Source organism: Mobula birostris, chromosome 3 (assembly GCF_030028105.1).
Source record: "Mobula birostris isolate sMobBir1 chromosome 3, sMobBir1.hap1, whole genome shotgun sequence".
NCBI lineage: Eukaryota > Metazoa > Chordata > Chondrichthyes > Myliobatiformes > Myliobatidae > Mobula > Mobula birostris.
Genome location: NC_092372.1, coordinates 213,871,289 through 214,015,467, shown reverse-complemented (window position 1 = coordinate 214,015,467; position 144,179 = coordinate 213,871,289). Strand labels below are relative to the sequence as shown.

The following is a 144,179-nucleotide window of genomic DNA, read 5'->3' as shown; positions in this document are numbered from 1 at the left end:
AAAAGTCGATAGATTCTGGCATGGTTCCGGAAGACTGGAAGATTACAAATGTCACTCCGCTATTTAAGAAGTGGGCAAGGAAGCAAAAAGGAAATTATAAACCTGTTAGCTTGACGTCGGTGGTTGGGAAGTTGTTGGAGTCAATTGTCAAGGATGAGGTTACAGAGTACCTGGAGGCATATGACAAGATAGGCAGAACTCAGCATGGATTCCTTAAAGGAAAATCCTGCCTGACAAACCTATTACAATTTTTTGAGGAAATTACCAGTAGGCTAGACAAGGGAGATGCAGTGGATGTTGTATATTTGGATTTTCAGAAGGCCTTTGACAAGGTGCCACACATGAGGCTACTTAACAAGATAAGAGCCCATGGAATTACAGGAAAGTTACATACGTGGCTAGAGCGTTGGCTGATTGGCAGGAAACAGAGAGTGGGAATAAAGGGATCCTATTCTAGTTGGCTGCCGGTTACCAGTGGTGTTCGGCAGGGATCAGTGTTGGGGCCGCTTCTTTTTACATTGTACATTAATGATTTGGATTATGGAATAGATGGCTTTGTGGCTAAGTTTGCTGATGATACGAAGATAGGTGGAGGGGCCGGTAGTGCTGAGGAAACGGAGAGTCTGCAGAGAGACTTGGATAGATTGGAAGAATGGGCAGAGAAGTGGCAAATGAAGTACAATGTTGGAAAGTGTATGGTTATGCACTTTGGCAGAAAAAATAAACGGGCAGACTATTATTTAAATGGGGAAAGAATTCAAAGTTCTGAGATGCAACGGGACTTGGGAGTCCTCGTACAGGATTCCCTTAAAGTTAACCTCCAGGTTGAGTCAGTAGTGAAGAAGGCGAATGCAATGTTGGCATTCATTTCTAGAGGAATAGAGTATAGGAGCAGGGATGTGATGTTGAGGCTATATAAGGTGCTGGTGAGACCTCACTTGGAGTACTGTGGGCAGTTTTGGTCTCCTTATTTAAGAAAGGATGTGTTGACGTTGGAGAGGGTACAGAGAAGATTCACTAGAATGATTCCAGGAATGAGAGGGTTAACATATGAGGAACGTTTGTCCGCTCTTGGTCTGTATTCCTTAGAGTTTAGAAGAATGAGGGGAGACCTCATAGAAACATTTCGAATGTTAAAAGGCATGGACAGAGTGGATGTGGCAAAGTTGTTTCCCATGATGGGGGAGTCTAGTACGAGAGGGCATGACTTCAGGATTGAAGGGCGCCCTTTCAGAACAGAAATGCGAAGAAATTTTTTTAGTCAGAGGGTGGTGAATCTATGGAATTTGTTGCCACGGGCAGCAGTGGAGGCCAAGTCATTGTGTGTATTTAAGGCAGAGATTGATAGGTATCTGAGTAGCCAGGGCATCGAAGGTTATGGTGAGAAGGCGGGGCAGTGGGACTAAATAGGATAAAATGGATCAGCGCATGATAAAATGGCGGAGCAGACTCGATGTGCCGAATGGCCTACTTCTGCTCCTTTGTCTTATGGTCTTATGGTCTAAGTTAGGTCTTTATTCTTTGGAGCGTAGAAAGTTGAGGAGGAACCTGATAGAGGTATTTAAAATTATGAGGGGGATAGATAGAGTTGACGTGGATAGGCTTGTTCCATTGAGAGTGGGGGAGATTCAAACAAGAGGACATGAGTTGAGAGTTAAAGGGCAAAAGTTTAGGGGTAACATGAGGGGGAGCTTCTTTACTCAAGAGTGGTAGCTGTGTGGAACGAGCTTCCAGCAGAAGTGGTTGAGGCAAGTTCGATGTTGTCATTTAAAGTTGAATTGGATAGATATGTAGACAGGAAAGGAATGGAGGGTTATGGGCTGAATGCAGGTCGGTGGGACTAGGTGAGAGTAAGAGTTTGGCACGAACTAGAAGGGCCGAGATGGCCTGTTTACATGCTGTAATTGTTATATAGAAAATGGGATTAGTACAGGCAGAGCATACTCAGTGGTTGGCATGGAGATGGTGGTGTTGAAGGACTTGTTTCCATCGCTCTATGCCTCAATGACATTGCTAAGATGGAGCACAATCAAATGAATGTTGCAAATAGGTAACACTGACTTCAGTATATATCATGACTCACAAAGTACCTGCAGGCTTTGACATGGAGAACATTACTTGAAATAAGTATGTTTTTGGACACAGCATAATGCAATATCTACACAGAATCCTTTCTGTCTCATCCTTCCTACATTTATAAATGCCCTTTGTAACTTCCTGCTCCTAACAACATTAGTTACTCTGACATGCAATTTAAAATCATCAGCAAACTTGGAGATAAGCCTCCCTTTTCCTGCACCCAAGTGAATCATAAATATCATGAATATCTATGGGGGTATATAAATCCTGAGTGTACAACACTAGTCATATCCTGTCAATCGGAATTTGTGTATACTTTCTCCTCTCTCTACCCTCCAAACCCTCCATCAAAAGCAATAGGGTCCACCGATTCCACATGCCCGTGGACACTACCTCACTATTTTTGCTCACTATTTATTTTGTTTATTTTTCAAATATTTCCTAATGTTTTTTATATATCACACTGTCCTGCTGCTGCAAAACAACAAATTACATGGCGTATGACAGTGATAATAAACCTGATTCTGCTCTCTGATTTGTCAAAAATCTCATCTGCAGAGCCCTGTAGATTGATGTGGAAGTCCATTTAAACAATATCTGTGAACACTTACAGTGGCATGCAAATGTTTGGGCACCCCAGGTCAAAATTTCTGTTACTGTGGTTGGTTAAGTGAGTAGAAGATGAACTGATCTCCAAAAACCACAAAGTTAAAGATGAGACATTCTTTTCAACATTTTAAGCAAGATTAGTGTATTATTTTTGTTTTGTGCAATTTTAGAGTGAAAAAAAGGAAAGGAGCACCATGCAAAAGTTTGAGCACCCCAAGAGATTTGAACTCTCAGATAACTTTTACCAAGGGCTCAGACCTTAATTAGCTTGTTAGGGCTATGGCTTGTTCATAGTCATTGTTAGGAAAGGCCAGGCGATGCAAATTTCAAAGTTTTATAAATACCCTGACTCCTCAAACCTTGTCCCAACAATCAGCAGCCATGGGCTCCTCTATGCAGCGGCCTAGCACTCTGAAAATTAAAATAAATGATGCCCACAAAGTGGGAGAAGACTAGAAGAAGATAGCAAAGCGTTTTCAGGTAGCCGTTTCCTCAGTTTGTAATGTAATTAAGAAATGGCAGTTAACAGGAACTGTGAGAACTGCTCATAGGATTGCTAGAAAGGCAAATCAAAACCCCCGTTTGACTGCAAAAGACCTTCAGGAAGATTTAGCAGACTCTGGAGTGGTGGTGCACTGTTCTACTGTGCAGCGACACCTGCACAAATATGACCTTCATGGAAGAGTCATCAGAAGAAAACCTTTCCTGCATCCTCACCACAAAATTCAGCATTAGAAGTTTGCAAAGGAACACCTAAACAAGCCTGATGCATTTTGGAAACAAGTCCTGTGGACTGATGAAGTTAAAATAGAACATTTTGGCCGCAATGAGCAAAGGTATGTTTAGAGGAAAAAGGGTGCAGAATTTCTTGAAAAGAACACCTCTCCAACTGTTAAGCACTGGGGTGGGGGTGGATCGATCATGCTTTGGGCTTGTGTTGCAGCCAGTGGCAAGGGGAACATTTACTGGTAGAGTGAAGAATGAATTCAATTAAATACCAGCAAATTCTGGAAGCAAACATCACACCGTCTGTAAAAATCTGAAGATGAAAAGAGGATGGCTTCTACAACAGGATAATGATCCTGAACACACCTCAAAATCCACAATGGACTACCTCAAGAGGCGCAAGCTGAAGGTTTTGCCATGGCCCTCACAGTCCCCTGACCTAAATATCTTTGAAAATCTGTGGATAGACCTCAAAAGAGCAGTGCATGCAAGGTGACCCAAGAGTCTCACAGAATTAGAAGCCTTTTGCAAGGAAAAATAAGCGAAAATCCCCCAACCAAGAATTGACTCTTAGCTGGCTACAGAAAGCGCTTACAAGCTGTAATACTTGCCAAAGGGGGTGTTACTAAGTACTGACCATGCAGGGTGCCCAAACTTTTGCTTCAGGCCCTTTTTCTTTTTTGTTATTTTGAAACTGTAAAAGATGGAAATAAAAGAGTAATCTTGCTTAAAATATTAAAGAAATGTGTCATCTTTAACTTTATGCCTTTTGGAAATCAGTTCATCTTTTACTCGCTTAGCTATTCACAGTGACAGAAATTTTGACCAGGGGTGCCCAAACTTTTGCATGCCACTGTATTTATGGGAATTGTTGCCACTTCAAAGAATTTGAAATATGAAAGGAATTTAACTCTTAAAGTCGGCTCTTTGTAAGTGTCACGTGCTAGTAGGTGTAGAACGAGGAAGACGAGGTGGATTAGTTCACAGCTTGAGGTGTAGAAGGGAGGGTTTATGTTTATTGGAGTACTGAAGATTAACTTTGTGACAGGGTTACCTATTCAAAAGTAAAAGATCATACTTCAGTGGGACAGGGAGCAAGATCGTCATGGTCAGGTTACTAGTGTGGTTGTGAAGGCATAAACTCAAATATTGAACATAGAACTGTACTGCACATGGAGTCATAGATCAGTACAGCACAGAAAAAGGTCTTTCAGCCCATCTAGTCCATGCCAAACTATTAATCTGCCTTGTCCCATTGACCTGCACCTGGACCATAGCTCTCCATAACTCTCTCATCTGTGTACCTATCCAAATTTCTGATAAATGTTGAGATCAACACTGCATCTACCACTTGTGCTAAAAGCTTGTTCCACACTCTCACCACCCTCTGAGTGTAGAAACTCCTCACCATGTTCCCCTTAAACATTTCACCTTTTACTCTTAACCCATGACCTCTAGTTGTAGTCTCAGTGGGAAAAGTTTGCTTGCATTTGCCCTATCTATACCCCTCATAATTTTGTATGCTTCTATCAACTGTCCCCTCAATCTTCTACATTTCAGGGAATAAACCCTCTTCTCATTGCTACCATCAAGGAGAAGGCACACACTCAACGATTCAAGAATAGCTTCTTCCCCTCTGCCCATCAGATTTCTGAATGGACGTTGAGCCCATGAACATTATCTCACTACTTTTTTTCTCTTTTTCCACTACTTACTTGATTTAACTTTTAAAATATATATACTTTTTTTTGTAATTTACAGATTTTATTACGATGTATTACAACACCACGTAACAACAAATTTGATTAACATCCTAATCAATTCAATCTTTCCCTATTACTCAGGTCCTCAAATCCCAGCAACATATTTGCAAATTTTGTCTGCACTCTTTCAATCTATTGATGTACTTTCTGTAGGTAGGTGACCAAAACTGCACAAAATACTCCAAATTAAGCTTTACTGATCAATGTCTTATACAATTTCAATATAACGTCCAAACTTCTGTACTCAATACATTGATTTATAAAGCCCAATGAGTCAAAAGCTTTCTTTATGACCTTATCTACCTTTTAAGGAATTATGGATTTATCTTCCAAGACCCTCTGTTCTTCCACACTCCTCAGTGCCCTACTGTTCACTGCGTAAGTCCTACCCCGGTTAGTCCTCTCAATGTGCAACACCTCACACTTGTCTGCATTAAATTTCATCTGCCATTTTTCAGTCCATTTTCTAGCTGGTCCAGCTCTTGCTGCAACTTTTTTTCATTGTCCACTACAGTCTTGGTGTAATTTGTAAATTTGCTGATCCAATTTACCACATTATCATCCAAATCACTGATATAGATGCAAACAACAATGGATCCAGCACTGATCTCTATGGTACACCACTATTCACAGCCTTCCAGAGTGGCAACTGTGAGCTACCACTTTCTGTAATCTCCTGTGAAGCCAATGTCTAATCCAATATCGAATCCAACAATGTCTACCTCATCGTGAATGCCAAGTGACTGAACCTTCTTGGCTGACCTCCTATGTGGAACCTTATCATGTAGACAACATTAACTGCCTTGTCTTCATCAACTTCCTCGAAAAACTCCATAAGATTGGTTAGATACGACCTACCATGCGCAAAGCCACATTAACTATCCCTAATCAGCCCTTGTCTATCCAAATATTTATATAACTGGTCTCTTAGAATACCTTCTAATAATTTTCCCCTCTACTGATGTCAGGCTCACCAGCCTATAGTTTCCTCGCTTATTCTTAGAGTCTTTCTTAAATAACAGAACAACATTAGCTATCTGCCAACCCTCCAGCACCTCCTCCATGTCGAAGGATGATTTAAATATCCCTTCTAGGGCTCTTGCAGTTTTTGCGCTTGCCTCCCACAGGGATTGAAGGAACACCTTGTCAGGTCCTGGGAATTTATGCACCCATAATTTGCCTCAAGACAGAAAACATCTCCTCCTCTGTAATTGGTAAAGGGTCCATGACCTCACTGCCACAGACTATATGTCCATCTTCTGAGATGGAGAGATCATAAATGAATTTTTTTCCCGGATGCAAAAAATTCATTAAAGGTTTCACCAGCAACTTTGATGTGTGTTGCTTAAAGGTTTTCCCCTTCTCTTTTGGCTCTTCCAGAGGACCAGCTTTGTCCTTTGCTGCCCTTTTGCTTTTCATATTATTTGCAGAATCCCTTAGGATTCTCCTTCATCTTGTCTGCTAGAGCAACCTCATGTCTTCTTTGAGCCCTTTTTAAATGTTCTCTTGCATTTCTTATACTCCCAAAGTGCCTCATTTGTTCCTGCCTGCCTATATCTGCTATGCATCCCCTTTTTATTTACCCAGGACCTCAATCTCTCTCGAAAACCAAAGTTCCCTAAACCTGTTACCCTTACCTTTCATTCTGAAGGAACATACAGACACTATACTCTCAAAATTTCACTTTGGAAGGCTTCTCACTGACCAAGTACACGAAATAACCTGTCCCAATCCACACTTGCCAGATCCTCTCTGATACCATCAAAAATGGCCTTTCCCTAGTTGAGAAACTCAATCCGACCAGACCTATCCTTTTCCATAATTACCTTGAAACTAAAGGCATTACAATCACGAGATGCAAACTGTTCCCCTACACACACTTCTGTCAATTGCCCTGTCTCATTCCCTAATAGGAGTTCTAGTATCACACTCTCTCTAGTTGGGACTGCTATGTACTGATTAAGGAAACTTACCTAAACACATTTGACAAACCCTATCCCTTCCAGCCTTTATACAGTATGGGTTCCCAGTCGATATGTGGAAAGTTAAAATCACACATCATCAGACCCTTATTTTACTTGCAACAGTCTGCGATCCCTCTACAAATTTGCTCCTCTAAATCCTGTGGACTATTGGGTGGTGTGTAATATAATCCTATTAATGTGGTCATACCTTTCTTATTCCTCATTTCTATCCATAAAGCTTCACTAGTCTATCCTGACTGAGCACTGTCGTGACAATTTCCCTGCCTAGCAATGCCACCCCTCCTTTAACATATGTAAACCAGATCCCGGATCACTGATCTGCTAGTCCTGCAAACAAGGCTCATGAATAGCTACAATTTCATAATTGCACATGCTGACCCATGCCCTAAGCTCACCTACGTTCCTTTAACACCCCTTGCACTGAAATATATGCAGCTCAGAATATTAGTCCCACCATGAATTCTTTTGATTTCTGATTTTGTATGTTTAAAAACCAATTTCTCCACAAACCACTCCACCTTCTGTTCTGGTGCTCTGGTTCCCATCCCTCCATCCCCCTGTACCTCTAATTTATCCCCCCTCTGCCCCCGTGCAGTACTAGCAAACCTTCCCACTGGGTATTAGTCCCCCTCCAGTTCAGGTGCAAACCATCCCTTCTGTACAGTTCCCACCTTCCCTGGAAGAGAGCTCAATGATCCAAAACTCTGAAGCCCTCCATCTTGCAACATCTTCTTAGCCACGTGGTACACTGCATGATCTTTCTATTTCTGTCCTTACTGAAGGCTGATTTATACTTGTGCGTCAAATGTACGCCATAGGTACGGCATAGCAGCGTACCCTACACTGTACTCTACGCCAACCCTATGCCATAGCCTAACGCGCACCTCTCCCAAAATCTAACTATGCATCGCGGCGTCACAGACCACAACAACTGTGATTGGTCCGCTTGGTAGCATCGCATTTCCTCCTACGCTGCAATAGCTTCCCATTGGGCGACTGAAGGGCAGGGAAGGAACTCTGGCTGCGATGCTTTCCATAAAGCTTTACAGACCTCCGAAATTATGGAGGACCCTGTGCTTGAAGCCAGTTTGTAGCTAGCTGCTACAGCCTGTTGACTTCAACCTGAAGCTAAAACTCGAATGGTGATTGCCAGTCTCTGAGTATACTGTGCGTACACTGATGCGAAATAAATGGTTGGAGACGATGAACCAAATCGTCAAATCTATCTGCCGACATCCGAAAATACTTGAAATGCATTTCCTCGTCCATGTCTTTCAGTGGCCGGACAAGCACAGAAAATTCACCCTCCTTCAGCTTCAGTCGTCATTGTTTGAAGTTTGAGTTTCTTCGTGTTGAGTTTCAGCACGAAGAAACTCAACACAGTGGCATAGAAACCCCACCGCCAACTAGTGTTTTGGTGGTGAATTGCAGAGTGACGCAGACACACCAACGCACAAGTATAAATGCTCACAACGGCGTAGCCCACTTGCATAGGCTACGGCGTAAGCTAGTACGCACAAGTATAAGTCAGCCTTAACACATGTCATGGGTAGCAGTCCTGAGATCACAACCCTGGAGGCCCTGACCTTTAACTTGGCATTGCAGGAGCTTGTCACCCCTCCTACTCATGTCCTTGGTGCCAACGTGGACCATGACCTCCGGCTGCTCACCCTCTCACTTAAGAATGCTGTGGATTCGATTTGAGATGTCCCTGACCCTGGCACTCACGAGGCAACATACCATCTGGGAATCTCATTTTCGTCCACAGAATCTCTTTTCTGTTCCCCTAACCAATGAATCCCCTATCACTACAGCTCACCTCTTCTACCTCCTTACTTTCTGAGTGACAGAACCAGACTGAGTGCCAGCATCTTGGCCGCTGTGGATTTCCTCTGCTGGTTCCTCACCTCCAACGTTATCCAAAACAGGACAATGGCCACAGGAGGACTCTGAACTGGCTGGCTATCCAATATCCCCCTCCTGATGGTCACACCGTTACGTGTTTCCTGCACCTTGGTTGTAACTTCTGATGTGAATTGTTACTCCGGAAACCAATCAAAAGAAAAACACGGGAACCAGGACTGCACTTAGTTTTCTTTCAGCAAAGTGCTCACATATGAAGTCATGATAGATGCCATTCAAGTTCTCCTTACATATAACCCGTAGTGAATTGTGTAAACAAACAAAGAATGCTTAATCAAATAGTATCTTTACAATATCATTGAAATATTACCAAAATATTAAGTATACTATAAATACCTCCCTATATGTTCTATCAACCCCTCAGTCTCCAGGAAGATCCTGAGTTCATCCAGTTCCAGCTCCAATTCCTTAACGTTGAGCGTTAGAAGCTGCAGCATTTCTTGGGTGCAGAAACTGGGTGCATTTCTTGCTGCTGTAGTCATCAGGGATACTGGAAGTCTCCCTGGCTTCCCACATCCGGCAAGAGAACCTCTCCACTATCCTGGCATTCCTGCTATTATAAATGTGGAATAAGAAAGAAGGAAAGAATAAATAACAAAGAAAATCTACTTACAGCCTTTGCCTCTTCCTTGCCGGAGCCTCGACGAGCCAAAGCCTCAATTCCCCACTCCAACACTGGCCCACTCACATAATGGTCACTCTCATAATGGCTGCTCCATTACTTCCAACTTCTTTTTATTGGATCTTGCCAAGTGCCTAATTATGTGCAATCCAATGTCTCCTTTGGGAACTGTAGCCCGCAAAATGTGTTGGCTGCCTCTGCTTGCTTCTTTTAAACACCCTTTCCCTCTACTTAACTCAATGTCCCCTCAGGAACTGTCACACAAAAAAAATCTCATGAATAGGCCCTTCAGCCCATGATATTTGCACTGACCAGGATGCCAATTCAAACTGCACATCTGCCTACATATGCAATATATACCTCCATCCCTGTCTGTTTATGCGTCTGTCTAAATGACTCTTAAATGCTGCAGGAGAGGGGGTTGTATTTTTTCAGAGTTATGGGAGAAATGTTGGAAGATTGGGAAAAAGCAAATGTGACATTTTTGTTTAAGAAAGTGTATGAGAATGTTTATAAGGAGGTAGAGCTTTCGAGTCAATAATCAGGTAGAAATTAACGGGGATTTGCAAAAGACAGATTATATTTGACTGAACTATTGGATGTTTTTGATGAGAAACTGATGAGACTGTTGAAAAAAATGCTGTCTATATGGATTTTGAGAAGCTATATGTCATCGCTAAAAAGGCAAATGGCACAGTATGACTCATTCATTGTTAAAAGCATAAAATCAAATTTTGAGGCATCAGTGCAAGTCAGAGATCTGTTGCAGACACAAGAGATTGTGCAGACGCTGGAAATCCTGAGTAACACACATAAAATGCTGGAGGAACTCAGCAGCTCAGGCAGCATCTATAGAAATGAATAAACAGTTCACAATTTGAGCTGAGATCCTTCATCAGGACTGGAAAGAAAGAGGGCAGAAGCCAGAACAAGAAGGAGGGGTGGAGAGAGGAAGGAGTACAATCTGGCAAGTGACAGGTGATGGGGAAGATGTATATATGGGGGAGGAATGACAAAGAGATAAGCTGGGGGTGGGTGTGATTGGTAGAAGAGAAGAAGACAGTGGACCATGGAAGAAAGGGAAGGAGGAAGGGAACCCGAAGGAGCTGACATGCTGATGAGAAGAGAGGGAATGTGGAATGCAGAATGGAAAAAGAGAGAAGGTGGAGGGGTCAGCTATTACCGGAATGGATGTTCATGCCATCATGTTGGATGCCATCCAGGCAGAATATGAATTGAATTGAATTGAATTGACTTTATTACTTACATCCTTCATATACATGAGGAGTAAAAATCTTCACGTTACGTCTCTGTCTAAATGTGCAATGTGCAATTATAGTAATTTATAATAAATATTATGTATTATGTACAACAGAGTAGTCAATATAACATAAAAATACAGTTGTGTCAGCATGAATTAATCAGTCTGATGACCTGGTGGAAGAAGCTGTCCCGGAGCCTGTTGGCCCTGGCTTTTATGTTGCAGTACTGTTTCCCGGATGGTAGCAACTGGAACTGTTTGTGGTTGGGGTGACTCGGGTCTCCAGTGATACTTCGGGCCTTTTTTACACACCTGTCTTTGTAAATGTCCTGAATAGTGGGAAGTTCCCATCTACAGATGCGCTGGGCTGTCCACACCACTCTCTGCAGAGTCCTGCAATTGAGGGAAGTACAGTTCCCATACCAGGCAGTGATGCAGCCAGTCAGGATGCTCTCAATCGTGCCCCTATAGAAAGTTCTTAGAATTTGAGGGCCCATACCAAACTCCTTCAACCATCTGAGGTGAAAGAGGCGCTGTTGTGCCTTTTTCACTACACAGTTGGTGTGTACAGATCACGTGAGACTCTTGGTGATGCTTATGCCGAGGAACCTAAAGCTGTTCATCATCTCAACCCCAGATCCATTGATGTCTATAGGTGTTAGCCTGTCTCCATTCCTCCTGTAGTCCACAACCAGCTCCTTTGTTTTTGTGACATTGAGGGAGAGATTGTTTTCTTGACACTACAGTGTCAGGGTGATGACTTTCTCTCTGTAGGCTGCCTCATTATTATTTGAGATAAGGACAATCAATGTAGTGTCATCAGCAAGTTTAATTAGCAGATTGGAGCTGTGGGTGGCGACACAGTCATGGGTATACAGAGAGTAAAGGAGGGGGCTTAGAACACAGCCCTGAGAGGCATCTGTGTTGTGGGTCAGAGGTGAGGGAGCCCACTCTTACCACCTGCCGGCGATCTGACAGGAAATCCAGGATCCAGCTACACAAGGCCGGGTGAAGGCCAAGGTCTCTGAGCTTCTTGTTGAGCCTGGAAGGAATTATCGTGTTGAATGCTGAACTGTAGTCCAAGAACAGCATTCTCACATAAGCATCCGTCTTTTCCAGGTATGTCAGGACAGTGTGTAGAGCTGTGGCTATTGCGTTGTCTGTCAATCGGTTGCCTCAGTAGGTGAATTGTAGGGGGTCCAGTGTGGGTGGCAGCATGCTGCAGATGTAGTCCTTGACCAGCCTCTCAAAGCATTTGCTTATGATTGAGGTGAGTGTGACAGGACACCAGTCATTCAGACGTGTTACCTTGGTCTTTTTAGGTACAGGAACAATGGTGGATGTTTTGAAGCTGGAGGGCACTCTACACTGGGAGAGGGAGAGCGAGAGAGGTGTGACTCCTCCAGCTTGCCCATTGCAATGGGCTTATGTATTTTTTTTCCTTCTGCAGTATAACCTGTTGAATCTACAAAGTGTCAAATGATCATCTCTAGAGCTGCTTATTTGATAGCATTGTGGGGACTGCTTTAGGGGCTCATCAGCAATTCCTCAAGGGATACTAGGTGCTTCAGAACAAATATATGCTTGCTGATGAAAATTTTGTGCTGTATTATGTTAAAATATTGATTTCTAAATTTACTTTCTCCAAACACTTATAGATCTATAGTTCATAATGTTCTTCCACATTTTGGGGTGACCTTTCCCTTCTGGACTTTATGGTGCACACAGGAGATAAACAATACAAATCAAGGCTAAATCCTAACACTGATAACTAATACTGAAAGCCTACTCTTTCACTTCTTTCCTCAACTCTTAATGATGCCTCAAAAAAAAGGGTTACCAAGATAGTCAGAATGAATTGTCATAGAGACAACCAGGGTTTCATGTTTTCAGGTTTAATTAATGACCTTGGGAATTTGGTAGTTGTTTTGACATAGCTCGATGCTTCAAGACCATTTCTTAGGAGGGTTGAAGTGTGCAGCTTTGAAGGTGGTCTTCAAATATTGATCCAAATCCATTTTGATTGCTACACTTGACCTGCTTCTGCGCACAAAGTTCAAAATTAGAAGTAAATTCATTTTCTTGCAGGCTTACGCAGTAAATCTAAGAAACACAAATAGAATCAATGAAAAACCGCAGGAAGGACAAACAACCAATGAGCAAAGGACAACAACTGTCCAAATATGAAAGAGAAAAATAATAATAATAATAATAAATAAATAAGCAATAAATATCAGGAACATGAGATGAAGAGTCCTTGACAGTGAGTCCATAGGTTGTGGGAATAGTTCAGTGAAGTTATACCTTATGGTTCAAGAGCGTGATGGTTGAGGGGTAGTAACTGTTCCTGAATCTGGTGGTGTGAGTCCTAAGGCTCCTGTACCCTCTTCCTGATGGCAGCAGCAACAAGAGAGCATGGCCTGGGTGGTGGGGGTCCCTGATGATGGATGCTGCTTTCCTGTGACAGTGCTCTGTGTAGGTGCACCCAATGGTGGGCTCAAATTTTTGTCATCATACCTTTATTATTAGGTGGGGAGGCTAAATTATTCTTTTTGTTTAAGTTTGTTGAATGGAGTTATAGGATCATGGAGCAATATAACACAGATACGGGCTCTTCAGCCCAACCAGTCCATGCAGACCCTGCTAGTCCCAATTTCCTGCATTTGGTTCATATCCCTCTAAGCCGTACATCCTCTATGTACTTATGCACATGGTTCTTAAATGATACTATTGTACCTGCCTCAATTATTTCTCTGGCAGCTCATTCCATCTACTCACTACACTCTGCATGAAAAGTTGCTGCTCAGATCCATTTTAAATCTTTCCCCTTTCACCCTAATCAATGTCCCCTAGTTTTGGACTCCCCTGCCTTGGGGAAAAGACTATTGCCATCTTCTTTATTGTATGCCTCTCATAGTTTTAAACACTTCTGTAAGGTCACCCCTCTGAGGGCAAAAGACCGAGCCTGGCCAATCTTTCTCCAAAACTGAAGCCCTCTAGTTTTGGCAACATCCCTGTAAACCTTTGCTGCAGTTTGCCAAGTAGTGTATATCACACTCTCTTGACAAGTAGCACTAATGCATTGAGGCTGCATTGTGGGTCAGTACAGGGTTCACAGCAACACCTTGCAGAGGTGTCTTTGACATCATCATCATTATCATTATGTGCCGTGTCATCTGACGTGGGCAATCATGGTCCTTGACTGTGATTGCTCTTGGCAAGTTTCTTTGGCAGCATCTGCCAAATCCATTAGCTGGTGTATGGGAATGTCACCCTCTTCAGTTGTTCTCCAGGCTGCACATCAGCACATATTGCTGTCTCTTTATTGTTGCCAAGTCATGCTGTTCAAAAAGGCACCTTCTCAATGGCATTTAGAAATAGCTGGTATAAACCTTTCAGCTCATCAGCTGTACCCGGTGAGACCCGGCATAGACTGAGAAACCACTTTGTCGAGTACCTTTGTTCTGCTTGCAATAGGCAGGATTTCCCAGTGGCCCTCCCATTTTAATTCTACTACCCCTTCCCATTCTGACGCATTTGTCCATGGCCTCCTCTGCTTCCACGACGAGGCCACTCTCATGTTGATCAACACCTCATATTCCGTTTGGATAGCCTCCAACCTGACAGCATGAACATCGATTTCTCTAACTCCCGTTAATTTCTCACCTCTCCTCCTTCTCTCTTTCTCCATTCCCTATTTTGGCTTCATTCTCACAACTATATTTTTATTGTCATTGCTAAGGACAATCAGATTGTAGTACTCCTTTCAGTGCAAAACAGCATACTGGCAATTCAATCACTGAAAACATAACTAAATTTAAAATGTCTGAGTAATTTAGAATGACATCTTATCTTCACTTCTCTTCTTCTCATTTGCCTATCACCTCCCTCTAGTGCCCCTCCTCCTTCCCTTTCTCCCGTAGTCCACTCTCCTCTCCAATCAGATTCCTTCTTCTTCAGCCCATTACCTTTTCCACCTATCACTTCCCAGCTTCTCACTTCATCCCACCTCTACCCACCTTCCCCCTCACTTGGTCTCACCCATCACCTACCATATTGTACTCCTTCCCCTCCCCCCCCCACCTTATTCTGGCTTCTCCCCCCTTTCCTTTCCAGTCCTGATGAAGGGTCTCTCCCCAAATGTCAACTGTTTATTCCTCTCCATTGTTGCTGCTCGTCTGTTGAGTTCCTCCAGTATTTTGAGTGTGTTACTCTGATACATACTTGGCTCGTCAGTTGAACTCGTAACCTTCCATATTGGCACTGGAGCATGGCAAGTCTTTATGAGATGGCTTCAACAGATCTATTCATTGCCATCATCATCATCATCATCATTATGTGCTGTGTCATATGACATCATCATTATGTGCTGTGTCATATGACATCATCATTATGTGCTGTGTCATATGACATGGGTGATCATGGTTATTGACCATATTTCCTTTGCAAATTTTTCTACAAACGTGGTTTGCTATTGCTGCCTTTTGGGCAGTGTCTTTACAAGCCAGGTGACCCCAGCCATTGTCAATACTCTTCAGAGACTGTCTGCCTGGCGTCAATGGTCTCATAACCAGGACTTGTGATATGCACCAGCTGCTCACACAGCCATCCACCACCTGCTCCCACAGCTTCACATGATCCTGACTGGGAGGCTGAACAAGTGCTACACTTTGCCCAAGGGTGACCTGCAGGCTAGTGGAAGGAAGGAGCACCTGCACCTCCTTTGGTAGAGACATATCTCCACCCATCACCTTATTCGTTACCATATCACTTGAAGTAATTAAAAAAATAGATGCACTTATGATATCTGCGAGAGATTCGGCATCATCTAGCACCATCTCATGGTTGTACAACAACCATAAGCATCAAACATTACAAGATCAGAAAGGGATGCCAAAATGGAGGATGGCTACATGTCAGAGTTGCAGGTATATTAAAGACATCTTATGACATGACTGACAGAGTGTGACAGCAGTTACTTTATCAAAAGAAAGAATGAGAGGATGGTGTCAGTGGAACCCAAACTAGTGTCAGAACTGGTTTGAGCATTCAACATCATTTCCTTGCTTATGAGGAATGCTGGAGGACTGTTGGAGAAACTGTTTGGTAAAAATGTGGAAAATATTCATTTATTATAATGAATACTGACAGTCATGCAGTTAGAAACTACTTATGCAGATCTTGGCTTAGTGAGATTTCATGGAGTAAGCACGTGGCTGACTAACTGGAAATAGCAGACTTGTCTTTCTTACGAAAGTCATGCACCGTTGACCTACATTTTGGAGGATAGGACATCTGAAGCTGTCTCGCTCCAGATGGGTGGAAGCAAGAGGACGAACAACAGGCAATCTGCTAGTTCCACGTCGGCTCCCTTTGACACCTCCCACGTGCAGGCACTTCCCAGTCTCCAACCAGCTAACAGGATTTATCTGTTGTTCAGACTCATCACCTGCAGCCTATTTAACCCCAACCCCAGTCTTCATCCACAGTCCTTGTCACTCATCAATCCAACCAGCCTCAACCAGTTGCTTCTAGTTCTTATTCTCCCTGCCTAAAGTTTACCTTGTCGGCCGTTGTGTTTAGTTTCTGTTCTCTCTTGTTTTGGGGCCCTTCGTGGCTCTTTAGTTTGCAGTCTATTATTAAAGTTATCACTCGCTGCTGAATCATCTCTGCTGCTCTGCTTTTGGGCCAAGCCTCCCCGACATTTCCTGACAGCTGGATGAACTCAGCTGGTGAAGCAGGAGAAAGCCCTATTATTTTCAAATTAGCAATGTCTGAAAGAAAAGAGAAACCAAAAGTGAAGATACGGCTGTAAACAGTTGGTAGAGGACTGGATGATAATTGAGGTGCTGGAGAAGGTCAAAACTTCTGAGAATAAACGGAACCCTCCAGGCAATGAAATTCTGTGCCGATTGAAGGTTTTCAAGGCACACTTGTCTTGAGAGAATGATGAAAAAGAAATATGGGATTTTTGGCTTCAAAAACCAGGGCATAGAAAATAAGAGACATTGGACGCTGCAGGTGCTGGAGCAGCAAACTACTGGTGGGACTCCACAAGTTAGGCAGCATATGCGGAGAGAAACTTTTAGGATTGAGACCCTTCAACTGACTGAAAGAGTAGAGGGGAGATAGTCAGTATAAAGAGGCGAGGGGAAGGTGTGGGGCCAGACACGGCAAGCAATAGGTGGATCCAGGTGAGGAGAGGTGATTGACAGATGCCACCTGACCAGTATTTCCATAATTTCTGTGTTGAAAGCACAATTTTCTAACTCAGCGCTAACACCCTAAGGAAGAAGGTAGCACAAAAGGAATCCCTCAAATCTCACCAGTGAAAGCAGGGCAAAGTTTATAACTCAACAAAGCTGGAACATATAGAGACCTTTGGCTACAAGTTGACTGCTTCTGGCTGCAAAGCTGTATTTACCCTCAAACGGCAGTCATAGTTATGACTATATGCATTTCAGTGAATCCTGCGATGGAAGTCTTCAACTGAATAACAGCTGCCTGTAAGGTTTAAGAGCCATAAATCACAGAAACAAGCCCTTTGGCTCACCGTGTCCACATCAATCAGAATTCCTCCAGCCTTTCATGTATTAATCCAGATTTGCAGCATCTTTAGACTTCCTTTGTGTCTCCATCTATAACAATCCATTCACCACCAATCAGTACAGGTGCAAGTGGTAACACAGATACTTGCTTAAATGTCTTCCTGCAGGGGTTTCAACTCAAATTGACCATTCCTTTCCTCCCACAGGATCCAGGATCGATGGCGAATATTGAAGCCCGAAGGTCGATTGGAAGTGCAGAAGTCAGGACATGAAGACCAGAGCCTAGAGTCTGTGACTCTCTGTGAGTCCGCTGGGGAAGTCGCAGGCCCAGTGTCTGTGAGTAGGCTGGAGGCCGAAGGTGTCCTGTCCTGGGGGTTGGAGGACTGTGTATGAGTGGGAGGGAGGAAGGGAGCTTGTTTTGCTGTTGTTGCTCAGCATGTTCTGCTTTGTTGTGTTCTGTGTTGTTCTGCCGAGGATGTGTGGCAACACCTGTGGGCTGCCCCCAGCACATCCTTGGTTATGTTGGTGTTAACATAAAAGATGCATTTCAATGTATATGTGATAACCCTGAATCGCACTGATGCTGCTCAACCTGCTGAATTCCTCCAGTATATTGTTTCTGTTTAAATGCTATGAGAGTACCTACCTCCACCACCACCTTGGTTCCAGATTGCAACCTCTCTCCAGGTGGAAATAAATTCTTCCTTAAGTTTCCTCCTATCTATATCACTTATAATTTTGTATATTTCTTTAAAACTTTCTCTGCTCTGAGGAAAGCAAGGTGTGTCCATCTACTGAGGCCTCAAAGCTTTGGTGGAATTCTATAGGAATGTATCTTGATGAACACTTGAATCATTGACTCGGATTTTCAGGCTTCTAAACATGAACCCATATTGTTAGAGGCATGCTGCTGGTGTAGAGAGAAGATTGACCAGCAGAAGCCAGAGATTAGGGGCAGAGGGGACCTTTTCAAGATGGCTGCCAGTGACCAGTGGAGTCAGTGTTGGGACCACCACTTTTCATTTTATATGCTAATAATCTAGATGAAAGAACTGATCGCATTGTGGCTAAGTTTGCACATGATGGAAAGATAGATGGGGGACATGTAGTGTTCTAGAGGGATGGAATCTGCAGGTGGACTTGGGACAAAGAAATGCCATATGGAATAGAGTGTAGGGAACAGCACAGATGTACACTTTTTTTTAGGAAAAGTAAAGGTGTAGACTATTTTCTAAATGGGACAGGATTCAGAAATTGCAGATGCAACAAGACTTTGGAGTCCCAGTCCAGGATTCCCTTAAGGCTAACTTGCAGATTGAGTCTATGGTAAGGAAGGTAAAGGCACTGTTAGTATTTATTCCAATAAGACTAGAACATAAAAAAATAAGGCATTAGTCAGATCGAATTTGGAATACTTGGAGCAAATTTGGCCACATATGTAAGAGAAGATGTGCTGGCCTTGGAGAGGGTGCAGAGGCAGTTCACAAGGATGATCCTAGGAATGAAAAGGTTTAATGTCCTAATCAGATTCAGGTTTATTTATCACATATACATTGAAACATTCAGTGGAATGTGTCATCTGCATTAACAACCAGCACAAACAAGGATGAGCTGAGGACTGCCCGCAATGTCTGAGGAATGTTGATGGTGCAGAGCCAGTACTCAATAACCAGGGGAAATCTCGTTGGAACCTACTGAGCACAAAATGGCCTGGATAAAGTGGACTTGGAAAGGATGTTTCCATTAGTAGGAAAGTCTGGGATCTAAGGCTCAGGTTAAAGGGATATCCCTTTAAACTTAGATGAGGAGGAATTTCTTCAGCCAGAAGGATGTAAATCTGTGAAATTTGTTGAAGCAGAGGACTGTGGTAGACAAGTAATGTGATGTATTTAAGGCAGAAAGCCAGAGATTGATAGGTTTTTGATTGATAAAGATAGGCGAGGGAAGGGGTTAAGCATTTCAGAGAGAAGGCAGCAGAATAGTGCTGAAAAAAAAATCATAAGCCGGATGGTGAATTCTTCTCCTATATTTTATGGTCTTATAAAGAGTAATGGAAATTTGAGATCGGTTCTCTTGAAAGATTGTAGATGTTGGAGCAACTGAAATTTTCAAAGTCAAGACTAATAAATATTTGAAGAAACATAGAAAATGCAGATATTGGAAGTGTGAAATAAACCTAAAACACTCAGTAGCTCAAGCACCATTTGTGGAAATAGGAAAGTGTTAATATTGATGGACAAGCATGGATAACTGCACTCACCTCATCACCGAACTGATTTCACAACCTATAGACTAACTTTCATTGACTCTACACCTCATGTTATCAATATTATTTATTCATTTATTTACCTGTTTATAAGACCATAAGGCATAGGAGCAGAATTAAGCCATTTGGCTCATCAAGTCTGCTCTGCCATTTCATCCTGGCTGATTCATTTTTCATGCCTTGACTAATCAAGAATCTAGCAACCTCTGCCATAAATATAGACCGTAAGACAAAGGAACAGAAGTCAGCCATTCGGCCCATCGAGTCTGCTCCGCCATTTTATCATGAGCTGATCCATTCTCCCATTTAGTCCCACTCCCCCACCTTCTCACCGTAACCTTTGATGCCCTGGCTACTCAGATATCTATCAATCTCTGCCTTAAATACACCCAATGACTTGGCCTCCACTGCTGCCCATGGCAACAAATTCCATAGATTCACCACCCTCTGGCTAAAAAAATTTCTTCGCATCTCTGTTCTGAATGGGTGCCCTTCAATCCTTAAGTCATGCCCTCTCGTACTAGACTCCCACATCATGGGAAATAACTTTGCCACATCCACTCTGTCCATGCCTTTCAACATTCAAAATGTTTCTATGAGGTCTCCCCTCATTTTTCTAAACTCCAAGGAATACAGTCCAAGAGCGGACAAACGCTCCTCATATGTTAACCCTCTCATTCCCGGAATCATTCTAGTGAATCTTCTCCGTACCCTCTCCAACGTCAGCACATCCTTTCTTAAATAAGGAGCCCAAAACTGCCCAAAGTACTCCAAGTGAGGTCTTACCAATGCCTTATAGAGTCTCAACATCACATCCCTGCTCCTGTACTCTATTCCTCTAGAAATGAATATACCCAATGGCTTGGACACCACAGCCGCCTGTGGCAATTAATTCCACAGATTCACCACTCTCTGGCTGTGGAAATTCCTCCTCATCTCCGTTCTAAAAGGACGTCCCTCTATTTTGAGGTTGCATCCTCCGGTCTTCGACTTCCCCACCATAGGAAATATCCTCTCCACATCCACTCTATCAGGGCCTTTCAGTATTCGACAGGTTTCAATGAGATTCATTCTTCTGAATTCCAGTGAGTACAGCCCCAGAGCCATCAAACACTCCTCAGACGATCAACCTTTCAATCCGGGAATCATTTTGACGTGTGCTTGCACTGTTTGTCTTCTTGTACACATTGGTCACCTGCCCGTCTTTGAGTGTATTTTTACATTGATTCAATCGTATTCCTTTGACCTGCTGTGAATACCCGCAAGAGAATAAATCTCATGGTAGTATATGGTGAGATATACATAATTTGATAATTACATTTAATTTGAACTTTGAAAGAGGATTTATACTCCAGTAATTAAATAAATCTTTAATTAAATAAAACACATCAGAGATAGTGACCATGAGATTGCCACATTGTCCTAAAAATCAAACTGACACATTACTATCCTTCAGGATTGGGAATCTGCCGTCTTATACTGAACAAGACTCTATGTGACTCATGGAACAGTTCAAAGGTAGTCAGGGATGGACTATAAATGCTCATATTCAAAGTAAATTTATTATCAAAATACGTTTATATCACCATGTACTACCCGGAGATTCATTTTCTTGTGGGAAATAAAAATAAATAGAAAAGAATCAATGAAAATTGCACACAAAGAAAGATTGACAAACAACCAATGTGCAAACGAAGACAAACTGAAAATACAATAAATAAATACATGATTAATAATACTGAGAACATGGGTTGTCGAGTCCTTGATACTGAGGTTGTGCAATCAGTTCATTGCTGAGGTGAGTGAAGTTATCCACTCTGGTTCAAGAGCCTGGTGGTTGAAGAGTAATAACAATTCCTGAACCTGGTGGTATGGGGTCTAAGGCTCCTTGTAGCTCTTTCCCGATGGCAGCAGTGAGAAGACAGCATGGCCTCGATGGTGGGGGTCCTTGACGATGGATGTTGCTTTCTTACTCCTAACAATGTTCACATCCTTCGAATGAATAAAAAATCCAAATTATTATTCTAAAGGTAATCATGAATGAAGGACGATAAATTATAGTGCACTCTTCCGATGATCGCTAATGTCCTATCCTTTGTGGATTGAGCAGACTAATTGAAGAATAATTCATTTCTGTAGAACAGATGCTGGTGAAATAATGTCAGGAGGAAAGACGCTGGAATAATTAGCGTCTTCATCACTCACTCATTGTGCCAAATCACTTCTCATTGGTTCATACCAAACCAGTGCTTTATCTGTATTTGCACAGTTTGTCTTCTGGTACACATTGGTTGTTTGCCAGTCTTTGTTTTGTGTAATTTTTCATTGATTCTATTGTATTTCTTTGTTCTGCTGTGAATGCCTGCAAGAAAATGAATCTCACAGTAGTATATGGTGATATGTATATCAACCAGGATTGATCTTATAAGTTCTCCTACTTGTTTTTAAAGCTCTCGATGGTCTGGGACCAGAGTGCATCACAAAATCATTTTTGTTTTATAATCCTGCTCAAGCTCTCAGGTCTTCTTCCGTCAGACTCTTAAATTTAATCAATCTCCCTAGAAAGAAAATTGGCAAGTCTGCTTTTTTTTAAACTATGCTCCTAAACAGTGAACTCAATACCTAAAACAATAAAGGGTGCAGACTGAATTGACATTTTTAAACACCAGCTCAAAACCTATTTATTTAACCTTGCTTTTAGCTAGCATCATTTTGTCTTTTATTTTCATGTTTGCACTTTATCCCATTGTAAAGTATTTTGAATTACATCATCTGTAAGAAAAGTGCTCTATAAATAAGTTATTAATATTATTAGTAATATGTAGGTAAGGACAGTAGGCCAGACAGAGGCAGGAGGTGGATTTGGTGCCACGATGCTCAAACAATAGACAGGAAATTCTGGCAGAGCTGAATGAAAGTATTTATGTTTTCACTATTGAGCTTTGTGAAAATTAATCAATCTCCTGCGGGATTTAGAGTAACACACACAAACACAAGAGATTCTGCAGATGCTGGAAACTCAGAGTAACAAACAAAATGCTGGAGGAACTCAGCAGGTCAGGCAGTGTTATATTTTATAACTCCAATACATAAAAAAAAGGAAGTCTGTAGAGTGAGTCTAACTTTGTTCTTACTTTTAAATGAGGTGTGGTGCGCACATATGATGGCTGTGGACGCCAAGTCATTGAGTATATTTAAGGGAGCGGTTGATAGATCCTTGATTGGTCAGGGTATGAAGGGATACGGGGAGAAGGCAGGAGATTGGGGCTGAGAGGGAAATTGGATCAGCCATGATGAAACGGCAGAGCAGACTCGATGGGCCAAAGGGCCTAATTCTGCTCATATATCTTATGGTATGCAATTCACGTACTATTACATATAACCAGTAATGAATTATTTAAGCAAAGAACGTTCAAACAATATATTTACAATATTATTAAAATATTACTGTAATATTAAATACACAACAGGCAGCATCTATGGAGAGGATAAATAGTCAAAATTTTAGGATCTATCGCTTTACCTTACCTTAGTTTAGGTTTAGTTAGTAAATCAGTTTATTATTATCACGTGTACAGAGGTACGGTGAAAATCTTTTGGCATGCCAGTCATACAGTTCATTTCATTGTATCATTACGTTGAAGTCGTACAATGGAAAAGCAATAAGAGAATGCAGAATATTGTGTTAGGTAACAGAGGAAGTGCAGTGCAGGCAGACTATAAGGTAGCAGGTCATAACAAGGTAGATTGTGATGAAAGAAGAAAGATTATCCTTATTTGTTACATGTCCATCGAAACATTGAAATGGACAGTGAAGTGTGTCAACAACAGGAATTCTGCAGATGCTGGAAATTCAAGCCACACACATCAAAGTTGCTGGTGAACGCAGCAGGCCAGGCAGCATCTCTAGGAAGAGGTACAGTTGACGTTTCAGGCCGAGACCCTGCGTCAGGACTAACTGAAGGAAGAGTGAGTAAGGGATTTGAAAGTGGGAGGGGGAGGGGGAGATCCAAAATGATAGGAGAAGACAGGAGGGGGAGGGATAGAGCCAAGAGCTGGACAGGTGATAGGCAAAAGGGGATACGAGAGGATCATGGGACAGGAGGTCCGGGAAGAAAGACAGGGGGGGGGGACCCAGAGGATGGGCAAGGGGTATATTCAGAGGGACAGAGGGAGAAAAAGGAGAGTGAGAGAAAGAATGTGTGCATAAAAATAAGTAACAGATGGGGTACAAGGGGGAGGTGGGGCATTAGCGGAAGTTAGAGAAGTCGATGTTCATGCCATCAGGTTGGAGGCTACCCAGACGGAATATAAGGTGTTGTTCCGCCAACCTGAGTGTGGCTTCATCTTTACAGTAGAGGAGGCCGTGGATAGACATGTCAGAATGGGAATGGGATGTGGAATTAAAATGTGTGGCCACTGGGAGATCCTGCTTTCTCTGGCGGACAGAGCGTAGATGTTCAGTAAAGTGGTCTCCCAGTCTGCGTCGGGTCTCGCCAATATATAAAAGGCCACATCGGGAGCACCAGACGCAGTATATCACCCCAGTTGACTCACAGGTGAAGTGTTGCCTCACCTGGAAGGACTGTTTGGGGCCCTGAATGGTGGTAAGGGAGGAAGTGTAAGGGCATGTGTAGCACTTGTTCCGCTTACACGGATAAGTATAAGGCCTGAATACATGCTAGGTTGGGACAGCCCACTAGTGTCGCCATGCTTCAGATGCCAACATAGCATGCCCACATACTAACTCTAACGTGTCTGACTTTGGAATATAGGGCAAAACCAGACAACCCAGAGAAGACCTACATGGTGACGGAGCGAATGTAGAAGTTCGTTACTGACGGCAGTAGGAATTGAACCCTGAACACTGGCACTGCGAACCACTGTTCTACCATGCCGTGGATTGTGAAGTCAAGAGTCTGTTTTATTGTACGAAAGGTCCATTTATTAGTCTTTAACCATGAGGATGGCAGAACAGCGGCTATAACTCATTAGAATTTGAGGAGATTTGGTATGTCACAAAGATTCCAGCAAATTTTTACAGATGTACAATGGAGAATACTTGACTTGTATGGAGTGTCCAAGGGACAGGATTGAAAGAGGCTGCTCAGGGTTGTAAACTCAGCCAGGCCCATCATGAGCACTAGCTTCCCCACTGTCAAGGACATATTCAAAAGACTGAAGATGCCAACATCCATCATGAAGGACCTTCAGCACCCAGAACATGCCCTCTTCTCATTACTACCATCAGGGAGGAGGTATAGGAGCCTGAAGTCATGTGAATGTTAACACTCATTGTTTTACGAACAGCTTCCTCCTCTGCCATCAGATTTTTGAATGGCTCATCAACCCATGTAAACTACCTCTCTATTCCTCTTTTGCACTATTTATAATTTTTTTGGTAAGTTATAGTAATTATTTTTATGATTTGCACTGTACTCCTGTCACAAGACAATACATCTTGTGACATATATCAGTGATAATAAACCCGATTCTGATTCTGCGGAGGCTCACTTCCGCATAATCAAGACAGAGAACGATAGGGTCTTGGATATTAAGGGAATTGGAAGCAGTGTATGAATGTGATGCTGAGTTATTGAGAGATACGACATGGGAATGGGCCTGTTAGCCCACTTAGTCAGTGTTGACCATGAACCAATGACCTCTGGCAGATCATCCATTCGCATTGTAAAGGTGAGAGATGATAAGTTGAATACTCCTGCTTCTATTTATGGTCTTACAGTCTATTTCTCTCTACTCAGAACTGCTGTCCATGGAGACTGAATCTGGATGTGATATCCAGTGGAATAGCCCCAGAAGTGGTGGATAAGGGGGCCTCACCATGTTTCAGCCCAGGCTTTCTACCCCCTTGTCTGCCTTGCTGATGCCATCTCTCGGTCCAGGGACAGAAACCTCCCTTCTGCATGACCCGTCAGGGTTTGCTTACCTCCTGCATGAGGAGCCCAGACACAGAGCAGTCGAAGTCATCCACTACTTCCTCAGGCAAATTGATGGAGACATAAGGGAATCTCCAGGAAACCTTGAGAGGGAATGCAATCCAGTACCTGGACATTCTCTCTTCTCCACCCCTCCCGCCCCCCCCCCCCCCAGTCAGGCAGAAGATACCAAAGTCTGAACGAGCATAGCTTATATACCTTTATCAATCAAGAACCTACTGACCTCTGCTTCAAATATACCCAGTGCCATGGCCTCCACAGCCATCTGCCGCAATGATTCTCCATCCTCTGGCTAAAGAAATTCCTCTTCGTCTCTGATATATATGTACAAGTTATGGCTCCAGATCAGAATTTCAGGACTTGACTTGGCAGGACGTACTTTCTGACTGGCCACAGAACAGTTCTCAAGTTCATTATTAATCATCTTAGCAAGTACTTAACAAGGAAAACACAGGCTTTCAGCTGTGCCAGTCTCATTGATTTTAGGTGAACAGAGTGTTAATTGATAGAAATCGCTGTGGAAACTATGTAGTGTTTCACAATCAACACTCTGTAACAACATTTTAAATGTTAACTTATTTACAAGAGGGATGGCAGTGCATTTGTTTTTTCTGGGATCAGTTCCCTTCGCATTTATTCTGATTACATCAGTATTCATAAATCTCGAACAGGGAAAGATTAAATGCTGATCTAATTGAAGTGGTTGAGACATTCAAATGATTGGTAGGGTGAGAAACTATTTCTTCTGGTGGCTGAGTCCAGAATAAAGGAACAAAGAATAATTAGAGTTGGGCCAGTCAAGGATGAAATTAGGAACAATTTCTTTGAGTGATGGATAATGGGAATTTGGAACTCTCTCTGTGAAAGGGCTGTTTATGTTGTTGTTATTTGTTTGAGGTGACACATTTTGAGAAGTCAAATTGGGGAAGACACATACAGTAAATGGTAGGACCCTAAGGAATGTTGATTAAGCAAGACTTTGGGTACCAGTTCATAATTCCCCGCGGGTGCTAACACAGAAGCTAGGTTGCCGAAGATGTTATAGGTTGAGAAAAAGAATATAAGAATTAGGGCCTTATGTCAGCCAAATATCATCAAATTCTGGAACATGTTTGAAGGGCCATATCGTCTCTTTTATTTCTTATGTTCTATTTTTATTACAAATTTCTAACCTTTGTCATAACTTCCATTTACATTACACCTTTAAACTGATGTCAAGTACCCATCTTGTAATCTGATATTACTAATACTACCCGCAGCAGCTTAGGCAGCATTTATGGAGAGGAATGAACGGCTGACGTCTTTTGGCCGAGATCCTTCGTCAGGACTATAACTTCTGTCACCAGACAGCAGGCACTTCAAGCCTCACATCAGAATCAGGTTTGTTATCACTGATATGTCACGAAATGTGTTGTTTTGTGGCACAGTGCAGTGTACAACATTACATAAAGTTGCGATAAGTTATACTAAAAATTAGTGCAGAAGAGGAATAGTGAGATGGTGTTCATGAGTTCATGGACTGTTTGGAAATTATATATATATAGGAAAATATTGGGCATGTGGCCAAGTGGTTAAGGCATTCGACTAGTGATCTGAAGGTCGTGAGTTCGAGCCCCAGCCGAGGCAACGTGTTGTGTCCTTGAGCAAGGCACTTAATCACACATTGCTCTGCGACGACACTGGTGCCAAGCTGTATGGGTCCTAATGCCCTTCCCTTGGACAACATCAGTGTCGTGGAGAGGGGAGACTTGCAGCATGGGCAACTGCTGGTCTTCCATACAACCTTGCCCAGGCCTGCGCCCTGGAGAGTGAAGACTTTCCAGGCGCAGATCCATGGTCTCACAAGACTAACGGATGCCTTTACTATTTATAAGAAAATATAAATATGGTGGGAGGGAAGAAGCTGTTCCAAAAATGTTGCGGATGTCTCTTCAGACACCTGTACTGATCGTCGTAACGAGAAGAGGGCATGTCCCAGATGATGAGGGTCCTTAATGATGAATGCCTCCCCCCACCTTTTGCAGTTGTCCTCGATGGTGGGAAGGGTTGTGCTCCTGACAGAGCTGAGTCTACAACCCTCTGCAGTCTCTTTTCATCTGATGCGTATGGGGCTTGCGGAGCAACCAGTCAGAATACCCTTCATCGAACACGTGTGGAAATTTGCAAGAGGCTTTGGTGACGTACTAAATCTCCTCAAACTCCGAATGAAGTGTGGCTGCTGCTGTGCCTTCTTCGTGATTGCATCAATATACATGCAAACGTGAGAATCAGGAAAAGGAGTTGGCTACTCATTGCCTCAAACCTGCTGCACCATTTAATAAGATCATCGTAAAGCTGATTGCTACCTTATTTCCACATCCCTGGTTACCCCTGGTGTTGTGTATTTAATATGTCAATAAAATTTAAGTAATCTTGTGTATATTTTATGCAAATTGCATACGTCATCCCAGTGCCACGTGATATCCGCGTGCCTCGCTTAAAGTAAACACTAAGTTAGACACACATTTCGGACTCCCATGTCTTCCTTTGAATTAGTTTAATGTTAAGAAGTTACGAAACCTTCCACTTACTTGTTTATCAAGAATCTATCTCTACCTTGACCCTAGATATATTCATGCACTCTGCTGCCACCACGCTTTAAAGGAAGGAAGTTCCGGAGATTCAGAACCCTCTGGCAAAAGAAACATTTGCCTCTCAGTCTTAAATAGGAAGTCACTGGTTTGAAGTAGCAACCTTAGTTTCAGATTCTTCCTCTACACATCCAAGCTGCCCTCAATCAAGCCCCTTCTCCGGTAAATATAAACCTGGCCAGTCCAACCTTTCCTCATAATCTACACATTCTAGTTCCCATGAAATTAAATTCTTCCCTAAGCGGAGGGACGGTATGGTAACTTAGTGGCTAGCGTAATGCTATTACAGTGCCAGCGACCCGGTTCAATTCTGCTGCTGTCTGTAAGGAATTTGTACATACTCCCTATGACCGTGTGGGTTTCCTCTGGGTGCTTGGTTTTCTCCCACAGTCCAAAGATGTATGGGCTAGTTGGTTAATTGGTTACATGAGTGTAATCGGCTCATTGGGCTGGAAAGGCATGTCACCATGCTGTATCTTTAATAAAATAATAAATTAATTAATATAGTGGTCTATACTCTACACAGCACTTGAGTTGCAGTCTCACCAAAACTTGACCTATAAGTGAATTATAACTTCTCTATTTTTGTATTCAATTCACCTCACAATAAATAGAAATATTCTCTTAGATTTTAAAATTATCTTCTATATCTGCATCGTAGTCTGTGCTGCCTAACTCTATGAATCTGTAACTCTATTGCAACCAACTCTCATCGGGCATTCTCTTTACAAAAGCCAGAAAGCACATACCACCAGGCTCAAGGACTGTTTCTATTTCACTCTTAAAGACTTCTAAATGGCTCTCTTCTAAGATTGGGCACCATGGAACTGTCACAGTGCGATGCTATTGCAGTTCAGAGTTCAGTCCCGGTTTCCTCTGCAGGGAGTCTCTCTATGGAAGGTGTGGGTTTTCTCTGGGTCCTCCAGTTTCCTCCTAAAGTCCAAAGACATACCAGGTAGGTTATTGGCCATTGCAAATTGTCCCGCGATTAGATTAGGGTTAGAGTTGTTGGGGTTTGCTGGGCAGTGCAGCTCGAAGAGCCGCTGTATCTCTAAATAAGATAGATTCTTGACCTCACAATCTACTTCATTATGATCTTGCACCTTATTGTTTACCTGCACTGCACTTTCACTGCAGCTGTTAAAGACTTTATTTACTTTGCTATTGTTTTATTTCGTTCTACCTCAATGCACTGTGTAATGAATTGATCTTTAGGGCTTGAAGGCACACACACATCATTTCAGGAAGAGCTTCTTCCCCTCTGCTATCAGATTTCTGAATGGCCAATCAATCCAATGAACACTACCTCACTTTTTTTTCTTTCTTCTCTTTTTACACTACTTATTTAAATTAATTTTTTTACACATATTTATTGTAATTTATAGTTTTTATTATTATGTGTTGCAATGTACTGCTGCAAAACAACAAATTTCACAAAATATGCCAATGATATGAAACCTGATTCTGGTGTTGGCCTGAAACATCGAATGTTTATTGCTCTCCATAGACATGCTGAGACATAGTATGCCTGACCTTCTGAGTTCCTCCAGCATTTTCTGTGTGTGTTGCAAGGCGGACAACACCACGTTCTGGGACAGGGAGCGGGTGGCGGAGCCCATTCTTTGACAGGTAGTGGGTAGAGGGACACATTCTTTGACAGGTAGTGGGTAACGGCAGACACATTCTTTGACAGGTAGTGGGGGGGGGGAGTCTGAAGGTGACTGGTGGTCACTGCAAAGTTCTGGGACAGGGAGTGAGTGGGAGGCAGGGGATAGGTGAACACCACTATGATCTAGGATAAGGAATGGATGGGAGGCTGAAGGGGCAGGTGGACAACACTATATTCTGAGGCAGGGAGTGGTGGGGGGACTGAAAGGGACGGGTATACACCAGCATGTTCTGGGACAGGGAGTGAGTGGGAGACTGAGGGGACAGGTGGACACCACCATATCTAGGATAAGGAATGGATGGGAGGCTGAAGGGGCAGGTGGACAACACTATATTCTGAGGCAGGGAGTGGTGGGGGGACTGAAAGGGACGGGTATACACCAGCATGTTCTGGGACAGGGAGTGAGTGGATTGGGACACCGACAGGACGGGACCACTCTGGGTCTCGCTACCCCTCAGTGCTGCAGAATCCAGGTCGACATCGCCCCCTAGCGGCAGTGACCCCGGAAGTGCTCGGCGCCTGGTTACTGCAGAGACGCGGCGGCCGGCGGCTCCATGGTCTGTCGAGGGGTTCCTCCGGCTGCTCATCTCACAGGGTAGGAGAACAGTTCCACCTGGAACCGAACGGACTGGATCGGCATGGCCGGCTATTTACCTCCGTGTGTCATCGACTGTGGAACTGGGTGAGTCGCTGATGCCGGTGTGAGCGCTCTGCACGGAGGCCCCGCCCGACCGGCTGCCGGCTGTCAATCACAGCGGCTGCCCTGGCAACGGCCGAGTCCTGTTGATCTCTGCTGGCGTGGCGGCCGCTCCCCCGTCTCGGCCCAAACGGGGAGAGTTGCAAAGTATTGATGCGAATGTGCACTCTCCGACATGGGTTAAACAGCACGTGTGCATTTGTGAGAGTTTGGTTCTTGCAGGGGAAAAAGTAGATGGAGGATGATGTAATAATGCACTAGAGATTCTGCAGATGGCTGTAAACCTCGAGCGACACACATTGGAGGAACTCAGCTGGCCGGGCGGCAGCCACGAAGGGTAATAAACAATTGACGTTTCGGCCCCAGACCCTTCATCAGGACTGTAAAGAGAAGGGGCATCTCACCTCTCAATTGCCAGCTTGTACTGCGTCCCCTCCCCCACTTTTTGCCCGCTTTCTTTCCAATCCTGATGAAGGGGCTCAGCCTAAAACGTCGACTGTTTATTTCCCACCCCAGATGCTGCCTGACCTGCTGAGTTCCTCCAGCATTTTGTGTGGAATGTAATACTGCTTTTTTAAAAAATCTTAATTCCTAGAACTGCAAGCAGTTCTAGTACAGGCAGAATCAAATTTCACACTTCATGTGAATAATCTTGCATTTGTTAGTGGTTTGATAAAGATAATTGCCTCATGTACTATCTGCATTTGTCAATTGCGGTTCAATTGTCTTGCATGCTGTGGAAAGCTTGTTTGAGCAGTATGTGGGACAAGGTTATTATTGTATCTCAGTACATGTGACAATAATAAACCAGTAACAATTCTGGCTGGCAACAGTCTTTTTGGGTTCTGGTGACTTGATCTGGAAAGCTTGCTTTATGCTCTAGTCCGACTGAGTGAGTGTAACATGGTTTTTGGAGCTACCTTTTGGTTGAAATGTTAAGCCCAGGCCCCAATGATTTCCATGGGTAAGTATATTTATCCCCAATTGGCAGTACTTAAAATATATCAGTTGTTCGTGATCACAATCTGTGTAAATTGATTCTTCAGTTTCTTGTATTAAAACTTCAGAAGTCCTTTGTTGGTTATAGAGTTTGTTGGGATGCTGGGTAACCAGAATCCAAGTTTCCGTTTTCAAATCATGTGAATAGAATTACAAAAAAAACTGGATTTCTAGCATCTGTCATATCTCATCTGTTCACTGTTTTTATGAAGGTTCTTGATTGTATTTTGAGTTACATCTTTGAGTGTCCTCACAAACATTCCCATAAGCACCAAGTATACGAATCTAAAAGTCAAGGTTAATAGATTTGAAACAGGACAATAGCTCTATTTGTCACAAATAAATTAAAATGGTTCTAGGATTGAAAGGCTTATCAATGTGAAGAGCTTTTGATGGCTCTGGGCCTGTACTCACTGGAATCCAGAAGAATGAGGGATGATCTCATTGAAACCTATTGAACGCTGAAAGGCCTTGATAGAGTGAATGTGGAGTGGATGTGGGAGAGTCTCAGACCAGAGGACACAGCTTCAGAATAGGGGGACATCCATTTAGAACAGAGATGAGGAGGAACTTCGTTAGCCAGAGAGGTGGTAAATCTGTGGAATTCATTGCCACAAGCAGCTGTGGAGGCCAAAACACTGGGTATATTTAAGGCAGAAGTTGATGGATTCTTGATTAGTTGGAGCATGAAGGGATACGAGGAGAAAGTAGGACATTGGGGTTGAGAGGGAAATGGTTCAGCCGTGGTGAAATGGTGGAGCAGACTCGATGGGCCACAGGGCCTTATTTTGCTCTTATATCTTACGTTCTTATGGTCTTAAAACATACGGTGAGGTGCGTCATTTGTGTCAAAGCAAATAAGCGAGGATTGAGCAGGGCAGCCTGCAAGTGTTGCCGTGCTTCTGGTGCCGACATAACATGCACAACTCACTAACCTTAACCATATATCTTTGGACAGTGAGAGGAAACCAGAGCACCTGGGGGGAAAACCATGAGGTCCAGGAGGGAACATACAAACTCCTCACACACAGCGGTGAGAATTGAACCTCGGATCTTCTTAGGTTTTACTGTTGTCGTGAAATCTTCAGTTGCTAGTCAGGATTCAGATTTACTTATCATGTGTATACCGAAATGTAGAGTGAAATGTATCATTTGCGTTAACAACCAACACACGCAAGGATGTGCTGGGGGCAAGTGTCACCACTCATTGTGGAATCAGAATAGCATCCCTAAATCTGATACCTCACCTCCTAGCTTTCCCCTTTAAATCTTCCATCTTTTGACAATGCTTTTGATTATCTGCTTAAGATCTTTTGTGCGGCTGGTGCAAAGTATCTTGAGACATTTTGCCAAATTAAAGTTGTATTCTGCCAGCGGAATTGGTAGATAGTGGTTCATTTTCTACATTTAAGAGAAGTTTGGACAGCTAGATGGATGGGGGGGGTACGGAGGGCTTTGGTCTGGGTGCAGGTTGATTAATAGTTTGAACAGACTAGATGGGCCAAAGGGCCTGTCTGTGCTGTAGTGTTCTATCACTCTGACTCTCTGAAGCAGGGACCCCTTGGTTAATGGCAGGGGTCCATGGCACAAAAACAGTTGGGAAGCCCTGCTGTAGAGAGAGGTAGATGCAATTACATGAAGGATCAGCTGAGCTGGCGACAGTAAAGGCTGTTGTGCTGAATATCATGGTGCAGGCATAGCTGCATCACCAGCTGGGCTACTCAAGTGTGGCGACCTTGGCGTCTTCTAAATTAAAGTGGCACATAGTCCTGTCCTCGAAAATGAGGACAGATCCAGTGCTGATTTATCAGCTGTAAGGGCTTAGAATGAACAGTTGACAGAGATGCCAACGAGTGCTTTTTCAATAATATCCTTGGGGTACAACCAACAACTAAAAACAGAAATGTCATGTTTGCCTTTACAGAGGACATAGAACATAATGCCCTTCAGCCCACAGTATTGTGCTGACCTTTTAACCTACTCTAAAATCAATTTAACTTTTCCCTCCCACATAGCCCCCCATTTTCCTGTGCCTATCTAAGAGTCCTTTAAACGTCCCTATTGTATCTCTCACCTCCCCTGGCAGTGCATTCCATGTACTTACTGCTCTCCCTCTGACATCCCCCCCTAAACTTTACACCACTCACCTTAAAAGGGTGGCTTCTGGGATTAGCTACCGCAGTCTTGGGGAAACCTCCAACATTCCCTCCAATCACCTTAAGATTAGGCCCTCTGGTATGAGCCCTTGCTACCCTGAGAAAAGGCACATGTAGTCCACTCTGTCTGTGCCTCCTATCATCTTATACACTTTTATCATGTCACCTCTCATCCTTCCTCACTCCAAAGAGAAAAGCCTTAGCTCAGTCAGCCTTTCCTCATAAGACTTGATCTCTAATTCAAGCAGCACCCATGGTAGCATAGTGGTTAGCACGGTTATTACAGATAGGGGCGGCGGAGTTCAGCAATGAACTCCCACGTCAACTGTAAGAAGCCTGTATGTCGTCCCCATGGAATGTGCAGGTTTTCTCTGGGTGTCGGATTTTCTCTCTCAGTCCAAAGACGTACTGCTTAGTAGGTTAGTTGCTCATTATTAATTGTCCCTTGATTAGCTTTGGGTTGTTGCTGAGCTCAAAGGGCTTATTCTGTACCGTATTTCAATAAATCAATCTCCTCTGCATCCTCTCTAAAGCTTCCACGTCCTTCCTGTAATGCTGTGACCAGAACTGAATATAGTATTCCTTTACTGGGAGGAGATTAATATAGAAAAGTAAGGAAGACATCAGAATTATGATGAGTTTTGTTGAGATGCTGCTGGTATTAAAGATAAAAAATGGTTAAATTTAGAAGAAAATAGCATTTATTGCATTAGGTAAATCAGTAAGGCATCCAAGTGTGAAATGTTGTCCTGATGGTGGCATATTTTTCCATGAATGGAATAGATAAGGACTGCTCAATCCTTTGATTGTGTATCCCTGTCTCGTTTGGGCATTTGGGATGCCACAGCTTAATCACATGGATGGAGAATGAATGGATGACCATCAGGAATGCAAAGAAGATAAAGAACAGAGTGCAGCAATGCCTTGAGTGTGTCATGTTACGTAGAACATAGAGCAGAACAGCACGTGTCCTCTGATATTTGCTTGTTCTTATTTAGAACAGGCCTTCTGCTGAGTGAGTTGCACCACCTGCCTATTTAACCCTAGCTGAATCACAGGACAATTTACAGTGACCAATTAACCTACTGATTGGAACGTGTTTGGACAGTGAGAGGAAACGGAAGCACCCGGAGGAAATCTACGCGGTTCATGGGGAGAACATACAAACTCCTTACAGAGGGTGCTGGAATTGAACTCCACACTCCGGAGTGCCCTGAGCTGTAATAGCATCATGTTGACTGCTACGCTACCATACTGTTGTGCTGAACTAATTAAACTTGATGCCGAATGAAACTAATCCTTTGTACGTGCCTGTTCATTCTCTGTACGTTCTTGTGCTTATCTAAGAGCTTATTAAATGCTTCAGAGAAAACAGCACATGTTTGTTAACAGCACTGATTCCTGCAAGCAGAAGAAATGCTACAACTGCCCATTCACCTCCTCTCTCACCTCCATTCAGGGCCCTAACCACTGCATCTGTGAATCTGTTGGGGTGGTCAACTGTATTCAGTGCTCCCAGTGCAGCTTTGTCTTTACTGGTGAGACCTGACGTAGACTGGAGGACCGCTTTGTTGAGCACCTTCACTCTATTCGCAAAAAGCAGGATTTCCTGGTGGCCAACCACTTTAATTAAACTTCCCATTCCCAGTCTTGCACACTCAGGTTGGAGGAGCATCACCTCATATTCCCATTTGGGTGGTCTCCAAACTGATGGCATGAACATTGATTTCTACAACTTATGATAAATCTTCCCCCTTCCCTTTCCATATTCTTCAATTCTCCACTCTGCTCCCACTCTTACCTCTTCTCCTCCTTACCGCTCCTGGTGCCTGTCCTCTTTTCCTTTCTTCCATGGTCCACTCTTTGCTATCAGAATCTTTCTTCTCCAACCCTTTATCTTTTCCACCTATCATCTCTCAGCTTCTTACTTCATCCACCCCCATCTACACCCTCTCCAAAGCCCCCACATCCTTCCTGTAGTGGTGTAATCAGAATGGAATGCAAGACCTCATCTGCTCCTTAACTAGAGTTTTATAGAGCTGCCACAGAACTTCCTGAGTCGAAGTCAGTGCCTCAGCTAATAGAAGCAAGCATGCCATTTGCCTATTTTTCCAACCTTTTCAAGATCCCTCAACATCAACACTGTAAAGGAATTGCCATTAAAAGCATACTTACCATTACATTTGATTTCCTAAAGCCTTACATTTGGCTGGATTAAACTGTCTGCCATTCCTCGACCCTTAGCTGCAACAGGTCTGCGCTCAGTGGCCACTTTGTAAGGTACCTCTTTTACCTCATAAAGTGGCCACAGAGTGTATGCTTGTGATCTTTTGCTGCTTGCTGTAGCCCACCTACTTCAATGTTCAATGTGTTGTACGTTCAGAGGTGTTCTTCTGCACACCACTGCTGTAAAGTGTGGTTACTTGACTTTCTGTCAGCTTGAACCAGTCTGGCCATTCTCCTCTGATCTCTCTCATTAATTGCTGCCTACTGGATGTTTTTTTTTGTTTTTTGCACCATTTCTCTGTAAACTCTAGAGATTGCTGTGTGTGTGAAAATCCAGAAGATCAGCAGTTTCTGAACTACTCAAACCACCCTGTCTGGCACCAACAATCATTCCATGGTCAGAGTGACTTTGATCACATTTCTTCCTCTTTCTGATGTTTGGTCTGCATGCGTTTATGCATTGAGTTGCTGCCACATGATTGGCTGATTAGATATTTGCATTAATAAGCAGCTGTACAGGTGTACCTAATAAAGTGGCCACGGAGTGTATATCACAAATAGCAGAGCTCCCAGTGCAAATCCCTGTGAAACACAGGGATTTCCAGCCAGAATAAGCCCTGTTGTCCACTGTCTTCTCTGTCAGACTATGAACACTACCTCACTTCTACTCGCTTTTTGTACTTACTATTTATTTTTATATTTTGTATTGTACGTTATGGCTATATAAGACCTTGGTCAGACCCCACTTGGAGTACTGTGTTTAGTTCTGGTCACCTCACTACACGAAGGATGTGGATACTGTAGGGAGGGTGCAGAGGAGATTTACAAGGCCTGGATTGGAGGGCGTACCTTATGAGAATAGGTTGAGTGAACTTGGCCTTTTGTCCTTGAAGCAATGGAGAATGAGAGGGGACACGATAGAGGTGTATGAGATAATGAGAGGCATTGATCGTGTGGATAGCCAGAGACTTTTTCCCAGGGCTGAAATGGCTAACACGAGGGAGCACAGTTTTAAGGTGCTTAGAAGTAGGTACAGAGGGGCTGTCAGGGATAAGTTTTTCACACAGAGAGTGGTGGGTGTGTGGAATGCACTACCAGCAACAGTGGTGGAAGTGGATACAATAGGGTCTTTAACAGACTCTAGATGGGTACACAGAGCTTAGAAAAATAGAGGGATCTGCGGTAGGGTAATTCTAGGCAGTTTCTAGAGTTGGCTACATGGTTGACACAACATTGTGGGCTGAAGGGCCTGTAATGTGCTGTAGATTTCTATGTTCTATGTATTTTTTAGTAATTTTTAATGTATTGTACTGTACTGCAGCCACAAAACAACAAATTTCACAACATATGTCAGTGATAATAAACCTTGTTTTGATCTTGAGTCTGATTCTATAGGTGAGCCAATTCTGAATCCGAACTGCCAAGATCCCATGGACCTTAAGCTTCTGGATGAGTAGTGGTTCAGCTGGAGTCAAGCCTGTGGTAACTACATGACATTGGAATAGAAAGGACATGGAGAGCTCTGGTACGAGTGGATAGAGTATTTAAGAGGTAGATGTAGATGAATGGCTGGCTCATGAGAAAGGTTTTAAATTTCTGTCACAATGGGAACAATTCTAAGACAGGGCAAAACCTATATAAACTGGATAAGTGAGATCTCAGGAGGACCAGGGAACATACCCTTGCAGGGAGGATTGCTGGTGTTGCTGGGTGGGTTTGGGAAATTACCAGTAGATTCTATAGGGAGAATGGCAAATATGGATGCAAACAGTAATGATTTAACCAATGAGTCTGGAAGTCAGGGAAGAATGCAAATATCAGAAATCTGGAGAGAAAGGGAAAAATGGGATTAAAATATGTAAAAGTGGATAAATCCACAACACAAGAGACTCTGTGGATGCTGGAAGTTGAGAGCAACTCACACAAAATGCCAGAGGAACTCCGCAGGTCAGCAGCATCTCTAGAAATGAATGAACTGTTGATACTTTGAGCTGAGATCTTTCATTAGGACTGGAAAGGAAGGGTGAAGATGTTAGAATAAAAAGGTGGAGGGAGATGAAGGAGGACAAGCTGGAAGGTGATGGCGATAAATCCCCAAACCTGAATTAATTGCAGTTTGGACTTTTAAAATGGAAGGAAAATGAGGAACTAACATAGAGTCTATGATTTTCCGGTTCCCTTTTGGTTGAGCTGTGGCCTCTGAGATTGCAGTTTGAGATATTGCTTAAAAATAGATGGTTACCCATCTAAGACAGAGGTGATGTGCATATTTTTTTCTCGTGAGGTTTTGGATTCTCTTTCTCAAGGAACGGAGGAAGCAGTGTTTTAGCACATTTTTAAAGCAGAATTAGATAGATTCTTGATAAGGGGATGGATGTTTACCAGGGCACGATTGTAGAGTTGAGGCTACAATTGGATATTCTGTGATCTTATTGATTGTCACAGTAGGCTTGAGAGGCCAAGAGTCCCACTTCTGTTCCTAATTTGTATGTTTGTATGGAAGATGAGTAATATGGTACCGATACTTTTTCATTAAAAAAAAGGTCTCAATCTAGTAATTATGGAGCAGTCATCCAGCATATGTAGTATATAAGTTATTGGAAAAATTCTTGGTGGGCAAAAAAAGTAATCAACGTTTGGGAAAGGGCAGGTTAATCAAGGTAATTAAGCTTGGATTTACTAAAGTAAATTGTGTATGATTTTCGTTTCATGCAGTAACAAATGTATGCAGTTACAGAAGTTAACAAATACAGGTAATGAATTTCATGTAGTCTATCTGGATTTTAGAAAAGTGACTAAGTCCACATGGCAAATTGATGAGGAAATAAAGTCCTGATGAAGGGTCTCGGCCCAAAACGTTACTGTTTATTCCCCTCTATAGATGCTGCCCGACTTGCCAACATCCTCCAGCATTTTATGCTTGTTCTTCAAGATTTCCAGCATCTGCAAAATTTCTTGTGTTTATGATCAGGGAAAAAAAAACCCATAGGATCCAAGCCAAATTGGATTAGAAGTTTTCTTACTGGGAGAAAGGTTATGGTAGTAATTAAGAAGAGTTTTAGTGAGGACAATGTGTAGTTAGGATTTACAACATGGTTCCTTACTTTTTGGGATTCATGTTAATAAAGACCATAAGATACCAAGTCAAGTCAAGTTTATTGTCATTTAACTACACACACACGTATATATAGTATATAAGCTCATAAGACATAAGAGCAGAATTAGGCTATTAAGCCCATCGAGTCTGCTCTGCTATTTCATCATGGCTGATCCCAGATCGCACTCAACCCCATACACCTGCCTGCTTGCCATAACCTTTGATGCCCTGACTGATCAGGAAACGATCAACTTCCGCCTTAATTATACCCACGGACTTGGCCTCCTCCACAGCCTGTGGCAGAGCATTCCACAGTATCACTGTTCTCTGGCTAAAAAAATTCCTCCTTACCTCAGTTCTAAAAGGTCGCCCCTCAATTTTAAGGCTGTGCCCACACCATAGAAAACATCCTCTCCACATCCACCCTGTCTAGTCCTTTCAACATTCGGTAGGTTTCAATGAGATCCCCTGGCATTCTTCTAAATTCCAGTGAGTACAGGCCCAAAGCTGCCAAACGCTCCTCATATGCTAACCCTTTCATTCCCTAGCTCATCCTTGATAGAAATGAGACAACGTTTCTCCGAACCTGGGTGTGAAGCATGGTAAGCAGCAGAATTAGGCCATCTGGCCCCTTGGTGTACTCTGGCTTTTCATCGTGGCCGATCCATGAACTGTATGTTGAAACTCAACTGGATGAACTCATTTGGTGGCCACTTTATTAGGTACAAGAGTGGAATCCAGTGGAGGAACTCAGCAGGCCAGGCAGCATCTATGGAAAAGAATATAGTTGATGTTCCTCCAGCATTTTGTGTGCCTTGCTTGGAATTGCAGATTTTCTCTTGCTTTCCACTGAAGTTGGGTTGGACTAGAACTAGAAGTGATGAGTGAAATGTGAAAGCTGAAATGTTTAAGGGGAACATGACGTGGAACTTCTTCACTCAGAGGGTGGTCAGAGTATCAGCGGAAGTGGTGGGTATGGGGTCGATTTCAGTGTTTAAGAGAAATTTGGATTGTACGTGGATGGGAGGGTGTGGACAGTGAGATTATCTATCCACTCTGGCATTCAATTGTAATACCATAGGCAAATCCACCATCTTCAACATCTCAGGTCTCACCATTGACCAGAAACTCAACTGTACAAGTCACTTACAGTACTGTGCAAAAGACTGAGCCACATATATATAACTAGGGTGCCTAAGACTTTTGCACAATACTGTATTTGTCAGGGTGGCATGGGTGTAGATACACCTAGCTCTGAGACACCAGACAGCGTAATTTGATACCAAACAATTGGTTTACTTTACGTTATTGATCATTACCAAATATCTCTCTGGTGCTTCCTGCTCCCTCCCCTCTCCCTTCCCCTTTTCCCAACCATGATTCCCCTCTCCCTGCCCCCTTCCATCTCTCAGTCCACAATGGAGACCCATATCACAATCAGGTTTATCATCACAAACTTATTTCATGATTTCTTTTTGTGGTAACGGTACAGTGCAATACATAAATTTACTACAGTACTGTGCAAAAGTCTTAGGCACCCTAGCTGTACTGTAAATCTAGAGCTAAAAGAGCAGGTGAAAGGTAAGATGTTCTGTGACAAGAGACTTTTTTTCCTGACAGCATATGGTCCTCTCACCATTTACAAGGCGCAATCAGGAGCGACAGGGGATAATCTCCAGTTGCCTGGATGAGTACATCTCAACTCAAACTCATCCAGGGCAAAGCTGTTGCCTGATTGGCAATCCATCCACTGCTATAAATGTATATTTCCCACCACTACCAGCAGTGTTTACAAAATGCACTGATGTTACTCAAATGGGTTGCTGTGACAGTTCCTTTAAAACCCAAGTCCTGTATCACAAAAAAGGATTATGTAGGCATTAAGCAGATGTGAAAATCACCACTTGCCATCTGCCCTTCCAGTTGCACATCACCCTGATTGGGGAATATATAGTTGAGTTTAAGACCTGGAGCTCCCTGTCAACTTCGTTGTTAGGTCGCATCTGGAACTTCCAGTTGGTGGATGATTTCCCTCTACGCCGCTCTGTCCTGACATCCCTAGTCTTGTCCAGCTTGGTCCAATCCTTGATGTAATCCAGCCACGTTGTTCTTTGCCTTCCTCTTCCTTTCTTTCCCTCCATCTTTCCATATAGCAAGTCTGACAAGATGTTACCTCTTTGCATAACGTGTCCACAATAAGCAACTTTTAACTTCATAATCTTCTCCAGCAGTATCTGTGGTCTATCAACTTCAGACAAAACCCTCTCATTTGAAACTTTCTCTACCCGGCTGATCTTCAACATTCGTCGTTAGCACCACATTTCAAAAGCATTAACTCGTTTCATGTCATCCTTCTTCAGGGTCCATGTTTCTGATCCATACCTCAGTACTGGCCATACGTAACACCCGAAGAAGCGGATTCTACTTTGGATGTCTACCTTTCGATTGCATAGTAGATCTTTTAGCTTCATGAACTGGATCTTAGCCATACCTATTCTCCTTCTCATCTCAACTCACATCTCCCATCATCTGTCAGACAACTGCCAAGATATTGAAATTTTCGCACCTGTTCAATGTCTCGTCCATTCACTTGTAACGATACATCATGAATGAGTCATTAGTGTTTGTTTTGCTTACCACCATTGATTTTGTTTTCTTAGGGTTGATTTTTAGTCCGTAGTCAAGGCTTTTCTCATTCACTTTATTCAGCATAATTTGCAGTTTGCTTTCGCTGTCAGCTAACAACGCGGTGTCGTCCGCATACCTGATGTTATCCACCTTCCGGCCTCCGATTGGAATACCTGTCTCCTGATGGTCGCATTCCCGAAAAATCCATTCTCCGTAGAGGTTGAACAGCGAGAACTATCAAAGGCACTGTAACCATTAACGAAAGAGTGATGATGATTAAAATCTCGGCTAAACCATTTGAGATTAACATCATATAGGTCTATGTGCCAACCACGGACTATGATGATGACGAAGTCGATACGGTCCACAGAGAAGTTGAAAAACTAATGAAAAAGACTAAAAACAACGAAGTAATTGTGATTCTTGGTGATTTTAATGCCAAAGCTGGCAGCGCGAGGGAAGTTTTGACTGTAGGATCCTTCGGGCTTGGGAAGAAGGCAAAGGCAAACCACTGCTGTAACTTGCCAAGTACATGATTTCCCAATATGTTAGTCTTAATAAAGGATCAAAAGAAAGACGTTAACGGAGCCATGAATAACAGTAGTGGACTCGTGTCCGGCAACGGTAGGAATGAGACCACCAGGGTCGTCATCAAGCGAAAACCTCATGTCAGGATAGCTACGTGGAATATTAGGTCTCTTCTTATATTCTTAAACTATAAAATGTGGTTATGGAAATGTGAAGACAAGATAAACATACTCGGACTATGTGAAGTGAGATGGACAGAAGGGGGGTGGCTCAAAAGGGATGATGGATACCAACTGATCTATTCAGGAGGAAGTGAACGTAAGCAGAGTTGGAATCTTGGTAGACAACGGAACAGCGAGAACTATCAAAGGCAGTGTATCCCTGTCAACTACTATGTGGAAATACCTTCGTCAGAAGAACATCGGTTGCTCAAATTCTCTTCCTCATGGTCAATCAGGGGTGGGAAATAATTTTGGCCTCGTCAGTGATCCCTTATCCAAAAATTGGGCAAATCAAAAATGAACTTTAAAGTTAGTTAAGTGTGACATTGTTGCAATTAATATAATTTTTTTCTTGCCTCATATGAAATGAATAATAATAATAGATTCTTCAATCACTGAATAATTTAATACTCTGATTTTTTTGAAACTATGTATTGGTGTAATTATGATTTTAATAATGATTTATTTGAAAATCAAATTAGTTATGACCCTTCAGGGTCAGTGCAGTAATAATTAGCGGTGATAAAATTACATTGATGCAGATTGAATAAGATTTTGAATAATGAGAAGCGAAATCCACTGTGTTAGATTAAAATAATTTTGATCCCAAATTTGAATCATTAGAATTTTGTGAGAGCTATTTAATGCAGTCGTCCTTTTGCCCTTTCCCTGTTGTAATTCCATAATCATGTGAGGTTTTCATTAGGTATTAGTTACCGCATGCACGTTGTCCACATTACCGTGTCTATTCCTGGTGATTTAACCTTTTAACCTTACTGTTCTAATTTTGCTTCTTTTGCTTATCTAGCTTTACCTTAAATGCACCCTTGATATTAAATGCACAGCAGGTTCTACTTGTGGGGTAATATGCTTTTACCTCAAGTTAGTTCTAAATCATAAATTCTTTTGTATTCCTGACCTTGCAAGTAGAAACTTCTCTATGTTCAACGTTGATTCGCTGGATTATTTTGAAATGATATCTTAGATTATTTTGCAGCAGAGTGAAAGATTAAAGGAATGAGGTGGTGATTATAGGTACATTTTTACTACTGTCATCAACTTCCCATGCAAAAGCCCTGCATCGTAACTGCACACAATTACATGCTTCATTCAAAAACATGAGGAAGTCTGCAGATGCTGGAAATCCAAAGCAACACATACAAAATGCGGGAGGAACTCACAGGTCAGACAACATCTATGGAAATGAATAAACAGTCGATGTTTTGGGCCGAGACCCTTCTTCAGGACTGGAAAGGAAGGGGGAAGTTGCCAGAATTAAAAGGTGGGGGGGGGGGAAACGAGGGGAAGATGGATAGCTAGGAGGTGATAGGTGAAGCCTGGTGGGTAGGAAATATAAAGAGCTGGAGTGGAAGGTATCTGATAGGAGAGGAGAGTGGACCATAGGATAAAAGGGAAGGAAGTGGGGCATCAGGAGGAGGTGATAGAGAAGTGAGAAGAGGTAAGAGGCCAGAGTGGGGAATAGAAGAAGAGGGGAGAAGAGAGTTTTTTTTTACCAGAAGGACAATGGATATTCATGCTATGAGGTTGGAGGCAACCCAGATGAAATATAAGGTGTTGCTCCTCCATCCTGAGGGTGGCCTCATCTTGGCACAAGAGGAGGCCATGGACTATTTCTGTAGATGCTACCTAACCTGCTGAGTTCCTTGAGCACTTTGTGTGTGTTGCTTCATTCAAATACCTCTCCTGTGTTATAACGAAGGATTTATATTTATATAGAATATAAACACAAAGGAGTAATGCTGTGGTTTTATAAGGCATTAGTCAGACCACACATGGCAGGAATGTGGGTGGTTCTGGGCTTCTTATCTAAGAAAGGAACTCTGCCATAGATGGTTCCAAGCCTGGATGTGAAAGGAGGAGGTTTGGGCTTGGGGCTAGCCACCCCATCCCACAAAAACCCAGAGCTACAGAAACACCAACAGAAGCACAAAGATATCATCTGTTGTAATGTGAACATTATTAAAAGTAAGTTAATACTAAATTAGTATAATAGGGGGGGGAATGGAGGGTTATGGGCTGAGTGCAGGTCGGTGGGACTAGGATAGGGTAAGAGTTCGGCACGGACTAGGGCAGAGATGGCAGAGATACACACACACACACACACACACACACACACACATTGGTTTTGCCGTTCTGGATAAAGTCGTTCTTTTGGGCATGAAATTATCAAGGGGTCCTTTCCAAAGTAGAAGTTACCACACCATCCCTGGGAGAGGAAGGATCTTGCAAGATGGGCTATACCTGGCGACTGCTTCAAAGACTGTCCCAGGACAGGGGACTCGAGTGAGCTGCTGTCAGTGGCCTATGCCCCAGTAGGAGTGATGGCCTTAAGAGGAAGAAGAATCAAAGAAGGGATGTGCTGGCATTGGAGAGGATCCAGCGGAGGTTCATGACAATAATCCTGGGAGTGGCAGGGTTAACGTATGAGGCGTGTTTGATGGCTTTGGGGCTTTACTCACTGGAATTTAGAAGAATGAGGGGGAGAATCCCATTCAATATTGAAAGGCCTAGTTAGAGTGGACGTGGAGAGGATGCTTGAGCAGCACATGCAAAATGCTGGAGGAACTCAGCAGGCCAGGCAGCATCCACGGAAAAAGATACAGTCAGTGTTTCAGGCCGAAACCCTTTGTCGACTGTACTTTCTGTACTTTTTTCCATAGCTGCTGCCTGGCCTGCTGAATTCCTCACGCATTTTGTGTGTGTTGCTTGGATTTCCAGCATCTGCAGATTTTCTCTTGTTTGTGGAGAGGATGTTTCTTATTTTGGGAGTCTAGGACAAGAGGGACAGCTTCAAAGCTGCTTCTATTGGCACATGTTTTTCATGGAAAACACAGTAAAAATAGACGTTCCCTCCTTACTAATCTGGTTATATGAAAGATAAAGTCTAAGTCTATGTTTCTTTTTCTTTCTCTCTTTCTGCCTCCCTGCGCTTTTCCTCAGCTATACAAAGCTTGGCTATGCAGGTAACACAGAGCCACAGTTCATCATTCCTTCATGTAAGTACTACAAAAGACTTTTAAACAAATATTTTCAGAGCTCTTTCACAGTTTTATTCTAATTATGCCCCCTAGAATAATTTTAGTCTAATGACATAATGTTTTCTTTTAATGTAGAGGATAAATACAAACTAAATCTTTTCATTTGTATCTGCTCCACTGTATAAGACTATTAAATAGTTCCTTAGATTGTGAGGTCAACAATAAATTGGACTCTTGACTCACAATCAACCTTGTTGTGATCTTGCACCTTATTGTTTACCTGCACTGCACTTACTCTGTAGCCGTTATACTTTATTCTGCATTCTGTTATTGTTTTACCTTGTTCTCCCTTAATACTGTGTAATGATCTGCTTGTGTGAATAGTATTTAAAGTTCAAAGTAAATTTATTATCAAGGTTTATATATGTCACCATATATAACCCTGTAATTCATTTTTGCGGGCATACGCAGTAAACTCAAGTAGCACAATAGAATCAATGAAAGACTGCACCCAACAGTTACGGACAATAACCAATGTGCAGAGGTCAACAAATTGTGCAAATATGAAAAAAAATAAATACATAAATAAGCAATAAATATCAAGAACATGAGAAGAAGGGTCCTTGAAAGTGAGTCCATAGGTTACGGGAACAGTTCAGTGATGGGACATATGAAACTGTGTGAAGTTATCCCCTCCGGTTCAAGGACTTCATGGCTGAGGGGTAATAATTGTTCTTGAACCTGGTGGTGTAAGTCCTGAGGCTCCTGTACTTGATGACCACAGCGAGAGAGAGCATGGCCTGGGTGGTGCAGGGTCCATGATGATGGATGCTGCTTTCCTGTGACATTGCTCCATGTAGATGTGCCCATTGGTGGGGAGGGCTTTACCAAGATGGACTGGGCAATATCCACTACTTTTTGTAAGATTTTATATTCAAAGGCATCCATACTAGACTATTATACAACCAGTCAATAAACACTTCACACATCTATAGAAGATTGTCAAAGTTTAGATGTCATGTCAAATCTTTGCAAACTTCTACGCTGTGCTCTTTTTGTAATTGTACTTATGTGGAGGACCCAAGACAGATCCTCTGAAATGAGTATTACAAGGTAAATGTTTCACTGTATCTCACTACGTGAAGATAATAAACAAATTCCAATATGTACACAAGATACATTAAAAAACGTGTTTTGGATGACACCCATACAGATCATTTCATTACAACAGTGCATCAAAGTAGTACCAGGGGAAGGTAATAACAATGCAGAGTAGAGTGTTACATTTACAGAGAAAGTGCAGTGCAGGGAGATAGTAAGGTGCAAGGTCATGTTTTAATTGACTTGAATTATGAATTGAAATAATAAACATAAGTTTATTAGAAAATGGTGTGTGATAGGGAAATTTCATGGCGATTTTCGTGATCAGTAGCCCAAAATTTATAAGATACACCTAAAGGTATTGAGGAAGCAAAATCTTTGTTGTCCAGTGTTATGCTGGCTGCTTTACTGAGGCAGTGAGAAGTAATAGACAGAATCCATGGAGGGGCGGCTGGTTTCTGTGATGTGCTGTGCTGTGCTGTGCTGTATCTACATCTGGGTGGGTGGTTTCTTTGATTTTTCTGGCTGCTTTACTGAGGCAGTGAGAAGTTAGAAGATTTAGCATACCATTCAAAATCTGTTCGCTCTGAAGATACTTACTTAGCAAAGTTTCTGATGTTGGTCTTATTTTCAATGTCTTCCTCCATACTTAATGTAGTTTAGGTCACTGCTGCTTCCCTCCATGCTCTACTCCACACTCCACTATAATATATAACCATCTCATCTTCTCTATGGACAATGGAATTTGACTTCTCTTTCATCCTTTCTCCACCCTACCTAGAGGTTTCTTTTAGTGGAATGGGATATCTTCTCTGATGCTATTCAACTATTAAAAGCTAGGAAAGATGCAACATTTGGTTGTTACTAACACCCTAAAATAACCATAAAAATTGTCGATACAATAGGATCTTTTAAGATCCTCTTAGATAGGTACATGGGGCTTAGAAAAATGGGGAGCTATGTGCTAGGGAAATTCTAGGCAGCTTCTAGAGTAGGTTACATGGTCGGCAGAACATTGTGGGCCAAAGGGTCTGTAATGTACTGTAGATTTCTATGTTCTATGTTCTAAAAATACTTCATGGTGTACAGCAAATTAGTGATTTATTAATAATTTAAATTATATAGCTTCAGAAGAACCATAATCAGGATTTTAATTGTTTGCCAGAAGTTTTCTTTCTTTGTGAGGTTCTTATTTTATTTTATACAGTCTTACTGTGAACCTGATGTTAAATTAATGTCATCTGTATCTCAACTTTAAAGACCATGTCTGGACCCTTTCAGGAAACCACTCTTTATCAAATGATAAAACCTTTACATACCATAATAAGAGTTTTTGCTCTCTTACGATAAACAAAATAGTTCAAATCTGATTTCCAAGATCATGGTGTCAGTTACTTTGCAGAAACAGTATTTTTCCATATAACAATATGACAATCATAGCACGGAAACAGGCCACCTCGGCCCTTCTAGTCCATGCCGAACGCTTACTCTCACCTAGTCACACCGACCTGCACTCAGCCCATAACCCTCCATTCCTTTCCTGTTCATATAGCTATCCAATTTTACTTTAAATGACAACATTGAACCTGCCTCAACCACTACTGCTGGAAGCTCGTTCCACACAGCTACCACTCCCTGAGTAAAGAAGTACCCCCTCATGTTACCCCTAAACTTTTGCCCCCAACTCTCAACTCATGTCCTCTTGTTTGAATCTTCCCCACTCTCAATGGAAAAAGCCTTTCTACATCAACTCTATCTATCCCCCTCATAATTTTAAATACCTCTATCAAGTCCCCCCTCAACCTTCTTGTTCAACCTTTCTCTGTAACTTAGGTGCTGAAACCCAGGTAACATTCTAGTAAATATTCTCTGTACTCTCTCTATTTTGTTGACATCTTTCCTATAATTCGGTGACCAGAACTGTACACAATACTCCAAATTTGGCCTTACCAATGCCTTGTACAATTTTAACATTACATCCCAACTCCTATACTCAATGCTCTGAATTATAAAGGCCAGCATACCAAAAGCTTTCTTCACCACCCTATCCACATGAGATTCCACCTTCAGGGAACTATGCACCATTATTCCTAGATCCCTCTGTTCTACTGCATTCTTCAATGCCCTACCATTTACCATGTATGTCCTATTTTGATTAGTCCTACCAAAATGTAGCACCTTACTTACTCAGCATTACTCAGCATCACCTTACTCAGCATTAAACTCCATCTGCCATCTTTCAGCCCACTCTTCTAACTGGCCTAAATCTCTCTGCAAGCTTTGAAAACCTACTTCATTATCTACAACGCCACCTATCGTAATATCATCTGCATACTTTCTAATCCAATTTACCACCCCATCATCCAGATCATTAATGTGTATGACAAACAACATTGGACCTAGTACAGATCCCTGAGGCACACTACTAGTCACCAGCCTCCAATCTGACAAACAGTTATCCACCACTACTCTCTGGCGTCTCCCATCCAGCCACTGCTGAATCTATTTTACTATTTCAATATTAATACCTAACGATTGAACCTTCCTAACTAAGATTCCATGTGGAACCTTGTCAAAGGGCTTAATTAGGAAAGGGAAAAAAGATTATGAGAGAAAGCTTGCAGGGAACATAAAAACTGACTGTAAAAGCTTTTATAGATATGTGAAAAGAAAAAGATTGGTTAAGACAAATGTAGGTCCCTTACAATCAGAAACAGGTGAACTGATCATGGGGAACAAGGACACAGCAGACCAATTGAATAACTATTTTGGTTCCGTCTTCACTAAGGAGGATGTAAATAATCTTCCGGAAATAGTAGGGGACCAGGGGTCTAGTGAGATGGAGGAACTGAGGGAAATACATGATAATAGGGAAGTGATGTTAGGTAAATTGAAGGGATTAAAGACAGATAAATCCCCAGGGCCAGATGGTCTGCATCCCAGAGTGCTTAAGGAGGTAGCCCAAGAAATAGTGGATGCATTAGTGATAATTTTTCAAAACTCTTTAGATTCTGGATTAGTTCCTGAGGATTGGAGGGTGGCTAATGTAACCCCACTTTTTAAAAAAGGAGGGAGAGAGAGAAACCGGTGAATTATAGACTGGTAAGCCTGACATCGGTGGTGGGGAAAATGCTAGAGTCAGTTATCAAAGATGTGATAACAGCACATTTGGAAAGCGGTGAAATCATCGGACAAAGTCACATGGATTTGTGAAAGGAAAATCATGTCTGACGAATCTTGTAGAATTTTTTGAGGAAGTAACTAGTAGAGTGGATAGGGGAGAATCAGTGGATGTGGTATATTTGGATTTTCGAAAGGCTTTTGACAAGGTCCCACACAGGAGATTAGTGTGCAAACTTAAAGCACATGGTATTGGGGGTATGGTATTGAAGTGGATAGAGAATTGGTTGGCAGACAGGAAGCAAAGAGTGGGAATAAACGGGAGCTTTTCAGAATGGCAGGCGGTGACTAGTGGGGTACTGCAAGGTTCAGTGCTGGGACCCCAGTTGTTTACAATATATATTAATGACTTAGACGAGGGAATTAAATGCAGCATCTCTAAGTTTGTGGATGACACGAAGCTGGGCGGCAGTGTTAGCTGTGAGGAGGATGCTAAGAGGGTGCAGGGTGACTTGGATAGGTTAGGTGAGTGGGCAAATTCATGGCAGATGCAATTTAATGTGGATAAATGTGAGGTTATCCACTTTGGTGGCAAGAACAGGAAAACAGTTTATTATCCGAATGGTGGCTGATTAGGAAAAGGGGAAGTGCAACGAGACCTGGGTGTCATTGTACACCAGTCATTGAAAGTGGACATGCAGGTACAGCAGGCGGTGAAAAAGGCGAATAGTATGCTGGCATTCATAGCAAGAGGATTCAAGTACAGGAGCAGGGAGGTACTACTGCAGTTGTACAAGGCCTTGGTGAGACCGCACCTGGAGTATTGTGTGCAGTTTTGGTCCCCTAATCTGAGGAAAGACATTCTTGCCATAGAGGGAGTACAAAGAAGGTTCACCAGATTGATTCCTGGGATGGCAGGACTTTCATATGATGAAAGACTGGATGAACTAGGCTCATACTTGTTGGAATTTAGAAGATTGAGGGGAGATCTTATTGAAATGTATAAAATCCTAACGGGATTGGGCAGGCTAGATGCAGGAAGATTGTTCCTGATGTTGGGGAAGTCCAGAACGAGGGGTCACAGTTTGAGGATAAAGGGGAAGCCTTTTAGGACCGAGATTAGGAAAAACTTCTTTACACAGAGAGTGGTGAATCTGTGGAATTCTCTGCCACAGGAAACAGTTGAGGCCAATTCATTGGCTATATTTAAGAGGGAGTTAGATATGGCCCTTGTGGCTAAAGGGATCAGGGGGTATGGAGAGAAGGCAGGTACAGGGTTCTGAGTTGGATGATCAGCCATGATCATACTGAATGGCGGTGCAGGTTTGAAGGGCCAAATGGCCTACTCCTGCACCTATTTTCTATTTTTCTATGTTCCTAAAAGCCTTACTGAAGTCCATATAGACAACATCCACCGCATTACCCTTGTCAACTTTCCTTGTAACCTCTTCAAAAATTTCAATAAGATTTGTCAGACATGACCTTCCATGCACAAATCCATGTTGACTGTTCCTAATCAGACCCTGTCTATCCAGATAATTATATATATCATGTCTAAGAATACTTGCCATCAACTTACTCAACACTAACGTTAAACTCCCAGGCCGATAATTGCTAGGTTTACTCTTGGAACCCTTTTAAAACAATGGAACAACATGAACAATACGCCAATCCTCCAGCACCATCCTGGTTTCTAATGACACTTGAAATATTTATGTCAGAGCCCCTGCTATTTCCACACTAACTTCCCTCAAGGTCCTAGGGAATATCCTGTCAGGACCCGGGGACTTATCCACTTTTATATTCCTTAAAAGTGCCAGTACTTCCTCTTCTTTAATCGTCATAGTTTCCATAACTTACCTATCTGTTTCTCTTACCTTACACAATTCAATATCCTTCTCCTTAGTGAATACCAAAGAAAAGAAATTGTTCAAAATCTCCCCCATCTCTTTTGGTTCCACACATAGCTGTCCACTCAGATTCTCTAAGGGACCAATTTTATCCCTCACTATCCTTTTGTTATTAATATAACTGTAGAAACCCTTTGGATTTATTTTTACCTTACTTGCCAAAGCGACCTCGTATCTTCTTCGCTTTGCTGAACATCTACGCTCCGTCCGCCAGAGAAAGCAGGATCTCCCAGTGGCCACACATTTTAATTCCACATCCCATTCCCATTCTGACATGTCTATCCACGGCCTCCTCTACTGTAAAGATGAAGCCACACTCAGGTTGGAGGAACAACACCTTATATTCCGTCTGGGTAGCCTCCAACCTGATGGCATGAACATCGACTTCTCTAACTTCCGCTAATGCCCCACCTCCCCCTCGTACCCCATCTGTTACTTATTTTTATGCACACATTCTTTCTCTCACTCTCCTTTTTCTCCCTCTGTCCCTCTGAATATACCCCTTGCCCATCCTCTGGGTTCCCCCCCCCCGGTCTTTCTTCCCGGACCTCCTGTCCCATGATCCTCTCGTATCCCTTTTGCCAATCACCTGTCCAGCTCTTGGCTCCATCCCTCCCCCTCCTGTCTTCTCCTATCATTTTGGATCTCCCCCTCCCCCTCCAACTTTCAAATCCCTTACTCACTCTTCCTTCAGTTAGTCCTGTCGAAGGGTCTCGGCCTGAAACGTCGACTGCACCTCTTCCTAGAGATGTTGCCTGTCCTGCTGCGTTCACCAGCAACTTTGATGTGTGTGGCTTGAATTTCCAGCATCTGCAGAATTCCTGTTGTTTTCGTATCTTCTTTTAGCTTTTCTAATTTCTTTCTTAAGATTCTTTTTACATTCTTTATATTCCTCGAGCACGTCATTTACTCCATGCTGCCTATATTTATTGTAGATATCTCTCTTTTTCCGAAACAAGTTTCCAATATCCCTTGAAAACCATGGCTCTCTCAAACTTTTAACTTTTCCTTTCAACCTAACAGGAACATAAAGATTCTGTACCCTCAAAATTTCACCTTTAAATGACCTCCATTTCTCTATTACATCCTTCCCATAAAACAAATTGTCCCAATCCACTCCTTCTAAATCCTTTCGCATCTCCTCAAAGTTAGCCTTTCTCCAATCAAAAATCTCAACCCTGGGTCCAGACCTATTCTTCATAATTATATTGAAACTAATGGCATTGTGATCACTGGACCTGAGGTGCTCCCCAACACATACCTCCGTCACCTGACCTATCTCATTCCCTAACAGGAGATCCAACACTGCCCCTTCCCTAGTTTGTACCTCTATGTATTGCTGCAAAAAACTACCTTGCACACACTTTACAAACTCTAAACCATCCAGCCCTTTTACAGTATGGGCTTCCCAGTCTATGTGTGGAAAATTAAAATCTCCCACAATCACAACCTTGTGCTTACTACAAATATCTGCTATCTCCTTACAAATTTGCTCCTCCACTTCTCGCTCCCCATTAGGTGGTCTATAATACACCCCTATAAGTGTTACTACACCTTTCCCATTCCTCAATTCCGCCCAAATAGCCTCCCTAGACTAGCCCTCTAATCTATCCTGCCAGAGCACCGCTGTAATATTTTCTCTGACAAGCAATGCAACACCTCCCCGTCTTGTCCCTCTGATTCTATCACACCTGAAGCAACGAAATCCAGGAATACTTAGTTGCCAATCACACCCCTCCTGCAACCATGTTTCACTAATAGCCAGCACATCATACTTCCAGGTATCAATTCATGCTCTAAGCTCATCCACCTTATAATGCTCCCAGCATTAAAATACATGCATTTAAGAATTTTTCCACCTCTCACTCTCTGTTTATCACTAACGGTGCAAACAACTTTATTTTCTTTTTCTTCCTTCTCCCCTACATCTGTTCCTACATTCTGGTTCCCCTCCCCCCCGAATCTAGTTTAAATCCACTGGAGCCTCTCTAGCAAACCTACCTGCAAAGATATTGTCCCCCTCCAGTTCAAATGTAAACCGTCCCGCCGGAACAGGTCCAGTCTTCCCTGGAAAACTGCCCAATTATCTATAAATCTGATTTTCAGCAGCTGTTTGGCACAGTGTGTGGCTTCAGTACCTGAAGTCAAGTGCATAAATTCTGTCAGAGAGTTTGGAACATCTGCTGTTAGTATGCACAGTGTTCCTGTAGACAGGGAAAATACATACAATGTCTCAGTACAGTGGGTTGGAAAAGACTACTTGATGGCTGCAACAGCAGTGAAGAGGAATAATTTTGGATAAAGATGAAAGGGTGTAAGATGATAAACAAAATTTGTGACCTAATGGAACCTTTTTAGCTTTTAATAACAGATAATTTGGAAGTTGCCTACTAGAAAGCAAATGTGGCAACTACAGTAACACACCTTTAGTAGAGTTCACTGCACTCTTCTCATCCAGTATAGGGAAGGTGAGGGGGAAAAGTTCCAGGGTCAGGGAACTGTTCAGAACAAGAATAGCTGAGGACATTTCAAATATACATAGTTTAGTGCTGAGTTTTTAGAAAGCTGGAATTTGTATTTGTTTATTATGGTCATATGTACCATGATATGGATTTCAGCAAAGTATATGGATTTCAGCAAGGCATTTGATAAGGTACCCCTTGCAAGGCTTATTGAGAAAATAAGGAGGCATGGGATTCAAGGGGACATTGCTTTGTGGATCCAGAACTGGCTTGCCCACAGAAGGCAAAGAGTGGTTGCAGACGGGTCATATTCTGCATGGAGGTCGGTCACCAGTGGTGTGCCTCAGGGATCTGTTCTGGGACCTTTACTCTTCATGATTTTTATAAATGACCTGGATGAGGAAGTGGAAGGATGGGTTAGTATGTTTGCTGATGACAAGGTTGGAGGTGTTGTGGATAGTGTGGAGGGCTGTCAGAGGTTACAGCGGGATAGGATGCAAAACTGGGCTGAGAAGTGGCAGATGGAGTTCGACCCAGATAAGTGTGAAGTGGTTCATTTTGGTAGGTCAAATATGATGGCAGAATATAGTATTAATGATAAGACTCTTGGCAGTGTGGAGGATCAGAGGGATCTTGGGGTCCGAGTCCATAGGACACTCAAAGCAGCTGCGCAGGTTGACTGTGGTTAAGAAGGCATACAGTGTATTGGCTTTCATCAATTGTGGAATTGAATTTAGGAGCCAAGAGGTAATGTTGCAGCTATATAGGACCCTGGTCAGACCCCACTTGGAGAACTGTGCTCAGTTCTGGTCGCCTCACTACAGGAAAGATGTGGAAACCATAGAAAGGGTGCAGAGGATATTTACAAGGATGTTGCCTGGATTGGGGAGGCACTGAGGAGTGCAGTAGAACAGAGGGATCTGGGAATACAGATACAAAATTCCCTGAAAGTGTCGTCACAGGTAGATAGGGTCGTAAAGAGAGCTTTTGGTACATTGGCCTTTATTAATCAAAGTATTGAGTATAAGAGCTGGAATGTTATGATGAGGTTGTATAAGGCATTGGTGAGGCCGAATAACGAGTATTGTGTTCAGTTTTGGTCACCAAATTACAGGAAGGATATTAATAAGGTTGAAAGAGTGCAGAGAAGGTTTACAAGGATGTTGCCGGGACTTGAGAAACTCAGTTACAGAGAAAGGTTGAATAGGTTAGGACTTTATTCCCTGGAGCGTAGAAGAATGAGGGGAGATTTGATAGAGGTACATAAAATTATGATGGGTATAGATAGAGTGAATACAAGCAGGCTTTTTCCACTGAGGCAAGGGGAGAAAAAAACCAGAGGACATGGGTTAAGGGTGAGGGGGGAAAAGTTTAAAGGGAACATTGGCGGGGCTTCTTCACACAGAGAGTGGTGGGAGTATAGATTTAGCTGCCAGATGAGATGGTAAATGTGGGTTCTTTTTTAACATTTAAGAATAAATTGGACATACACATGGATGGGAGGTGTATGGAGGGATATAGCCTGTGTGCAGGTCAGTGGGACTAGGCAGAAAATGGTTTGGCACAGCCAAGAAAGGCCAAAAGGCCTGTTTCTGTGCTGTAGTTTTTCTATGGTTTCTATATTTTGTCTTCAGATTTGACCTACCACTTCACACTTTTCTGGATTGAAATCCGTTTGCCACTTGTCAGCCCAGATCTGCATCCTATCGATGTTCCTCTGTAACCTCTGACAAACCTCCAGACTATCCACAACGTCCCAACTTTTGTGTCATCAGCAAACTTACTAACCCACCGTTCTATTTAATAAGGGAAGCTTATCAAATGCCTTACTAACATCTATACATACTACATCCACTGCTCTACTTACATCAATATGTTTTGTTACCTCCTCAAATAATTCAATTAGGCTCATAAGGCATGACCTGCCCTTGACAAAACCATGCAAACTATCCCCAATCAGATTATGTCTCTCCAAATGCTCATAAATCCTGCCTCTCAGGATATTTTGAAGCTATCTAATCATCCAAATATGGGTGAATGCAGATGAATTATAGTCCTGGACTCTCAGCTCTTATTTTACCATCTACTGAACAATCATGGCCTGTTTCTTGGAAAATATTTTAGAACCAGAATCAGGTTTTGGCCCGAAACGTCAACTGTTTATTTCCTTTCAAAGATGCTGCCTGTCTTGCTAAGTTCTTCCACTGTTTTATGTGTTGCTTCATAGTTCCAGCATCCACAGCCTCTTGTTCTTGTTTCACGAAGTTCACTGTTTTGTGGCAACAGTACAGTGCAAGATATTAAAAAATGACTAAACATTACAAAGATAGACAGTGTAAAAGACGAAGAGCGAGGTAGTGTTGAACAGTTCATAGACAGTTCATCAAGGTGTTGGGCCCAGGATATATCCTCTGAGATGCTGATGCCCAAGAACTTGAAGCTGCTGTCAGTTTCCACCACCGGCCCCTTGATGAGGGCTGCAGAGTGTGTTCCTGACTTCACCTTGCTGAGGCTACAATCAAATTTGTTTGCTGACAGTGAGTGTGACGCTGTTGCAACACCACTCATATAGCCGATTGTTCTCACTCTTGTCACCATCTAAAATCTCCAACACTGTGTCATCGACGAATTTATGGATGGCATTTGAGCTGTACCTAGCCACACAGTCATGAGTGTAGAGAGCGTAGAGCAGTGAGCTGAGCACACATTCTTGAGGTGCTGCTGAGTTGATTGTCAATGTGATCCACACTGACTTTGATATCTCTATAAGGAAGTTGATGATCTAGATTCAAACAGGGTTACAGAGTCCCAGGTTTTGAAGCTTGTTGAATAGGACTGAGGCGATGACAGTTGTGAACTCTGAGCTGTAATCACTAAACAGCAGCCTGACATAAGTTTTGCTGTTGTCTTGGTGCTCCACAGCCAAGTGGAGAGGCAATGAGATTGGGTCATCTGCAGAGCTGTTGTGGCAGTAGGCAAATTACAGCAGGTCCAAAATCTTGCTCAGGCAGGAGTTAATTCTAGCCCATGACCAGATTCTTAAAGCACTTCGTCACAGTAGATGTGAGTGCTACTGGGTGATAGTTGTCCATTTCATTTAACACCTCTGTGATTTCAAAACACATCTCAATCCTTGTCGAACCTATCGAGTTTATTGCCTTCAAGTTTGATTTTTCACCTCCAGTTCTCTGTTTTGTTGTTTTATTTAATTTAGAGATACAGTGCAGAATAGGCTCTTCCAGTCCTTTGAGCTGCATTGCCCAGCAATGCAAATCTGATTTAACCCTAATCTAATCACAGGACAACTTATAACAACCAATTAACCGACTGGATACGTCTCTAGAGTGTGGGAGGAAGTCGGAGGACCCGGAGAAAACCCAGGCATTCCTTGGGGAGGGGTCTCCTTACAGAGTATGCAAGGATTGAACTCTGATGTCCAATGCCCTGCGGAGTATTATCATTGCACAAACGCTGTGCTACTATGGCGCCCATGTGGCAATTTTATTGCAGCTGGCTACCTTCTTGATCATAAAAAACCTGTAGGTGCTGGAGATATGTCAGCCTGTGGCCTTCTCTATGGCCATGATGAAGCCACTCTCAGGTTGGAGGAGCAACGCCTCATATTCTGTCTGGGTAGCCTCTGACCTGATGGCATGAACAATGATTTCTCTAACATCCGATTATTTCTTCCCTCTCTCCCTTCTCTCTTTTTCCATTCCCCATTTTGGCTCACCTCTTACCCTTTATCTTCTCCTTACCACCTCCCTCTGGTTCCTCTCCTCCTTCCCTTTCTCCCATGGTCCACTCTCTTCTCCAATCAGATTCCTTTTTCTTCAGTCCTTTTCCTTTCCTGCCTATTACCTCACAGCTTCTTACTTCATCCACCCTCCCTCACCTACTTAGCTCCACCTATCACATTCTAGCTTGTACTCTTCCACCCCCCACCTTTTAAAGGCCCAAATATCTTGACCTCCCTCTATGAATCTCTTTGCAGTCCTCTCTTTCTGTACCCTCTTTTAAGATGCATCTTTCAAAATCTTTTTCTCTTGAGCAAGCTTATCATCATTTCCCCTGAAGTCTCTGCTTGGCACAGTGTCAAATGTTGTCTAAAACTTGTGAAGTGGTTTGAGAGATCTTAGCTGATTTAAAACTATTTTTTTTATATATATCCCTGCCATTGCTTTCAGTTGATAAACAGCTCGGTACACCATCAATAGATTTGTCTGGATCACATTAAACATCTTGTGGTTACGCTGGTCAAGTTCATCAAGAAATGATGTATGTTAAATTAAGAACCAGCTTCTCTGAACAAATGATCTTTGTGTACTGCCTTCTCCACCTTCTCCACTTTTGTCTTGATCAATGCATGTGTGGAACTAATGGTTTCATTTGTCACGAATGTCATGGCTATTTATATTCTTCACATTGGACAAACTTCCCATAATACTCTCTGCTGATCTGGAGCTGACACTGGATATTTCTTTAACTTTTCTAGCTTCTGGCCCTGCTATCTCTTTAACACATTATTAGTCTTTTGAACCTATTCCGGCTGAATAGTTGACTAACCAGTTTCCCTTAACATAGAATGTAGAACATTACAACACAGTCCAGACTCTTCAGCCCATGATGTTATACTGTCCTTCAAGCCTACCCTAAAATCAATCTTATCTTTCCCTCCTACATTGCCCACCATTTTTTTTTATCATTCATATGCCTATCTAAGAGTTTCTTCAATACCCTTAATGTATTTGCCTCTACCATCACCCCTGGCAGGGAATTCCATGCACCTACCACCCTCTGTTTTTAAAAAAAGCCTCTGAAATGACATGTGACATTAATAAACCAATAAACTGTAATCTGTGGAAGTCTTAGCCTCAGGCAGCCGTGGAGACCAAGTCTTTATATGTATTTAAGGCAGAAGTTGATGGATTCTTGATTGCTCAGGGCATGAAGGGATAGGGGAGAAGGCAGGAGATTGGAGCTGAGAGGAAAAATGGATCACCAGACTTCGATGGGCCAAATGACCTAACACTGATCCTATATCTTATGGTCTTCTAAACATCACAAAGTCCATTGCAACCAGTGAGGAGATTAGCTGTGACATCCTGAGTCCCCAGTCCTTGCCAAAAAGAAGCTCCCCATCTCCAACCTCTATTTTCTATTCAAAATCCTGGAACTTTGCAGCCTGCCATATCCATGGAGGTATGTGCACAAAAATCTTTGAGGGTGGTAGGATAAATTGAGAAGGCTGTTGATTACTAAAAAGCACAAGGTCCGAATATCTAAGAAAGGATGCTGGCATTGGACAGGGTCCAGAGGAGGTTCATGAGAATGATCCAGGTAATTAAGGAGTTAACATATGAGGGGAATTAGTTGGCTCTGGGCCTGTACTCATTGGAGTTAAGAAGAATGAGGGGGTAATCTCAGTGACACTTATTGAATATTGAAAGGCCTGAATAGAGTGGATGTTGAGAGGGTGTTTCCAATAGTGGGATAGTGTCATAGTGTCAGAATAGCGGACGACCTCTTAGAACAGAGATGAGGAGGAATTTCTTTGGCCAGAGGGTAGTGAATCTGTGGAATTCATTGTCACAGACTGCTGGTGAGGCCAAGCCTTTGGATATGTTTTAAGTGGAGATTGAGAGGTTCTTGATTAGTAGTGGTGTCAAAGGTTAAGGTGAGAAGGCAGGAAAATGGTGTTAAGAGGGAAAATAAATCAGCCATAATCAACTTGCAGAGGAGACTCGATGGTCCAAATCGCCTAATTCTGCTCCTATGTAGTATGGTCTCGGCATCATGGTTTTATATGGATGTGAAGAGTACAAAAACAAGAAAGTTATGCTGAATCTTTATAATGCATGGACGAGACTCCAACTAATATCTTCAGTTCAGGTCTCCACACTATCAAGCTGTTGTCAGGGCTTTCAAAAAGCTGCAGACATGTGCTGTACTGATAGTAGAGGTGTTTACGAAAAGCTGCAGACATGTGCTGTACTAGAGGTGGAAGTTCCAAGCTGACCTTGGAAAATTTTTGATGAAGGTATTTGATGTCAGCGTTAATTTTGACAGAGCAATATTGAGAAGCCATCCATGGTGATCCAGACTGGTTGCAACTCTGCCTGATATGGAAACACCAATGCCCAAGACTGGAAAAGCCTACAAAAAAATGGTGGATGCAGCCAGTCCATATCAGGAAAAGTCCTCCACACCACCGAGCACAACTACAAGAAGCACTGCCACAAGAAAGCAGCATTCATCCTCAAGGACCCCCCAACAGCCAGGCCACGCTCTCTTCTCAGTGCAGCCATTGGGAAGGAGGTATAGGAGCCTCCAGTCCCATGCTACCAGATTCAGGAACAGTTATTACCCTTCAACCATCAGGCCCCTGAATCAGTGTGGATAACGTCACTTACCTAAAATAAACACTGAACTGACTCCACAACCTATGGACTCGCTTTCAAGGACTCTACAACTCAGGTTTTCAGTATTATTTATTTATTAAAACCAGTTGCTTTGGGCAGATGGGGTATGTCAGCCATGGCTGGCAGCTCAGCTAGGAGAAGGAAAATTTGGGTCTCAAACCTCCACTGCCTGCTTATGGGGAAGGCTTTGGGAGTAAATCCTGAGGGAAAATTCCAAAGCTAGAGTCCCTAAGGCAGTCCTAAGTTGAATTCAATGCTGACTAGCAACTCCTGTGACACTGCTGCATGCTGCATGGGAGACAGCTTGCTCTTCATATCGTACTGCCCTGGCTTGCGTATCACATAGACAACTAGGACACAACATCCATGGTCTTTTTTACATTGGTTGTTCATCACTCTTTGTGTGTAGTTTTTCATTGATTTGATTGTTTTTTATGTTCTACTGTGAATGTCTGCAAGAAAATTATTCTCGGGTTAATATCTGGTAACGTATATGAACTTTGATAATAAATTAACTTTGAACTTTGACAGAAAGGTTGGGTAACCGGAAGGTACAGTTAAGATTAGAAGCGCCTTAAGGTTTTTCTTTTCACACAGCAAGCAGTTATGATCTTGGATGCTCTCCCTCAAGGGATACTGGAAGTGAATTCAATATTATCAAAGAGAATTTGGAGGGTGTGGGGACAGGGTCAGAGTTTGAGGCAAATTGCATAGTTTCAATCACAATGGGGCAAATCAGAATTAGGTTTATTATCTGTGATACATGTGGTATGAAATTTGTTGTTTTGCAATAGCAGTACAGTGCATTACATTAAAAAATACTGTAAGTTACGATAAGCTTTTCCCGATCTTGTATACCAGACGGTTAGAATTCTCTCCATGGTACATCTGTAGAAAATTGCAAGTGTATTACCAGATCTCCTCAAGCTCCTAATGAATGATGGCTGCTGACATGCTTTCTTCATAATGGCGTCAAATGTTGGGGCCAGGATAAACCGTCAGAGATGTTGACACCCAGGAACTTGTGGCACCTCACCCTCTCCACTGCTGACCCCTCACTGAGGACTAGTGTGTGTTCCTTGACTTCCCCTTCCTGAAGTCCACAATCAATTCCTTAGTCATTTAGCTGCTGATATCATGCAATGATTTTGCTTTGGTAGTGTTTTCTTAAGTTTATGTGAGTTTAGTTACAACTTAAAATCATTATATCAAGAATTTTCATTTATCTCGAAATCTTTGAAGTACTTGGTTGCCAAAGTTCACTTTAGCACAAGACGGCTAATTTTGACCTAGGGTATATTGTTACAGATCAAGTCCAGTTATGCAGCTTTTAACACGCCCAGCTCCTTTTAGTGAAAACATTTCCTTCAATAGATTTTCACTTTATTCAGCTGGACTGAACAAACATGATAACATGTTATAGTTGGCTTCTAGCACTTGGGTACATCAGTTGCCATAGTTACCTTGAACTGTCAGATTTTTAAGAGGCTGTCAAATTGCAATAACAGTGATGCATTAACACTGTTTAAGTGGATGTAATTGATTGGATGCAGGTTCGTATTGACCTCCTGAATATTGTATCTCACCAGGTATAGCTATCAAAGAGTCAGCCAAAGTAGGCGACCATGCACAGCGCCGATTAGTGCGGGGAGTGGATGACCTAGACTTTTATATAGGAGATGAAGCTGTAGACAAACCTACATATGCCACCAAGGTAATTAAAACATTCTGTTTTCCTTGCTGTCATTACATTGCAGGAGACAAATTAAAACTACTGCATTTTTAAAAAGTTGTAAGCCAACATGTTCTACAAATCACAGTGACAGAAAATCCTTTGTGGACAAATTTTCTTTCATTTCATGTGTCATTATTGTAATCCATCGGGGCTAGGCCATAAAACCATAAGGCACTGGAGTAGAATTAAGCCATTCAGCTTCACCATTCCATCATGGCTTTTATTTCTTAGAGATACACCACAAAACAAGTCTCTTCCGGCCCAACAAGCCCACGCTGCCCAACTACACATAGTGATCAGTTAATCTACTAACCTGTATGTCTTTACAATGTGGGAAGAACCCGAAGCACCCAGAGGAAACTCACACGGTCACAGGGAAAATGTGCAAATTTCTTACAGACAGCTGTGAAATTGAACCCGGGCTGCTGGTACTGTAATAGCATTAAGCTAATGCTATATTAAAAAAATGTGAGGGAAACTTGACAAATAGTGGTCTGCTTTCTTTCAAATGGAAAAGAAAGAGGTTACCTATGACCCTATCACTTTGTATCCCAATGCAGGTAACAAGAACACATTTTGGAGTGTATTAGTACTGTTGCCATATGAACAATATAATTGAGGGAGGAAGGTTACAAACAATTCCTAAAACAGGAATTTTAGTGCAAATGCTCTAATTGAACAAAAGTTCACTTCTGCCTCAGCATGTACTTCTCTTCAATAGATTCAGCCCAAGGAACTCTTAATGTTTTCCCTTTGCCGCTTGTGCTAGGTAACCATAATGCTGGAGACTAGGGTGACAGAGAGCAAGTATGAAAAATCTGCACAGGCTTTCAGGATGGATTATGACTAGCCCATTGTCCAAATTTGCCACCCACAGTGGCTACCTGCTCAAGAAACAGAGGGGTGGCTGAGTTGACCTTGGAACCCGAGAGATATCCAACAAACTAGAGTACACTAACAAAAACTGGGCCACAGCTCGTGTATTCTGAGTGTCTGCCGCCGGAAAGCCCTACTGACCTTTTGCCTCCTCATCATTGCTTATATTGTTTATAAACTGTTTATAAATGCTTCTCTGATCAGAACATTTAAATTTTTTTTAAATAGACCTTGCAATTAAAACAAATTTATTAATAAATTCAGTTCAATTAAAATGTTATATATTTTGCTAAATGTTTTAATTAAATAGAAATACTTGAAATTACATTTTTGCTCATGGTCAGGAGTCCCATTCAAATAAATGGATTACTTCGCTAATGCTAGCCAACCTAGCAACCTAGCTGAGGGGGTTGGATGCAGTGTTCATGTTCCTCTGTAGGATTCTACAGAATGGTTGGATAAAGGCATGTATAATCTGGCCAAATAAAATTCTAACGATGTAGATGGTTACAATAATTTCAACTGATGTATGGAGCAGGTCATTTGAACCACTAGGGAAAGCTTCTGAAGAAGTGGCTAAAAATGCTTATTGTGTTTGTGGGTGGATGGAGGTCGAGTATTCTGTTGTTTGCTTGATATGGATGCTCATTGTGTTAGAGACTGTTCTCCAAAGGGCTGTGCAGGATCAATTTTCAATGCATTGGCAGGGAGAATGGAATTTGCTGGAACCTGATTGCATGAACATTTAAATATAGAAAGTCATCCTCAACCACAGCACTAATTGCTGTTTTGCAGGGACTGGGCATTATTCCAGAACTGTTTTCAGTAGCTCACTGTCAATGAACTGAGCATGATAATGATGATCTCATCTCAGTATTGCTCTCAGCACATTATTCGTAGCATTCAGAGAGAATAGCAGAAATGGATTTTCTCCCATCACCAGCCAAAGATGAGCTATTGGCCTCTGTAGCTGCATGGAATTTGTAAAGTCTCAACAGGAATCACACAGGAAGTTAGTACTGAAGGAAAGTTTGGGAGTAGAAAGGTTGAAAGGGAACAGAAATTGGGCTGAGCCAAGTTAGGCATTACTTCATTCATCAGCTCAACGTTCAACATAATCATCCCCTCCAAGTTATTGTCAAGCTTAAAGACCTGGGTCTCTGTACTGTACCTTCCTTTGCACCTGCATCCTTAACGTACTCATCGGTACAGCTCAATCAATACAGATCGGTGACAACATCTCTTCCTCGTTGACTATTAACAAAGGTGCACCTCAAAGCTGTTTGCCTAGATCCCTGGTCTGATCTCTTCAAACCCACAACTGTGTGGCTAAGCACCATCTACATGATGACACCACTGTTGACTGAACAAAGTCACTGGAGGGATGTAGCTGGTAGATATGAAGTACTCTTCTATTCGACAAAGTGAGCCACAGCAGGCATCAAATTGAGACCCTTTTGGAGGAAGAGGCCTGCTTGACCCAATATTACATGATAGTTTATATGCTAAAGATCAAAGGTCAATTCTATATTTACAATGTATCTACATTGCTTTCTTTGAATTACATATAACTTTCACACCTCCATCCTTGCACCCATGCTCCAGACAACCGAAATAAATGTTCATCCACATTGTCTGGTTTTTCAATTAACAGCTCTAGGAACCTATTGTCCAGAGCTGCAATTTAAATTTAATCTACAGTCCATGTTCAGGTCTACAGATTGGTGGCTGAAGTTAATTGTTGAAACTAATATCTTGCTATACACCCTAAGTCTAGAATGTGCTGTAACAAGCTGAAACATGGGTGGTGCAGAGCCACTCTATAGGTGTGAGATAAAACACCTGGTTGAGTGTTGCCGTGAAAACAACCTCTAGTTCAGCGTCAACCAATCCATTGACTTCCAAAAGGGGAAGTCAGGAGGCACATGCCAGCTTTCAATGGTAGCTCAGAGGTGAGAGACATTCTGCATCTTCCTTGGTGTTAACCTCTTGGATGAACTGCCCTTGCACTAGCACATAGAAGCAATCATAAAGAAGGTTTCTCTACTTCCTTAGATGTTTAAGAAGATTTGGAATACCATCAAGTACTCCAACAAACTTCTACCAATTCACTACTGAAAGTGTCCTGATTAGCTGGCATCATGGACTGGTATGGCAGTTGCAATTCACAGGATCACAAGAGGCTGGCTAGAGTAGTGGATGCAGTCTAGTCCATCACATGCATAGTTCTCCCCACCACTGAAAGCATCTACATGAAGTGCTGCCTCAAGGAGCTATCTATCATCAAAGATTTCGACCTTTAAGAGCATGCCCTCTTCTTGCTGCTGTCATCAGGTGGGAGGTACAGAGCCTTGAAGTCCCACACCACCGGTCTGGGAACAGGCAGTTCTCTACAACTGTCAGGTTCTTGAACCAACCTCACAGTCCTAGTCCTGCCTCAGGAATGGAACACAATGGACTACCTCTTGCAGAACCATGGACGTCTTTGATAGTGCTTTTTTTTTGCTCTTGTTTTGGCCTCCTTCCCTTTGGATGCCTTTTAAATTTACAAACAGAAACCCATGGCTTTGTATGCATTTTTAGGTCTCCAAATTCTTTTGCTTCTCTACCCTTTAAAAATCTCGTCCAAGGGATGTGTTGTTACCCAACAAAATACAACACCTTGCACTTAGTATTGGAGAGGCTTATCTTGTATTCTCATGTATATTATGCAAGGTCATTAAGCTATTATTATTGTACCTTACTACAGTCCTCCTCCTCCACAAATTAGCATATATAGGGTATGTTCTTCATTCTTCTGTTTAAGTAACTTACACATTCTTAAGGTCATTTCTCTAGCCTCAAATACATCTCTGTTCAGTGCTCTCTACTTACAGTATCTGCTGCTTTGAGTAAACAGTATGTCAGGTCACTCAGAAAACATCTTCTTAATCCATAATAGAACCTGGAGAAACAGTCTAAATTTCCTTCTTCTTCTTCTGATTTCACTCATGCCATCACTTGGTATCCTGAAATCCATAAGCCAATTAAACACAAAGAGCAACACACACAGAATGCTAGAGAAACTCAGCAGGTCAGCCAGCATCTATGGGGAGGAATAAAGAGCCAACGTTTCAGACTGAGACCCTACATCAGGGCCCAAATAATTCAGGTGATTCTAATTTAAAATGTTCAAGTCCCTGTAGTTGGATAATGAAAGTGCGAGAATATTGAAGAAGCAAGTCTAACCCTGATTCAAAAATCTCATCTCTTGTCTTCCTGTTTCATGAGGGAAGGAAGCTTAGAAACTTTTCCAAACCTGTTGCTTGCTGCCATTTCAAATGCATAACCTGTCAGGTGATATGAACAGATTACCTTTCACTCTGTAGCCGTATAGACTCAATTCCCTCAGTGTATATTTATACAAAGATGGAGGATTCCTAAAGTTCTTTTTTTGAGATTTCCCTTATGCCTTTGGAAGCAATATGGGTTGAAAACTTACTTCATGTACAATAGGATGAAGAAGGACAGGTCTGTTGGGTCTTCCTTCTTCCTCCTATATATATGTGAACCAAGCTTTCAACCCGTATTGATATTACGATTTGAGCCATTGCTATTCCTTTTCTTCAGGTTGCCTTCTTGGTGGGTGAAGAATATATTTCCAATTGCCTTACACACCCACAAATGTTAAAATTGGACAATCTACCTTCTTTGGTGATGTAGTTGTACTCTGAATAGTATATATTTATCAGTTTCATGGCCCAAAATTCATATTCAATTAAGATCGTAAGACAAGGAGCAAATTAAGCCATTTAGCCCTTTAGGCATTCCATCATGGCTGATTTATTATTCCTCCCAACCTTCCTGCCTTTCTCTCTGTAACCTTTGACAGCCTGATTAATCACCCTTGCTATCAACCTCTGCTTTAAATATACCCAATGACTTGGCCTCCACAGTCGGATTCCACAGATTCATCACCCTCTCGTTAAAGAAATTCCTCCTCTTCTGTTCTAAAGTGATGTCCTTCTATTCTGAGGCTGTGCCCTCTGGTCCGAGACTCCTCCACTATGGGAAACATCCCTCTCAATATCCACTCTATCCAAGTCTTTTCAATATCCAATGGGTTTCAATGAGAACCCCTCATTCTTCTAAACTCCAGCGAGCACAGGCCCAGAGCTCTCAAATATTCCTCTTACATTAACACTTTCACTCTCATGAACCTCCTCTGGATCCTCTCCAATGCCAGCATCTTTTCTTACATAAGGGGTCCGCAACTGTCCAAGTGCCATCTGACCAATGCCTTATAAATCCTTAGCATTACCTAAGTTCTTAACTGTAGTAACATGGCTCATTTGCAAAATATTTCAATTTGTATTATAATTGTCAATGATGATAAATCTGATTCAGATTTTTATTTGATTTGTATGGCATGGTATGTCAAAGAGAACTAATTTTATTTCTGTTCAGTATATGTTGCAAAGACTTGTAGAATTAATATAGAATTGTTGCACAAAAGTTGTGCTTCATGTTAAATGTGGACATACAACAGATGGGAAAACTATACCTGATAGAAACATAGAACATAGAAACGTAGAAAACCTACAGCACAATACAGGCCCTTCGGCCCACAAAGTTGTGCTGAACATGTCCCTACCTTAGAAATTACTAGGCTTACCTATAGCCCTCTATTTTACTAAGCTCTATGTACCTATCTAGATGTCTCTTAAAAGACCCTAACGTATCCGCCTCTACCACCGTTGCTTGTGATAATAAAGATGATAGCTTTCTTTTCAAATTTCTAGTGGCCCATTCGACACGGTATAGTTGAAGACTGGGATCTAATGGAGAGGTTCATGGAACATGTGATATTCAAATATCTACGGGCAGAACCTGAAGACCATCACTTTCTAATGGTAATTACTCATATTATTAATTAATAATAAAATATTAATATAATCAATATTAGTAGCCAATTGTCATAGTTTACTGTTTCTTTCACATTGCTGGTGTCATGTGTATATTCTGCATAATGTTTAGCCACAATCTAAGCTATAGTGGAATTGAAGGAAGCTAGTCACAAAAATATTATAACTCTTAATATCTATGCAAATAATTTGTTTTAAGTGTACCTGTTCATACGATGTGGATGACACTGTCATTGTTCATTGATACTTGTTGGCTGAACTGAGTGGCTTGTTCAATCGTTTCTGAGCCAACCATATGGTTGATGGGTGGCAGATGGATTATAGTGTAGGGACGTGTATGGTCATGCCCTTTGGGAGAGGGAATAAAAGCACAGTCTATATTCTAATCAGGGAGCAAATTCAGAATTCAGTGTTGCAAAGGGGTTTGGGAGTCCTCGTGCAGGGTTCCCTAAAGGTAATCTTGCAAGTGGTAAGGAAGGCAAATGCAACGTTAGCATTCATTTTGAGAGGACTAGAATATAAAAGCAAAGATGTAATGCTAAGGCTTTATAAGGCATTGGTCAGACCACACTTGGAATTTGGTGGGCAGTTTTGGACCACTTATCTAAGAAAGGACGTGCCGTGGCATTGGAGAGGGTCCAGAGGAGGTTCACAAGAATGATCCTGGGAATGAAAAGGTTAACATATGAGGAGTGTTTGATGGCTCAAGGCATGTACCTGCTGAAGTTTAGAAGAATGAGGAGGTTCTTATTGAAACCTCTTGAATATTGAAAGCTCTAGATAGAGTGGACATGGAGAGAGGGTTTCCTATAGTTGGGAAGTGCAGAACTAGGGAGCACAGCCTCAGAATAGAAGGACGTTGCTTTAGAGCTGATTTCAGGAGGAGTTTCTTTAGCCAGGGGGTGGTGAATCTGTGGAATTCATTGCCCCAGACAGCTGTGGAGACCAAGTCACTGTGTAGACTTAAAGCTGAGGTTGCTAGGTTTCTGATTAGTAAGGGCATGGAAGGTTATTGAGAGAAGGCAAGAGAATGGTGTTGAGAGGGATAATAAATCAGCCATGATGGAATGGCAGAGTAGAGTGAATGGACCAAAAGACCTAATTCTGCTCCTATATCTTATGGATGTCTCTGTCACTTCTCTTTGGTATTTGTCAGCCTATCTGAGTGGCTTGTTTAGTCATTTCAAAGCCAACCACATCAATGGATCTGGAAAAAGTGTATTCCAATATGCATAAAGATCCAGTAATTTCATGGCCTGCATTGCCGATAGCATACACACAAGAGATTCTGCAATGCTGAAAATCTAGAGATACACTCACAAAATGCCGGAGGTGCTCAGCAAGTCAGATAGCGTCTATGGAAAGGAAAAAGACAGTTAGTCATAGTCATAGTCATACTTTATTGATCCCGGGGGAAATTGCTTTCTCGTTACAGTTGCACCATAAATAATAAGTAGTAATAGAACCATAAATAGTTAAATAGTAATATGTAAATTATGCCAGGAAATAAGTCCAGGACCAGCCTATTGGCTCAGGGTGTCTGACCCTCCAAGGGAGGAGTTGTAAAGTTTGATGGCCACAGGCAGGAATGACTTCCTATGATGCTTAGTGCTGCATCTTGGTGGGATGAGTCTCTGGCTGAATGTACTCCTGTGCCCACCCAGTACATTATGTAGTGGATGGGAGACATTGACCAAGATGGCATGCAACTTGGACAGCATCCTCTTTTCAGACACCACTGTCTGAGAGTCCAGTTCCATCCCCACAACATCACTGGCCTTACTGATGAGTTTGTTGATTCTGTTGGTGTCTGCTACCCTCAGCCTGCTGCCCCAGCACACAACAGGCTGAGGGTAGTTGCTGCCTGGCTTGCTGAATTCCTTTAGCACTTAGTGCGTGTTGCTATTTTTCTATTCCAGATTTAATTACGGGATTTAAAATCCCCAGTTGCATCAGTTGGAGTTGAATGCCTCCAGATCAATGGTCGAAATTGAATACCAATTTAGTAACTTAACCACGTAATTTCTATATTCCTATGATGCTTTACTACAATTTTGTGTATTTTTCCTTATACCTGGTGTCCACGTTTATGTTACAAATGGTCTGCATAAACTTATCAAGTGACACTTTCACCCCCATCTAGACATGGTAATGCAGCTCCTCAGTTTTATGTATTCTAGCTTGTCATGCTGTGGGGAAGGTAAACTGTTCATGTTCAGGTTCAAGTTCAAAATTATTGTCATTCAGCCATATATATGTTTACAGCTAAACAAAACAGTGTTCCTCTGGGGCAAGGTGCAAAACACAGTGCAGACAATCACACACAGCATATATAGCTACAAGAGCACATACAGTCTCAAAATAATATTGGTGATGCAAGGGATGTTGTCCTGGAGCCATGTTTCTGCAAGAACAAGCACAGAGCAGTTCCTCATCTTACACTGCGTCAGCAGCAGATGAAGGTAAATCAGCTTGTCCCGTGCTGGGTCAGCTGCAGACGAAGGCAATCCAAAGGCTGCTTTATGGAAAGATATGAACAGGTAAAGGTTATTGAACTCCTTCTGTCAGTTCCACGGTTCATTTAGATACCATCTGATCTGCAGCTTAATTCCATTTGATCTATTGCTGACCTCTGTCCTCTTGGCTAACAATATAAAATACCATCATGACACACTAGTCCTGCTTACAGGTATTGGTTGAGCCTCAGTATCAAGTTCAAGTTCAATTGTCATTCAACCAGACATGGACACCCACAAATACAGCCAAATGAAACAGCGTTAATCTGGGGCCAAGGTACCAAACACAGTACCAACAGTCATATACAGCACAAAGCCCATATAACACAAATAAGGTAGCAAGCATATACTGTATAAGATAGCAGCAAAATAGAGTCACACAAAAAAAATATAGTTCAAGTCCCGGAGTCCATGAATGTTGCAGCAGTCTCTAGTTGAACACAACACAGCTTGTCTCCTGCCGAGTGAATACTGGGGGGCAGCTCCAACTCCAGCATTGACACTGCGCCACACTGCCTCTGGCACTCTGGTGGAGTGGCCAACTCTGTCGCCACCCCCAGGTGCTACAAACAGGCAACTCCGCAGCTTGAGGCTTAGTCCTAGCTATGACTGACGCCATGCAGCTCATCCACCATTTGCCCCTGCAATTTGCCAATAAACCAATGAATTGGACTTCCAGTATTCTACACCACCAATGTCCAACAGTATCTTGCGATCATAAGAAAAGTGACTAAGAAGATCACTCCCTGTTAGACCTTGGAACACATCATCAACAGCTGTGCAAGAGCCCTGGGAGAAGGCCGCTACTGCTGGTGACATGATGGCACAGAATTTATGGCCCAAATAATTACCTCCTGTTCTGTAGGAATTATGAGATTCTATATGATTAGCTTATATTATGTTTTAGGACATTGGGCAATATCAGAAAGAATGCTCCTTTTTAGATTCAGAGGACAACCACTTGATTAAGCAATTGTACGTTTATACAATTATAAGAAACGCAATATTGATGTTAAGGATACTATCAGAACGAGCTATTCAAGTGCAAAAAGATTTGTTTGTTTTATTGACTATACAAAAGCATTTGATAAAGTGAAGCACAATAAGTTATTTGAAATATTATAGAAAACTCTTGATCTAGATTCAAAAGACCATCCACCTAATCAGAAATCTGTACTGGGAGCAAACTGCCGCTGTAAGAATAGATGGAGAAGTGAGTCAGTTTATGAAAATCAAGAGAGGCATTAGACAAGGGTGTGTTTTCTCCCCTGATTTATTTAATGTGTACAGTGAAACAATATTACAAAAAATAAGAGACATCTTGGGAATCAAAGTTGGTGGTGAAAATATCAATAGTTTTAGATATGCAGATGACACTGTGTTAATTGCAAGTACGGAGGAAGAACTACAAAACTTAATTGATATAATTGTTGAAGAAAGTGCAAAAATGGGACTATCTATCAATTGCAAAAAGACAGAATGTATGGTGATATCCAAAAAGAAGGAGAATCTTATCTGCAGGCTGAGAATAAACGGGGAAGACATAAAACAAGTACAGAACTTTTGCTACTTAGGAAGCTGGGTGACATCAGATGGCCGGTGCAACTTGGACATCAGAAGAAGAATAAGGATGGCAAAAGACACCCTTACGAGAATGAAGAGTATACTGACCAGTACTAAACTAGGCATGACAACCCGTCTCAGAGTACTGAAATGTTATGTTTATCCAGTTATGTTATATGGCTCAGAATGTTGGACAATATCTAGTAACATGAGGAAACAAATTGTAGCAGCAGAAATGTGGTTTTTGAGGAGGATGCAAAGAATATCATGGATGAAACGAATATCTAACGAGGATGTCATGAACAGAGCAAACAAAAAAAGAGAAGTAATGTGTGAGATCATGAAAAGGCAACGTAACTTCATTGGACATGTGATTAGGAAAGAGGAGTTAGAATGCATGGTAATTATGGGAAAGATTGAAGGGAAGAAAGCAAGAAGAAGACAAAGACAAATGATGATGGAGACAGCAGCCAGAGAACTGGAAATGAATACCAATGAATTGATCCACTTGACCCGAAACGGGTGTGTGGGCCATGGCAGTCAAAGCTCAAACTGGACATGGCACCTGATGATGATGATGATGATGATGATGATGATATGATTAGCAATTGTTTCAACAAGTAGAGTTTTTTTTTGAAGCACCCTTGACCTTTGGGTGGTTTAGAATATTACAGAATATGCTATATCTTCATGATGAATATTTGAAATTGGATTTACAATAGTTTTATCTCTTGATTTATTTTATTCAGTTTATGAAATAGCGCCTAAGAGTGGAAAGGCAAAATAATTTTATAGTTGACAATATCCTGGCAATACCTTACGAAGTCTTGATAGACTAAAGTGTAGTTGCTTCTGTCAAGATAACTTGAGGATAACTTGCAAACTTGAGGATAATTCGTAAATGTATTATTTTATGATTGGAAATTTTTCTGTTTATTTGCTAGCTCTAAACTGATGCTCTTTTAAATGTGTTTCTGCTGTAGATTATAAAACTAGATTTCCTGTTGGATACGTGCTCTATTCAGCCATATCAGTGTGAAGCGCAGAATCAAATATCGCTGTGATGATTGTATGTTCTAGTACCAATTGTTTGGCGACAATAAAGTATAAAGTATAAGTATAGGTATCATTGAAATTAGAACATCCAAGTTTACACTCAGTGGCCACTTTATTAGGTACACCTGCACACCTGCTTGTTAATGAAAATATCAAAAAGAGGATTGCTGGTGCCAGGCAGGCTGATTTGAGTATCTGAGAAACTGCTGATCCCCTGGGCTTTTCATGCAAAACAGTCTCTAGAGTTTACAGAGAATGGTGCAAAAAACAAAAAAAAAACATCCAGTGAGTGACAGTTCTGTGGGTGAAAGTGCTGTGTTAATAAGAGAGGCCAGAGAAGAATGGCTGACCAGGGGTTCAAGCTGACGGTAACTCAAATAACCACGCATGACAACAGTGGCGTGCAGAAGAACATCTCTGAACACACAACACGTTAAACCTTGAAGTGGATGGGCTACAGCAGCAGAAGATCATGTACATACACTCAGTGTCCACTTTTAGGTACAGAAGGTCTCTAATAAGGTGGCCACTGAATGTATGTTTTATGAATTGAATTTGACAGGAACCTATGGTTGGCTCTGGTATAGGATAGAGAGTTGGGTGAGGACAGGGGGAGGAGTGGTGGGGAAGGGAAACTAATTAGTGTAGTCATTTATAGCTGGTCAATTGCTTCAGGTAAGATGGGAATCAGATGAATTGTTTTGGTATTGAATGGACAGTTGACAAGTGCTGCCAGGATAGTGGGAATGATCCTGCAACTGTATTCCGGGAATAATGGGATTAGGGGAAGAAAGAGCAAAAGAAGATGTTGTGTTCAGGAGTCTGACATGTTTCAGCTTAGAATTACTTTCTTAGAAGCTTTAGCTAACACTCGTATTTTCAGGGATCCAGTAAACTAAATAATTTGAAAATAATAAATCTGGTGATGTTGGGAATCAAAAACAAAATGCTGGAAACACTCAGTAGGTCAGACAGCATCTGTGGAAGGAGAATCAAAATTAATTCTTCAAGTCTAAGGTTCTTTTCCAGAACTGGCAGAGAGAATTCTAACTTAGTTTTCATTAGGGCAGATGGCAGGGACAGGAATGGACAGTGGGAATATCTCTAAAAGGGGCGGCATGGTAGTGTAGTGGTTAGCACAACGCTTTACAGTACCAGCGACCTGGGTTCAATTCCCACCGCTGCCTGTAACGAATTTTGTACCGTGTGGGTTTCCTTCGGGTGCTCTGGTTTCCTCTCACAGTCCAAAGATGTACCGTTTGTAGTTGGTCATTGTAAATTGACCCATGATTAGACTACGATTAAAATGGGGATTTGCTGGGTGGTGTGGCTTGAAGGGCCTATTCCATGCTGTATCTCAATAAATAAGTAAGTAAATAAATAAATAAACAAATGAATTGGAATGGTTTAAGAGGAGTAATTATCAGCATAGTAATATACTGTAAGAGAAATCTTGAGCAACACACCAAAATGCTGGAGGTGCTCAGCATGCCAGGCAGCTTCTATCTGATCTCCCTCCTGGCACTTATCCCCACAAACAGGGCACCAAACAGTCCTTCCAGGTGAGGAAACACCTCACCTCTGAGTCTATCGGGGCTATCTCTTGTATCTGGCGTGGCCTCCCCTACATTGGAGGGCATCTGACACAGACTGGAAAGCCACTTCGCTGAGTACCTTCGCTCTGTCTGCCACAAAAGGCATAGGAGCAAAATTTGGCCCATCGAGTCTGCTCCACCATTCACTCATGGCTGATTTACTTTTCCTTGTCAAACCCATTCTCCTGCCTTCTCCCCATATTCTTTGTCACCCTTACAATCAACACCCTTTCAAGTTCACTTTATGACGGATGAAGATGAGGCAAATTGATATTATGAGCAATCAATGATTTGTCCTCCGCAATCGCCTTAGGCAGTGAATTCCACAGATTCACCATTCTTTTGCTAAAGAAATCCCATCTCATCTCTATTCTAAAGGGACATACTTTTATTTTGAGGCTTTGCCTTCTAGTGATAGATGCATCTCCTACCAAAACATCCTCACCCTGTTCACTCTATCCAGGTCCATTCGATGCATTTCAATGAGACTCCCCCCCCCCCCCCCCCCCACCACCACCACCGTAACAGTCTAAACTCCAGCAAGTAGAGGTCCAGAGCCAAATGCTACTCATATATTAACTCTTTAATCCATGACATCATTCTCATAAAGTCCTCCAATGTCAGCTTTTGGAAAGATATGGGCCCAAATCTGTCCACAGGGCACCGAATGTTGTCTGACCAACCTCATAAAGCCTCAGCATTACATTCTTACTTTATATTCCAGTCTTCTTGAAATGAGGACTCATTTGAAATGAAATCTTCCTGCAGGTTAACCTTTGGGGTCCCAAACCCCTTTGCACTTCCAGCATTTTCTATTTTGGTTTGAAAGAAATAATTTGCCCAGGCTTTAGATATATAGATTTCCCTGATCTCAGTTTTCAATGCATAAATCTATTTGATAAGCATAGATCAGTTTATCACTAAAATTTGTATGTCATTGTACTGTAATTTTTCTGTTAACTAACTTAATTGACATAAATCGTATGGTACACTTTGAAATTGCTTGACGTGCAAACTTATAGCAGATAAATATGAGGCAAGTTGATACTATGATCGATCAATATTTCCTTTCTCTTCTACCTGACGGAATTAAGTGTACAGGCTGAAGAAGTGGCTGGGTTGTAGGTCAGGGAAATGATTCATGGAGAGTGAAAGAGAGAGAATAAAGGAAGATTGTGCAGATAAAACATGACTTACAGGAAAAATCTTAACCAACACAGGATTGTGGGTGATAAATGAATATAGCTTTATAGTAGTAAACCACATGATGGATGGTTCTGATTTAATAACTCCTGCAGTGATGTTTTCACTTTTATGATGTGCCCTCATCTTTGTTCCAGATGTCATCTTGGGCTGACTTTCATTATAACTTCTCTCAATTTGTATCACAGAAACTTTTTTTCCAAAAGCAAATCTACTTCTGTTTTTACCTGTTGCGCAGTGACCTTAAAGCATGTTTGCATATTATTCCACCCCTTCACTTCAGGTTCAATGACAATAATTAGACAAGGTGGACAGGGTGTTTGGCATGCCTGCCTATGTTGGTCAATGCACCTGAGTACAAGAGTTGGGATGTCATGTTACAACTGCACACAGTACTGTGTGCAGTGTAGGTTGCCGAGCTATAATCTGGGAAGGCTTCACGAGCATTTGCAAGGATACTACATGGACTGGAGGGCTGAGCTATTAGGAGTGACCAATAAGGGTGGGACTTTCTTCCCTTTAATATTTAAGCTGAGAGGTGACCTCAAAGGTATATAAAATCAGAGGGGATATAGATAAGTTTGAAACGAACCCCACCACCCAAGAAAAAGACAAAATCATTGCATGGCAACACAGTAGCTGGCCAGATTGTAGGAAATTGGATTAATTCAACTATCAAGATAAGGTGATTACGTGGTTGTGAATGCCTGACTGTCGGAATAATTGATTTTATGAGGAAGTTCAAAGTAAATTTATTACCAGGTGTCACTATATACAACCGTAAGATTCATTTTCTTGCAATCGTTCACAGTAGAACAAAGAAACACAGTGGAATCAATGAAAAACTACACACAAGACTGACAAACAGTCAATGGTCACAAGAAGTCAAACTGCAAATACAAAAAAACAAGTAATAATGATAATTAATAAGTAAATAAATAATAGAGGTGTTGTAGAGTCCTTGAAAGTGAGTCCATAGGATGTGGAATCAGTACAGTATTGAGGTGAGTCAAGTTATCCAGAATAGTTCAGAAGCCTGATAGTTGAAGAGTAATAACAGTTTACTTGAAGCTATCCTGAACTCAACATTTTTCATGAAAAATTGCCCTATAATGATTTTGGAAAGTTGTTGTTCTGTTACCTTCACTTTTTAAATGTTTTAAGATGTTGGACTGTGTGGAGTAATCAGGGTGCTGTTGAAGTCTTTTCTGAGGTGAAAGCACCAATTTCTTCAAATACATTAGCCTTGCATGTAAATTTGTTACCTTTTCTTTTGCAGACAGAACCACCTCTCAACACACCAGAGAACCGAGAGTACCTTGCTGAAATCATGTTTGAATCCTTTAACGTCCCAGGTCTTTACATTGCGGTCCAGGTAAAAAGCTTACAACTAGCAGAGATCACTTGCGCAGCAGCATTTGAGACTGGGGTGAAATTCTTGACGTCAGTATCATTGGGGGAGAAGGGAACTGTGTGTTCCATATTGCAATTTCTGACATTTCATTGGCAGAGGCTTGCGAGCTGCTTGTTTGCCATTTTTCCTGGCTGGATATAATTTAAGGTGACTGAGGGGGAACCATCATTAGTTTCTTAAAGAAACCAAAAAGGTTAACCCAAGATGTGTTTTTTCTTGACATAACATTTTATTCACCTAAGCGATCAATTGATCGGGAGTTGTCACAAACAGAGAGTTGTGTTTTCATTAGAATTTCCCTTGCACTTTGTAGTCAAATCTGGTTTGTGCAGATGGGGCGACAGACTTCTTTCTCTGATAATTATTATGGGTCAGAAGCAAAGGTTAATAAATCTCAGCAGGCCAAATTGGATTTTCAGAGCACACAACTTCACAACCTCAACCTGTCCTGAAATTGAAGGTGTGGAGCACATACATCAATGGTAATTAAACAAGGCTCCGGCTTTATTGTTCAGGTTAATTAACTAGACACGTTTTTAAAAAAAAATATGAATCAGACTTAGCTCAAAGGTAACAGAAGAGGCAGTTCTGTATTTGGTGAACATACAGTTGAAATTGGTACTGGGGAGAGTTGGGAAAGGACCCATTTTTCTCTCTGTTTTTGTTATGAAAATGGTCTTGCTCCTGTCAAAAAAATTTCACTGGGACCAAGCTATACAGCTTTCTTGAGTCTTTTTCCCAATTTGCTAAGACCTTAGCTGATCTGATAACTTGCCTGAATTCAACCTTCCTATCTGATGCCCAAAACTCCCACAGACATGTAGAAAAGAGGAACAAGAGTGGGACGTTTGGCTGTTTGGACCATTAAACATGATATACTGTAGTTGATCATCCATTTCACTCACGTGGTCCTACTGCCTGCCATTTTCCTTTTAGCAGTAATAATTGTATCTACCTCTTTCTTGAATATGGTTTACTCTATGATTCACCCCTTCTTGAACAGGATTTGCCACTTAGAACCGAGGTCAGAGAAAAAAAAATTCTTAAGACATGGTGAATCTGTTGACTTGTCTTTCACAGAGAGTCGTGGAAACCAAGGTTTACTATGCTCTGAAGAAATTTTCTCCTGATTTCAGTCCTAATTAGTAAACTCTGTAAGTTGAGTAGGTTTCTGTGAGATTCCATAACAGTTTTTCATGACTCCAATGTACATAGGCTTAAGTGACCCAATCTCTCCTTGTATGTAAGGTCTGCCATTCTAGGAATCAATCTAGTTTACCTTTGTTGGATTTTCTCCGTGGTAAAAGCACCCTTCCTTGTATCATCATCATCATCATGTGCTGTGTCGTATGATGCAAGTGATCATGATCTCATGACCATGATTGTTCTTGGCAAATTGTTCTACAGAAGTGGTTTACCATTGTCTTTTTCTGGGCAGTGTCTTTACAGCCATTATCAATGCTCTTCAGAGTTGGTCTGCTTGGTGTCAGTGGTCACATAACCAGGACTTGTGATATGCACCAGCTGCTCATCTGACCGTCGACCACATGCTCCCACAGCTTCACATGACCCTGACTGGGGGAGCTAAGCAGGTGCTACACTTTGCCCAAGAGTGACCTGCAGCCTAACGGAGGGAAGGAGTGCCTTACACCTCCTTTGGCAGAGATGTAACTCCACCCCACCATCCCTTGTATAGGGCAATCAAAACTTCACACACAGCTCCATATGGAGACTCACCAAGGCCCTGTATAACCACAGCAAGACATCCTTACTTTGTCCTCAAATCCTTTTGCAATGACTAACACACTATTTACAGTACTTCCAAACTGCTTGCTGCAACAGAACATTTGCTTTCAGTGACTCCTTACACTGTCCACTGTCCCTTTTTTCTAATCTATCACAAATCACATCTGTCTTTTTCTATTTAAAACCAATTGCATAACTTCATAAGTTTATCTTTGCACTGATCCAACTTGTCCAATTTGCTTTGGAGCTTCTTAGCATGCTCTTAGCAACTCATATTCCACTCCAATCCTCAAGCCCCAATCCCCACACTAAGATGTTACATTGATCCATATTGGGAATAGTTGGCACCACAGCACTCATTCCTTACTGCCCTCCACTAATTACTGCCTACCACCTGGACAAAGATCGGCTAACTTATATGCTCAGTATCCTATCTTTCTACCAATTTTTCAATTCATACTAGTATATTACCTCCAAACAAACACACTTTAAATTTATACACTGGTCTCTTACGTGGAATATGAGTAAAGGTTTTCAAAGGTTGAAATATATCCACAGGTTATCCCTTATTAGTCTCTTTGTTACTTCCTTTAAAAAGTAGATTTGTAGATCCCAATTTCCCTTTCACAAACTCAAGCTGACCTTGTCCAGTTCCATTAATGTTTTCCAGATATTCTGTAATTACATTTTTTCCCCTCTGCTCCACAGTTGGGTTTGTTTCCATGGTTTCCTCCATTTCCTCTTCCTCTTCCTTTTTGCCACCCTCCAATCTATGAAATATCATCAGAGTCAAAAGAATTTTGGAGTATGATCACCAAGCCATCTACTTTTCCTGGCCACTTCCTTTAATAATGGCACAAATAGATTATCAGGCCTTGGCAATTTGTTAGCCTTTGGCCCCATTAATTTCCCCAGCATAATTCCTTTACGATAATCTATTCCTTTCTCCCTCTGAACCCTTGGTTCTGTAACATATCTGAGAGGTTATTTGGGTCCCTTGTGATGACAGAACCAAGATATGTACTTAATTTTTTGCCATTTCTCTGTTCTCAGTCATAATTATCTCCCTCCCTTCTGATGATTGTTTACCTATATTTATCCAGGCTTTCTCTTAACATGTAGAGTAGATTTGTCACAAAATCCATCTTTCCCCTATTAATCATTCATTTTGTTCTCTGCTGGAATTCTAAACTGTTTTCAGTCCTCAGCCCTGTTTTTCTATGATAATTGTATATGTCTCCTCTTTTAATCTAATAACATCTCTCAAGTCACAGTTGAGTCTCCCTCTGCTAACTTTATTTGATTGTCATGCCTTGATGTGCCTGGAGGCTGTGGAAGTGAGCGAGGTCCTCAATGAATACTTCTCTTTGGTATTCACCAATGAGAAGGAACTTGATGGTGAAGACAATATGAGTAAGGTTGTTGTTCTGGAGCATGTTGATATTAAGGGAGAGGAGGTGTTGGAGTTGTTAAAATATATTAGGACGGATAAGTCCCTGGGTCTTGATGGAATATTCCCCAGGCTGCTCCACGAGGCAAGGGAAGAGATTGCTGAGCCTCTGGCTAGGATCTTTATGTCCTCGTTGTCCACGGGAATGGTACCGGAGGATTGGAGGGAGGCGAATGTTGTCCCCTTGTTCAAAGAAGGTAGTAGGGATAGTCCAGGTAATTATAGACTAGTGAGCCTTAAGTCTGTGGTGGGAAAGCTGTTGGAAAAGATTCTTAGAGATAGGATCTATGGGCATTTAGAGAATCATGGTCTGATCAGGGATAGTCAGCATGGCTTTATGAAGGGCAGAGCGTGTCTAACAAGCCTGATAGAGTTCTTTGAGGAGGTGACCAGGCATATAGATGAGGGTAGTGCAATGGATGTGATCTATATGGATTTTAGTAAGGCATTTGACAAGGTTCCACACGGTAGGCTTATTCAGAAAGTCGGAAGGCGTGGGATCCAGGGAAGTTTGGCCAGGTAGATTCAGCATTGGCTTGCCTGCAGAAGGCAGGGGGTGGTGGTGGAGGAAGTACATTCAGCTTGGAGGATTGTGACTAGTGGTGTCCCACAAGGATCTGTTCTGGGACCTCTACTTTTCATGATTTTTATTAACGACCTGGATGTGGGGATAGAAGGGTGGGTTGGCAAGTTTGCAGATGACACAAAGGTTGGTGGTATTGTAGATAGTGTAGAGGATTGTTGAAGATCACAGAGAGACATTGATAGGATGCAGAAGGCGGCTGAGAAGTGGCAGATGGAATTCAACCTGGAGAAGTGTGAGATGGTACACTTTGGAAGGACAAACTCCAAGGCAGAGTACAAAGTAAATGGCAGGATACTTGGTAGTGTGGAGGAGCAGAGGGATCTGGAGGTACATGTGCACAGACCCCTGAAAGTTGCCTCACAGGTGGATAGGGTAGTTAAGAAAGCTTATGGGGTGTTAGCTTTCATAAGTCGAGGGATAGAGTTTAAGAGTCGCAATGTAATGATGCAGCTCTATAAAACTCTGGTTAGGCCACACTTGGAGTACTGTGTCCAGTTCTGGTCGCCTCACTATAGGAAGGATGTGGAAGCATTGGAAAGGGTACAGAGGAGATTTACCAGGATGCTGCCTGGTTTAGAGAGTATGCATTATGATCAGAGATTAAGGGAGCTAGGGCTTTACTCTTTGGAGAGGAGGAGGATGAGAGGAGACATGATAGAGGTGTACAAGATAATAAGAGGAATAGATAGAGTGGATAGCCAGCACCTCTTCCCCAGGGCACCACTGCTCAGTACAAGAGGACATGGCTTTAAGGTAAGGGGTGGGAAGTTCAAGGGGGATATTAGAGGAAGGTTTTTTACTCAGAGAGTGGTTGGTGCGTGGAATGTACTGCCAGGGTCAGTGGTGGAGGCAGATACACTAGTGAAGTTTAAGAGACTACTAGACAGGTATATGGAGGAATTTAAGGTGGGGGGTTATATGGGAGGCAGGGTTTGAGGGTCGGCACAACATTGTAGGCCGAAGAGCCTGTACTGTGCTGTACTGTTCTATGTTCTATGTTCTATGTCATGGAGGAACGGACAATTGTTGCAAATTATATGTGCCTTTTCTTTATTACCCATTGACTATCCCCAATCTATCTTCAGTAATCTGTACTTTATTCTTTTGTTCAAATACCGGACCCTAGTTTCTGTTTTGGTAACTTCAGTCTCTATCTTAATGAAGAATTCCATCATGCTGTGCTCACTCTTCCTCAAAGGGCAACATACAAAAATATTGCTAATCATTGCACAATGCATTTAGGATAGCCTGTTTTCTGATCAGCTGCTTAACATATTGTCTAAACAAACACTAGTATGTACTATTTTGTAAGATGATACTATTTTGTAAAGTGAATCTCAGGCCTGTATATGGTGACATTTATATACTTTGATGATAAATTTATCTTGACCTTTGGACATATTTCAGAAGTTTTGCCTCACAGTTTTAAAACTGCTTTATCCAATCTATACAACACACACAAAATGCTGGTGAACGCAGCAGGTCAGGCAGCATCTATAGGAAGAAGTACAGTCGACGTTTCGGGCCGAGACCCTTCATCAGGACTAACTGAAAGAAGAGATAGTGAGAGATTTGAAAGTGGAAGGGGGAGATCCGAAATGATAGGAGAAGACAGGAGGGAGAGGGAAGAAGCTAAGAGCTGGAAAGTTGAGAAAGTTTGCCAATTCAGCCCAAAATGTTGATGGTTTATTCCTTTCCATAGATGTTGCCTGACCTGCTGAGCTCCTCTAGCATTTTTTGTGCTTTGCTCTGGATTTCCAACATCTGCAGAATCCCTTGTGCTTAAGACAGCTCCTTTCCTCACCAGGCAAACTCTTTGTCCCAGAAATCAATCTGGTGAATCTTTGCTCTGTTATCTTCAATGGTAGTTATCAATCCCTTAAATAAGGAGACAGTACTGTGCCGTAGGAATTACCTCATCAAATCTCTGTAGGCAAGATTTTTCTTACTTTCCTGGACTGAAGAAAAAGACCAATTCCCATTTGCCTTCCTAGTTGCCAGTACACCACATTAATTTTCTCTGTTTTCCTTTACAAAGATTGAGGTTGGGGGTTTTCACTGAATATTAAATTATCTCAAATCACTTCCCTTTTTTCAGAATTGTTGAATTCAGCACAAGATATGATTTTTTCAGTGCAGCATGTTTAGAATTAGAAAATACAATTTTGCTAAAATGCTATTCAGAGGAATGGGTGATATTTTATATTTATTAATATCATGTACAAATTCCACTGGATATACAACAATGTGTAACCTTTCGGGATTTATTTTAAATTGTAGGCCGTGCTAGCCTTGGCCGCATCGTGGACCTCACGGCAGGTGGGAGAACGCACGTTAACAGGCTTGGTAATAGACAGTGGTGATGGAGTGACCCATTGTATTCCAGTGGTGAGTATATTAGTTAAATGCACCCAAATGATCGTCATATCTGCTGTAACAGGGTTGAGATTCGGGTCAGCTAGAAAGCTGAACGAAGTTAAACAGTGCGGAAACACGAGGAAATCTGCGGATGCTGGAATTTCAAGCAACACACATAAAAATTGCTGGTGAACGCAGCAGGCCAGGCAGCATCTATAAGAAGAGGTACAGCTGACGTTTCGGGCCGAGACCCTTTGTCAGAACTATCTGAAAGAAGAGATAGTAAGAGCTCTTACTATCTCTTCTTTCAGTTAGGCCTGACAAAAGGTCTCGGCCCGAAACGTTGACTGTGCCTCTTCCTACAGATGCTGCCTGGCCTGCTGCGTTCACCAGCATATTTTTATGTGTGTTGCTTAAACAGTGCGGGGCAAGTTTTTTCACGCAGACTGTTGTGTGCCAGGAATGCACTGCCAGGGGTGGTTGTGGAAGCAAATATGAAAGAGGTGTTTAAAAGGCTGTTAGACAGGCATATCAGTATAGCAAGAATGGACATTGTATAGGCAGAGGGGATTAGGTTGGAAGATTCTGGTAACACAGTACTTGCAAAAAGGTAATTTAATAGTTACTGGACCGAGTTTATCTGGTGGTGGTTCTGAATGGAGCTATTGGCAATTACCATTCAAGCTGAAGTTAATTCTACACTTGCATGCATGGACTGTGAACTGGGGATTAACAGACAAATATTTGGAGTCAGGTCCATTATTGCATGTTGTTCTGGGACTTCATAGCAAGGTCTGGTCTTGCTGAAGGATTGGCCCCTGGGATAAAACCTAGAACTCCTTTAATTTTGGTGGGAATTGTGGACCTGCAGATAAGCAATTTAAAAAATTATTTTGAACTGCTTAATGCATTAGGGTAGGGCTGTAGTAATTGCCTATTTTCAGATGCCTGATAAAAGTGGTATGCTTCCAATTTGTACTGCTCGTAATGATAATATTTGCATAATGTTGCTGGGTAGAAAATTCCAGAATACTCGCCCAGCTCTGATGGAGAAATAGATGTCCCAATCATTGCTGGAGGTGATTGGATTCCCAAGATTTTTTTGTTTTTGTCTTTAGTTGTAGAAGCTGTAAATGAGAAAGGTATTGTCAAGGTAAGTTTGCCAAGCCGCTGCTCTTTATAGCCTGAAACCTGCAACTGAAAGTAACTTCAAGGCTATGGGTGCACAATTATTACTAAACAGTAAATTGGACAACAGCTTTCAATGACTCAAAAAGTGGAAATTTGCAAGTAGCTGTTTAAATTAGCTTGATTCTTCTGAAACATGATCATCCCAGTGAAATGATGCAGAAAACATACGATGAACTGTACAAGAAATGGGTGGTAAGGTAGTATGGCAGTTAGCATAATGCTGCTTCTGCGCCAGTGATCACCGATCGAGGTTTAATTTCTGCCTGTAAGGAGTTTGTACATTCTCTCTGTGACTGCGTAGGATTTCCTCCGGTTGCTCCAGGTCTCTCCCATATCCCAAAGATGTATGGATTTGGGCATGCTGTGTCATCGCCGGAAGTGCGGCAACACTTGTGGGCTGCCACCAGCACAACCTTGATTTGATTTGACTTGACGCAAATGGCACAATTTTCACTGTACGTTTCAATGTACATGTGGCAAATAAAGCTGATTTTATATAACTGTTGTAGTTCCAAAGGAAAGTAACACCATGACAAGTCTTAACTGGGATCCATTAATTTCTCAGCCACTTTTTCCATCAGATTTTAATATTTTTGTTGGAGAATTAAAATGAATTGTAACACTTTTTCTCCTTTCTTATTTTTCTTTGAATTCAGTCTCTTTTGTTTTCTCTGCGTGACTTGACTTTTCATTTCCGTGTTTAGAATCAGTGTGATTTAGTAAAGCTTAGTAAAGCAATGAAGCCTCATCATTCTGGTTGGTTAAGTAGGTGTGTTGTCACCTCTTGATAGCTACAGATCAGATTTGCACATTTACTGTAGGCTCCACTGCAAAAGCCTGTTGTTTTTAGCAGACTGATAAACTGCTACAGCAAACTCCAGATGGCCCATGGTTAATGGGCAATAGACACAGGATGTTGAGCAGGTGAACTATTCTGAAATAAAGTAGGCAACGCAAGAAACACTCATCAGGTCAAAGAGCACCTGTGGAAAGGAAAACAAGCAAGAGATACAGTAACACACATAAAATGCTGGAGGAACTCAGCAGTCCAGGTAGCATCTATGGAAAAGAGTACAGTTGCTGTTTTGGTCGAGACCCTTCAGCAGGACTGGTGGATTTCGTAAGAGACACAGTTAATGTTTTAGGTTTAATCTCTTTCTTCAGAACACTCATTAACCTGCCCTCCCTTTCCACAGATGCTGCCCAACCACCATGTTCTCTTTTTATTTCAGAATTCCAGTGTCTGCAGTTTCATTTTCACTCCTCTCCTGGTGCTTTTTACTATTAAAGTTTAATATTAATATTTTTGTTCTCATGGCCAAGCTTCTGATCATCTAACCTGATAGTGGAGTTATCACTTTATTTAGTTAATATTCCTGTAAAACACTGTGGATCACTCTGTTACGTTAGGGGTGCAATATAAATGGAAGTTCCCAATGTGTCTGTGGCCCTTCATGTTCACAGCCGAACATCACATTACACCACTAGATGGCAGATGAGCTTTGGAGGTTAATGTAGCATTCAGATCTACAAGTGATTTTTTTCTCAGCAAGGAGCACCTTTGGTCTTGAATGATAGAAGATTTCAAAGGTTCAAAGTACGTTTATTATCAAAGTAGCTATGCAATATACAACCCTGAAATTCTTCTTCCCACAGACAGCCACAAAACAAAGAAACACCATGGAACCCGTTCAAAGAAAATACTAAACACTCACGTGCAAAAATAGGAACAAATCATGCAAACGGCAAAATATGGGCAAAAAACACATAGAATATTAACTACTAAAAGCAGAGAGTACTTGAAACAGTTGAGGAATGTTCAGTTTAGTTCAGTTCAATTTAGTGCTGTGTCGTTCGTTAACAGCAGGCTGCAGAGCCAATCTACCCCAATCAAAATCACACAAAATAACAATAAAATAAAGGAGTAACCAGAAACTAGAAACACAGAACATGAGCTGCAGAATCCAATCCACAAACTGTGTCAAGTTAAACCTTGCCCAAGGCCCAAGACTCCAGCACCATCCTCCAGCAACAGGGAGTGAGAGGGAGAGAGAGACCGGTCAAATGCAGGCACCTTCCTCCAGTAGCAGTAAGTGGGGGGGGGGGGGGGGGGAGGTGAGGGAGAGAGGGACACTGGTCACACGCAGGCAGATGAGGCTGAACACACACTCGTTTTCCACTCTCCAAGATGCTTGGCCTCTAGGCCGTATAGTCTGCTCCAAACCTCACTGAACTCCCTTGGAGACAGCAAGGTGCCAGATCCCTCAATCAGCCTGAAAGCTCAACATCAAAACCCAGATCACAGGTTCCAATGATGCTTAGCTTAGTAGTAGAATTGTATTTGACAGAAGGAATAAAAGAAGCTTGTGAACTGTCTGAAGGATGTCGCCTTTAGTTGCGTTGTTCGCTGGCCCCATCTTCTTCAGTTAATGTTTTATGTTTGTGATATAAAAACAAATGTCGATGTGCCGTTGTCCCTTTCAAGTGGTTGACTAAGTTTCTTAGAGGTTTGCGCAGATTTTGCATGTCAACTAAAACTTTGAAGAACTTCTATAGACGCACAGTACAGAGTATCCTAACTGGTTGCATCATGGCCTGGTATAGAAACACCAATGCCCAGGAATGGAAAAATCTATAAAAGTGGTGAATACAGCACAGTCCGTCACAAGCAAAGCTCTCCCCATTATTAAGCACATCTCCAAGCAGCGCTACCGCAAGAGAGCAACATCTATCATCAAGGATCCCCACCATCCAGGCCATGCTCTCTTCTCACTACTACCACCGGGCAGGTGGTCCCATACCACCAGGTTCAGAAACAGTTATCACTCTTCAACCATCAGGCTCCTGAACCAGCATGGGTGACCTTACCCACCACAATTCTGAACTTATTCCACAACTTACAGACTTACTTCCAAGGACTCTGCAGCTTACCCTCTCAGTGTTATTTACTTTTGGCATCTGCACAATTTGTCGTCTTTTGCACATCAATTGTTTGTCAGTCTTTATGTATAGTTTTTCACAAATTCTATTGTGCGTCTTTACTTTCCTATAGTTGCCTGCGAGAAAGTGAATCTCAGGGTAGCATGGGGTGATGTATACATACTTTGATAATAAATTTACAAAGTACTTTGACTTTGAAGTTGGCCTGATGGGATCTTGCATTGACTACTTTTGGATGAATGGTTCTCAAACTATTTTCCCGCTAATTATTGTACATGCAGCTTGATTCATAGGTCTGCAGTTACGTGTGAGTGTTTGATTAATTCTTTTTATCCTGGCCAACCAATAAGAATGATTTAATTCTCTGAAAACTAATCATTCCACTTAGAAGGTGTTTTTAAAAATAAATTAATAATTACATTTGAGAGATCCTTTGTAGGAAATAATCAATAATTGCTACTCTTTAATATCAAAGTTCAAAGTAAGTTTGTTATCCAAGTACCCAAGTATCTAAGGTGAGAGGGAATAATTTCAAAGGAGATGTGAGAAACAAATATTTTTACACAGTGTGGTGGGTGCCTGGGATGTGCTGCCTTGGGTGGTAGATACATTGGGACCTTTTTAAAGAGACATTTAGATAGTCACATGTATGTGAGGTAAAAGAGATTAGTATAATTGGCCATTTGATTCCTAATTTATTTGGTTTGGCACAACATTGTGGGCTGAAGGCCTTCTCCTGTGTTCTATGTTTTATGTTCTGTCCTGGTTTACAGTGCAATAAAATGGCCCGCTTCATTCGCAAGTAGTTGGTTTGGGTTATGTCAGGGTTACATAGCTGGAGATACCAGCACACCATGTTGAGGACTGAATTCCAGAGGTGGGGTTAGAAAAGTTACCCTTAATGTATGACTACAGTTGACCGTCTGTGGTGTCAATGAGTAGTGACCATGCTGAACTTATGACTTAAAGCTATAACTTATGTGACCCTCAGGTTCTGTCAGCTGTGTAAGTCTAGGGAAAACAACCTCTGGTCCCACCAAACATGTGAGAGTGAGGTGCAAAACCTCCTGTTTGGGTGAATGTTGCATGATGTGTTACCCTGTTACAAATCAGTAGCATGAAATATCAGTACACCATATGTAATTAAATGATTTAGATTTATAATTCTTAATTTAAAGTAAAACAAAAAGAATAAGGCCCATTTTAATGAAACAGTCTAATGTGCAAGCTGGAGCTCATGGTTTCCCGTCAGTTAGTCCTCCACTGATTTCCCCCCCCCCCCCCCCCCCCCAGCGTTGTCGACTCCCGGTCCCATTCCAAGTCCACTCCGTCTACAACCTCTCCGTTTTGGCATCTTCTCTCTTCATCTTCCACCGAACAAAAGATCTAGAACACCTCGCTCTCAGGCACACAACAAGAAAAGAAACACTCCCTTCATTGGATGGCACACATTCCAAAGCCCCTGTTATCTCTAGTCACAACCCAAACACAGCTGCTATAGAAAAACCATTACATTAGCAGTGAAACCTCTCCCAGGGCGTTGAGGAACTGATTCCTCAATCTATGGACTCACTTTCAAGCACTCTACAACTCATGTTCTCAGTGTTATTTATTTATTTTTGTATTTACATAATTGGTCTTCTTTTCTTCATTGGCTTCTTATCAGCCTTTGGAATGAATCTCAAGGTAGCATATGGTGACATATACGTACTTGGATAATAAGTTTACTTTGAACTTTGATCCAAGGGAAGACACCATAATGGCTGGAATCTTACCTTGCACAAGTCAGGACCATGAGAGCAAACTTTCCACTTGCTTCGACTTTTGGTTTGAACCACAGTCACCAAGTTCAATATCATCTCCACCATTCATTCTTCTCATACCAGGGCACCAAGTGTACCATCAGCATAATGAGGTGTTGTCACCAACATGGGCTACTGCAGTGTGGAGGGGAACCTGTGCACCCCATACACTGGTCTTCTCTATGGTAGTGCAGATCTTATAAAACCCATGAGTATTGAGCACCAAGATTCACCATCCCCTGCACATTCTTCTCCAGATCACACACAATACCATCTTTAATTGAAAATATTGACGCATAGGGAGATACATTGGGGACGCAGGCTCACTGAGTACACCAAACAGCCAATTGTGCACTCATCCTACCGTAACCTATTTTATTCTCTCCACATTGCTATCATACTTTTATATTCTACCGCTCATATACACACAAGGGGCAATGTACAGCCGCTGTGTAACCCATGGTCGTGGGGTGAATGTGCAAATGCCACAGAGATGTCACCAGAGGTCAGGATTGGATGTGGGTTGCAGAGCTCCGTGGCAGCAATTCTACTAGGTATATCCCGGTGCTGCAAAAATCAGTTTTGTCAGCATCACTAGGTACGGGTCTGGGTACGCTCAACCCTTTGGCATTTAGTGCTTAATCTCACGGGGACTGCCGTTCCTCACTAGCAAATTGTGGACTGGGGATGGACAAGAAATCCCAAACAAAGTTCAAACCCACAAAATGAATCAATCAAATTGGATCAATATAATCTGTATTGGTACTTTACTTTAGGATTATTAATATTCTTCCTGAAGTCAACTTTTCCTCCGAGGTGCAAATTAAAATATCAATGTAATACATTCCATTGCATTGGAAAACGAGAGTGTGGTGTGAAAGATGCAGATCTTTAGTAAGTGTTTGCAGTTTGAGAAATCAATTTGTAGATGTGTTATGACTTTTTTTAACCAAGGCTCTTTTGTTGTGTCCTAATTTTGGGCTATGTTTATTTAAAGGTTCCTGTTAAAAATACTGACAATTTTGGGGCTCTGAATGAAAGTTTCTACCTAGTTATTTAAAGATACAACACAGGAACAGGCCCTTCCAGTCCAGTGAGCCCGTACCACCGGAATGCACCCTGGTGAACTTTTATGGTGGAGTGTACTGAACATTTTGACAAGCACAGGAAAATCTGCAGATGCTGGAAATCCAAAGCAACACACGCAAAATACTGGAGGAGCTCAGCAGCACCTATAGAAAAGAGTAAACAGTCAACGTTTCGGGCTGTGACCCTTCATCATGACTCTTTTCCATAGATGCTGCCTGGCCTGCTGAGTTCCTCCAGCATTTTGTGTGTATTGCAATAAACATTTTGAATTGTTTTTCAAGCAGGTTTCTATGGGTAAAAGCCTTAGAATTGCTTTATTTATTTAATAAATTGTAGAGTAGGGGTGTCACTGGCCAAGCCAGCATTAATTCACTGTCAGAGGTCATGTTCTTGAACTGCTGTGGTCTGTGTGGTGAAAATACTTGCCCAATGCTGCTAAGAAGAGATTCCATGGTTCTTTTTTCCCCAGTGGCAATACAGGATCAATAGGCTTTTCCCAAGTCAATGCAGAATGTGTGCCTTGCAGGGGGATTTGCGAGTGGTGGTGTTTTCAGTGTTTACTATCCTAATCGACAGTCATTTAGATGTCGGAGGTGCTGTTGGAGGAGTCTGAGGAAAAGGAGGACGCAGTGTTCGGCGGAGTGAGTGTCCAAAGAGAAATGAACCAAGTAGGAGGGAACTGGGTTCTTTGTGCTCAGTTATCAGGGCTCCATGATACCTTTTTCCAAAGGTAAAAAAAACAGAGCAAACTGTAAAATATTGGAGAATAAGAGTTAAATGAGCTAAAAACTGCGAAGTTTATAGAACTGCTAAGTAATTATAGGTAGTAGGAAGTGGCTTAGGATGGTGGTGAATATTGGTAGCTCGGTTTGAGGTGACTGATGTCGCAGTGTGCACCGATCTTGGCAATTATCTTGCCAAACAAAGGTGCAGGCAAACACAAAGCAGGCGCAAGAATTTTTAAAAGCGTTGTTCTCTTCTGATAACTCCGTAAACAAACATATTGAAATAGACGCCATCTACAAACTCCTAAGAGCCAAAGGGACACAAGCCAATAGAATTGAAAGGTCAGCTGAAGGGGCAGCCAATCAGAATCGGGGGAAGCAAACTGGGGGGTGGGGCATTATATGATTGCAAGCACTCCCAGAGAAAAACACCAACAACAGTGCACTGGTGATGAAGTGTCCACGAGCTAATTACTAAGCTCAGCAAACACCGTAACATCAAACAAATAAGAAGTGGTGTTAGGTGCAAACTAATGATATTTAAATGGAAACTAAATGCAAAAGGTCAGTGTAGATAAAGCATTTGTTCACGGGACAGTGCATACTGGGAAGATGTTCAAAAGTACTTACTGGTGAGTGGAATCCTTCTACATAATTAAATTTAGGCCAATTTGAGAAAGCACTTACCTTAATTGCAGGAAATAAGGTAGCAAAAAGAAGGTAATGCCCTTTTAGTTGTTAGTGACGGAGACCAGTGAGTTTGATTGAATCAAGTGCAGCTGAGAAAGACAACAAATCACTTGGTCAATTCGGAGGGGAGCATGGAACCATGAGAGGTAGAGCAGGCTGATGTGAGAGCTTCCGGCCTCTCCAAATGCTGTGCTCGAATAGAACAGAGTCTGGAGGAAATGTCAGACAGCAGTGTTATTATAAACGCAAACACGAGGAATTCTGCAGATGCTGGAAATTCAAGCAACACATATCAAAGTTGCTGGTGAGCGCAGCAGGCCAGGCAGCATCTCTAGGAAGAGGTACAGTCGAGGCTTCGGGCCAAGATCCTTCGTCAGGACTAACCGATTCTGATTGGCCTCCCCTTCAGCTGACCTTTCAATTCTATTGGCTTGTGTTCTTTGGCTCTTAGGAGTTTGTAGTTGGCGTCTATTTCAATATGTTTGTTTACGGAGTTATCACAAGAGAACCATGCTTTTAAAAATTCTCGTGCCTGCTTTGTGTTTACCTGCGCCTTTGTTTGGCAAGCTAATTGCCAAGATCGGTGCACACTGCGATATCAGTCACCTCAAACCGAGCTACCAATATTCACCACCATCCTAAGCCGCTAGTCAGTGTTATTACAAACATGGTCAACATAGTGGGAAAGATGCAATGAGGCTCTAAATAAGGCTTCAGAGGATTTTAATTTACTCAGCCTCACTAATCTTCAGCTTGGGTAGGTGTACACCTAGTGGCTATTTTAATAGGTACCTCCTGTACATAATAAGGTGGCCACTCAGTGTATGTTTATGGTCTTCTGTAGTCCACCCACTTCAAGGTTTGATATGTGTGTTCAGAGATGTTCTTCTGTACACCACTGTTGTAAAGTGTGGTTATTTGAGTTACTATCACCTTCCTATCTACTTAACCAGTCTGGCCATTGGCCTCTCTCAGTAACATGGCATTTTCATTCACAGAACTGTTGCTCACTGGATGTTTTTTTGGTTTTTTTTTGCACCATTCTCTGCAAACTTTAGAAATTGTTCTGTGTGAAAACCCTTGGAGATCAGCACTTTCTAAGATATTCAAACCACCCTGTCTGGCACCAACAGTCATTCCACGGTCAAAGCTTCTTAGTTCACATTTCTTCTCCTTTCTGATGTCTGAAGAACTGAAGCTTTTAAGTTGCTGCCTCATGATTGACTGATTAGATATTTACATTAATATGCAGGTAATGTAATATAGTTCAACATAGTGGAAAGAAATGCTATGATGCCCCAATAAAAAGCTAAGGGCCTGAAGTTCTTTACTCAGCCTCACTGATCTTCTTCTTAGGGAGACATAGGATAAAAACACAGTTGATCTACTGTTGAAAGGTTTAGAAGGACAAGGAAGTGTGAAAAGAGAAGTTGATCCACTGCAGAAGATACATCGTGAGCTGGAAGGTGACAATTTATGAGGTCCACTGCTCTCAACTTTACCTTGGGAAGAAGAACAATGAACAATTGCTCACTGTCCCCGCTGTCTTTGGTCAAGGAGCTGCAGCTAGTAGTTATATGTTGATGTTGTAATATCTGGCCATTACTCTTCTGCCTCCGAGGTGTTCTTGTTCTCCTCAGGTAAAGAGAATGTGTTTGAGAGAAAAAATCTAGAAATCACAATTCTAAACACATAGAATTGTTATATATTGATTTTACCTTGGGTCCACAGGTAATTTAACCTGCAAAACACTAAAACTGGAATTTGCTATATTCAGGACAGGATATCATAGTTAGCTGTGCAATAAAGCAACATACAACATGCTGGAGGAATTCAGTCCTAATGAAGAGTCTCAGCCTGAAATGTCAACCTTTTATTCCCCTCTAGATACCTCCTGTCTTGCAGAGATCCTCCAGCAATTTTGTGTGTTCTGGATTTCCAGCTTCTGCAAACTCTCTTGTGTTCACAGTTGGCTGTACAAGAACCAACATTTCCATGATCACTGCATTTCAATCTATATCAGCAGTTTGGCACAGGGTGATGTCAAAAGCTGACTTATCTCCAGGGACGGTGGAAAAGGATTACCTTAACTGGCTGCGATTAACATTCACAACCTTGAGTTACTGTAGAATGAGGGGTCAGCTTCTTTCACCAACACTGATTTAGTAACATTTATATCAGAGTTATAGAGTTGTAGAGCACAGAATGAGGCTATTTAGCCCAACTTGGCCATATTGACCAAGTCGCCTACATGAGCTACATGTCCCATTTTCCTGTGCTTGGCCTGAATCTCTCAAAACTTACCCAAGTATCTGTCAAATGCCTTTTAATTGCTATATTTGTACTCACCATTTCCACTGGAAGCTTGTTCCATGTAACCCTGCCTTCTGTGTGAGAAAAATAGTCCCTCAGATCCTCTTTAAATCTTTCCCCTCTCACTGGGAGAAGGTAGGAGATTGGGGCTGAGAGGGAACTGGATCAGCCATAATGAAACGTTGGAGCAGACTACTCAGTAAGCCAGATAGCCTAATTCTGCGCTCCTGCAGCTTATGGTCCCCTACCATGGGGAAAAGACTCTGACCATTCACCTCAGCAGTTGATGCAGCGCTTTACAGCACCAGCTGCAAGATCCGAGTTTGATATCTGTTGCTGTCTGTAAGGAGTTTGTACGTTCTCCCCATTACCGTGTGGGTTTCCCCCGGCACTCTGGTTTCCCCATTCCAAAGGCATACGTTCAGGGTTAATGACTTGTGGGCATGCTGTGTTGGTGCAGGAAGTGTGGCAACACCTGTGGGCTGCCCCCCCCACAATCCTCACTGATTTGATTTGATATGAACAGTGCATTTCACTGTATGTTTCAATGTACATGACAAATAAAGCTAATCTTTCTTCTTTAATCCTTAGCTATACCCTTTGTGATCTTATATACCTCTATAATGTCACTACTTAACCTCCTATGCTCCAGGGAAGAAAGCTCCAATCACTCCTTATAACCCAATCCCCTTGCCATTCCCAGGAATGTCCTTGTAAATCTTCCCTGCACCCTTCCCAGTTTAACAACATCCTCCTGGTAGCTAGGTGACCAGAACTGCACACAGTGTGATCTCGTCAATGTCTGTTATTATTGTAATTTGATGTTCCAACTCCTGTACTCAGTGTCCTGACTGAATCATTGAACCACAGACTGAAGTAGATCATTTGGTCCACTGAGCCTGCTCTACTCTGCTATTGAACAATTTCATGGTTGATATACTTCTGGAATTAATTTCAAAGTTCAAAGTATGCCCAGTTGTCAAACCCCTAGGTTCCTCACACAGCCTGGAATCTTAGCAGTGCCTGTTTCGAATCCACTTAGTGACCAAACCTCCACAGCTCTCTGGATCGGAGATTTTCAAATATTCACATGTATTGAAGAAAGACATTTCTCTACATCTTGGCTCTATCTCTTATTTTGATTCAGTAACCCTTTGTGGTAGTCTCCGTAACCATATTGGCCAGTTGAGGTGACTGAAAAATTGTATGTGTTAGTGACGTCATCATTCAACCTAATGTCCTCTGGAGATGAGAAATCTAGTCTACTCAGTCTTTCCGTATTGTAGACTTGCCATCCCAGGGACCAGTCCACTAATGTTTTACAGTCTTTCCTCTTCAGTAAGTGTATTTCTGGTTGAGCAAAGACACCAGAATTGTCCAGGTGTGGTCTCATCCTGGTCATATATAATTGGAAAATTACACCATTATTGTTGTGCTCCAATTTTTTTGCAACAAAGGCCAGCTATCCCTTACCTTCCTGGGATGTTGGTAAAATGAATGTAAGATCATAAGACAGGAGCAGAATTAAGCCATTTAGTCTCTCACCATTCTATCATGGCTGATCTATTATTCCTCTCAACCCCATTCCCCTGCCTCCTCCTCGTAACCTTTGGTGCCTTCACTAATGAAGAACCTAACGACCCCGCTTTAAAAATACCCAATGACTTGGCCTCCACAGCCGTCTATGGCAATGAATTCCACGGATTCACCACCCTCTGGCTAAAGAAATTCCTCCTCATCTCTGTGCTAAAGGAATGTTCTTGTATTCTGAAGCTGTACCCTCCGGTCCAAGTCTCACCCACTATAGGAAGCATCCTCTCCACATCCACTCTATCTAGGCAATTTAATATTCACTAGGTTTCAATGAGAACCTCCCTCATTCTTCTAAACTCCAGTGAATATAGGCCCTGAACATCTAACACTCCTCATATGGTAACCCTTCATTCCCGGGATCATTCTCATGAGCCTCCTCTGAACCCTCTCAAATGCCAAGACATCCTTTCTTAGATAAGGAGCTCAAAACTGCTCACAATACTTCAAGTGCAGTCCGACCAATTCCTTAGAAAGCCTCTGTAAACACAGAGATTCTACAGATGCTAGAAATCCAGAACAAACCACACAAAATGCTGGAGGAACTCAACAGGACAGACAGCATCCATAGAGAGGAATAATCTGTCGACGTTTCAGGCCCAGTACCTTCATTATGTGGAATGTAACTGTATTAGTTAAGGAACCTTGTAACTGGAGCACGAGGCAAATTGTGTTGTCAAGCAATTGTTTTACCATATAAGCTCTTTTTATGGATATCTGTGAAAAGCAAATTTATCTTTTATGTGGAGTTTGCTAGCACAATGAGTGGGAGGCTTTGCATTTTTGAAGGCTTGATTCAATATTTTTGTAGATAAAAATATGCTTATATATTTAGATAAAATTACTGCTGACAATTTGAAAAAAATAGGAAAAACGGGTTTTACAGCTCCTGACAAAGTCCGTTATCGTTTTTTTTTCCATCGGCGTTCAGAGAGGCGGGACTGCGCAGGTGTGTGATATCGGGCAGTGAAGCGCGAAAGATTTAAAAGGACAGAAATCCTGCTTCGGGTTTAATTCGGAGAAGGAAGTCTGAGAATCAAAGCGGACTGCGGAGTGAGCCGGGAGCAGAGTGAAGGTTTAAGGGCTTTGGCTCAATGGGCTTAGGCGGAAACGGGCGAGGCGCGGAAGGTTTGGTATTCATTTTTTGTTGTTATTTGAGGAGGGGGCGGTATGAGTGTGAGGGCAGCTTGTTGTTCTCGGTGCCGGATGTGGGAGGCCCTGGAGTCTCCCAGCCTCCCGGACATCCACATCTGCCTCAGGTGCACCAAGATGCAGCTCCTAAGGGACCGTGTTAGGGAACTGGAGCTGCAGCTCGATGACCTTCATTTGGTCAGGGAGAGTGAGGAGGTGATGGAGAGGAGTTACAGGCAGGTGGTCACACAGGGGCCATGGGAGGCAGACAAGTGGGTCTCGGTTAGGAGGGGGAAGGGGAAGAGTCAGGTAATAGAGGGTACCCTGGTGGCTGTGCCCCTTGACAATAGGTACTCCTGTTTGAGTACTGTTGGGGGGGGACAGCTTACCCGGAGGAAGCGACAGTGGCTGTGCCTCCGGCACAGAGCCCGGCCCTGTAGCTCAGAAGGGTATGGAAAGGAAGAGGAGGGCAGTTGTAATAGGGGACTTGATAGTAAGGGGGTCAGATAGGCGATTCTGTGGATGCAGTCCGGAGACCCAGATGGTAGTTTGACTCCCTAGTGCCAGGGTCCGGGATATTTCTGATTGTGTTCAAGATATCCTGAAGTGGGAGGGTGAGGAGCCAGAGGTCGTGGTACATATAGGTACCAATGACATAGGTAGGAAAAGGGATGAGGTCCTGAAAGGAGAATATAGGGAGCTAGGAAGGGAGTTGAGAAAAAGGACTGCAAAGGTAATCTCGGGATTACTGCCTGTGCCACGCGACAGTGAGAGTAGGAATGCGATGAGGTGGAGGATAAATGCGTGGCTGAGGTATTGGAGCAGGGGGCAGGGATTCAAGTATTTGGATCATTGGGACCTCTTTTGGCGCAGGCGTGACCTGTACAAAAAGGACGGGTCACACTTGAATCCAGGGGGACCAATATCCTGGCAGGGAGTTTAGCGAGGGCTACTTTAAACTAGAATGGTTGGGGGGTGGGAATCAAATTAAAGAGGCTAGGCGAGAGGAGGTTACTTCACAACAGGGGGATGGGAACCAGTGCAGAGAGACAGAGGGGTGTAAAGTGAGGGTAGAAGCAAAAAGTAGTAAGGAGAAAAGTAAAAGTGGCAGCCGACAAGTCCAGGGCAAGCATCAAAAAGGGCCACTTTTCAACATTATTGTATAAGGGCTAAGAGGGTTGTAAAAGAGCGCCTGAAGGCTTTGTGTGTCAATGCAAGGAGTATTTGTAACAAGGTGGATGAATTGAAAGTGCAGATTGTTATTAATGATTATGACATAGTTGGGATCACAGAGACATGGCTCCAGGGTGACCAAGGATGGGAGCTCAACGTTCAGAGATATTCAATATTCAGGAGGGATAGACATGAAAGAAAAGGAGGTGGGGTGGCGTTGCTGGTTAAAGAAGAGATTAACGCAATAGAAAGGAAGAACATAAGCCGGGAAGATGTGGAATCGATATGGGTAGAGCTGCATAACACTAAGGGGCAGAAAACGCTGGTGGTAGTTGTGTACAGGCCACCTAACAGTAGTAGTGAAGTCGGAGATGGTATTAAACAGGAAATTAGAAATGTGTGCAATAAAGGAACAGCAGTTATAATGGGTGACTTCCATCTACATGTAGATTGGGTGAACCAAATTGGTAAAGGTGCTGAGGAAGAGGATTTCTTGGAATGTATGCGGGATGGTTTTTTGAACCAACATGTCGAGGAACCAACTAGAGAGCAGGCTATTCTAGACTGGGTTTTGAGCAATGAGGAAGGGTTAATTAGCAATCTTGTCGTGAGAGGCCCCTTGAGTAAGAGTGACCATAATATGGTGGAATTCTTCATTAAGATGGAGAGTGACATAGTTAATTCAGAAACAAAGGTTCTGAACTTAAAGGGGGGTAACTTTGAAGGTATGAGACCTGAATTTGCTAAGATAGACTGGCAAATGACACTTAAAGGGTTGACGGTGGATATGCAATGGCAAGCATTTAAAGATTGCATGGATGAACTACAACAATTGTTCATCCCAGTTTGGCAAAAGAATAAATCAAGGAAGGTAGTGCACCCGTGGCTGACAAGAGAAATTAGGGATAGTATCAATTCCAAAGAAGAAGCATACAAATTAGCCAGAAAAAGTGGCTCACCTGAGGACTGGGAGAAATTCAGAGTTCAGCAGAGGAGGACAAAGGGCTTAATTAGGAAGGGGAAAAAAGATTATGAGAGAAAACTGGCAGGAAACATAAAAACGGACTGTAAAAGCTTTTATAGATATGTAAAAAGGAAAAGACTGGTAAAGACAAATGTAGGTCCCCTGCAGACAGAAACAGGTGAATTGATTATGGGGAGCAAGGACATGGCAGACCAATTGAATAATTACTTTGGTTATGTCTTCACTAAGGAGGACATAAATAATCTTCCCGAAATAGTAGGGGACAGAGGGTCCAGTGAGATGGAGAAACTGAGCGAAATACAAGTTAGTAGGGAAGTGGTGTTAGGTAAATTGAAGGGATTAAAGGCAGATAAATCCCCAGGGCCAGATGGTCTGCATCCCAGAGTGCTTAAGGAAGTAGCCCAAGAAATAGTGGATGCATTAGTGATAATTTTTCAAAACTCGTTAGATCCTGGATTAGTTCCTGAGGATTGGAGGGTGGCTAATGTAACCCCACTTTTTAAAAAAGGAGGGAGAGAGAAACCGGGGAATTATAGACCGGTTAGCCTAACGTCGGTGGTGGGGAAACTGCTGGAGTCAGTTATCAAAGATGTGATAACAGCACATTTGGAAAGCGGTGAAATCATCGGACAAAGTCAGCATGGATTTGTGAAAGGAAAATCATGTCTGACGAATCTCATAGAATTTTTTGAGGATGTAACTAGTAGAGTGGATAGGGGAGAACCAGTGGATGTGGTATATTTGGATTTTCAGAAGGCTTTTGACAAGGTCCCACACAGGAGATTAGTGTGCAAACTTAAAGCACACGGTATTGGGGGTAAGGTATTGATGTGGATAGAGAATTGGTTAGCAGACAGGAAGCAAAGAGTGGGAATAAATGGGACCTTTTCAGAATGGCAGGCAGTGACTAGGGGGGTACCGCAAGGCTCAGTGCTGGGACCCCAGTTGTTTACAATATATATTAATGACTTGGATGAGGGAATTAAATGCAGCATCTCCAAGTTTGCGGATGACACGAAGCTAGGTGGCAGTGTTAGCTGTGAGGAGGATGCTAGGAGGATGCAGGGTGACTTGGATAGGTTGGGTGAGTGGGCAAATTCATGGCAGATGCAATTTAATGTGGATAAATGTGAAGTTATCCACTTTGGTGGCAAAAATAGGAAAACAGATTATTATCTGAATGGTGGCCGATTAGGAAAAGGGGAGGTGCAACGAAACCTGGGTGTCATTATACACCAGTCATTGAAAGTGGGCATGCAGGTACAGCAGGTGGTGAAAAAGGCGAATGGTATGCTGGCATTTATAGCGAGAGGATTCGAGTACAGGAGCAGGGAATTACTACTGCAGTTGTACAAGGCCTTGGTGAGACCACACCTGGAGTATTGTGTGCAGTTTTGGTCCCCTAATCTGAGGAAAGACATCCTTGCCATAGAGGGAGTACAAAGAAGGTTCACCAGATTGATTCCTGGGATGGCAGGACTTTCATATGAAGAAAGACTGGATGAACTGGGCATGTACTCGTTGGAATTTAGAAGATTGAGGCGGGATCTGATTGAAACGTATAAAATCCTAAAGGGATTGGACAGGCTAGATGCAGGAAGATTGTTCCCGATGTTGGGGAAGTCTAGAACGAGGGGTCACAGTTTGAGGATAAAGGCGAAACCTTTTAGGACTGAGATTAGGAAAAACTTCTTCACACAGAGAGTGGTGAATCTGTGGAATTCTCTGCCACAGGAAACAGTTGAGGCCAGTTCATTGGCTATATTTAAGAGGGAGTTAGATATGGCCCTTGTGGCTAGGGGGATCAGAGGGTATGGAGGGAAGGCTGGGGCGGGGTTCTGAGTTGGATGATCAGCCATGATCATAATAAATGGCGGTGCAGGCTCGAAGGGCCAAATGGCCTACTCCTGCACCTATTTTCTATGTTTCTATGTTTCTAAAAGGGTTTAAACTGCAGAGGTTATGTTTTCTGACTGTGAACTTACCATTTCTAAACCCCTCAGAATTTTGTATACATCTATCATATCTCCTCTCTTAAACAAAGTGCTCTGAATTCAATTTTGAATGTTCCCCAAAACTCATTTTGTTTTACTAAGCTCTAATGATACAATTTAAAGCTCCCAGAGTTGAAGTCCACTTGAACACTGAGAGCTTTAAGTTGTATCACCTCAAATTACACAAGAGGAAAATATTGATGGCATAGATTGCAAGTGTCGTTGTCACAGAACTCCAGATCACAGAAGCAAGCCCTTCAGCCTTTCTCGTTCATGTTGAACACGATGCCTTTCTATGCTAATCCCATTTGCCTCCATTATGTCCATATCTCTCCACACCTTTCCTGTAGCTGTTCAAATAGTTTTAAACCTCATAACTGTATCTGCCTCTCCCACGTCCTCCAACAGATCAATCCATATAATTGACACCCCTTGTGTAAATCCTTACCGCACAGACCCCTTCTAAATTTCTCTCAAAACAGGGGGATACCGACATTGTGTATTCAGAAGGGATTATTTATGTCCTCCCTAGTGAAGACAGAACCAAAGTAATTATTCAATTGGTCTGCCATGTCCTTGCTCCCCATAATCAATTCACCTGTTTCTGTCTGCAGGGGACCTACATTCGTCTTTACCAGTCTTTTCCTTTTTACATATCTATAAAAGCTTTTACAGTCCGTTTTTATGTTTCCTGCCAGTTTTCTCTCATAATCTTTTTTCCCCTTCCTAATTAAGCCCTTTGTCCTCCTCTGCTGAACTCTGAATTTCTCCCAGTCCTCAGGTGAGCCACTTTTTCTGGCTAATTTGTATGCTTCTTCTTTGGAATTGATACTATCCCTAATTTCTCTTGTCAGCCACGGGTGCACTACCTTCCTTGATTTATTCTTTTGCCAAACTGGGATGAACAATTGTTGTAGTTCATCCATGCAACCTTTAAATGCTTGCCATTGCATATCCACTGTCAATCCTTTAAGTGTCATTTGCCTGTCTATCTTAGCTAATTCACGTCTCATACCTTCAAAGTTACCCCTCTTTAAGTTCAGAACCTTTGTTTCTGAATTAACTATGTCACTCTCCATCTTAATGAAGAATTCCACCATATTATGGTCACTCTTACCCAAGGGGCCTCTCACGACAAGATTGCTAATTAGCCCTTCCTCATTGCTCAAAACCCAGTCCAGAATAGCCTGCTCTCTAGTTGGGTCCTCGACATGTTGGTTCAAAAAACCATCCCGCATACATTCCAAGAAATCCTCTTCCTCAGCACCTTTACCAATTTGGTTCACCCAATCTACATGTAGATTGAAGTCACTCATTATAACTGCTGTTCCTTTATTGCACACATTTCTAATTTCCTGTTTAATACCATCTCCGACCTCACTACTACTGTTAGGTGGCCTGTACACAACTCCCACCAGCGTCTTCTGCCCCTTAGTGTTACGCAGCTCTACCCATATCGATTCCACATCTTTCCGGCTTATGTCCTTCCTTTCTATTGCGTTAATCTCTTCTTTAACCAGCAACACCACCCCACCTCCCCTTCCTTCATGTCTATCCCTCCTGAATATTGAATATCCCTGAATGTTGAGCTCCTATCCCTGGTCACCCTGGAGTCATGTCTCTGTGATCCCAACTATATCATAATCATTAATAACAATCTGCACTTTCAATTCATCCACCTTATTACGAATGCTCCTTGCATGGACACACAAAGCCTTCAGGCGCTCTTTTACAACTCTCTTAGCCCTTACACAATTATGCTGAAAAGTGGCCCTTTTTAATGCTTGCCCTGGATTTGTCGGCCTGCCACTTTTACTTTTCTCCATAGTACTTTTTGTTTCTACCCTCACTTTACACCCCTCTGTCTCTCTGCTCTGGTTCCCATCCCCCTGTAGTGAACTAACCTCCTCACGCCTAGCCTCTTTAATTTGATTCCCACCCCCCAACCATTCTAGTTGAAAGTCACCTCAGGAACCCCCGCTAATCTCCCTGCCAGGATATTGGTCCCCCTAGGATTCAAGTGCAACCCATCCTTTTTGTACAGGTCACGCCTGCGCCAAAAGAGGTCCCAATGATCCAAAAATTTGAATCCCTGCCCCCTGCTCCAATACCTCAGCCACGCATTTATCCTCCACCTCATCGCATTGGTACTCTCACTGTCGCGTGGCACAGGCAGTAATCCCGAGATTACTACCTTTGCGGTCCTTTTTCTCAACTCCCTTCCTAGCTCCCTATATTCTCCTTTCAGGACCTCATCCCTTTTCCTACCTATGTCATTGGTACCTATATGTACCACGACCTCTGGCTCCTCACCCTCCCACTTCAGGATATCTTGGACACGATCAGAAATATCCCGGACCCTGGCACCAGGGAGGCAAACTACCATCCGGGTCTCTGGACTGCGTCCACAGAATCGCCTATCTGACCCCCTTACTATCGAGTCCCCTATCACAACTGCCCTCTTCTTCCTTGCCCTACCCTTCTGAGCTACAGGGCCGGACTCTGTGCCGGAGGCACGGCCACTGTCGCTTCCCCCGGGTAAGCCGTCCCCCCCAACAGTACTCAAACAGGAGTACCTGTTGTTAAGGGGCACAGCCACCGAGGTACTCCCTATTACCTGACCTTTCCCCTTCCCCCTCCTAACCGTGACCCACTTGTCTGCCTCCCGTGGCCCCGGCGTGACCACCTGCCTGCAACTCCTCTCTATCACCTCCTCAGTCTCCCTGACCAGACGAAGGTCATCGAGCTGCAGCTCCAGTTCCGTAACGCGGTCCCTTAGGAGCTGCATCTCGATGCACTTGGCGCAGATGTAGACGTCCGGGAGGCATGGAGACTCCAGGGCCTCCCACATCCGACACCGAGAACCGCAAACTGCCCTCACACTCATACTGCCCCTCTCCTCAAATAACAACAGAAAATGAATGCCAAACCTTCCTCGCCTGTATCCGTCTAAGCCCGTTGAGCCGAAGCCCTTAAGCCTTCACTCTGCTCCCAGCTCACTCCGCAGCCCGCAAACTACGCTGCCCGCTCTATGAGGCTCTGTTCCTTTTAAATCTGCCGCGCTGCACAGCCCGACGTCACACGCCTGCGCAGTCCCGCCTCTCAGAACGCCGTTGGAGAAAAAAAATAATGAAAATTTCAAAAATGTCTTTCTCGGCACTCCCACTCAGACTCTCAGACTCCTTCTTCGACTCCTTTTGAGCTGTTTTTAAATGTCTAATCCTCAGAGACATTTAAAAGTGGTTCAAAGGTATTTTGATGACAGCAAACGAAGATAGGTAATCTTAATTAAACCAGCTTTCGGCAATGAGCTAATTAAATGTCTGAGGAAGCTCAAGGGACTGCATCTGCATTTCTCTCAAGTTCTGACACTCAGAAGCATTATGTAAATAATTGACAAATTGCCTAGTATAATTTGCAGAAGAAAAAGGCAGAACTGCAGGAGCACATGCAGAATGTTTTGGGGAAATCTACGTTCAAACTTGTTAAAAGTATCTTAAACCTGACATTGACTGATTTTGCACCAGGGGGCGCTGCTCTTCTTTAATTGTCATTATTTCATGGAAATACCGACTCACAATAATTTATTTGTTTAAAATTAATTATATTTTTTATTGATTATAGTGTGTAACCTTTTACCCTCTGGTTTATTAGCCACCTGAACTGAGATATATACTTTCTAATGCACTGGATCCCCACAAGGCTGTGTGTTTAGCCCATTGCTGTTTACACTGCTAACACATGACTGTGCAGCCAGATTCAAGGAGAACCTGACCGTTAAATTTGCAGACGATACCACAGTGGTGGGGCTCATCAGCAAAAATGATGAAACTATGTACAGGGAGGAGGTCAAACACCTAGAGAGCTGGTGCAGGGATAACAACTTGATGCTTAATGTCACCAAAACCAAGGAGACGATCGTCAATTTCAGGCGGTCTCAGCCTGAGCACACACCCCTCAGCATCAGTGGCTCCACAGTGGAGAGAGTGGAAAACATCAAGTTCCTTGGGGTGCAGATCTCAGACAATCTCACCTGGTCCAGAAACACCACTGGGATTGTGAAACGGGCCTAGCAGAGATTGCACTTTCTGAGGAAGCTTAAACAAGCATCAGTCCCCACTAACATCTTAACTACATTCTACAGAGGCATGGTTGAGAGTGTGCTGACTTTTTGCATCACAACCTGGTACTCCAGCTGCAGTGCTGTTGACAAAAAAGCCTTGCAGAGGCTGGTTAGGGGAGCAGAGAAGGTTGTTGGGGTCTCCCTACCTTCTGTCCAAGACCTCCTTCAGAGTCGATGCCTCCAGAAGACACGGTACATCATTAAAGACCCCTCACACCCTCTCCATGAACTGTTTGTTCTTCTGCCATCAGGCAAACATTACAGGAGCATCAAAACTAAAACCACAAGGCTACTAAACAGCTTCCTCCCACAGGCCGTCAGACTGCAAAATAGCTGCTCTACCTGACTCTGCTTTGGACACTCTTAACTTGCACTGGACACTTATAACTGATTTTAACTGACATGTGCCTGTTGTGTTTTACTATTTATTGTTATGTTTATTATTTAGTGTTGTGTTTGTTATGTTATGATTGCACTGCCCCTGAGAAACGCTGTCTCATTCTGCCCTGCAGAGCTGATGTACGGTTAGAATGACAATAAAGTTTTTTGAATCTTGAATCTTGTATTTTAAAAAAAATCATGTACTGTTTTGCATCTTAAGCCATTTTTTTTAAGTTATTTAGATTTTGTATCAAGTGCACTTCACCCAGATTGTTCAAAGTTGACTTGCCCTGTAAAGAAGTTTTTAGGAGAGATGTTTCAATGTTTCCATTAGTAGAAGAATCTCAAACAAAGCTGAATTGGTAGTAGGCAGCTGTCGATCCCAGGGCATCATGGGTTTGCAGCTCTGATGGACTGTGTCCTCTCCAGGGTGCAAGCCCGGATGTGGAGAATGAAGAACCGGCTGTTGCCCATGCAGTGGGTTCCCCCTCTCCACGTCACTGACGTAGTCCAAGGGAAGGGCAAGCGCTGATACAGCTTGGCACCAGTGCTGTCGCAGAGGCTGCCAGAGTGAAGTTATAAACGACATCAAACTGCCTTAGGGACCCCGGCTCCAGATTTCTTCTTCAGGGTTTACTCCAGAAATCTTTCCCTGGGTTGGTATGGCTGTAAATTGGTAAATTGATTTATTATTGTGATATGTACTGAGGTACAGTGAAAAACTACTATCCATACAGATCATTTCATCACATTGGTACATTGAGGGTGTACATTACTCCCTCAATGGAGTAAATGAGGGAAAAGGGAAAAGGGAAAATCAATAACAGAATAAAGTGTTAGTTACAAAGAAAGTGCTGTGTAATAAGGTGAAAAGCCATAACGAGATAGATTGTCACCTCACTATAGGAAGGATGTGGAAGCATTGGAAAGGGTACGGTGGAGATTTACCAGGATGCTGCCTGGTTTAGAAAGTATGCATTATGATCAGAGATTAAGGGAGCTAGGGCTTTACTCTTTGGAGAGAAGGAGGATGAGAGGAGACATAATAGAGGTGTACAAGATAATAAGAGGAATAGATAGAGTGGATAACCAGCGCCTCTTCCCCAGGGCACCACTGCTCAATACAAGAGGACATGGCTTTAAGGTAAGGGGTGGGAAGTTCAAGGGGGATATTAGAGGAAGGTTTTTCACTCAGAGAGTGGTTGATGTGTGGAATGCACTGCCTGAGGCAGTGGTGGAGGCAGATACATTAGTGAAATTTAAGAGACTACTAGACAGGTATATGGAGGAATCTAAGGTGGGGTGTTATATGGGAGGCAGGGTTTGAGGGTCAGCACAACATTGTGGGCCGAAGGGCCTGTACTGTGCTGTACTATTCTATGTTCTATGAGGTCAAGAGTTCATCTTATCATATTAGGAGCAAGTTTAATAGTCTTTTAATAGAGGATAGAAGTTGTCCTTAAGGAAGACACTTCCAAGCTTTTGTATCTTTTGTCTGACAGAGTTACATGAAAGGCTTAGGTGACTGTGAACAACTTGCAGAGAGTAGTGAATCCCTGGAATTATATTTTCTGAGGAGAGTAATCCTCTGGAGAGTTGGATCAGTGGGGTATCTAAAGAGGAATTAAATGGAGTCTTTAAAGATCAGGGAATTGAAGGCTCTGGGGAATTGACACAGAAGAGAAGATGATGAGGCTCAGTTAATGGCAAGGCAAGCTTAAGGCCTATTCTTGCGCCTATTCATGATCAACTGATTAGTGAGCTGAGGAATAAAAAATAGAGCTTAATTAGATCAGCACGAAGTGTTGCATTCACAGACAGAACGCGCAAACTCAGCACAGTGGAGATGGGTGTGACTCTGTGACTGTAATTCACTGTGATTCACCTACTCGTATGTCTCCACAATTTGGGATGTGGAGAGAAGACAAGCATTTACAGAGCTGTTTTAAATGTCAAGTCCCCAGGGACACTTAAAACTGGTTCGGTGGTTTTTTTGATGCCAGCAAACTAAGGCGGGTAACTTTAATTAAGCCGGCAACTGGCAATGATCTAGATTGTAAGACCGTAAGATATAGGAGCAGAATTAGGCCATTCGGCTTATTGAGCCTGCTCCACCATTCCATCATGGCTAATTTAATATCCCTCTCAACCCCATTCTCCTGCCTTCTCTCTGTAACCTTTGACACCCTGACTAATCAAGAACCTAATAACTTCGCTTTAAATATACCCAATGACACTTGGTCTCCACAGCTGTCTGTGCAATGAATTCTACAGATTCACCACCCTCTGGCGGAAGAAATTCCTCCACATCTCTGTTCTAAATGGACGTCCCTCTATTCTGAGGATGTGCCCCCTAGACTCACCCACCACAGGAAACATCCTCTCCACATCCACACTATCTAGGGCCTATCTAGGTTGATCTTTGAGATTGTCCCAGTAGATCCCGAAAAAAAAAAGAAAAAATAAATGCACAAATGCTGTTGTAATGTGTGCATTATAAAAATAAGTAATATTTATTAGGATAATGGTAATATAGCAATACTCCCCCTACGGAAAGCTGTTTGTAAAGAGAGATTGTTTCCGGGTTGTGGGGTTTTAGTTCCGTTCTTTCTGCCCAGTGCGCATGTGTGTATAGCCCCTCCACCATGCACTGCGGTTTCAGCATAGCTTGTGCTGCATCAAAGTGACCAATTAGATTAGATCAGAGTACAGACTGTCGCAAACATCAATATACGGCACTGGCTCGTGATATCCTGCAAGGTAGCTAGCTAGCATGGCGGAGGCTCCATGAAAGAAGGTGAAAACGTACAAATTCCATCCAGAATGGGAAGAGGAATTTCTGTTTACCTTGGTGAAAGACAGGTGTGTATGTATGTTGTGCCACCAAACACAAGCACTGACTAAAAGAGGGAATCTGGAGCGGCACCACAACACCAACCACCAGAAATTTAAAGACACCTACCCCCCAAAGAGCACAATTCATGCCAGGAAAGTTGAGAAGCTGAAATCGGGTTGAAGGCCCAGCAATCATTTTTCACAAAACATGCTGCTCAAAATAAGGCTGCTATTGAAGCATCATTTCATGTAAGTCACCTTTTGGCTAAACACAAGAAGCCTTTTACAGATGGCGATTTATTCAAGGAAGCAATGGCCATTACTGCAGAGACTGTTTTTAATGACTTTAAAAACAAAAACGACATCACAACCACAATACATAATATACTGCTTGGCTCTGCAACAGTGACGAGGAGGGTAGAGTCACTATCAGAGGACGTGGATCGACAAGTGTTAAAGGACTTGTCACTCTGTGAATATTTTTCACCACAGTTCGATGAATCCCTGGATATAATGCAAACAGCTCAACCCAGCTTGTTGTATTTGTTAGAATGGCTTTCCAGGATTTTACAACAAAGGAGGACTTACTCACTGTTTTGCAATTAAAGGAGAGAACTGTGCCGTAATGACCCTGATTTTCCCGACTTCCTGGATTATCACTGTGTGATTCATCAGCAGGCCTTGGCTGGGAAGGTGGTGGACTTTTCTCATGTAATGACACTGGTGGTCAAACTGATAAACTTGATTTGAGCAAAAGCGCTTCAGCACCGCTTATTCAAGGTGTTATTGGATGAGCTCGATGCCGCTTATGGAGACATAATTCTTCATGCTGATGTTCGGTGGTTGAGTCGCGGCAAAGTGCTGCAACGATTTGTTGACTTGCTGCCTGAGATAAAGACTTTTCTGTCAACAAGAAACGAGGAGCACGAGGAACTTTCAGATGATGCGTGGCTACTGGATTTAGGGTTTCCGACAGACTTAATGGCTAAATTAAACACACTTATCAACAAACTCATGGGAAAAGACTGACACCTGCCCCACATGATAAGCGTAGTAAATGCGTTTAAGGTCAAGCTTCGTGTTTGGATTTCAAAATTAAAGAACGGGAGGCTGACACACTTTCCCAACTTGGAAAAGATGTGACAGGCCATCAAGGAAAGAAATGCTTTTTGCCCTGAGCAGTACTGTGCTTACCTAGACAAACTGGCAATAGAGTTCGATTGGTGTTTTGGGGAGTCATGAAAGATATTGCTGCATTTATTTCAAACTCATTTCTGCCAATCGATTTAGAACAGATAGCAGCCAAACTTCAGCAAGTATTTGGTGTGCCAAGTGGTATTGAAATGGAAATAATTGATTTGCAAAATGACATCGAGCTTAAAGCAAGATCAAGGGACGGTGACTTTTGGGCGCTGGTTAGCAGGGGGAAGTTGCCTCATCTCACCACATGTGCACTAAAAGTCAGTGCCTACTTCGGGTCAACTTATCTATGTGAAACTGCATTTTCACAGATGAAAATTATTAAATCTAAGTACAGGAGCTGTCTTACTAACAGACATCTCATAGGCTGTCTCAGACCAGCTGTCTGTAGTCATGAGCCAAATTTCAGGGAACTAGCATAAAGTATTCAGCCCCAGTCATCACACTGAGTGCAACAGTCAATTTTTTATTCATTTATTTTTCATGTTGAAATAAAATTAAATAATGAAACTTAGAATTAAAGGTATGAAGTATTGTAATATTCTTAAAGAAAGACAGCAATGGCCTGTTTGATATGCTAGTTACGGTGTTTTCTTGGTTGAATTAATTTGAAAGTTTGACAAAAGCACTTTATGTAATTCAAATAAAGTTAGCCCAAATAAAAGGCCTCAAATTGGCAGTACAATCTGAGCTGTTTTTTCTCTAAACGATTTAGTAGGTAGATCTTGCCTTTCACTAAGGCTGAGGTGGGGGATCTTGGGCTTAAAAAGGTTGGTGACCACTAATCTAGGCCTTTCAGTATTTGATATGTTTCAGTGAGATCCCCCTGCATTCTTCTAAACTCCAGAGAGTATAGGCCCTCAGCTATCAAATGCTCCTCATATGTTAACCCTTTCATTCCCAGAATAATTCTTGTGAACCTCCTTCGGATCTTCTCCAATATTTTTTTCCTTAGATAATGGGACCATAACTGCTCACAATACTCCAAAGTGTGGTGCGGTCTGACCAATGCCTTATAAAACCTCAGCATGACATCCTTGTTCTCACATTCTGGTCTTCTTGAAATGAATCCCAGCATTGCATTTATCTTCCTTCTCACTGACTTAACCAGCAAGTTTAGGGAATCCCATACCAAGACTCCCAAGTCCCTTTGTACCTCTGAGTTTTGGATTTTCTCCGCATTTAGAAAATAGACTAAGCCTTTATTCCTTCTACCAAAGTTCATCCCCATGCATTCCCTGTACTATATTCCATCTGCCACTTCTTTGCCCATTCTCCCAGTCTGTCCAAGTCCTTCTGCAGCCTCCCTGTTTCCTAAACAGTACCTGCCCCTCCACCTGTCTTCGGCTTGTCCACAAACTTGGTCAGAAAGCCATCAAATCATTGACATATAACGTGAAAAGAAGCGGTCCCAACACTGACTCCTGTGGAACACCTCGAGTCACTGGCAACCAACCAGAAACTGCCACCTAAGTTCCCACACTTTGCCTCCTGCCAGTCAGTCAATCTTCCATCCATGCTAGTATCTTTCTTGTAATACCATGAGCTCTTATCTTGTTTAGAAGCCTCATGTGTGGCACCTTGTCAAAGATCTTCTGAAAATCCAAGTAAACGACATCCACTGACTCTCCTTAGTCTATCCTGTCTGTTATTTCCTCAAAGAATTAAAAACATAGAAACATAGAAAACCTACAGCACAATACAGCCCACAGTGCTGTGCCGAACATGTACTTACTTTAGAAACTACCTAGGGTTACCCATAGCCCTCTATTTTTCTACGCTCCATGTACCGATCCAAGAGGCTCTTAAGAGACCCTATTATATCCGCCTCCACCACCGTCGCCAGCAGCCCACGCAATCAACACTCTCTGTACCTCCTTCCAAGCACCTTAAAACTGTGCCCTCTTGTGTTAGCCATTTCAGCCCTGGGAAAAAACCTCTGACTGTTCACATGTTTAATGCCTCTCATCATCTTATACACCTCTATCAGGTCACCTCTCATCCTCTGTCGCTCCAAGGAGAAAAGGCCAAGTTCACTCAAACTATTCTCATAAGGCATGCTCCCCAATCCAAACATCTTTGTAAATCTCCTCTGCACCCTTACTCTAGTTTCCATATCCTTCCTGTAGTGAGGTGACCAGAAATGAGCACAGTACTCCAAGTAGGGTCTGACTAGGGTCCTATACAGCTGTAACATTACCTCTCAGCTCTTGAACTCAATCCCACAGTTGATGAAGGCCAATATACTGTATGCCTTCTTAACCACAGAGTCAACCTGGACTCAGACCCCAAGATCCCTCTGGTCCTCTACACTGCCAAGAGTCTTACCATTAATACTATATTCTGCCATCATATTTGACCTACCAAAATGAACCACCTCACACTTACCTGGGTTGAACCCCATTCCCTAAGGCACACCACTCCATGCAGAATATGACCTGTCTACAACCACTTTTTGTCTTCTGTGGGCAAGTCAATCCTGGGTCCACAAAGCAAGGTCCCCTTGGATCCCATGCCTCCTTACTTTCTCAATAAGCTTTGCATGGGGTACTTTATCAAATGTCTTTCTGAAATCCATATACACAACATCTACTGCTCTACCTTCGTCAATGTGTTTAGTCACATCCTCAAGAAATTCAATCAGGCTCGTAAGGCACGACCTGCCTTTGACAAAGCCATGCTGACTCGTCCTAATCATATTATGCCTCTCCAAATGTTCATAAATCCTGCCTCTCAGGATCTTCCCCATCAACTTACCAACCACTGAAGTAAGACTCACTGGTCTATAATTTCCCTGGCTATCTCTACTCCCTTTCTTGAATAAGGAATCAGAATCAGAATCAGGTTTATTATCACTGGCATGTGACGTGAAATTTGTTAACTTAGTAGCAGCAGTTCAATGCAATACATAATATAGAAGAAAAAAAAATAAGTAAATCTTATTCAGTATACTTTTTACAGTATACGGATATTGAATAGATTAAAAATCATGCAAAAAACAGACATACTATATATTTAAAAAAAGTGAGGTAGTGTCCAAGGGTTCAATGTTCATTTAGGAATCGGATGGCAGAGAGGAAGAAGCTGTTCCTGAATCATTGAGTGTGTGCCTTCAGGCTTCTGTACCTCCTACCTGATGGTAACAGTGAGAAAAGGGCATGCCCTGGGTGCTGGATGTCCTCAATAATGGATGCTGCCTTTCTGAGATACTGCTTCTTGAAGATGTCCTGGGTACTTTGTAGGCTAGTACCCAAGATGGAGTTGACTAAATTTACAGCCCTCTGCAGCTTCTTTTGGTCCTGTGCAGTAGCCCCCCCCCCCCCCCCCAATACCGGACAGTGATGCAGCCTGTCAGAATGCTCTCCATGGTACATCTATAGAAGTTTTTGAGTGTATTTGTGGACATACCAAATCTCTTCAAACTCAGAATAAAGTATAGCCGCTGTCTTGCCTTCTTTATAACTCCATTGATATGTTGGGACCAGGTTAGATCCACAGAGATCTTGACATCCAGGAACTTGAAACTGCTCACTCTCTCCACTTCTGATCCCTCTATGGGGATTGGTATGTGTTCCTTCGTCTTACCCTTCCGGAAGTGCACAATCAGCTCTTTTGTCTTACTGACGTCGATTGCCAGGTTGTTGCTGCGGCACCACTCCACCAGTTGGCATATCTCACTCCAGTATGCCCTCTCGTCACCACCTAACAATGGTTGTATCGTCAGCAAATATATAGATGGTATTTGAACTATGCCTAGTCACACAGTCATGGGTATAGAGAGACACATACCTCTGAGGTGCACCAGTGTTGATCCTCAGCGAGGAAGAGATGTTATCACCAATCCGAAAGGTTAGGAAGTCCAGGATCCAATTGGTACAGAGGCCCAGGCTCTGCAACTTCTCAATCAGGATTGTGGGAATGATATTATTAAATGCTGAGCTATAGTCGATGAACAGCATCCTGACATGGGTGTTTGTGTTGTCCAGATGGTCTAAAGTCATGTGAAGAGCTATTGAGATTGCATCTGCCGTTGACCTATTGTGGCGATAGGCAAATTGCAATGGGTCCAGGTCCTTGCTGAGGCAGGAGTTCAGTCTAGTCATGCCCAACCTCACAAAGCTTTTCCTCACTGTGGATGTGAGTGCTACCGAGTGATAGTTATTAAGGCAGCTCATGTTATTCTTAAACACTGGTATAATTGTTGCCTTTTTGAAGCAAGTGGAAACTTCCGCCCGTAGCAGTGAGCAGTTGAAAATATCCTTGATACTCCCGCCAGTTGGTTGGCACAAGTTTTCAGAGCCTTACCAGGTATTCCATCTGGAATGACATCTGCAATCCTCCAATCCTCTGGAACCTCTCCCTTCCCCATTGATGATGCAAAGATCATTGCCAGAGGCTCAGCAATCTCCTCCCTCGCCTCCCACAGTAGCCTGGGGTATATCTCGTCTGGTCCCGGTGACTAATCCAACTTGACGCTTTCCAAAAGCTCCAGCACATCCTCTTTCTTAATGTCTATATGCTCAAGCTTTTCAGTCCGCTGTAAGTCATCCCTACAATCGCCAAGACCCTTTTCTGTAGTGAATACTGAAGCAAAGTATTCAGTAAGTACCATCACTACCTCTTCCGGTTCCATACACACTTACACACTTGATTGGTCCTATTCTCTCGCATCTTATCCTCTTGCTCTTCACATACTTGTAGAATGTCTTGGGGTTTTCCTTAATCCTGCTTGCCAAGGCCTTCTCATGGCCCCTTCTGACTCTCCTAATTTCATTATTAAGCTCCTTCCTCCTAGTCTTATAATTTTCTCAATCTCTATCATTACCTAGTTTTTTGAACCTTTCGTAAGCTTTTCTTCTTGACTAGATTTTCAACAGCCTTTATACACCATGGTTCCTGTACCCTACCATCCTTTCCCTGTCACATTGGAACGTACCTATGCAGAACTCCAGGCAAATATCTCCTGAATATTTGGCACATTTCTGCTGTACATTTCCCTGAGAACATCTGCTCCCAATTTATGCTTCCAAGTTCACTATCTCCAAAGTGCTCTCCCACTGAGAGACCTGACCAGGTTCATTTCCTAATACCAGATCAAGTACAGCCTCTCCTCTTGTAGGCTTATCTACATGTTGTGAATACACCTAACAAATTCCACCCCATCTAAACCCCTTGTTCTGGGGAGATGCCAATCAATATTTAGGAAATTAAAATCTCCGATCACGAACACTCTGTTATTACTAAACCGTTCCAGAATCTGTCTCCCTATCTGCTCATCGATGTCCCTGTTACTATTAGGTGGTCTATAAAAAACACCCAGTAGAGTTATTGACCCCTTCTTGTTTCTAACTTCCATCCACAGAGACTCTGTAACCAATCCCTCCATGACTTCCTCCTTTTCTGCAGCCGTGACACTATCTCTGATCAGCAGTACCACGGCCCCCACCTCTTTTGCCTTCCTTCCTGCCCTTTCTGAAACATCTAAAGCCTGGCACACTAAGTAGCCATTCTTGCCTCTGAGCCATCTAAGTCTCTGTAATGGTCACAACATCATAGCTCCAAGTACTGATCCGCATTCTAAGCTCATCCGCTTTGTTCATGATTCTCCTTGCATTAAAATAGACACATCTCAAACCATCGGTCTGAGTGCGTCCCTTCTCTATCACCTGCCTATCCTCTCTTTCGCACTGTCTACAAGCTTTCTCTATTTGTGAGCCAACTGCCCCTTTTTCCGTCTCTTCAGTTTGGTTCCTACCCCTAGTAATTCTAGTTTAAAATCTCCCCAATAGCCTTAGCAAACCAACTGCCAGGATATTGGTCCCCCTCGGATTCAAGTGCATTCAATCCTTATTGTAAAGGTCATGCCTGCCCCAAAACAGTTCCCAATGATCCAGAAATCTGAATCCCTGCCCCCAGCTCCAATCACTCACTCAACCAGCTTAGCCATGCACTTATCCTCCACCACACTCTATTCCTATACTCAATGTTGCGTGCCACAGGCAGTATTCCTGAGATTCCTACCCTTGTGGTCCTGCTTCTCAGCTTCTTTCCTAACTCCCTGTAGTCTGTTTTCAGGACCTCCTCCCTTTTCTTACCTATGTCGTTGGTATCAATATGCACCATGATCCCTGGCTGTTCACCTTCCCACTTCTGGATATCGTGGACGCGATCAGAAACATCCCGAAGCCTGGCACCTGGGAGGCAAACTACCATCCGTGTTTCTTTCCTGCGTTCACAGAATCACCTGTCTGACCCCTTAACTATAGAGTCCCCTATCACTGCTGCCATCCTCTTCCTTGCCCTACCCTTCTAAGCCACAGGGCCAGACTCTGTGTCAGAGGCACGACCACTGTTGCTTTCCCCAAGTAGGTACCCACCCCCCCAAACAGTACTCAAACAGGAATACTTATTGTTAAGGAGGAGAGCCACAGGGGTACTCTCTAGTATCTGACCCTTGCCCTTCCCTCTCCTGACATTCACCCGCTTATCTGTTTCTCTGAGCCCCTGGTGTGACTACCTACCTAGAGCTCCTCTTTGTCACCTCCTTACTTTCCCTGACCAGACAAAAGTTTTTGAGCTACATCTCCAGTTCCCTAACCTGGTCTCTAAGGAGCTGCAGCTCGATGCACCTGGTGCAGGTGTGGCCGTCCAGGAGGCTGGGAGTCTCCCGGACATCCCACATCTGACACCCAGTGCAGAACATCGGCCTTGCAGACATACTTCCTATTTCTATTCTTCACAAGTAACTTACCTCGCCTCGACCCATTATTGCCGAAGCCCCATTGAGCCAAAGCCCTCCTACTCTGACTCCGTCTGCTCGGGCACATGCTCTACAAATTAAATTAGATTAGATTAGATTCAACTTTATTGTCATTGTGCCGAGTACAGATACAAAGCCAATGAAATGCAGTTAGCAGCTAACCAGAAGTGCAAAAGAATAGCATTATTTACAAAATAACTGCGAACAAAAAGTAAGTGCTACAGCGCACAAATATAGAAGTACTGAGATAGTACAATATGGGTGCAATACTGCTTAGCGCTGTGATGTGAGGTTCAGCAGGGTCACAGCCTCAGGGAAGAAGCTTTTCCTGTGCCTGCTGGTGTGGGAGCGGAGGCTCCTGTAGCGCCTACCGGATGGGAGGAGAGTAAAAAGTCCATGGTTAGGGTGAGATGCATCCTTGATAATGCTTTTCGCCCTGCCCAGGCAGCATTTATGGTAGATGTTCTCAATGGTGGGCAATTGGGTGCCGATAATCCGCTGGGCAGTTTTCACCACGTGCTGGAGTGCGTTGTGGTCTGATACGGGACAATTGCCATACCACACTGAGATGCAGTTAGTGAGTATGCTGTCAATGGTACAGCGGTAAAAGTCCGTCGGTATCCTGGGACAGAGGTGAGCTTTCTTGATGTTCCGCAGGAAATAAAGGCACTGTTGCGCCTTTTTGATCAGGATGGAGGAGTTCAGGGACCTGGTGAGATCATTGGAAATGTGTACACCAAGGAATTTGAAGCTTGATACACGCTCCACTACAGCTCCATTGATGTAGATGGGGATGTGAGTGTGGCTCCTAGCATGCCTGAAGTCCACAATGATCTCCTTGGTCTTCTGGGTGTTAAGGGCCAGGTTATTATCGGCACACCACGCGGCCAGGTGCTGGACCTCGTCCCTGTAAAGCTGTATTTTGTCATACTGTTAGTGTCTTCCACAATGAAGACTGACGGAAAATACTTAAGTTCCTCTACCATTTATTTGTCCCCCATTACTACCTCTTCAGCATCATTTTCTAGTGATCTGATATCTATTCTCGTCTCCCTTTTTATATCTATATCTGGCCAATCTGGACATCGGAAGTTTAGAGAGGAGGGGACATCGTCAGGTCCACCTTCCAAGGATAAAAGGCAGGAGCGGTTTGTGGCAGCGAAATAGAGCTTTGATTAGCGGCCAATCAGCATTTGGGATTAATCGGTAGGAGCAGATTAAAGAAAGACAGGGGTAAGCGCAGCGGCTGTCAGCTGAGCGGACAGCGTAGTGTGGTGATAGAGTGGCTTTAGCTCTTTGAGGCTTCACTCAGGAAAGCAAAGGAAAGAAAAGCTCTTTTTTTCCTTCTCTTCTTTATATCTGGAGCTCGGATAGTAGAGATGTCAGGCAGGATAGTGCAATGCTGTTCTTGCAGGATGTGGGAAGGCAGAGAGACCTCCAGTCTCTCTAACCACTACAACTGTGAGGAGTGCATCCAGCTACGGCTCCTAACAAACTGTGTTAAGGAGTTGGAGCTGGAACTGGATGAGCTCCGGATCATTCGGGAAGCTGAGAGGGTGATAGACAGGACATGTAGAGAGGTAGTTACACCCAGGGTGCAGGACACAGGAGACCGGGTGACAGTCAGGGAGGGGAAAGGGGTTAAGAAACCAGTGCAAAATAGCCCTGTGATCATCCCCCCATCTTGCTGCACAACAGGTATATCACTTGGGGGGAGAGGATGACCTAACGGAAGTCACAGTGGTTGGTCTCTGGCACTGAGTCTGCCTCTGTGACTCAGAAAGGAAAGGGGAAGAAGAGGCACACTAGTGATAAGGGATTTGTTAGTTAGGGGAATGGACAGAAGGTTCTGTGGGCAAGAACGAGATTCCTGGATGGTACATTGCCTCATGGGTGCCGGGGTCCAGGTTATCTCGGATCAAGTCCTCAGCATTCTTAGGTGGGAGGGTGAACAGCCAGAAGTTGTGGTCCATGTAGGTTCCAATGACATGGGTAGGACAAGTGACGAGGTTTTGTTTAGGGAATTCAGGGAGTTAGGTGCTAAGTTAAAGGGCAGGATCTCCAGGGTGGTGATCTCAGGATTGCCACCCATGTCACGTGCCAGTGAGGCTGGAAGTAGGAAGATTAGGCAGTTTAATAATTGGTTAAGGAGTTGGTGTAGGATAAGATTTTTGGATCATTAGGCTGTCTTTCTGGGAAGGTGGGACCTATACAGAAGGGATGATTTACACCTGAACTGGAGGGAGACTAATATCCTAGCAGGAAGGTTTGTTAATGCTGCACGGTGGGGTTTAAACCAGAGTTGCAGGGGGATGGGAACCAGAGTGCCAGAACAGTTAGTGGAGAGGTTGTGGAGGCAGATGTTGGTAAGACCTCGGACAAAGTTAGGAATCAAAAAGCTGAACATGATGTGACAAAATCAAAAAGGGTGAATACAGGACTGAGGTGTTGTATCTGAATGTGCGCAGTATATGGAACAAGGTAGATGAGCTTGTAGCAGTGTTGCAAATTAGCAGGCACGATGCAGGCATTACAAAATCGTGGCTGAAAGATTATAGCTGGGAGCTTAATGTCGAAGGAGACACATTACATCGAAAGGATAGGCAGGAAAGCAGAGGGGGGCGATGTTGCTCTGTTGGTAAAAAGTGAAATCCAGTCATTAGAAAAAGGTGACATATGGTCAGAAGGTGTTAGATCATAGTGGATGGAGCTAAGGAACTGCAAGGGTAATAGACCTTGATGGGTGTTGTATACAGACCTCCAAACAGTATGAAGTATGTGGCTTACAAATTACAAAGGGAGATACAGAATGCATACCAAAAGGAAAATGTTGCAGTCATCATAGGGACTTCAATATGCAGATAGATTGGGAAAATCAGGTTGGTGCTGGATTACAGGAGGGAGAATTTCTAAAGTGCCTATCAAATGACTTTGTAGAGCAGCTCATGGTTGAGCCCACTAGAGGATAGGATAGAATAGAATATCTTTATTGTCATTGTGGAGCAATGAAACACAGTTTAGCAGCTCAATGTTTTGCAGCATGACAAAGAATATATACATAAAATAAACTCTAAAACCTCAGGAGTGCAGTCCAAAATTAATAATATATGGATGGGTGGGGCAGGACTATTGCACACCTGCCATTCCTGGAAGTGTGATGCATTTAGCTGCCGCCGTCTGAGGAGGGGGGCAGGAGAAGGGAAGGGGGTGTTATACATTTCACTGCTTCTGGGTAGAAGCTGTTAAGGAGTCTCTTTGTTTTCATCCTTAATGCTCTGTATCTCTTCCCAGAAGGTAGAGGGGAAAACAGGTGATGTCCAGGATGAGTGGGATCCTTTGAAATACAAGTAGCCTTCTTTTGAAGTCTGCCAGTATAAATGTCTCTGAGGGAGGGTAATGTTGTGCCAATAACCCGCTCTGTTACCCTCACCAGCCGCTGCAAGTCCTTCCTGTTCTGTTCTGTGCAGCTGGCAAACCACACTGCACAGCAATACGTCAGAAGGCTCTCTATAGTTGTCCGATAGAAGTTGATCCCCAGGTGGAGGGAGGAGAGCGTGCTTTAGCTTCCTTAGGAAGTAGAGCCTCTGTTGGGCCTTCCCCACCTGATAAGAGATATGGGCAGTCCAGGGGAGGTCAGCCGAGATGTGGACGCCGAGGAACTTGAAACTCTCTACTCTCTCCACCTCTTTTCCGTACATGTGCAGAGCGGAGTGTTATTCTGGATTGGGTGTAGTGCGATGAACCAGAATTGATTAGAGAGCTTAAGGTAAAAGAACCCTTAGGGGAAGGTAATCAGAATCTGATCAAATTCACCCTGAAATTTGAGAAGGAGAAGCTAAAGTCAGATGTATCAGTATAATAGTGGAGTAAAGGGAATTGCAGGGCATGAAAGAGGAAAGGACCAAAATGATTGGAAAAGAATACTGCTGGGATGATGACAGAGCAGCAATGGCTGGAATTTCTGGAAGCAATTCGGAAGACATAGGATATATCCATCCCAAAGTGGAAGAAGCATTCTAAAGGCAAGGTTACACAACTGTGGCTGACAAGAGAAGTCAAAGCCAACATAAAAGCCAAAGAGAGGGCATATAATAGAACAACAATGAGTGGGAAGCTAGGGGATTGGGAAGCTTTTAAAAAACAAACAAAGGAAAAGATGGAATACAAAAGCAAGCTAGCCAATAATATTAAAGAGGATACCAAATGTTTCTTCAGATACATAAAATGTAAAAGAGAAGCAAGAGTGGATATCAGACAGCTGGAAAACAATGCTGGAGAGGTAGTAATGGGGGACAAGGAAATGGCGGTTGAACTAAATAAGTATTTTGCATCAGTCTGCACTGTGGAAGGCGCTAGCAGTGTGCTGAAAGTTCGAGAGTAGCAGGGTTAGAAGGGTGTGAAATTGCTATTACTAGAGGGAAGGTTCTTGGAAACTGAAAAGTCTGAAGGTAGGTAAGTCACTTGGACCAGATGGTGGCTGGTCCCAGGGTTCTGAAAGTGGTGGCTAAAGAGATTGTGGTGGCATTAGTAATGATCTGTAAAGAATCAGTGGATTCTGGAATGGTTCTGGAAGACTGGAAAATTGCAAATGTCACTCCATTCTTCAAGAAGGGAGAGAAGCTGAAGAGAGGAAACTGTAAGCCAGTTAGTCTGACCTCAGTGATTGGGAAGATGTTGGAGTTGATTATTAAGGATGAGGTCTCAGGGTACTTGGAGGTACATGATAAAATGTTATCATTCATAATATAAAAGCAAAGATGTAATCTTGAAACTCTATAAAGCACCTATGAGGCTTCATTTGGAGTATTCTGAGCAGGTTTGGGCCCCTTATCTTAGAAAGGATGTGCTGAAACTGGAGAGGGTTTAAAGGACATTCATGAAAATGATTCAAGGTTTGAATGGCTTGTCATATAAAGACCATCTGATGGCTCTGGGCCTGTATTCACTGGAATTCAGAAGAGTGAGGGGTGACCTCATTGAAACCCATCAAGTGCTTAAAGGCATAAATAGAGTGGATGTGGACAGGATGCTTCCTATGGTGGAATAATCTAAGACCAGCAGACACAGCCTCAGAACAGAGGGGTGTCCTTTTAGATTGAAGATGAGGAAGAATTTCTTTAGCCAGAAAGTGGTGAATCTGTGGAATTCTTTGCCACAGGCAGCTGTGGAGGCCAAGTCTTTATGTATATTTAAGGCAGAAGTTGATAGATTTTTGATTGGTCAAGGCATGGAGGGATGTGGGGAGAAGGCAGGAGATTTGGGATGAGAGGAAAATTGGATAGTCATAATGAAAGGGTGGAGCAGACTCAATGGGCCAAATGGCCTAATTCTGCTCCTATATCTTGTGGTCTCATAACTGAAAATACTTTAGGTATCTTCTTCTATATTATTATTGAGCTTTCCTTCATATTTTATATTTTCTCTCATTGTGGGTTCTTTTTAGTTACCTTCTGTTGATTTTTAAAAGTTTCCCAATCCTCTAATTTCCCACTAATTTTCACTCTATTATATGCCCCCTCCTTTCCTCGTATGCTATGTTTGACTTCCCTTATTAGCTACAGTTGGCATCATCCTTCCTTTAGAATACTTCAGGATGTATCTCTCCTGTATCTTCTGAATTGCTCCCAGAAGCTCCAGCCCTTTCTATTCTGCCGTCATCCCTGCTTGTGTCCCCTTCCAATGAAGTTTGGCTAGCTCCTCTCTCATCCTTTGCAATTCCCTTTACTCTACTGTAATACTGATACATCGGACTTTATCTCCCCCCCCCCCCCCTAAACTGCAGGGTGAATTCTATGATATTATGATCATTGCCTCCTAAGGTTCCTTTACCTTCAGCCCCCTAATCAATTCTGGTTCACTACACAACACCCAATCCAGAATAGTTGATCCCTTAGTGGGCTCAACAACAAGCTGCTCTAAAAAGCCATCTTGTAGGCATTCTGCAAGTCCTCTCTTGGAATCCAGCACCAGCCTGATTTTCCCAATCTACTTGTGTATTGAAATCCCCCGTGACTATTGTACCATTGCCCATTTTGCATGCCCTTTCTATTTCCTGTTTAATTTGTATCCCACATCCTCGCTATTGTTTAGAGGCCCACATATAGCCCCCATCAGGGTATCTTTACCCATGCAGTTTCTTAACTCTATCCATAAGTACTTAAGTATTCTACATCTTCCAGTCCAATGTCAGCTCTTTCTAAGGATTTCATTTCATTTCTTATCAAAAGAGCCACCCTAACCCCTCTTCCTGTGCTTTCGATACATGTATCCTTGGACGTTGAGCTCCCAACTATGAACTTCTTTCAGCCATGACTCAGTGATGCGTACAACGTCGTACTTGCCAATCTCTAACAGTGCTACAAGATTGTTTGCCGTATTCCACATACTGCGTGCATTCAAGTAGCACGTTCAGCCCTGCATTCATCACCCTTTTCAATTTTGTCCCACTTCAACTCTCCCACCGACTACACTTTTGTCCTATCATTTGCCTGTCCTTCCTCTCAGTCTCACTACGCCCCACACACTCTGAGTGTCTGAACAAACTTGAGAGGCTGCTTCTGCATTCCATTCAAGGTTTATTTTGTTGATTGGTGTCAACCATGGATATTGTGTCCTAGCTATCTACATGATGCACAAGCCAGGGCAGTGTGATATGGAGAGCAAACTGTTGCCCATGCTCAGGCTCCCCCTCTCTGACTTTAGAACATACACCTTAAAAGATAAAATCCTAGAGAGTATTGCAAATCAAAGGGAATGAAGATTACTGAAGGTGATGGCTCAGGTAGATGCAGTGAGAAGTAAGGCATATGGGGTACTTTCTTTTATTAGCCAGAGCACAGAAAGTAAGAACAGGGAGGTCTTGATACAGCTTTATAAACATTGATTTAATGACTGCAGGAATGTACAGCATGTTGCCTGCAAGAAGGACACAGTTGCACTGGAGAGGATGCAATAGAAATTCACTAGGGATGCTTTAGGATTGGGTTTGAGATGTTTCAGTTATGAAGGGAGGCTGGATAGGCTGGGTTTGTTCTTCTTGGAACAGAGGAGACTGAGGGGGTCAAGCCAATCGTACATTAACTTATTTTATTGTTTATTTAGAGATACAGCATGCTAACAGTCCCTTTTGGCCTAATGAGTCCATGCTTCCCAATTACACCCATGTGACCGTTAACCTACTAATCCGTACATCTTTGGAATGTCGGAGGACCCAGAGGAAACCCACGGGGTCATGGGGCAAACGTTAAAACTCATTACATGCAGTAATGGGAATTGAACCTGGGTCGCTGGTGCTGTGAAGTGTTATGCTAACTGCTATGCTACCATTCTGTGCATAACTTCAGAGAGGTATCGATAGAGTAGATGGTAAGAAACTTCTCCTCATGGTAGAGGTATAATAGGCCAAAGGGCATAGACGTAAAATGAGGGAGAAGAGGTTAAGAGGGTTGTTTTGTTTCACCCAGAGAATGATTAAGTCTGCTGTACACTCTCCAACATGGGGGTGGAGGCAGGTCCTCACAATGTATAAGCATTCGGACAAGCTCTGGTGAAGGGGAATGAAATGCAAGGGTACTTAACAGTTGGCATTGGAACGGTGGGCTGAAAGGCTTGTTTCTGTCTTTTGTGACTTATTGACTAATCTATATGAGATGGTTTAATGCATTGCTGCACACACAATGGAATTCTGTAGAATCTCTTGTGTTTATGGTTTGATCCATTGGTATGTGTTATTGAAATTTGGATATAACATTGTCTTTTTCATTTCAAAGCAAATTTCTGTGATGTTCTTTCTGTTTTTTTCCCAAATCACCACAGGCTGAAGGTTACGTCATTGGCAGTTGTATTAAACATATCCCTGTAGCAGGTAGAGATATTACCTTCTTTATTCAGCAGCTCTTGAGGGAAAGGGAAATAGGAATACCACCTGAACAATCCCTGGAGACTGCCAAGGCCATCAAGGTAGGAATTGAGGGGAAACTCTCTTATCTTTATGTTGTTACCTGTGTGTACCAACATCTGATACAAATCTCTACTACCTTCTCACAAGGACACTGCAGATTCAAATTTTCCTTTTCACTACATCTCATTCAATCACCAGACACGTGAAACAGAAGTTTATATTCGTCAGAATATACTACTTGCTGCTGTTAACATGGTCTTCTCTAAGTCAGAGGGACTGGATGATAAACTGACTGTTAATTACCTCCATTCAGTCAAAACAAATCAAGTTTAATGATAATTCGAGCCATATATTGATACAGCTGAATGAGATAGCATTTCCTCTGGGACCAAGTTGTACAACGTTCAAAATAGCAAGCAAACATTCAAAAATAGCGAGTAACGTAATTCAAAATAACAAGCAAACAAGCGTATTCACTCGCGGGCAACACTTGCAGACTGCCCCCACAGCACATACAACTCAAAATTGTTTATTTATTTACTTATTGTGATACCTTGTGGAATAGGCCCTTCTGGCCCATTAAACCATGCCGCCTAGCAGTCCCCAGATTTAACCCTAGCCTAATCACAGGACAACTTACAATGACCAATTAACCTACCAACCAATTGGAACTACTTACCTGTGAGCTACTTTCCGACAGTGGCGGGAATTGAACCTGGATTCCTGGTACTGTAAAGCATTGTGCTAACCACTATACTACTGTGCTGCTCTGAACTGACAGGCATGCCGAGCTAGTTTTCTGGTTCGCTCCAATGCTGACTTTTTCAACTCTTTGAGCCACACTGCTCAGTGTTCAGCAGCCCCTCGTCCACTGAAAAGGGAAGCACAGTAGCGGAGCAGTTAGTGCAGCATTTTACAGCCACAGTGATCAGCGATCGGGGTTCAATTCTTGCTGCAGTCTATATGGATTTCGTGTTCACCCCATGACAACGTGAGTTTCCTCCGGATGCTCCAGTTTCCTCCCACATTCCAAAGCTTACGGTTGATAAGTTATGGGGATGCTATGCTGGGCCAGAAGCATGCCAACACTTGCAGGCTACACGTCATTGGACTGCGCTGGTTGCTGATGCAAACGATGCATTTCACTGCATGTCTCGATGTACATGTGACAAGTAAAGCCAAGCTTAATCTTAATCCTGGAGGCATTGTAGCTTTCTAACTTCAACACTGATTTCAGCAACTTTGGATTATAGACACTGCTCCCTTGATCACACACCACTCTTCAAATCCAAATTCAAATTTAATTGTCATTCAACTGTACATGAATACAGCCAAACGAAACAACGTTACTCTGGGGCCAAGGTGGAAAACACAGTACCAACAGTCATACACAGCACAGTGCGCATATAGCACTTATAAAATATCAGTAAAATGCAGTCACACAAAAAAAAAGTCCGAGACCCGGAGTCCATGAATGTAGCAAGAGTCTGAAGTTGAACACAATATAGCTTGTCTTCTGCTGAGCAAACACAAAGGAGCATCACCGACTTCCGCTTGGATGCTGTGCCACGCTGATTCCGGTGAAGCACTCCGACTCTGACGCCTCGCTCCTGGGCAGCTGTAAATAGATGACACCGCTCCTGGGGGCCTAGTCCTTGCTACAACCGAGGTCACACAGCTCCCCCGCCCTCCACCAATAAATTAGTGCAGAACTCCACATTAACAATGTCCAACAGGATGTTGCAGACACAAGAAAAGCAACTATTACGGTCACTCACTGCACACCGACTCCCCCAAAGCCTCTCTGACCCAGGCTGCAGCGCGATCTACATCAGGTCCCTCTCGTCCAGTTTCTCCACCAACAAGCAACTTGCTGATGGGGTCGACCTGCTGTGCCTTGAGTTCCTAATGTCCAGTAGGGTATCGTGATCATAAAAAATATGTTCAAAAAGAACACTAGCACCTTTGGTTTACCCCTGCGATCGAATGCGCCACCATTTTTTGCGTATTCTCCATTGCCATACCCATGCCTTGCATCATTTCATCTCCATACACTCATCTTTATGTTTTACATATTGCTCCTTTTCTACAACACTGTTTTTCTCTGGCTATATGTACTAGAAACATAAATAGCCATTGCGGTGACTTGCCTTTATAGCATAGCATAGAATGTAAAAGTTGAGATGTTGTGTTGCAACTTTGCAAAGCATTGGTTAGACCTCACGGAGTATTGTGCGTATTTCTGATTGCCACCTTATAGATTAGATGTGGTTGTGTTGGAGAGAGTGCAGCGATTCATCAGGATGTTCCCTGGATTGGAGGACTTCTCTTCGGGAAGGAATTGGATAGATGAGGCTTCTCTTTACTGGAGCAAAGCAGGTTAAGGAGTGACCTAATAGGAGTATATAAAATTATAAGAGTCGTGGATAGGGTAGATGATCAGAACCTCATTCTTTCGGTAGGAGTAATCATAAATGAGTGGGTAGATCTTTAAGGAGGAGGAAGGAATATTAAAGTGAAAGTTTCATATACAGATAGTGGTTGACATCAGGAACTTGCTGCCAGAGGGAGGTGGTGGAGTTGCATATAGTCACCACATTCAAAAGTCATTTCATTAACACTTACTGTAGATAGGTAAAGTATAAAAGGACATGGAGTGAGAAAGCAAATTGTTCGAGGATCTCTCTGGGCATGGAGCATCTGTAGGGGCAAAGGGATGATCAAAGGGGGCGGCATGGTAGTGTAGCAGTTAACACGACACTATTAAAGCTCGGGGCATTGCAGTTTGGAGTTCAATTCCGGTGTCTTCTGTAAACAAATATATATGTTCCTTCCAGTGTGTACGTGGATTTCCTCTCGGTGTTCTGCTTTCCTTCCACAGTCCAACATGTACTGGCTAATAGGCTAATGGACATGGGGTGGGGGTGGAGGTGGAGATGGTGACAGAGGTGTGGAGTGGTTGATGGGTGAATGGACACAGGTGGGGTGGGAGTGGAGATAGTGACAGAGGTGTGGAGTGGTTGATAGGTGAATGGAGACAGGTGGGGTGGGAGTGGAGACAGTATCAGGGGTGTGGAGAGGTTGATAGGTGAATGGAGACAGGTGAGGTGGGGGTGGAGATGGTGACAGATGTGTGGAGTGGTTGATAGGTGAAAAGAGACAGGTGGGGTGGGAGTGGAGATGGTGACAGAGATGTGGAGTGGTTGATGAGTGAATGGAGACAGGTGGGGTGGGAGTGGAGATGGTGACAGAGGTGTGGAGTGGTTGATAGGTGAATGGACACAGGTGGGGTGGGAGTGGAGATGGTGACAGAGGTGTGGAGTGGTTAATAGGTGAATGGACACAGGTAGGGTGGGATTGGAGATAGGGACAGAGGTGTGGAGAGGTTGATAGGTGAATGGACACAGGTGGGGTGGGAGTGGAGATGGTGACAGAGGTGTGGAGTGGTTGATAGGTGAATGGACACAGGTGGGATGGGAGTGGAGATGGTGATGGGCAGAGTGGTTGATGGGCGAATGGACACAGGTGGGGTGGGGGTGGAGATGGTGACAGATGTGTGGAGTGGTTGATAGGTGAATGGAGACAGGTGGGGTGGGAGTGAAGATGGTGACGGAGGTGTGGAGTGGTTGATAGGTGAATGGAGACAGGTGGGGTGGGAGTGGAGATAGTGACGGAGGTGTGGAGTGGTTGATAGGTGAATGAAGACAAGTGGGGTGGGAGTGGAGATAGTGACAGAGCTGTGGAGTGGTTGATAGGGGAATGGAGACAGGTAGGGTGGGAGTGGAGATAGTGACAGAGGTGTGGAGTGGTTGATAGGTGAATGGAGACAGGTGGGGTGGGAGTGGAGATAGTGACAGAGGTGTGGAGTGGTTGATAGGTGAACGGAGACAGGTGGGGTGGGAGTGGAGTTAGTGACAGAGGTGTGGACTGGTTGATAGGTGAATAGAGACAGGTGGGGTGGGAGCGGAGATGGTGACGGAGGTGTGGAGAGGTTGATAGGTGAATGGAGACAGGTGGGGTGGGAGTGGAGATGGTGACGGAGGTGTGGAGTGGTTGATAGGTGAATGGAGACAGGTGGGGTGGGAGTGGAGATAGTGACAGAGGTGTGGAGTGGTTGATAGGTGAATGGAGACAGGTGGGGTGGGAGTGGAGATGGTGACAGAGGTGTGGAGTGGTTAATAGGTGAATGGACACAGGTAGGGTGGGATTGGAGATAGTGACAGAGGTGTGGAGAGGTTGATAGGTGAATGGACACAGGTGGGGTGGGAGTGGAGATGGTGACAGAGGTGTGGAGTGGTTGATAGGTGAATGGACACAGGTGGGATGGGAGTGGAGATGGTGATGGGCAGAGTGGTTGATGGGCGAATGGACACAGGTGGGGTGGGGGTGGAGATGGTGACAGATGTGTGGAGTGGTTGATAGGTGAATGGAGACAGGTGGGGTGGGAGTGAAGATGGTGACGGAGGTGTGGAGTGGTTGATAGGTGAATGGAGACAGGTGGTGTGGGAGTGGAGATAGTGACAGAGGTGTGGAGTGGTTGATAGGTGAATGGAGACAGGTGGGGTGGGAGTGGAGATGGTGACAGAGGTGTGGAGTGGTTAATAGGTGAATGGACACAGGTAGGGTGGGATTGGAGATAGTGACAGAGGTGTGGAGAGGTTGATAGGTGAATGGACACAGGTGGGGTGGGAGTGGAGATGGTGACAGAGGTGTGGAGTGGTTGATAGGTGAATGGACACAGGTGGGATGGGAGTGGAGATGGTGATGGGCAGAGTGGTTGATGGGCGAATGGACACAGGTGGGGTGGGGGTGGAGATGGTGACAGATGTGTGGAGTGGTTGATAGGTGAATGGAGACAGGTGGGGTGGGAGTGAAGATGGTGACGGAGGTGTGGAGTGGTTGATAGGTGAATGGAGACAGGTGGGGTGGGAGTGGAGATAGTGACGGAGGTGTGGAGTGGTTGATAGGGGAATGGAGACAGGTAGGGTGGGAGTGGAGATAGTGACAGAGGTGTGGAGTGGTTGATAGGTGAATGGAGACAGGTGGGGTGGGAGTGGAGATAGTGACAGAGGTGTGGAGTGGTTGATAGGTGAACGGAGACAGGTGGGGTGGGAGTGGAGTTAGTGACAGAGGTGTGGACTGGTTGATAGGTGAATAGAGACAGGTGGGGTGGGAGCGGAGATGGTGACGGAGGTGTGGAGAGGTTGATAGGTGAATGGAGACAGGTGGGGTGGGAGTGAAGATGGTGACAGGTGTGGAGTGGTTGATAGGTGAATAGAGACAGGTGGGGTGGGAGTGGAGATAGTGACAGAGGTGTGAAGTGGTTGATAGGTGAATGGAGACAGGTGGGGTGGGAGTGGAGATGGTGACAGAGGTGTGGAGTGGTTGATAGGTGAATGGAGACAGGTGGGGTGGGAGTGGAGATGGTGACGGAGGTGTGCAGTGGTTGATAGGTGAATGGAGACAGGTGGGGTGGGAGTGGAGATAGTGACAGAGGTGTGGAGTGGTTGATAGGTGAATGGAGACAGGTGGGGTGGGAGTGGAGATGGTGACAGAGGTGTGGAGTGGTTGATAGGTGAATGGAGACAGGTGGGGTGGGAGTGGAGATGGTGACAGAGGTGTGGAGTGGTTGATAGGTGAATGGAGACAGGTGGGGTGGGAGCGGAGATGGTGACAGAGGTGGAGTGGTTGATAGGTGAATGGAGACAGGTGGGGTGGGAGTGGAGATGGTGACAGAGGTGAAGTGGTTGATAGGTGAATGGAGACAGGTGGGGTGGGAGTGGAGATGGTGACAGAGGTGTGGAGAGGTTGATAGGTGAATGGAGACAGGTGGGGTGGGAGTGGAGATGGTGACGGAGGTGTGGAGTGGTTGATAGGTGAATGGAGACAGGTGGGGTGGGAGTGAAGATGGTGACAGAGGTGTGGAGTGGTTGATGAGTGAATGGAGACAGGTGGGGTGGGAGTGGAGATGGTGACAGAGGTGTGGAGTGGTTGATAGGTGAATGGAGACAGGTGGGGTGGGAGTGGAGATGGTGACAGAGGTGTGGAGTGGTTGATAGGTGAATGGAGACAGGTGGGGTGGGAGTGAAGATGGTGACAGAGGTGAAGTGGTTGATAGGTGAATGGAGACAGGTGGGGTGGGAGTGGAGATGGTGACAGATGTGTGGAGTGGTTGATAGGTGAATGGAGACAGGTGGGGTGGGGGTGGAGATAGTGACAGAGGTGTGGAGTGGTTGATAGGTGAATGGAGACAGGTGGGGTGGGGGTGGAGATAGTGACAGAGGTGTGGAGTGGTTGATAGGTGAATGGAGACAGGTGGGGTGGGAGTGGAGATGGTGACAGAGGTGTGGAGTGGTTGATAGGTGAATGGAGACAGGTGGGGTGGGAGTGGAGATGGTGACAGAGGTGTGGAGTGGTTGATAGGTGAATGGAGACAGGTGGGGTGGGAGCGGAGATGGTGACAGAGGTGGAGTGGTTGATAGGTGAATGGAGACAGGTGGGGTGGGAGTGGAGATGGTGACAGATGTGTGGAGTGGTTGATAGGTGAATGGAGACAGGTGGGGTGGGGGTGGAGATAGTGACAGAGGTGTGGAGTGGTTGATAGGTGAATGGAGACAGGTGGGGTGGGGGTGGAGATAGTGACAGAGGTGTGGAGTGGTTGATAGGTGAATGGAGACAGGTGGGGTGGGAGTGGAGATAGTGACAGATGTGTGGAGTGGTTGATAGGTGAATGGAGACAGGTGGGGTGGGAGTGGAGATGGTGACAGAGGTTAGGAAGTGATTGGTGGAGAAACAAACAGCTGCAGATTACAGAATCTGAGATGAAAGGAAAGTGGTGAGTGAAGCCAGTTGAGGGATGATGGGTCGATGGATACAAAGGGGGCAGGGGGGAAGGAACGAGGGATGTGTGCAGAAATTTGGAAGGAATGAAGCAAGAGAGACAGAAAGGGTTGGCGGCAGGTTGCCTGCAGTTAGAGAATTCAATGTTCATGGGGTATCTACAACCTAGGCTGGAAATGAGATGCTGTTCCTCTAGTTTGCATTTGGAGAAGGTGGAGAACAGATGGGTTGCTGAGGTTATGAGGAGGGAAATTGGAATGATTTTGAACCGGATGCTCAGGAGGGTCACTAGAAGGATATTGCACCGTAATGGGGCATGAAAGCTGATGTGGATGTGGTGGAGTGATGTGGTTGTAGAACGCTGTGACTCAATTCAAACTACATGCAGTTAATAATAAGTGTCAAATATGGGTTTTTCCAGAGGCTGTAGCATAACCTGCATTGATACTGCAGTCAGACCAGATAATACAGAAATATTGGTAGTATAATAAATTGATGTCATATCTAAAGCTCAAATCTTGTATTTGTAATGATGAAGCTCAAAAAGTTAATAAGTTGACTTTCATTATCACAATTTAAGTGGTTTCATGAATTAGATTTTAAATTCAAATATTTTCTGTAATGAACCCCAAACTGGTAATAAACAAAAGAAAATCTGCAGATGCTGGAAATCCAAGCAACACGCACAAAATGCTGGAGGAACTCAGCAGGTCAAACACCATCTATGGAAAAAAGTACAGTCAACGTTTTGGGCCGAGACACTTCGGCAGCTGTAGAGAAAAAAAGATGAGGAATAGAGTTAAAAGGTGGTGGAGGAGGGGAGAGAGAAACACAAGGTGGTAGGTGAAACCGGGAGGGGGGAGGGGTGAAGTAAAGAGCTGGGAAGTTGATTGGTGAACGAGACACAAGGCTGGAGAAGGGGGAATCTAATGGGAGAGGACAGAAGGCCATGGAAGAAAGAAAAGGAAGGAGGACCACCAGAGGGAGGCAATGGGCAGGCAAGGAGATAAGGTGAGAGGGGGTAAAGGGGATGGGGAATGGTGAAGGGGAGAGGGGGCATCACTGGAAGTTTGAGAAATCGATGTTTATGCTGTCGGGTTGGAGGTTACCCAGATGGAACATAAGGCGTTGTTCTTCCAATCCAAGTGTGGCATCTTCATGACAGTAGGGGAGGTCGTGGATTGTTATATCAAACTGGTGATTTTCTGTTCACTAATATTGATTGCTGAAGATTCACTAGTTTGTTGCATACAGTTTCCCAATGTGCCATTCCAGTTTCTTTTGGCAGTAATTCTGATATTTCTGTAATTCCAGATTTTTTTCAGTTTTCTGTAATGCATTCTGAGTGTGAACATGGTCTTTCATTGAACACGTCAAATAATCAGTCAATTAGTTAGGGCCAAGATTAATCTTCCTCTTCATTAGCCATCTCATCTACCTTGTATCATTCACAGCAAAGAATCAAAATATTTTTGTGCTATTTGCTCACACTTTTCACAGACCCATAGACCATATATTATAAGAGCTGAGTTTGTCTATTTGTCCTATTTGTCCCACTGAGTCTGCTTCACCGCTCAATCATGGCTGATTTATTTTCTCTCTCAACCCCATTCTCCTGCTTTCTATCCGTAACCTTTAATGTCCCAGCTAGTCAATGATCTATCAACCTCCACTTTAAATATACCCAATGACTTGGCCTCCACAGCCGTCTGTGGCAATGAGTTCCACAGATTCACCACCCTCTGGCTAAAGAAATTCCTCATTGTCTCTGTTTTAAAAGGACGCCCTTCTATTCTGAGGCTGTGCCTCAGTCTTAGACCTCCCCACTGTTGGAAACATCCTCTTCCCGTGCAATATATCTAGGCCTTTCAATGTTCAGTAGTTTCAATGAGATTCCCCTCAATCTTCTAAACTTTAGCAAGTACAGGGCCAGAGCCATCAAATGCTCCTCAAGCATTAAGTCTTTCATTCCTTGGATCATTCCAATAAACTTCTTCTAAATACTCTCCAATGCCAACATAGACAAGAGGCCCAAAATTGCCCACAGTACTCCAAATGTGATCTGATTAAAGTCTTGTAAACACTCAGCATTACACCCTTATGATTTTTCTGATTTTTATGACCTTTTGTGATGACAGCTTTTGTAATTTGTATTTTTTTCTAGGAGAGGTACTGTTATATCTGCCCAGATATAGTTAAGGAATTTACCAAGTATGATACAGATCCTGGGAAATGGATTAAGCCATATGTCGGCATCAACGCTGTTAGCAAGCGGCAATTTGCTGTGGATGTTGGCTACGAAAGGTTTCTGGGGCCCGAAATCTTCTTCCATCCTGAGGTGAAAGTATCTACCATGCTCTGATTCTTTTTTTTAAGTGTGTTCTGTATCTTGTTTCTTATCCTGTGTCAGCTTGGTCAAAAATGTAGAGATCAAATCCAAAAGATTTTATCTGTGAATGAAAACTATTGAACAATTAATTTCATAATTTGCAATCTCTTACATTACCTCCCTATTCGTTCTCTATCTTGCACTTTGAATTGGAGCAGTTATGATTATGCAACGGGTTCAAAAGGAGAAGTGAGACTGATGTAAGGAAACTTTGTTCCAGTCTGAAAATGCTTTGGTAAACTAGTAAATTAGTATATTGTTGTCAAAAGTAAGTGAAAAACATTGCCTTGCATACCATCCATGCAGATCATTTCATTACAGTAGTGCATTGAGGTAGTGTAGGGGAAAACAATAACAGAATGCAGAATAAAGTGTTCCAGTTACTGAGAAAGTGCAGTGCAGGTAGGAAGTAAAGTGCAAGGCCTTAATGAGGTAGATTCTGAGGTCAAGGGCCCATCCTATCGTAGGATATAAGCTGTCTTTGAGCCTGAAGACGTGCTTTTGCAAGTTGGTACTGATGTAACTTCCCTACACTGTAAATACTCCTAGTCAAAGAGCATTTCATCCCACGTTCCAAAAGTTATGGAGGACAGCCTCATGTGATCAAATGGTGGCCGGGAGCTTAATATTTAATGGTGTCTAACCAACCAAAAAATGGAGGGAAAATATCAGATCAAAGACAATCTTAATGAATATTGTTAATTACTTTCAACGACCATTTCTATTTTAATGATTTGTAGAATGGCTTGAGGGTTAATCCTCCAAGAGTGTAACTGCCTTGTTGTTGGGTTTGGAGGCTGGTGTGCCTCAATGACCTGGAGAGCTGTGTTGGCTGGAGTCAGGCCGGACTAAGAGTGGTCCACCAGTCCTCCAGGTTCGGGAGTTGAGCTCAGGCTAACAACCCTGACTGGTAAAAAGGAATTGTTACAGAAACAGCAATGAAAAATCCTTCTACATCTGAGCGCGACGGTATTCCTGAGCCTCCACCCGGGACTTGCATGACTGACGGTAGTGAGAACCGAGAGGAAACTGCTGACATGATAAAGGAAACCATGAACATGGTCAGAGATGGGGGATCGTTGCTGATGCCCGAAACGACAGTTGCGTAATAGGCAGAAAGTGAGAAGTGAGGCCATAGTTTAATGGAAGTCCTAATGAGAGGATGGATTAGTGGAAGGAGAGGGGTGGCTCAAACTTCTTTAGATCCCATGATATGCTGCAACTGTAATCTAACAGTAGTTTGAGGGCATTGGTCCATAATATTGTAGATTATAAAGAAGTGAATTTAAACAGTTGCTAAAGTTGAGCATTACCCTTTAACTATTTAATTATTTCACCTTTAAATCTTAGCATCCCAGAAAGATTTATCTTGTGGTAATGAGAGATGCTATTATTTAATTGGGGACTTTATTGTGAATGTAGGTGACATTCCCCATGTATGTGCAATTGAAAAAAGTGAAAATTCAAATTTTATATTGTCTTTACAGTTTGCAAATCCAGATTTTATGCAGCCGATTTCAGATGTGGTTGATGAAGTAATACAAAATTGTCCAATTGATGTAAGGCGGCCACTGTATAAGGTAATAAAATCGCTAAAATAAAAGGCATACTGCAGATCAAAGTAAAAGTCTGCATCCTTTTTGTTGACAGCTCAACCTACAAGATGAAATAGCTTAAAGCAACAGAAGTCAACAGCTTGTAACTGGTCCCTTGAATTCAATAGGGTTGCCGGTGGGAGGAGAGTGGGGAGTTGATTGTATGAGAGGAGAGAAAGTGGGATTGATGCTTTATTTTACTGAGCTACAATGTGGAATAGAGTAGGCCCTTCGAGCTATGCTGCCCAGCAGTCCCCTGCTTTAATCCTACCCTAATCGCAGGACAATTTACAATGACCCATTAGCCTACCAGCTGGTACATCTTTGGACTGTGGATGGAAACACCTGGAGCACCTGGAGGAAGCCCGTATTTTTACGGGGAGAACGTACAGGCAGTGAACCTGGGCCACCTGTACTGTAAAACTTTCTGCTAACCATTATACTATGGTGCTGCCCTTGATGTTTGATGTGGAGACAGTAGGTTGAAAGGACCTGTTTCAATGCCGTGTGTCTCCATGGCGTAATAGGCTTCTGCTCTCTGCAACTGATGGCACCTGCATTGCAGATGCAATTGTTTTCACCCAGCTGGTCTTAGCCCATATTTATGCACCATGCAAGCCTCCATCCCAAATTTAGTTATGATCCAAACAGTTTTTATACATCTATCCACTTTGCTTGCTTAACCACTCCTTGTGTAAAGAAGTTATTTAAAGCAGAGGTTGATAGGTTCCAGATTACTAAGGGTGTCGAAGGAAACAGGGAGAAAGAAGGAGAATGGGATTGAGGGATAATTGAACAGCTATGATAGAATGGCACAGCAGACTTGATGGACTGAATAGCCTAATTCTGCTTTTATGTATTATTGTTTTATGGTCAATGGTTAAGTAAAGTAATCACTCAAGGGCTAATACCAATGTCTTGTATTCTGTTCTGGATTTATTGGCGCCTGCCTTGCATTAATGAACCCAGATTTGGGTATCCCTTAAAGGAAAATATTGACTGCTTATTTTGTCAAAACCCTTTGATTATAGGCCCCTAACATGTACTGTATACACTTCATTCTCATAAAGGTGTCTTTTGCCATCCCTATTCTTCTCTTGATGTCCATGTTGCACCTGCCATCTGATGTCACCCAGCTTCCTAAGTAGCTAAAGTTCTGTACTTGTTTTATGTCTTCCCCGTTTATTCTCAGCCTGCAGATAGGATTCTCCTTCTTTTTGGATATCACCATACATTCTGTCTTTTTGCAATTGATAGATAGACCCATTTTTGCACTTTCTTCAACAACTATATACGCCTCAGAGTACTGAACTGTTACGTTTATCCAGTTATACTGTATGGCTCAGAATGTTGGACAATATCTAGTAACATGAGGAAATGAATTGAAGCAGCAGAGATGTGGTCTTTGAGGAGGATGCAAAGAATATCATGGATGAAATGAATATCTAACGAGGATGTCATGAACAGAGCAAGCACAAAAAGAGAGATAATGTATGAGATCATGAAAAGGCAATGTAATTTCATTGGACGTGATTAGGAAAGAGGAGTCAGAATGTACGGTAATTATGGGAAAGATTGAAGGGAAGAAAGTAAGAGGAAGGCAGAGACAAATGATGATGGAGACAGCAGCCAGAGAAATGGAAATGAATACCAGTGAATTGATCCACTTGACCTGAAACGGAGGTGTGAGGGCCATGGCAGTCAAAGCTCAAACTGGGCACGGCACCTGATGATGATGATGATCATGTACTGTGTTCAGTTGCTATGTTCTTTTTACCATTGGTCCCATTTTCTCTGATTCTTTTAACAGCTTATTTTCCAGAAAAAGTTCTTCTGTATTTGTTTTTTCTGTTATTTACTCTCTCAGGCTGACGGTGTAGAGGCTAGGTGGCACTGTTGCACTTTTAATGATCGCCTTAAGTGAATATTGCATTTAAAAAATAATTTATAGTTTGTCTTTCCTTTATATTGTAAACATATTGTAAAGAAATTGTATGGTGGGATTCAGAGGGATATAACTACTGATAAATTAACAGTGCAGTAGATAATATGCTTAGAGGGGAAAAAGTGTTGTGAGGCACTCAGAGCAGGTTATAGAGCCAAACAACACAAAAACATTGATAGGATGCAAAAATTGGCTGAGAAGTAGCAGATGGAGTTCAATTCAGGTAAGTGTGAGGTGGTTCATTTTAGTAGGTCAGATATGATGACAGAATATAGTATTGATGGTAAGATTCTTCGCAGTGTGGAGGATCAGAAGGATCTTGGGGTCCAAGTCCATAGGACACTCAAAGCTGCTATGCAGGTTGACTCTATGGTTAAGAAGGCATACAGTGCATCGACCTTCATCAATCGTGGGACTGAGTTTAGGAGCTGAGAGGTAATGTTGCAGCTACATAGGACCCTGGTCAGACCCCACTTGGAGTACTGAGCTCAGTTCTGGTCACCTCACGACAGGAAGGATGTGGAAACCATAGAAAGGGTGCAGAGGAGATTTACAAGGATGTTGCCTGGATTGGGGTGCATGCATAATGAGAATAGAAAATATAGAAAACCTACAGCACATTGCAGGCCCTTCGGCCCACAAAGCTGTGCTGAACATGTCCTTACCTGAGAAATTACCTAGGGTTACCCATAGCCCTCTATTTTTCTGAGCTCCATATCGATATCCAGGAGTCTCTTAAAAGACCCTATCGTATCCGCCTCCACCACCGTCGCCGGCAGCCCATTCCATGAACTCACCACTCTCTGCGTAAAAGAACTTACCCCTGTAATCTCCTCTGTACCTGCTTCCAAGCACCTCAAAAACATATCCTCTCATGCTAGCCATTTCAGCCCTGGGAAAATGCCGCTGACTATCCACACAATCAATGCCTCTCATCATCTTATACACCTCTATCAGGTCACCTCTCATCTTCCGTCGCTTCAATGTTAAGTGAACTCAGCCTTTTTTTCTTGATCGTGTGGATAATCAGAGGCATTTTCCCAGGGCTTGATTACTTGGTATAGTTCTGGTCACCACATCACAGAAAAGACAATTCAGAGGAGATTTATGAGGATTTTGCCAAGTTTTGAAACGTATAGATTTGAAAACTGCCAGGAAAAGATTAGAAAACAACAGGAATTCTGCAGATGTTGGAAATTTAAGCAACACACATAAAAGTTGCTGGTGAACGCAGCAGGCCAGGCAGCATCTCTAGGAAGAGGTGCAGTCGACGTTTCAGGCCGAGACCCTTAGTCAGGACTAACTGAAGGAAGAGTGAATAAGGGATTTGAAAGTTGGAGGGGGAGGGGGAGATCCAAAATGATAGGAGAAGACAGGAGGGGGAGGGATGGAGCATAGAGCTGGACAGGTGATTGGCAAAAGGGGATACGAGAGGATCATGGGACAGGAGGTCCGGGAAGAAAGACAAGGGGGGGGGACCCAGAGGATGGGCAAGGGGTATATTCAGAGGGACAGAGGGAGGAAAAGGAGAGTGAGAGAAAGAATGTGTGTATAAAAATAAGTAACAGATGGGGTCCGAGGGGGAGGTGGGGCATTAGCGGAAGTTAGAGAAGTCGATGTTCATGCCATCAGGTTGGAGGCTACCCAGACGGAATATAAGGTGTTGTTCCTCCAACCTGAGTGTGGCTTCATCTTTACAGTAGAGGAGTAATCCCATTCCATTCCCATTCTGATATGTCTATCCACGGCCTCCTCTATCATTTTGGATCTCCCCCTCCCCCTCCAACTTTCAAATCCCTTACTCACTCTTCCTTCAGTTAGTGCTGACGAAGGGTGTCAGCCTGAAACGTCGACTGTACCTCTTCCTAGAGATGCTGCCTGGCCTGCTGCGTTCACCAGCAACTTTTATAGGAAAAGATTAGGTTGTTTTCATTTGAACTGAAGATGCATCATGAGACTTGTCAAATTATGACCCTTTAAAGATAATGGTCAGGGCTTGTTTCCTTTGGCCAAGGGACCCAAACCAGATGGCATAGAATCAAAGTATTTGGTAGGTGCATTAGAGGGGAGATGAAAAGAAATCTTTCCACCAGAAAAAAAATGCTGACACTTACTTCCTGGAAGGATGGGAGAAGCAGAAAACATTAAAAAAAAAATCAGATTTCCATGGCCATAGACCCAGTATTAGAAGAGGCATGTGGTTGTGATGCTCCTTTTTAACCTACACAGACATGACGGTCATAATAGAGCTCCCGTACATTGTAAATTTTGAGTGCTTATATTACAGACGTCGAATAAATGAGTAGTTCTTTATGCAGAAATAGCTGAGAGTATGGAACTTGCTATCATCTGGAGGCACAGTACTATCTTGGATATATTTAAGGAGAATTGAATTTGATGATGGAGAAGAAGAAGTATTTATGTTAATAATAAAATACTGGAGGAACTCTGCACGCCAGGCAGCTTCTATGGAGGGGAATAGCAGTCTACATTTCAGGCCGAGACCTTTCATCAAGCTGATAGTAGGGTGTGAGATGAGCAGAGGCTTACTGGAGCACTATATTTCAATTTTGTTTATTTTTAATATCATACCAGCTGTACAGTATTTGCATTTTCTTTATATGCATAGATATTTCACACAGCTTAAGCTGAAATTAGACACACACAACATGAGAACGTAATTTTTAATTGATTGTTTCTTGCAGAATATAGTGCTTTCTGGAGGTTCGACAATGTTTAGGGATTTTGGACGTCGTCTACAAAGAGATCTAAAGAGAGTAGTGGATGCAAGATTAAAAATTAGTGAACAGCTTAGTGCTGGTCGCATAAAGGTGGATATTTTCCAATTTTCTTCTTTTTCTCTCATTTTTAGTTAATTTAAAAAGTACAACCATAAAGATAATTTTCCTTCCAGATGTACTTCAATGCTTTGCTTTAAAGAGGGGACAGAATATGATGAATCACAGCATTCGTGTACAATACAATTACTGTTGAATGATATCACTTAAAGCAATAACTTTGACTTGTGTGATTGTTCTGAAATCCTCACTGTTACTTAGTAAAGATAAATTTGGGTTGGCCTAAAATTCTTGAATTGTTTTAAAAAGAACAGCTTTCTCTCAGTGTTCCCCTCAATATGATTTGATTGTAGTGTGTGTGTGTAAGCTATGGGAGCAGGTAGTGGATGGTCACAAGTCCTGGTTATGTAACCACCTATGCCAGGCAGACAATCTCTGAAGAGTACTGATCATGGCTGGGGTCATCTGTCTTGTAAAGGGACTGCCCAGAAGAAGGTAACGACAAACCACTTCCGTAGAAAAATTTGCCAAGAACAGCCATGGTCAAAGACCATGATCGCCCACGTCATGTGACACGGCACATAAAGATGATGATGTGTGTATTCCATTTTGAGAAAAGGCACTTTGATATGTTGGGCTGTAATTTTAAAAAATCACCAATTTGTATTACCTGGCAGTATTTTCACTTAGCTCTACTACATATACTGCATTGAAGTTACAGCTGAACTCAATCACCTCAGCTTTTACCCAACATCTGACTAAATTAATCCACCCTGTTTTAATATCTATTTGTATCAATGATTGATGGATGAGAGAACAGTCTAATCTAAGATATTACTGTGGATTCTGCTTAAATATTTAGCTCTGTGGGTGATATATGCAGCCTCTTAAATGTGTAGAGGTTTATCTGCTTTCTGTACTAAATTCTTCAGCTATAGCTTTAACTACATGATATGGTCTTGTAATCTAAATCAGTCATAATTTTAACTACCTGTATTGTGCAGAAACATACCTTAATAAAAACAGGGGCATAGAAAGTTAGTTTCCATATAAAAAATACATTTTAAAGATGTTTGAAATTTAATTATACTAATTAACCTGATAAAATGCATAAACCAAAAATTAAACAGGAGCATGTTCTTAAAGTGGAATCAAATGCTTATACACTATAATGGCAGTAAAACCTTGCAAATTATATACTTTTAAAGACTGCTTATTCGTTTTTGTTTTCTTTGATAAGCCGAAGCCAATTGAGGTTCAGGCGATAACGCATCACATGCAGCGATATGCTGTTTGGTTTGGTGGCTCCATGTTGGCATCAACGGTAAGTGAACAACGCAGTTCTGATTGAAGCAGCCAGGAAAATCCTTTGGTTTCCTTCTGAAAGTGCATATTTTTATGAATCAGAATCAGGTTTATTATCATCGGCATGTGACGTGAAATTTGTTAACGTAGCAGCAGCAGTTCAATGCAATACATAATCTAGCAGAGAGAAAAAAAAATTTAAAAAAATAAAAAAATAAACAAGTAAATCAATGACATATATTGAATACATTAAAAAAGTGCAATAACAGAAATACTGTATATTTAAAAAAAAGTGAGGTAGTGTCCAAAGATTCAATGTCCATTTAAGAATCGCATGACAGAGGGGAAAAAGCTGTTCCTGGATCGCTGAGTGTGTGCCTTCAGGCTTCTGTACCTCCTGCCTGTTGGTAACAGTGAGAAAAGGGCATGCCCTGGGTGCTGGAGGTGCCCTGATTCAAAATCAGAATCAGGTTTAATATCACTGGCGTATGTCGTGAAATTTGTTGGTTTGTAATAGCTGTACAGTGCAGTACATAAAACATACCATAAATTCCAATAAGATTTATATCTAACTATATATATAAAATAAACACAAGAAATTCTGCAGAAGCTGAAAACCCAGAGTAACACACACAAAATGCTGGAAGAACTCAGCAAGTCAGACCGAATCTATAGAAATGAACAGTCAATGTTTCAGACTAAGATTCTTCATCGGGACTGGAAAGGAAGGAGGAAGATGTCAGAATAAAAAGATGGAGGGAGGAGGAGAAGAATAGATAGAAGATGATAGGAGAAGCCAGGTGGTGGGAAAGGTAAAAGACTGGAGATGAGGGAGTCTGACAGGGCAGGAGAGTGGACCACAGGAGAAGGAGAAGGAAGAGGGGCACCAGGGAGAGGTGTTAGGTGAGAAGAGGTAAGAGGTCAGAGTGGGGAAGGAAGTATTTTACCGGAAGGAGAATTCGACATTCATGCCGTCAGTTTGGAGGCTACCGAGATGGAGTGTGAGGTATTGCCTCTCCACCCTGAGGGTGGCCTCATCATGGCACAAGAGACCATGGACCGACAGGGCCAGCATTTGTTACCTATCCATAACTGCTCTCGAGAAAGCCACTGCTTGCAGAGAGCTTCATAACGCTGTTGAGCGGGAAGCTCAATGATTTAGCTCCAAGATGAGACTTTTAATAGAGAGGGAAGTGATACTGTTGTTCGAAATGCTGCGCTGCTGCCCTGATGCTCAACTGACTTGAGACCATTGTTGCAGACATCTAAACAACCCTAACACATACAGATGACTTAATTTACCGTGTGGGTAGTGATTTCATTGTTGCAAGGCTGTAATTTAATGTTAAAAAAGTAGGCTAAGACAGCACAAAATTAAGGGATGCAAACTCATCTCTGGGCATTAGCAACAAATTGTAACTGGAGTCAGCTAGCATTGCTCACCTAAGGGCCAGTACAAACTGAATAGCTTCCTCCATGATAATTATTTGATTCCTTGATTGTAAGACTTGTGAGCGTGAAGATCCAAAAAAACAAGGGGATGGCTAAGAGAATATTGGGGATAACCAATGAGAAATTTTTAAAAATCATATTATTTTTAATGCACATTATCACGCTTGGATGTATTTTTCTTCTTTTTTCCGCTCAACAGCCTGAGTTTTACCAGGTGTGCCACACAAAAAAAGACTATGAAGAATTTGGCCCTAGTATCTGTCGGCACAATCCCGTTTTTGGTGTGATGTCGTAGTAACAACAACGAGAGCTTCCAGCGTAGGAAATAAAGGGGCGGCTGTGAAACAGGGTGGGCGTGAGGACTGACGTATTGGTACACTGCCGAAACGAAATCTGGGCATTTGTACTTGGAATGCATATGCTGTAGAGTTGGTCACCGACTGGACTCATTTTCATTAAGCTCACTGTGTGCTAGCTATTCATGTCCCAGTAACTATTCCCTTTACTTAAGCTTATTACGCAAAGTGTTTTTTGGATCTGGGATATAGTATATATACTAGTTTTTTGTAAAACAGTGCTGGCAGTGTTAATCCTCCCTTTCTTCTGATGAAACGAGATGCTTCAATTAAAGGGATTTGTTTCCTTTTATAAAAAGATATATTGCAAATCATGTGACAGAGCTATGTTTATATTTCATAATGTTTGTTTTCTAAGACTGAAACTGTTTCCAAGCACAATCCTAATGAGTGTATTGATATATGCAAACTGAGCATTTTGAATGGCATCAAGAGTTTGTCTAAAAAAAAGTTCCCTCTTGGGACTTGTTTTCCTTGTTGAAATAAAATTGCCCTTAAATTATCAGTTGAGAGTGTTAGGTATATCATGTCTTATATGTTGGTAGTGCTTGTATAATAATTTATTACCAGTGTTTCAGGGTTGTTTAGTTTGAGCTAAGAAATTGAACGGAATGTTAATTATTTTGAGATTTTGATAGTTGGATGAAATGCTACTTTGCACCACTCTAATAAAGATGATTCATATCCAAATTGTCCAGGAGTTTGCTATTTTGTCTTTCATAGAACACAGAATGGTACCTCACAGGAACAGCTCCTTTGGCCCATGATGTTATGCCGGACCCAATAAAATGGCCTACTAAACTAATCTCTTCTGACTACACAAAGTCCATACCCTTCCATTTTCCTTGCATTCATGTGCCTATCTAAACGTCTGTTAAAAGTCCTGAATGTATCTGCCTCTACCACTGCCCCAGGCAGTGCATTCCAGGCACCCACCACTCTCTGTGTGGAAAAAAAAACTTACCCCTCACATCTCCTTTGAAATTATCACCTCCCACCTCAAGTGCATGCCCACTGCTATTAGACACTTCATCTGTGGGGAAAAAACAGATTGATTCATAAGATCACGCT

At 42.8% G+C, this 144,179-nt stretch overlaps 1 protein-coding gene across 4 annotated transcripts; it reads left to right on the top strand.

Annotated features, from left to right (window-relative positions):
• The first annotated feature begins 30,581 nt into the window (after positions 1-30,581).
• LOC140194786 (actin-related protein 3B) lies at positions 30,582-143,744 on the top strand. Of its 4 annotated transcripts, XM_072252066.1 has the most exons (12): positions 30,582-30,720; positions 45,552-45,607; positions 62,194-62,318; positions 67,997-68,107; positions 77,332-77,427; positions 83,529-83,636; positions 124,344-124,487; positions 133,433-133,606; positions 135,145-135,237; positions 139,903-140,028; positions 141,236-141,319; positions 142,952-143,744. In XM_072252066.1, exons 1-12 carry the CDS (start codon positions 30,677-30,679, stop codon positions 143,045-143,047), a joined length of 1,257 nt encoding a protein of 418 aa, XP_072108167.1. In that variant the 5' UTR covers positions 30,582-30,676; the 3' UTR covers positions 143,048-143,744. The 4 variants fall into 4 exon arrangements, with proteins under 4 accessions (XP_072108167.1, XP_072108171.1, XP_072108170.1 ...); XM_072252070.1 differs by lacking the exon at positions 45,552-45,607; XM_072252068.1 differs by lacking the exon at positions 62,194-62,318 and having other exon boundaries at positions 30,697-30,720.
• The last annotated feature ends 435 nt before the right edge of the window (positions 143,745-144,179 follow it).

Coding starts and splice junctions, on each gene's coding strand:
- LOC140194786 (XM_072252066.1), top strand. CDS start 30,677: ATGGCCGGCTATTTACCTCCGTGTGTCATCGACTGTGGAACTGG. Junction 77,428..83,528: donor GTCTTTACATTGCGGTCCAG/GTAAAAAGCTTA, acceptor TTTAAATTGTAG/GCCGTGCTAGCCTTGGCCGC. Junction 140,029..141,235: donor TTAGTGCTGGTCGCATAAAG/GTGGATATTTTC, acceptor TTCTTTGATAAG/CCGAAGCCAATTGAGGTTCA.